Source organism: Pleurodeles waltl, chromosome 7, assembly GCF_031143425.1.
Source record: "Pleurodeles waltl isolate 20211129_DDA chromosome 7, aPleWal1.hap1.20221129, whole genome shotgun sequence".
Classification (NCBI taxonomy): Eukaryota; Metazoa; Chordata; class Amphibia; order Caudata; family Salamandridae; genus Pleurodeles; species Pleurodeles waltl.
The window spans coordinates 699,770,517-699,914,695 of NC_090446.1; the positions used below are offsets into that span (position 1 = coordinate 699,770,517).

The window sequence follows — 144,179 nt, forward strand, 5'->3', positions numbered from 1 at the left end:
CGGTGCTTTGCCATGGCGGTCTTTGCCCTGTTCAGCTGTGCTTTGCCATGGCGGTCTTTGCCCTGTTCAGCAGTGCTTTGCCATGGCGGTCGTTGCCCTGTTCAGCGGTGCTGGACTGTTCAGCGGTGCTTTGCCATGGCGGTTTTTGCCCTGTTCAGCGGTGCTTTGACATGGCGGTTCTGGTACGGACATTGGTGTGTGGCATGACGTTCCCTAGACTGGGCATTGGTGTGTGGCATGATGTTCCCTACACTGGGCATTGGTGTGTGGCATGACGTTCCATCATAGCCCACCTGGGCTGTGGCAGCCGGGGCCCTCCTGGGCAATGACTCCGGCAGTGGTCTCCTGACCAGTGACGATACTTGGGCCCTCCTGGGCTGTGACTCCGGCGGTGGTCTCCTGACCAGTGACGATACTTGGGCCCTCCTGGGCTGTGACTCCGGCGGTGGTCTCCTGACCAGTGACGATACTTGGGCCCTCCTGGGCTGTGACTCCGGCGGTGGTCTCCTGACCAGTGACAATACTTGGGCCCTCCTGGGAAATGACTCCGGCGGTGGTCTCCTGACCAGTGACGATACTTGGGCCCTCCTGGGCTGTGACTCCGGCAGTGGTCTCTGGACCAGTGACGACGGTGCTGGCGGTTGTGTCTCGACCGCTGGAAATGATGGCGCACTTCTCCGCCGTGACACTCACAACAGGCTGGGCAGACTTCCTCTGGCCCTTCACCACCTTTGGTGGAGTCACAGCTGACTCTCCAAACCCCTTGGAACCCATGTGAGTTGTTTTCCCACCCGGAGTCTTCACACGGTCCCGTCGTCCACTCTCCAATTTTAGAGCCTTTACAGGGGGTGGGCTGCCAGTGCCTTGGCTCCGGGTCATACTGCCTGCCCTGGTGGCCGGTGCACTCCACATACCTTCAACAGGCACCACTGGTATTGGAGGCTTTTTGGCTGAGGCGCTACGACGGGACTGATGAATTGGAAGGGGGGGTGGGGGAAAAAAGGTCAACTTTACAGAGGGACAGTTTCTGACGAACACTGGGTTGGGTAGTTGGAGGGGGCCTGGGAGTGGAGGAATAGGAGGTGGATGTCGGAGGTGTCACTTTAGGTGTTTTGGGTGCAGGTGCAGGTACTGGAGGCTGTCATGAGGTGGATGGATGTTGGATGAGTGATTGCCGACGTTTGTGTACTTTGGGAGGGGGCGTCACAGACACACTGTGAGAGGACACAGTGGACGTGTAAATGGCAGTGGAGGTGGTGAGTGCAGTTGAGCGGCTTGTGGTGCTGGATGTCCTTGTGCGATTCATGTTGCCTGTAGATGTGGTGCATGCAGGTGTGTGTGTAGACGAGACTGGGAGGGAGGAGGGAGACGAGGAGGAGGGGGACACAGTGGAGGCAGTGGATGTTGCTGTGTCTGTACGTGGGTGAGGCTTGCGTGAGTGCCTGTGGGTTGTGTGGTGCCTATGTTTGCTTGAGCAACCTGTGTGTGCTGACTTGTGTGCATGCTGGTCTGTAGGTGTGCTTGGGATGGGCTTGGGTACAGGAGATTGGGTCTGGGTGGAGGAAGTTGGAGGGGGGAGGCTAGACACAGGGACAATGGCTGCCATCAGTGCTGAGGCCAGAGATTGCAGGGTTCGCTGAAGGACAGCCTGACCAGAATGAATGCCCTCCAGGAATGCATTACCGTGTCGTTCTACACCCTGGATGGCATTCACAATGGTAGACTGCCCAACAGTGAGTGACCTGAGGAGGTCAATGGCCTCCTCACTGAGGGCAGCAGGGGTGACTGGGGCAGGGCCTGAGGTGCCTGGGGCAAAGGTGATGCCCACCCTCCTGGGTGAGCGGGCACGGGGCGAACGCTGAGGGGCTGCTGGGAGGGCGGTGCTGGTAGGGGAGGTGGCGGCTGTACCTGTAGAAGTGGGGTGCACAGATGGTGCCGCCACCACAAGGGAGCTCCTATTGGCGGACGAGTCCGTGTCGCTGCTTGGTGATCCGGTGGCCGACGTGAAGCTCCCCTCGCCCTCCGTCCCACTGGTGCATTCTGAGTCCGTGGTGTGGCCCTCCATGGCCATTTGGGATGCAGCTCCCTCGTGCTCCGGTGCCACTGTACCTCCGCCTGATGATGCTGATGTACAAAAGGACAGGGAGAGCACAAAAAGGGGGGGAGACAGTAGAAAGAGAGTTTTAGTGCATGACATACCGCTACCGTTGGTGGACAAGACAGACACAGCAGCCCCCTGCATTACGCCGTGCTCCTGCCCTCTGCACATGCAATTTCTGGGATATGGCCTACATGGCAATGGTGGACATCTGCACAAATGGATGCCACAGGGGCAACTATACCTCGACTTGGCACTCTGCTGAGGTGGGGTAGAGTGCCACATGGGCTACATTACGGAGGGGCCTTGCCTACCGAACTCGCCCTGGCCTTGGGACACCCAGAGCCCTCCTCCCCCACCCAGACCCCTCTACTGCGCGCAAAGTCCACAGAATGAGGTTGTACTCACCCCCTTGTGTCTGCCCTCAAGTGCCCATCCAACTCCGGGTAGGCCACCGCCAGGATCCTGAACATCAGGGGGGTCATGGTGCGACGGGCACCCCTCCCACGTTGGGAGGCCACCCCCAGCTGAGCCTCCGCCGTCTTCTTGCTGCAGTGGCGAATATCCTCCCATCTCTTACGGCAGTGGGTGCCCCGTCTCTGGTGGGCCCCCAGGGTCCAGACCTCCTTGGCGATGGCACGCCAAATGTCCCTCTTCTGGTGGGCGCTGACCTACATGACATGCACAAGGAAAGAGGAACAGTCATTACCAACTGCACCGTCGTTGTGAGTGGCCCCCTCCCTACTCTGGTCATGTGGCCCATTCATTCCCATGCATTAATGTTCTATGAACTCTGCCCCCTTCCCTCTTCCAACCAGCCCTCTCCACCCAGGCCTAGCCCATACAACGTGCTCCCTGTGTACTAACCTGTTGGTCTGGAGGACCGTAGAGTAGCGTGTACTGGGGGAGGACCCCATCTACCAGTTTCTCCAACTCCTGTGCAGTGAAGGCAGGGGCCCTTTCCCCAGACGCAGCAGCCATCGTCGCTTCCAGACCGAGGTCACAGCAGCACTTGCAGTGTAGGTCCTCTCCTGTCGAAGGTCAGGTATCTAGCGATTGAACAGATAGAAAATGGTGGTCACGTCTGCGGCGGTGACGTCCGCGGCGGTGCGCATCATCACCGCCGGCGCACCTGTTCATTGGCTCCTGGGACCCATAGGGTCCAATGTTAACCAATGCAGCATTGCGCCGCTGTCTACGACCGCCTACCGCAATGGTGTGCAACGCCAGCGCAGTTACCCCACAATCCCATTGTCCTAGTTTAGAGGTCAGGCAGCCGCCATTTCAGGGGCCCACATGGCTTAATTTACCTCTGCGTCACACATAGCTAGGCCTACACTCAGCACACATACAGGAAGGGTTTTGTGAGTGGTGTAGTCTTGTGTGTAACTGTGGGTACATACCTGGAGGAATTATGACTGATTTGTCGCTGTTGTCCTTCGTAGGCACTGTTAGCTGGGACAGTTGAGAAGATGGCGGAATCCTCCGGTGTACCGACCGCTGGTGGACCTGTTGACAATGGAAGAGCGACATGTCATCGTCACCTACCGGTTTGACCGTGCCACAATCCAGGAACTATGTACCCAGTTGGAGCCAGACCTGATGTCACCAATCCGCCATCCGACTGGAATCCCCCCTGACGTGCAGGTGCTGTCAGTGCTCCATTTCCTTTCTAGTGGGTCTTTTCAGACAACAGTGGCCATGGCATCAGGGATGTCCCAGCCTATGTTTTCCAACGTGTTGTCCAGAGTGCTGTCTGCCCTGCTGAAACACGTAAGGAGATACATCATTTTCCCTGAGGTGGCAGATTTTCCTACAGTTAAAGGTGACTTCTATGCCCTTGGACATATCCCCAACGTCATAGGTGCCATTGATGGGACCCATGTAGCTCTGGTCCCCCCCCACAGTAGTGAACAGGTGTACAGGAACATGAAGAGTTATCATTCAATGAATGTACAGATGGTATGTTTGGCAGACCAGTACATCTCGCAGGTAAATGCTATGATCCCTGGCTCAGTGCATGACGCCTACATCCTGCGGAATAGCAGCATCCCTGATATGATGGGTCAACTCCAGAGGCACCATGTATGGCTATTAGGAGACTTTGGTTACCCCAACCTTTCCTGGCTATTGACCCCAGTGAGGAATCCCAGGACCAGGGCAGAGGAACGCTACAATGAGGCCCATGGGCGGACTAGGAGGGTGATCGAGCGGACCTTCGGCCTCCTGAAGGCCAGGTTCAGGTGCCTTCATATGACAGGCGGATCCCTATTCTACTCACCGAAGAAGGTGTGCGACATCATCATCGCCTGCTCGATGCTTCACAATCTTGCATTGCGACGCCAGGTGCCTTTTCTGCAGGAGGATGATCCAGATGACGGTGTTGTAGCAGCTGTGGAGCCTGTGGAGCCTGTAGACAGTGATGAGGAGAAAGCTGAGGAAGAAGACAACGACAACAGGGAGTCAGTCATACAGCAATATTTCCAGTGACACTCAGGTGAGAACATTTTCATGTTTGACATTACATAAACTTTCACAGGTCTACCTCTATCTTGTCTGTCGGTTTCAACCACTATTTGGTAACTGAGTTGTACCTTTCGATTACTGTTTCACAGGTGTGGTTACCAACGTGTCATCTGCTTGCATCCTTCAAGTACTTGTGATGTGTGACATAGGTTATGTTAGCTTTACAATGGGAAATGCATTATAACACTGTCATTGATAATACACATTTTCAAAATCACAGACTGACTCCAGATTGTTTTGTGTTTCAAGGGTGTTTATTTAAGTGCTCAAAATGGAGGGGGGTTGTAAAATGGTGATGGGTGATGGTGGAGGAATGTCCATGGCAGAGTCCAGTCTATTAGTCTCACAGGTGCACTGTCCATCTGGGCATAGGAAGTGGAGCTGGGGCAGTTTAAGTATGGACAGGGTAACAAGGTGGGACAGTGGGATGACAATCAGGGTGGTCTCATTTCCTGGCGGGGGTCTTGCCATCTTGCTCTGTCCTGTTCCTGGATCTCAGGGACCGCTTGCGTGGTGGTTGTCCGTCTGCAGGGGGTGGGGTGCTGGTGTGGTGGTCCTGTGGCGGGGCGTCCTGTCCACTGGCGCCGGCGGAGGTGGTGGGCAGTTCATCGTCCATGCTAGTGTCAGGGGCCCGTTGGAGTGCCTTGGTGTCCCTCAAGGTCTGCTGTAGGTCCTTCAGCACCCCTACGATGGTGCCCAGGGCGGAGCTGATGGTCCTGAGCTTCTCCCTGAACCCCAAATACTGTTCCTCCTGCAGGCGCAGGGTCTCCTGCAACTTGTCCAGGACCGTGGCCATCGTCTCCTGGGAGTGGTGGTATGCTCCCATGATGGAGGATAGGGCCTCGTGGAGAGTGGGTTCCCTTGGCATGTCCGTCCCCTGTCGCACAGCAGCCCTCCCAGTTCCCCTGTGTTCCTGTGCCTCCGTCCACTGGACTGTGTGCCCACTACCACTGCCCCCAGCTCCCTGTTGTTGTTGGGGTGGTGGGTTATCCTGGGTTCCCTGTAGTGCTGGACACACCTCTGATTGACCTGTCCTGGGTAGGGAGGTTTGGGCCCGCTGGGTGGGTGCTGTGCTGGTGTTCCCAGAGGGTGGAAGGTCGGTGTTGGGCTGTGCCTGTGCAAGGGGAACCGACTGTCCCGAGGCCCACGATGGTCCGGGCTGGTCATCAGAATCCAGTAGGGCAGAGCTGCTATCATCACTGTGGGCCTCTTCTGGGGGTGGAGTGGTGTTGTCTGGACCCTCTGGTGTGGTGACGGTCCTTCGGGTTCCTGCAGGGGCATAAGAGCAGGATTATTGCATGTGTGTGTAATGGTGTGCAATGGGTGGGTGAGCGTATACCCCAGTGCTTGCATTCCTGTGTGGGAGCTTGTGTGACGGTGGTTTAGGGGGTTGTATAGGTGTGTGCAGTGGGCATGCTTTAGTGCTGGGTGTCCATGCTTAGTTGTGTCATGCAGGGCTTGGTGTTGGGATGTGTGGTTTGTGTTATTAGTACATATGTGAGGAGTTGGAGTGATAGGGGAGGGTGTGAGGGTGGGGGTGGGTGATAGCATGCAGGTAGGGTGAGGGATATGAAATTTCAAATTTGACTTACCAGTGTCCCATCCTCCACCGACTCCTGCGAGGCCCTCAGGTTGCATGATGGTCAAGACTTGCTCCTCCCATGTTGTTAGTTGTGGAGGAGGAGGTGGGGGTCCGCCGCCAGTCCGCTGAACCGCGATGTTGTGCCTGGAGACCACAGAATGCACCTTCCCCGTAGGACGTTCCACCTCTTCCTGATGTCCTCCCGATTTCTTGGGTGCTGTCCCACTGCGTTGACCCTGTCCACGATTCTTCGCCATAGCTCCATCTTCCTGGCTATTGATGTGTGTTGTGCCTGTGAGCCAAATAGCTGTGGCTCTACCCGTACGATTTCCTCCACCATGACCCTGAGCTCCTCCTCGGAGAAGCGGGGGTGTCTTTGGCGTGACATGGGGTGGTGTGTGTGATGTGTGGGGCAGTGTGAGTGTTGATGTGTGTGGTGATGTGTAGTGGTGTGTGGTGTTTTGTGCATGGATGTTGTATGGGTGATGGTGTTGTGTGCCTCTGTATGGTGGTGTTGTCTTGGCTGTACAGTCTCTCTGGCCTTCGTTCGTGAACTATGGTCGTAGGGGTTTGTGGGTGATGTGGGTGTGTGTTTTATATTGTGTTGGGTGTGTGGGAGTGTTGTTTGTATGTGTATCAGGTGTGTGTATTTGGAATTGTCCAATGTGGCGGTGTTTTTTGGAGATGTGAGTGTATTTTGAGCGTGGCGGTGTGTACCGCCAATGGAATACCGCGGTTGAAAGACCGCCGCGTGGATTCGTGGGTCGTAATAGCATGGGCGTGTTTCTGTCGGCATGGAGGTGGAGGTTTTGTTATCGCCAGTTTATCACTGACCTTTGGTGTGGCGGACTTGTGTGGGTGTCTGAATTTCGGCCGATTCCGAGATGTGGGTCATAATAGCTGTGGCGGTATTCCGCGGCGGTGTATTGGCGGTCTTCTGCACGGCGGTAAGTGCCTTTTACCACCAATGTTGTAATGACCCCCTTAATGGGTGCTCATATAAGGTTCTGAAATGGCAAGCACAGGATCATGTGTGCATAAGTAGAGCATTATTTGTCCCACTTTAGGCTACAAGAGACACTTGACGTTGTGTGCAAACAAGGAATCAAATAACCTTCTGTGGTACTTGTGAAGAAAGAACCAGAGTTGGACATAACTACAAATTTACCACCAAGAACAATATTGCACACATGGGCCAGCTAGCAACATTCCTACCGTTAATACTGTTGATACTCTGGACCATAAGATCTATATTCTTCAATCCTATGATGTATTCTTTTCCTTGCTCTAAGCTTGGAGTTTTGTTTGCTCATGTGGGTAGTCCTAGCTTGATATACTCATTTGCAACCATAGTACAGCTTTGCAAAGACATTTGTAAAGTACCCAGAAGGTCCACATATGTTGCACTCTCTGTTTATAGCAGGACGTTCCTTGAATGCTGCTATATGTGATGGTCTCGTACATCTATAACACAATGCTTTTGTTTCACTTCTCTGATTTCTCATTGGCTCACTGTGGTTGCACGGTGGCCCTGACATCCTTTACTACTACCTGCTGAGTTGGGTTTCCTGAAATCTATGGTCTTTCTTTGATCCTTTCGCTATTTGTCTGTCATCTTGTATAACAAAATAGTATCTCTCTAATGTTATACTTAAAATGGGCTTGAAATAATTCTCCTACCTTAACATAACGTTGACATATTCGTCATAATCCGCTTGACCTCTGAGTACCTTGGCTTTCGGTATGGTTCTATAAATTTCTTGGCCTTCAGATCCCTGCGAAGGCGGAAAAATCATCTTCTCCTCTCCACTGTCAATTCGCCTGTTCACCTCTTCCAGGTAAAATGTTGTTTCCATTTTATTCTGCACAAAACGGTTGTGGGGGTATCAAACTGTATTTTGCACACTTTAATAATATCTAAAGACAGTGGGATGGAAACCTAGAAGGTGTGCAATACAGTTCGTAGTGCAACAGAATTTACCCACCAATTTAAAACATGTGTAAAATGTTCTTATGTGGATACAATGCTGTTGAGAACCATACTCTTCTAGAGATTGAGCTTTTTTTTAACACTGAAGATGACGTGCGGGAGGTCAAAAGTACTGTGAGAAATTTTGCCTCATGTTCACTGGGGTATTTACTCTTGAACAATACTCTTATTTAAAAAATACTTTCAGAAGAGTCCGGGCACCCTTTAACAAAAGGCTTCTTCTTATGCCAACATAAAATGTCCACTCGGCAATGCAGCACATAAATGAATTAACGTTTTTGCAGAACAAAGTGGAAGTGACACCTTTAAAATTAAACTTGGAAAGTTGCTTTCCTTCTGAGGTGTTTCTTCTCACAAGTGTTGCACAAAACCTACCCACAGGCAGTACCTTGATAAGTGTAAAGCCACTAGCTGGAGTTGTGACGGCATGTCTTCTCTTGCCTCCCTTTGTTTTTCATGATGTGCATTGACAGACAGGCTATTGTAGTGAAGTAGCACACCAACCAGAGCCAACTCCTCTGAAATGCTGCACAGAATTGTTGCACGCACCACTGCCTAGCCTCAGCTGATGGATGGTGGCACAAGAAAAAACAATTTCATCACCAGAAGATCAATGTCGCAAATGAGTACTATTGAGGTAAGAGGTGCAAGATAATGGATTAAACAAGTTGGTAATACATAGAGGGGGTCATTCTGACCTCGGCGGTAAAAGGCGCCTACCGCCGGTCAGAAATCCTCCATAATCCCGCCGCGGTCGCGGAAACCCGCCACGGTCATTCTGACCCGCAGAAGGCAAACCTCCGAAAATCCGACCGCCACAACAGACCGCCAGACCAGCGGTCGGCGGAAAGGTGGAGGTGACCAAACCTCCACCGCCACGCCAACAGAAATACGCCCATGCCATTACGACCCACGAATCCACGCGGCGGTCATTCAAACGCGGTATTCCATTGGCGGGACACACCGGCGCGGTCAGAATACACACAAACGAACAAAACTCAGCCACATTGGACGATTTGAATCCCACACACCTGATACACATACACACACCACTCCCACACACACAATACAATATAAAACACACACCCACATCACCCACAAACCCCTACGCTTAAAAATTCGTAAAGAAGACAAGAGCGAGACACCAGCATCCAAAACATAACAGCCACAGCCACTCAACACCATCACCCACACACTATCCACACACAAAACAACACACACCACCACACTCAACTCACTTAAATACACATACTCCACCCCACACATCATACACACCACCCCATGGCACCCCAAAGACAACCCCGCTTCACAGACGAAGAACTCAGGGTCATGGTGGAGGAAATCGTTCGGGTAGAGCCCCAGCTGTTCGGCACACAGATACAATACACCAGTATTGCCCGGAGGACGGAGCTATGGCAGAGGATTGTCGACAGGGTGAACGCAGTGGGACAGCACCCCAGAAATCGGGAAGACATCAGGAAGCGATGGAACGACCTACGGGGGAAGGTGCGTTCCATGGTATCCAGGCACAACATCGCCGTGCAGAAGACTGGCGGAGGACCCCCACCTCAACCCCCACAATTCACATCATGGGAGGAGGAAGTCTTGAACATCCTGCATCCTGACGGCCTCGCAGGAGTCGGCGGAGGAATGGATACTGGTAAGTTGAAGCTTCAATACTGCTTCCCCCCCACCTGCATGCCAAATCAGACCCCAACCCTCACCCCCATCCTCGAACCCCACCCTCACCCCCACCCCCATCCTCACCCCCACCCTCACTCCCACCACCATCCTCACCCCCACCACCATCCTCACCCCACCACCATCCTCACCCCCACCCCCAGCACACCTATTCCCCGCCAATGTCTCCCCATCACAACCCACACATCCCAAAACCTAGGCCTGCATGCGTCCACTAAGCATGGACACCCATCACCAAAGCATGCCCAATGCATATACACATCCCCCCCACAAGCCACCCTCACCAAAGCCCCCACACACGAATGCCAGCACTTGGGGACACGAGAACCCACAGATACACCCATATGCCACACATTGAAACTATAACCATACCTCTATACCCCTGCAGGACCCGACCGTCAACAAACCGCGGCGGAGGGGCCAGAATTCTCCACACCCCCCACCCAAGAGGCCGTCAGCGATGACAGCAGCTCTGTCGACCTGGACACCGATGACCAGCCCGGACCATCGGGGACCTCTGGACAGTCGGTTCCCCTCACACAGGCCCAGGCCACTACAGACCCTAACCCCTCTGGGAACACCAGCACAGCTCCCACCCAGCGGGCCCATGCCTCTGTCTCCAGGGCGCGTCAATCTGCGGTGTGTCTACCACTACAGGGCACCCAGGATAACCCACCACCCCAACAACAACAGGGACCTGGGGGCAGTGGTAGTGGGCACACCGGCCAGGGGGCAGAGGCCCAGGGAAACAGGGCAACTCGGCGGGCAGCTGTGCGACAGGGGGGGGAGGAGAGGCCCAGGGAACCCACTCTCCACGAGGTCCTCACCACCATCATGGGAGCATACAACCGCTCCCAGGAGACGATGGCGACGGTACTGGCCCGGTTCCAGGAGATCCAGGTGCTGCAGGAGGAACACTATCGGGGGTACAGGGAGGACATCAGAGCCATCAACACCACCCTGGTTACCATGGTAGGGCTGCTGCAGGACCTCGTAAACAGCAGGGCGGACACTGAACAACACCCAAGGGCCCCTGCCACTAGCCTGGACCAAGAACAGCCATCCACCTCCGCCGGCGCTAGTGGACAGGAGGCCCCCGCACAGCAGCAGCCCACCAGACCCCCACCTCCTGCAGGAGAAGAACCACCCCGCAAGAGGGCCCTGAGATCTCGCAAGAAGACAGAGTAGGATGTCAAGACCCCCGCCAGCAATGGATACCACCTGATGTCATCCCACTGTCCCACATTGTCACCCTGTCCATCCTTGAACTGCCCATGCTCCATCTCTCCACAGGCCTCTGGACAATGCACCTGTGTGACTGTTACTCTGGACTCTGCCATGGACATTCCTTCACCATAGCCCCCACCCACTTGAAACCACCCATCCCATTTTGAGCACTTCAATAAACACCTATTTTGCACCAAAATATCAGGAGTCTGGCTGTGATTTCAATAGATTGTAATTGACATGACAGTGCAAATATGTCCTTGTACATGGTGAAGTCAACAAACAGCTGCCACAAAGCTGTAGTCCATGGGGAAACGAAGCACAGGACTCGTAGTGGGGACCCCAGATCTGAAATAGGGAGGGAAAAGCCAAAACTCAGTCATCATACACTGGGGCAAATAGACAGGCAGCAGAGATGCTGCAGAGTAGTTAACATTTACTAAATTATCTTTGAAATGTTACCTGTGTCCTATTGGAAGTACTGTTCAATGATTCTGTCCCTGTTGTCTGTTTCAGCCCCGTCGTCTTCCTCCTCGTCACTCTCCTCAGGTTCCACCGCTGCCACAACACCACCGTCTCGACCATCCTCCTGCAGGAAAGGCACCTGGCGGCGCAAAGCCAGGTTGTGAAGCATGCAGCAGGCCACGATGATGTGACACACCTTCTTAGGTGAGTACATTAGGGATCCACCGGTCATATGCAGGCACCTAAACCTGGCCTTTAGGAGGCCAAAGGTGCGTTCGATCACCCTCCTAGTACGCCCATGGGCCTCATTGTACCGTTCCTCTGCCCTGGTCCGGGGATTCCTTACTGGGGTCAGTAGCCACGACAGGTTGGGGTACCCAGAGTCCCCCACTAGCCATACACGGTGTCTCTGTAGCTGTTCCATCACGTAAGGGATGCTGCTATTCCTGAGGATGTAGGCGTCATGCACTGACCCTGGGAATTTGGCATTTACATGCGAGATGTACTGGTCAGCCAAACACACCACCTGGATGTTCATTGAATGGTAATTTTTTCTGTTCCTGTACACCTGCTCCCTGTCTCTTGGGGGAACCAAAGCCACATGGGTCCCATCAATGGCACCAATTACGTTGGGAATATGTCCAAGGGCGTAGAAATCACCCTTCACTGTAGCCAATTCGCCCACCTCAGGGAAAATGATGTAGTTCCTCACGGATTTCATCAGGGCAGACAACACTCTGGATAACACCTTCGAAAACATGGGCTGAGACATCCCGGAAGCAATTCCCACGGTTGTCTGAAATGACCCACTTGCCAAGAAATGTAGTACTGACATGACCTGCACCAGAGGGGGAATCCCTGTGGGTTGGCGGATGGGGGACATCAGGTCGGGCTCCAGCTGGGCACACAGTTCATGGATAGTGGCACGGTTAAGACGGTAGGTCAGGATAATGTGGCGTTCTTCCATTGTCGACAGGTCCACCAGCGGTCGGTACACGGGAGGATTCATCCGTCTCCTCGCCCAACCCAGCGGACGGTGCCTAGGAAGGACAACATGGAGCACACAGTCAAGCAACCCACAGGTACGTACTCACAGCTAGCACAGTATACGATTCTCTATGCAGTGAATGGCGTGTCTGAGTGGCTATGCAAGGCCTAGGCCTGTGTGACGCAGTTGAAATTGAGCCATGTGGGCCCTGGAAATGGCGGCTGCCTGACCTGTGAAGTGTGACAATGGGATGTGAGGTCAATGCGCTGGCGTGGCACACCGCGGCGGGCGGCGGGCGAAGACCGCGGCGCGAAGCCGCATTGGTTAACATTGAAGCCTATGGGTTTCAGGAGCCAATGGCGAAGGGCGCCGGCGGTGGCGGGACGCCCCGCCGCGGTACGCACCGCCGCGGACGTGACCGCCATTTTCTATCTACTTATCCACTTGCGACTTGAACTTTCACAGGAGAGGACCTATACTGCAAGTGTTGCTGTGACCTCGGTCTGGAAGGGACAATGGCTGCTGCGACTGGGGAAAGGGCCCCTGCCTTCACTGGAGAGGAGTTGGAGAAACTTGTGGATGGGGTCCTCCCCCAGTATGCGCTACTCTACGGTCCTCCAGACCAACAAGTGAGTTTAATTCAATATGGATTTGGGGCCACTGGCTGGCTTGGGGGCCTGGCAGGGATGGGGGGCATGTTGGGGCTGGCGGGGGCCTGGCGGGGGGCCTGGCGGGGATGGGGGGCATGTTGGGCATGGCGGGGGGCATGGCGGGGGGCCTGGCGGGGATGGGGGGCATGTTGGGCATGGCGGGGGGCCTGGCGGGGATGGGGGGCATGTTGGGCATGGCGGGGGGCCTGGCATGTTGGGCATGGCGGGGGGCCTGGCGGGGATGGGGGGCATGTTGGGCATGGCGGGGGGCCTGGCGGGGATGGGGGGCATGTTGGGCATGGCGGGGGCCTGGCGGGGATGGGGGGCATGTTGGGCATGGCGGGGGCCTGGCGGGGATGGGGGGCATGTTGGGCATGGCGGGGGGCCTGGCGGGGATGGGGGGCATGTTGGGCATGGTGGGGGGCCTGGCGGGGATGGGGGGCATGTTGGGCATGGCGGGGGGCCTGGCGGGGGGCCTGGCGGGGATGGGGGGCATGTTGGGCATGGCGGGGGCATGGCGGGGGGCCTGGCGGGGATGGGGGGCGTTGGGCCACTGGAAAGGAAAATGCTGAGAAACTTGAACGTGGTATTTCTCCCTCCCTGTACGTGTCACATAGGTCCGCGCCCATGAGAAGATCGGGATTTGGCGTGCCATCGCCAAGGAAGTCCGGGCCCTGGGGGTCCACCATCGACGGGGCACCCACTGCCGCAAGAGGTGGGAGGACATCCGCCGCGGGACCAAGAAGACCGCCGAGTCTCTGCTGGGGATGGCCTCCCAACGTAGGCGGGGTGCCTGCCGTCAACTGAGCCCCCTGATGTTCCGGATCCTGGCGGTGGCCTACCCTGAATTGGATGGGCGCGTGAGGGCAGCACAGCAGACACAAGGGGGTGAGTACAAGCATTATCTACTCTGTTGTCGCGCAGTGGAGGTGTCTGGGTGGGGGAGGAGGGCTGGGGGTCCCCCTAGGCCAGGGCGATATCTGTAGGCTGGGCACCCCCGTAAGCCCCTGTGTCCCCAGCCACCACCCTCAGTAGTTTGCCAGTACAGCCATCCCTGGGCCGTGTCATCCATGGGTGCAGTTGTCAACTCTAGGCGTGTAGGCCATGTTCCACGGAATGCGTAGCGTACCCCAAGTGCGCAACTTAGTGCAGGGGGCATCTGTGTCTGTCATGTCCGCTAACTGTACCGGAGATCCATGTACTCAATATCCCTTTATTTCTCTCTCCCCCCCCCTTTTTGTTTGTCTTTCTGTGCTTGTGTGCATCAGCATCATCAGGCGGAGGAGAAGTGGCATCGGGGCAGGAGGGAGCTGCATCTCACATGGCCCAGGAGGGCCATGCCACAGAGTCAGACTGGACCAGTGAGACGGAGGGCGAGGGGAGCTCCACGACGGGGACGACTGGAGCCTGCAGCGACACGGACACGTCCTCGGAAGGGGGCTCCCTTGCGGGGGTGGCACCATCCGTGCCCCCCGCCATTACAGGTACAGCCGCCACCCAGCGCACCATCTCCGCCCTCCCAGCAGCCCCTCCGCGTTCGCCCCGTGCCCGCTCTGCCAGGAAGCCGGGCCTCTCCTTCGCCCCAGGCACCTCAGGCCCTGCCCCTGTTACCCCCGCTGCCCTCAGTGAGGAGGTCATTGACCTCCTCCGAACGCTCATTGTTGGGCAGACTACCCTTTTGAATGCCATCCAGGGGGTGGAGAGGGAGGTTCATCGCAGCAATGCGTACCTGGAGGGCATTCATTCGGGTCAGGCTGCCCATCAGCGATCGTTCCAGGCTCTGGCCTCAGCACTGACGGCAGCCATTGTCCCTGTCTCCTGCCTGCCTCTACTAACTCCCTCCTCCCAGTCTCCTGTTCCTCTGCCTGTCCCACCCACACCATCAGACCAGCCTGCACACACCTCAACACCCAAGAGAAGCTCATCCAAACATAAGCACCACAGATCACGCAGACATTCACACACGCAACATTCCGATGCAGACATGCCAACAGTCACTACCACCTCTGTGACCCCCACCTCCTCGTCTCCCTCCTCCCTCCCTGTGACGTCTACACTCACACCTCCATTCACCTCACCATCAGCCAGTGTTTCCATCACCAGCACACCCTCCACTCCAGTCCGCACACGTGCAGTCACCACCCCCACTGCCATTTACACGTCCCCTGTGTCCTCTCCCACTGTGTCTGTCACCCCCTCTTCCACACCACACAAACGCAGCCACCCACCCACCCAACAGCCATCCACCTCACGACAGCCTATCCCTCCTGCACCTGCACCCAAAGACAGCAAACGTGACTCACCTACAACCACATCCTCTCCCTCCACTCCCATTCCCACTGTACCTACCACTCTCCATTGTCCCAAGAAGCTCTTCCTCGCCACTACTAACTTCTTTCCTGACCCTGAGCCCCCCCCTCCTTCTCGTCGGGGTAAGAAGAGCACCTCAGCCACCACCAGCCCTGCAGCCCCCTTGACAAGGGTGCAGGGGTATTGGAGCCCGCCAGCCCGCATGTCTGGATCTTCGCCCAGCAGCAAGGGGACAGCCAGCCTACCCCCTGGGAAGAGGAGCAGAAGGCGGAAGGGGCGCCGCAGGAGCCCGCCTTCTACATCCCCCCCGGACACCACCCAGAGACAGTCACCAGCCACAGCTCCAAAGGGAGGAAAGGGCCACAGGCCGACGACTAAGGAGGGCAAGGGCAGCAAGTTGGAGAGGTCAGGCAGCAGGCCTGCTGCCCAGGAGGAGCCCACAACCCCCATAGCCGCTGCCCCGGGAGGAACCGGCACAGCTGCCCCGGGAGAGCCCACCACCCCCATAGCCGCTGCCCAGGGAGGACCCAGCCCAGCTGGCCAGGAGGGCCCCACCACCCACAGCCCAGGTGGGCAGTGAAGGAGCACCATCCCCGCTGCCCAGGAGGGCACCACCAGGCAATTAGCAGTTGGCCATAGACCGTCCGCCGTCTCAAGAACCGCTGAACTGGGCCCTTCAAGGCAAGAACCGCTGAACTGGGCCCCGCCGTCTCAAGAACCGCTGAACTGGGCCCTTCAAGGCAAGAACCGCTGAACTGGGCCCCGCCGTCTCAAGAACCGCTGAACTGGGCCCCGCCGTCTCAAGAACCGCTGAACTGGGCCCTTCAAGGCAAGAACCGCTGAACTGGGCCCCGCCGTCTCAAGAACCGCTGAACTGGGCCCCGCCGTCTCAAGAACCGCTGAACTGGGCCCTTCAAGGCAAGAAGCGCTGAACTGGGCCCCGCCGTCTCAAGAACCGCTGAACTGGGCCCCGCCGTCTCAAGAACCGCTGAACTGGGCCCTTCAAGGCAAGAACCGCTGAACTGGGCCCCGCCGTCTCAAGAACCGCTGAACTGGGCCCTTCAAGGCAAGAAGCGCTGAACTGGGCCCCGCCGTCTCAAGAACCGCTGAACTGGGCCCTTCAAGGCAAGAACCGCTGAACTGGGCCCCGCCGTCTCAAGAACCGCTGAACTGGGCCCCGCCGTCTCAAGAACCGCTGAACTGGGCCCTTCAAGGCAAGAACCGCTGAACTGGGCCCGCCGTCTCAAGAACCGCTGAACTGGGCCCCGCCGTCTCAAGAACCGCTGAACTGGGCCCTTCAAGGCAAGAAGCGCTGAACTGGGCCCCGCCGTCTCAAGAACCGCTGAACTGGGCCCTTCAAGGCAAGAACCGCTGAACTGGGCCCCGCCGTCTCAAGAAGCGCTGAACTGGGCCCCGCCGTCTCAAGAAGCGCTGAACTGGGCCCCGCCGTCTCAAGAACCGCTGAACTGGGCCCTTCAAGGCAAGGAGCGCTGAACTGGGCCCCGCCGTCTCAAGAACCGCTGAACTGGGCCCCGCCGTCTCAAGAACCGCTGAACTGGGCCCTTCAAGGCAAGAACCGCTGAACTGGGCCCCGCCGTCTCAAGAACCGCTGAACTGGGCCCTTCAAGGCAAGAACCGCTGAACTGGGCCCCGCCGTCTCAAGAAGCGCTGAACTGGGCCCCGCCGTCTCAAGAAGCGCTGAACTGGGCCCCGCCGTCTCAAGAACCGCTGAACTGGGCCCTTCAAGGCAAGGAGCGCTGAACTGGGCCCCGCCATCTCAAGAACCGCTGAACTGGGCCCCGCCGTCTCAAGAACCGCTGAACTGGGCCCCGCCGTCTCAAGAACCGCTGAACTGGGCCCTTCAAGGCAAGGAGCGCTGAACTGGGCCCCGCCGTCTCAAGAACCGCTGAACTGGGCCCCGCCGTCTCAAGAACCGCTGAACTGGGCCCTTCAGGGCAAGAACCGCTGGCCCTTTGGCAGACGTGGCAGGGCAGGATCTATCTCGGGCAGGGCTGCAGGATGTCCTCTGGCCAACTTGCCTCCTCCAGTGGCAGTGGGGTCTGTTATGGACTGTATGGACTGTGGCTTTGCTCTCCCCAGGATGGCCCAGTGGGCAGGCCACCCACTGTATGGACTGTATGGACTGTGGCTTTGCTCTCCCCAGGATGGCCCAGTGGGCAGGCCACCCACTGTATGGACTGTTTGGACTGTGGCTTTGCTCTCCCCAGGATGGCCCAGTGGGCAGGCCACCCACTGTATGGACTGTATGGACTGTGGCTTTGCTCTCCCCAGGATGGCCCAGTGGGCAGGCCACCCACTGTATGGACTGTATGGACTGTGGCTTTGCTCTCCCCAGGATGGCCCAGTGGGCAGGCCACCCACTGTATGGACTGTTTGGACTGTGGCTTTGCTCTCCCCAGGATGGCCCAGTGGGCAGGCCACCCACTGTATGGACTGTATGGACTGTGGCTTTGCTCTCCCCAGGATGGCCCAGTGGGCAGGCCACCCACTGTATGGACTGTTTGGACTGTGGCTTTGCTCTCCCCAGGATGGCCCAGTGGGCAGGCCACCCACTGTATGGACTGTATGGACTGTGGCTTTGCTCTCCCCAGGATGGCCCAGTGGGCAGGCCACCCACTGTATGGACTGTTTGGACTGTGGCTTTGCTCTCCCCAGGATGGCCCAGTGGGCAGGCCACCCACTGTATGGACTGTATGGACTGTGGCTTTGCTCTCCCCAGGATGGCCCAGTGGGCAGGCCACCCACTGTATGGACTGTTTGGACTGTGGCTTTGCTCTCCCCAGGATGGCCCAGTGGGCAGGCCACCCACTGTATGGACTGTATGGACTGTGGCTTTGCTCTCCCCAGGATGGCCCAGTGGGCAGGCCACCCACTGTATGGACTGTATGGACTGTGGCTTTGCTCTCCCCAGGATGGCCCAGTGGGCAGGCCACCCACTGTATGGACTGTTTGGACTGTGGCTTTGCTCTCCCCAGGATGGGCCAGTGGTCATGGAGTCCCCTCGTGGATCTGGCGTCGTGTACTCAAGTGGCTGAGGTGCCCCCCCTTCCCTTCCCCCTGAGGTGCCTGTCCTATTTTCTTTCTGATGCCCCTGCAGTGTTCTCTCCGTGGAGTTCTTGTCGTGGGACTGGGCCTTGCCCCTTTGCACAGGACCCCTGTGATCCACGGACAGTGGTTGGACTACATTTAGTAGCTGTATATATTTTGTACATAGTTTATTTATTTATTGGGATTAATGGTGTACATATTTCAATATATCTGCCCGTTTATGATCTCTTCTTTTGGTCTTTGCATTATTTCGGAGGGGGGTGGTTTGTGGGTTGTGACAGTGATCTGTGGGAATGCATTGATGTGTGTGTTGTAGTGGGTGTGGGTGGGTGGGTGTGTGCCGGTAATCTTTTCCCTCCCCTGTGTCGTAGGTGCCGTACTCACCGATGTCTTCCGCGCCGCCGGGCGTGCTCCTGGTATATGAGGAGGAATAGGAGTGCGGGGATGACCTGCAACTCTGGCTCCATACTGCCGCAATCTCGCGTGGAGTGCGTAGAGGTGAGCGTTTTCCCGTTCGTAGTCTGTTTCCGCCGTGTTCTTATCGGCGGTGCTCCCGCCCCGGAAAAGGTGGCAGATTGGTGGGTCGTAATAGGGTGGGCGGTAGTTTGTCTGCCGCCGGGCTGTTGGCGGGAACCGCCGCGCTGTTTGTTTGTACCGCTGTGGCGGTCGGAGTGTTAAGTTGGCGGGCTGTGTTGGCGGTTCCCGCCAGGGTCAGAATTGCATATTTTAGACCGCCGGCCTGTTGGCTTGCCGCTTTATCACCGACCGCCAGGGTCAGAATGAGGGCCAGAGTCTGGTATCTGACCGAAAGCATTATAACAGAATCAAATGCCCCAGATAGAATATTGACAAACCTAAAAATAGAGTAGAACGGAGGAAAATTATGGGAGACCGAAAGGTAAAACTACAAGCTATGACACAGCTCCACATGAGACCTCCAGGAACCACAAATATTGCAATAACTGCAACTGGCCACAGGGCTTATCTGCAAATAGCAGTGATTCATTCTCTTTGGGCTGGGACTGCAGCAGTATTGATGTGCATGGATACTTATGCAGATAAGTGGACAGATTCCTCAGAAGCCACTCTCAACTCAGCCTTGGTGGAGGCAAAGGGATAATACAGAGTTCATGATGGCTTGCTCAAAGCTATCGGTATGCTGAAGTTTGGGAAAATACCCATAGGTGATGTTGGTATGGAAGTGTTCTTAGTGGCCCTCAATTTGACTCAGTTTTTTCGGCCGCAGCTGCTTAACTCATTTGAAGACCCACCACAAATCCCATCAATATGCGTTGTATAGCAAGTAGTTATTTTTAACTTAAGCCTCACAAGTTTTCTAAACCTCTGTCCTGCAAATTCAATGTCATTACATAAGTTAAAAAGTTCAACCTGCTTTCTGTTCTCTGGTTCACATTCGGTTGCTTCAGGGGACATTCCTTGCACAACTCTAGCCTGAACCCAAACATCAAAACATATCATTTGGGAATCTGTCACAGACATCTGTTTGTGACATTCCCTACAAGGCTTGAACCCTGTAGTTTTAGGAGGGGGCATGAAATATTAAGAAAAAAAGTTTGTCAGCAGACAAGAGAAATGTTAGGACTCCAGGATCCATGGATGAAGGCATGGTTAGAAAGAATCTAACGTCAGCGGACTAGGGTGGTGCCTATATGTGGCTCCAGTTGTCACTTCCACAGCAGAGCAAAGTCGACATGGAGTCCCACAGCATTGCCTACTGGCATTAAGGGCTATACTGAAAAATATCCCAGGACCAGTGTGGCACATGGAGATATTCTAAAGATGATGAATCTGAAGAGGCAATCATAAAGTGCCAGTCTCTGTCCCCCTAGATTCAAAAGATGCCTCTGGGCACACTAGGTGAGTTGACCATGGATGCTCCACACTCTGCCTCGGTTATGAAGGCAAATGCATTGAGGTCATGATTGCAGGAACGTACAGGTATAGAGTCTGGGTTGTAATTCCCAGACTGCACTGTTCTTCCAGGCTCTACCACAGCACTGTGCTGAAGGATGTATGGAGAAGAGTGCATAAAAAGGGTAGGCAACTTTGTTTTCATCTGGAGCGCATGCCTCCTTTTGTAGACTAGACTATTTTCCGGTTTCATGTCCCTATTGTTGAGGTGCCATGCCGTGGAATTCTCGGTCAGAGGCAATTAAAACCACTTTCTCTGCTACTGGAAATGGGTAATAAAACTGGGGCAGCAAATGAATACCAGCAAGGCACAAAACAATGAAGGTTTCACAGAAGCCCTGAATGCTATTTAGGGCACAATGTATGCTCATTTTGGCTTAATGTGATATGCTCAGAAAAAGTGCAAAGCAGTACTTAAGGAACAGGCCAACTCTTAAGCTGTGACTACCTGTTGGGATGGGACCAGAACATGAGGGACATTAAAAGGGACTGGGGAGATCGCAAGAGACAGTGTTTGCCTAGATCACGTCCTGAAGGTGAAGTTCTGTTCAGTCTCTTGCTTCCTGAATATTTTCTAACTCATACATATATACACTGTGGGCTTTTCCTTCTCAGAGCTCTCATCCGCACTCCATTCCTGGTTTTGTTTTATCCCTTATTTTGCCTTTTAGCTTTCCCAGTCTTACTCTTTCCAATCTTCGGTTCAGCCATTCTTTTATTGGTTCTTCTCCAAATCCCTGCACTTGGTTGATTACTAGCATCTATATATCTCCCAGCATCTGTGCTTGTCCCTGAGTCAATTATTAGATACTCAGATCTGCTGGGATGGTAAAATAGTAATATTGGGGTACTCAAATCGGGTCCTTCTCCCTATGGTGTTTTTTCTTTTGCTATTGTAGTTTCAAGACTTGGAAAGTCATTACAACCCTGGCCGTCTTTGACCGCCAGGGCTGTTTCGGCGGATTTCACCACCAACAGGCTGGCGGTGAAATCCTGGGGATTACGACTGCCACTTTTGTCCCGCTGCCCAGGGGATTACGAGTACCCCTCCCGCCAGCCTTTTCATGGCGGTTTGCACTGCCATGAAAAGGCTGGCGGAAAGGGGAGTCGCGGGGCCCCTGGGGGCCTCTGCACTGCCCATGCTGCTGGCATGGGCAGTGCAGGGGCCCCCTGCTATGGCCCCGTGCAGCTATAGCAGACCGTGAAAAGTGTGACGGGTGCAACTGCACCCGTCGCACAGCCGGAACACCGCCGGCTCCATTTGGAGCCGGCTCCTGTGTTGCGGCCGAGATCCCCGCTGGGCCACCCGCCAAGGTCATAATGACCCCCTTGGTATTGAATGAGCATGGCTCTATAAGGACCAAAGAGATTATAAAGCATGGTGGCAGAAATATGTCTTTCTATGTGGTTTAGTAATTTATTTTATCCAAAGTAGCCTACATTGGCTAAAGCTCCAAAATATCTGGGACACAATTGTTGACTGGGTGGTCTCCCTTAATCCTGGTGATACCCCAGTTGTTTTCTAACAAAAAAAAGTTTCACTTTGCCCTGTTTGAATTTTTTTTTTTATATAGTATGGAGTTGTAGGAGGCTGGCCTGGCTTATAGTGGGTACGTGATGGTACTTACACCTTGTGCTGAGTCCAGTTATCCCTTATCAGTAGATTAGTAGTGTTCTAGCAACTTAGGCTGATAGAGGTAGCTGTAGCAGAGCATCTTAGGCTGAACTAGTAGACATGCAAAGTTCCTACTATACCACTTATATCATATATCACTGTTGTGTGCTCACACCAGGTAGTTGTACCTGGGATCAGTGAGAAGAGGTCAGAGAATTGGCCTAGGAGATTTATACTGTTGTCCTTCTGCTCAGCAGTAAGGCAATCTGCAAGCACCACTCCCTCCCGTCAGCTTCAGTGGTGGAGAAGAGGTCAGGGAGAGGGTCACTCTCTTCCTCCTGCCCCTCATCAGTTGCCATGATCAGGGTTAAGTCAGCCCTGTCATAGTAAGGTATCAGGCAAATGACATGGAGCACCCTAAGGGGACTCCTGGCAATGCCCAGGTCTACCAAGTAGGTGACCTCACCTTTATTTTCAACAATGAGATGGGGTCCACTCCATTTGTCCTGGAGTGCTCTTGGGGCCACAAGCTTCAATACTCACACCTTCTGTCCTGGGTGGTACTGGGTCAGGACAGCCTTCTGGTCATGCCATTGCTTTTGGAGCTCTTGGCTGGCCTGAAGGGTTTTACAGGCCTTTTTCATGTACTCAGCCATCCTAGATCTCAGGCCAAGTACATAATCCACAATGTCTTGCTTGGGAGCTCTTAAAGGTTGTTCCCAACCCTCCTTTACAAGAGCAAGGGGACCTCTTACAGGGTGTCCAAAGAGGAGTTCAAAGGGACTAAAGCCCCCTCCTTTTTTGGGGTACCTCCCTGTAAGCAAAAAGGAGGCATGGCAACAGGACATCCCATCTCCTTCTGAGTTTTTCAGGGAGTCCCATAAGCATACCTTTGAGAGTTTTATTAAACCTCTCAACCAGACCATTTGTCTGTGGATGATAAGGAGTAGTGAACTTATAAGTTACACCACACTCCTTCCACATAGCTTTGAGGTATGCAGACATGAAGTTACTACCTCTGTCTGACACACTTCCTTAGGAAAACCCACTCTGGAAAAGATTCCCAGGAGGGCTTTTGCCACTGCAGGAGCTGTAGTGGTCCTTAAGGGTATAGCTTCAGGATACCTGGTGGCATGGTCCACTACCACAAGGATAAACCTATTGTCTGAAGCTGTTGGAGGGTCAAGGGGGCAACTATGTCCCCTACCCTTTCAACGGGCACCCCAACCACTGGCAGTGGATTTAAGGGGGCCTTAGGTGTGCCACCAGTCTTGCCACTGGCTTGGCAGGTCACACATGAGCGACAAAACTCCTTAGTGTCCTCTGACATGTGTGGCCAGTGAAACAATGGAACAAGTCTGTCCCAAGTTTTACTCTGGCCCAAATGCCCAGCCAAAGGAATATCATGTGCCAGGGTCAAAAGAAACTCCGTATACTGCAAAGGGATGACCAATCTCCTGGCAGCTCCAGGTTTAGGGTCCCTTGACTCAGTGTAGAGGAGGTTATCTTCCCAATAGACCTTATGGCTATCAGTGATGTCCCCATTCTGCTGTTTGACAGCTTGCTTTTTTAAACCCTCTAGTGTGGGACAGGTTTGCTGTGCCACACTCAGCTCTTCCCTAGCAGCCCCCCCCCCCCCGCACCCAAAAGCTCAGCAGTGTCTGCTGCCAGCTTATCTGGTATAGGTTCTGCACAGTGAGAGGATTCCTCTTACTCAAAAGGGGAATCTTCCGGAGAGGGAGGGATAGTGGGCAAGGATTTACCCTTCCTACCCCTAGCATTTAGGAGCACTTGGTCTATTATTTCAGGATCCAAGCTTCCCTGTCCTCTTTGCTTCTGGGCCTGAGCCCTTGTGAGAGGAAAGATATGCCATGGAATGCCCAGCAATGCTGCATGAGCTTCCAACTCCACTTCAGCCCAAGCTCATGTCTCCAAATCATTGCCTAGTAAGCAGTCTACAGGTAAATCAGTGGCTACCACAACTTTCTTTGGACCTGTAACCTCCCCCCCAGTCACAACAGCAATGGGGTGGCTAAGAGTGTTGTTATGAGCATCAGTTACTTGTTACTGCTGACCAAGTAGGTGTTGATCAGGGTGGACCAGTTTCTCAATTACCATAGTGACACTGGCTCCTGTATCCCTGTAGGCCTCAACCTCAACACCATTTATTAGGGGAAGTTGTTTGTACTTATCCATATTAAGGGAACAAGCAACCAAGGTGGCAAAGTCAATACCACCATCAGAGACTAAAACAGTCTCTGTGGTCTCTCTAACAAGACCAACCCCAACTACATTACCAATGGTGAGCCCAGCTACACCCTTTGATTGGCTATTTGTAGTAGACTTCCCACCACCACTGCTATTACTAGGGGAACTAGAGGACGCAGTTGGGGTTGTGGTAGTGGGAGCCTTGGTGTGTTTCTTTGGACAAGTGGAATCACTTGCCCAATGACCTTTACTCTTACATAAATAACACCATAGCTTCTTTTGATTGTTAGAAGAGGATATGGACCCACCTCCCCCAGAGGATTTTTGTGGGCCTGATGAAGACTCAGAATGCTTTTTATCTTTGTCCCCACCCTTGTCAGAAGACTTACCATCCTTCTTCTTGCCATCCTTGTCACCACCTGTATGAACTTTTCTGTTCACTCTTGTTCTGGCCCATTTGTCTGCCTTATTTCCCAATTCTTGGGGAGAGGTCAGATCTGAGTCTACCAAGTACTGATGTAACAAATCAGACACACAATTATTCAAAATATGCTCTCTCAGAATAAGATTATATAGGCTTTCATAGTCAGTCATCTTACTGCCATGTAACCATCCCTCCAAGGCCTTCACTGAACAGTCTACAAAGTCTGTCCAGTCTTGAGAGGACTCTTTTCTGGTATCTCTGAACTTTATCCTGTATTGTTCAGTGGTTACGCCAAATCCATCTAAAAGTGCATCTTTCAAAACTTTGTAGTTGTTGGCATCACTTTCTCTGACAGTAAGGAGCCTATCCCTACCCTTACCAGTGAAAGATAACCACAAGATAGCAGCCCACTGCCTTTGAGGGACCAACTTACCATATAGGCCCTCTCAAGTGCAGCAAACCACTTGTTTATGTCACCCCCCTCCTTGTAAGGGGGGACAATCTTGTGCAGGTTTCTTGAATCTTGTTCTCTTACAGCATTACTATCAAGAACACTGCTGCTGCCACCATGGGGAACTAACCCCAACTTCTGTCTTTCCCTCTCTACATCTAGAGATTCCCTGTCTAAGGCCAACTGCTGCTGTCTCAGCTTCAGTCTGGCCTCTTCCATCCTCAGCTTTCTTAGTTCCCTGTCTAGGGTGTTATCCTCGGGGTGGGAGGCTTGGGAATTCTGAGACACAGAGGTGATGTGGGAATTGGCAGAAGTGGACCTGTCTCTAACTGGCTGGACTCTAGTTACCTGGCCTTTTGGAGTGAAAGGTGCCCTACTAGTGTGTGACCCCCTCCCACTACCAGCTTCACTAGATGGACTATTAGCTGACAGGTCTTTGGAGGAACCCTCCCCAGAGTCCTCAGGGCCCTACCCTGATTCTTCCTGGGTACCCTCTTCCTCTACCTCTTGATCCTGGGATGGGCCAGACTGGTTCTGGTCACTTTCCCGTAGAAGGCTAAGGAGAAGATCTTTGGTAGGGTTCTTACCAATGCTTAAACTTATTTCTATGCAGAGACCCCTCAAACTTTTAAACTACCATAGGTTGCCTGAACAACTTTGGGAGTGGCCTCTACTACTGACATAGTTGCAAGAAAGAGTTTAGGACAGAGAGAAAAATGTTTAGAAACTTTTTAAAGAAAAGAGAAAAACTTTCTCAAACTTTTTCAAAACTTTTGAAACCTTTTTAGAAGGTTTTTAGAAAGAGAGTTACACTGTTTAGGTTAACTGTGTATATTTTTAAGTATTTGGAATATGTTTTTCTTATGAAAATCACCAATGACAAAGTGATAAAGCAGTTACAAGTACTTATCCCACCGCTGCACCACCAATGTAGAAGGCTGGCCTGGCTTATAGTGGGTACCTGATGGAACCTACACCTTGTGCCAGGTCCAGTTATCCCGTATTAGTAGATTAGTAGTGTTCTAGCAGCTTAGGCTGATAGAGGTAGCTGTAGCAGAGCATCTTAGGCTGAACTAGGAGACATGCAAAGTTCCTACTATACCACTTATATCATATAGCACTATATCATAAGAATCACAATACTCAGAGTTACTAAAAATAAAGGTACTTTATTTTAGTGACAATGTGCCAAAAATATCTCAGAGGACATACTCCCTTAAGAGGTAAGTAAAATACACAAAATATACACACAAACCAAAATCAGCTAAGTAAACAGTAAGAAAAGTAGTGCAAACACTGTAGAATACAATGGGATGCAATAGGCATAGGGGCAACACAAACCATATACTAAGAAAGTGGAATGCGAACCACTTAGGGACCCCTGGCCTAGAGTAGTGTGTACAGGGTCACTAGGAGTGTAAGAAAACACTAAGGGTGTCCAAGGTACCCCACCCCAAGACCCTGAAAAGTAGGAGTAAAGTGACTCTACTTCCCCAGAAACACACTAAAGTCATGATAGGAGATTCTGCAAAGTCCTCAACAGACTGTAAAGCACTGAAGACGGATTCCTGGACCTGAGGACCTGTAAAGGAAGGGGACCAAGTCCAAGAGTCATGAAAGTGTCCAGGGGGGGCAGGAGCCCCCTAAACCCCGGATGAAGGTGCAAAAGGGCTGCCTCTGGGTGGAAGAAGCTGAAGATTCTGCAGCAACGAAAAGTGCCAGGAACTTCTCCTTTGTGCAGAAGATGTCCCACGGAGTGCTGGAGGATGCAGAGCTGTTTCTTTGGAGAAAGACCACAAACAAGCCTTGCTAGCTGCAAAGGTCACGGTTGAAGAAAAAGGGTGCTGCCCGGGCCCAGGAAGGACCAGGAGGTCGCCACTTGGAAGAGTAGACAGAGGGGGCACTCAGCAGCACAGAGAGCCCACGCACAAGAAGGCAGTACCCACAGGCATACTTGAACACAGTTTCAGGAAAACTGAGCACGGCGGTCGTCTCAACACTACAAAAGAGGGTCCCATGAAGCTGGTGGTCAACTCAGCGAGTTGAGCAATGCAGGACGGAGTGCTGGGGACCTCGGCTAGGCTGTGCACAAAGGATTTCTTGCAAAAGTGCACAGAAGCCCTAGCAGCTACAGTTCACGCAGAACACAGGATTGCTGTCTGGAGAGGGGAGGCAAGGACTTACCTCCTCCAAATTTAGAAAGTTGGACCACTGGACAGTCTGGGTCACTTGGGTCCACCACCTGTGTTCCAGGGGCCACGCTTGTCAGGATGAGAGGGGTCTCAGAGTACCGGTGACGCTGAAGTTTGGTGCCTGCTGGAGCAGGGGGAAGATTCCGTTGATTCACAGGAGATTTCTTTGTGGCTTCCTGTGCAGGGTGAAGGCAGACAGCCCCCAGAGCATGCACCACCAGGAAACAGTCGAGAAAGCCGTCAGGATTAGGCGCTACAATGTTGCTGGTAGTCTTCTTGCTACTTTGTTGCAGTTTTGCAGGCGTCCTGGAGCAGTCAGCAGTCGATCCTTGGCAGAAGTCGAAGAGGGAGATGCAGAGGAACTCTGGTGGATTCTTGCAAGTCGGTATCTGAGGAAAAACCCACAGAAGGGACCCTAAATAGTCCTCAGAGGAGGATTGGCCACCTAGTGAGGTAAGCACCTGTCAGGAGGGGTCTCTGAAGTCACCTGCTGGCACTGGCCACTCAGAGGCCTCCATTGTGCCCTGACACCTCTGGATTCAAGATGGCAGAGGTATGGGACACACTGGAGGAGCTCTGGGCACCACCCCTGGAGTGGTGATGGACAGGGAAGTGGTCACTCCCCTTTCCTTTGTCCATTTTCACGCCAGAGCAGGGACTGGGGGTTCCCTGAACCGGTGTAGACTGGCTTATGCAAGGAGGGCACCATCTGTGCCCGTCAAAGCATTTCCAGAGGATGGGGGAGGCTACTCCTCCCCAGCCCTTAGCACCTATTTCCAAAGGGAGAGGGTGTAACAGGAATACTTTGTTCTGCCTTCCTGGAACTGGGCTGCCCGGACCCCTGGAGGGCAGAACCCTGTCTGTGGGTTGGCAGCAGTGGTAGCTGCAGAGAAAACCCCATAGAGCTGGTTTGGCAGTACCCGGGGTCCATGGTGGAGCCCCAGGGATGCATGGGATTGGCACCCCAATACCAGATTTGGCATAGGGGGGACAATTCCATGATCTTAGACATGTTACATGGCCATATTCAGAGGCACCATTGTGAAGCTACATATAGGTATTGACCTATATGTAGTGCACGCATGTAATGGTGTCCCCGCACTCACAAAGTCCGGGGAAATTCCCCGAACTATGTGGGGGCACCTTGGCTTTTGCAAGGGTGCCCTCACACTTAGTAACTTTGCACCTAACCTTCACTAAGTGAAGGTTAGTTATATAGGTGATTTATAAGTTACTTAAGTGCAGTGTAAAATGGCTGTGAAATAACGTGGACATTATTTCACTCAGGCTGCAGTGGCAGTCCTGTGTAAGATTGTCTGAGCTCCCTATGGGTGGCAAATAAATGCTGCAGCCCATAGGGATCTCTTGGAACCCCAATACTCTGGGTACCTAGGTAACATATACTAGGGAATTATAAGGGTGTTCCAGTGTGCCAATTAGGATTGGTGAAAATGGTCACTAGCCTATAGTGACAATTTTAAAGGCAGAGAGAGCATTAGCACAGAGGTTCTGATTAGCAGAGCCTCAGTGACACAGTTAGTCACTACACAGGTACACACATTCAGGCCACAAACTATGAGCACTGGGGTCCTGGCTAGCAGGATCCCAGTGAGACAGGCAACAACAAACTTACATACATGTGAAAAATGGGATAACATGCCATCCTACAGGAGTTTACTGGATATTGCATGATGCACATTTATATGAAATGTGTCTTATCTATTTATGGTGTATTTATTTTATTTATTCTGCCCATCTGATATTGCTATGGACTATTTTGGGTGTTTGGTACATTCCTAATAAAAAAATAACCAGTGCTTAATTTGTAAAGGAATAAGTGCCAGGCTCAACATTTTGTTTGGAAGCTGCGGCCAGTGGTAGGAATATTGAGGTGTATAGAATACCAAGGCTGTGCAGTCTTGATTCCACATCATGACTCTTTCATCCACCATTAGACGCTCCTTGCCTATTTATCACTCTTACAGTTCCTTTTAAGCCCTATTTTCTCACTTTGGCATTGTTTTTCCATCCTTCTCTTCCTCTTTCTTTCCTCTTTTGTGCATTTCTCTCTCTTGCTCTGGGTGAAACTATGATGGATAAAAATAAGTCCTAGACCCCAAAACTTAGTGCTAGTGGGCATGGGGGTCCACAGAAATGTTTTTTGGGGGGCGGTCTGCCGCATCCCAGATTGTTTTTGGCAGGGCTGCGGCTGTATTAGTGCAGGCAGCATAACACTAAGGTGGCAGCAGTGTTACGCTGCACTGTGAGCCTGCACACCTGGCTGTACCTAAATCCAGGGGTAGGCAAGCACCCCGCCCCAGATGCCCATGCCGGTGGGCCCCAACTGCAACTACCAACTCAAATGACGCACTGACTAAACCCCTCCTCCAGATTTACTTTGTTACTGCAGAGAGCAAGATAGTCCTGTTGGCTAGTCTAGATCCAACCTCAACAGGGATCTGACATTAGGGTTGTGTAACTTTAAGTACTCAATTATACTTTAACTGGTAAGCAGGCACACAATGGCAGCCACTGCCAAGCTCTCACCTCCACCCTTGTGATATGCAGGCTTTATTATTGCACCAAATGATTGTCTAATACACCTGGATTGAAATGCAACATTTGAGCCTTGGAAAGGAAAAGTAGGATAAACAACCGCGAACCAGGTGGTGGTTGTAGTGTAACTGGATAACCACCACACAACACTGAAATAAATAAAAAAGAAAATCTGTGATTGAAGAATTTTGTCCTTTATTGTGATTATTCCATTATTGTGTTTTACATTGCTATGACATTTTATGATGCCTCAAGTGTGTATACACAATGTGTATACAATGTGGTAACAAACTCAGGACAAGCTGGGCAACAGATGTATTAGGAGTGCACCCTCCTATGTGTAATTGCTCTGCTAATAAGTATTCACTGTTAGCCATATTCTAAAACTTGTACATTTTACTGCTATCACTGAGTCTTGGATTGAGCCTAAGGACTTATATATGTAAGCAGCTCTCCACACTGTCTTACATGCATTCCCAGAAACACAATGCGTCCAGCAGAAGGCTAAGGAGCTTGGCATCCTAATCAGTATGCCAATCTCACTATTCCTACTCTCACATCACCCACACCCTAGTAGCATTCAAATACCACTGCACATCATTCACCAAACCTTTCAAAAGTGCCATCATCACCATTTGTCATCACCCACAAGCAATTGACCACTTCTCTAATGGACCTGACATCATCCCTGACCAACTTGATGAGTCTAAGACCAATAGTCCTTCTTGCAACCTTACACTCACCATTCAAGTACAACACCTCCTATTCTCACAGTTTCTCTCTCACTGTTCTTTCATACACTTGATTGAATACTCATTTTTAACACATCATCTTACTCTACACCAGCATCGATCCATCACCATTTGATCATGACTTGATGCATGTGCAAATCAACATTCCTCCACCACTGAGTCCCATTTCCCAAGGATACTCACCTTGCTCCCTCCCTGCATTCCTACACCAAATAAAATATCAAACAGTAGTTGTATGCTCAACCATGCCACTATTCTGGTTTATTCAACAACTGTTAGTCAAACTTCAATGCACACTGCAAACTATGAACTTTTGCCACCACTACTTCAAGTCCACAACTATGTGTAAAACTAAGCACGAGTACTCCAAAAACACAAATAGGGGCACTACTTAGCAAATGGGCAACATCAAGACAACTGAAAACCTACAGGCACACAGAAACATCTTAAATGCACTATCCACTACCCTTATGGAAGGGTTCTCCTCTTCCATTTCTTCTTCACTTAAATGAATGGGCATTACTGTTGACTCTACCTTCTTACTTTGACCACATAAAATCAACAGTGAGGTCTGCTAATTATCACCTGCTAGCACTCACTAAAATGATAAAACATCTTCTGGCCATCTCACCCATTCTAAGAAACCTCACTGGTTCTCTAGAAGACCAGAATTAAATTCAAGATCAGGTGCCAGTACTACAAATACATTCATCTAAATAACTGCCCCTGCTTAACAAACCTGCTGACAATCTCAGGTAGCCAAAGAGAAATCCCCAATGTTCAACTAATCCCAAGCACAAAATGAGACTTTTTCAGACTTCACTCTGGAACTTGCTCTGTCAAATGTTAAGAACCTGTTCTTCTCTCATCGCCTTCAAATAGCTTTTGAAGACCCATCTTTTCAGGTTATTCTTGAAGTAAGATGTTTCTCAAACCAGCCACAAACCAGCCACAACAACTGATAGTACGATCTACAAGTCATCCCTAAATTGGCCCTACTGCCTTTAAGGCATAGTGCATGGTATTTAAAAGTATTTTACTGTTGTACATGTCCCTACATTGAAAATGACCCAAAACGCTATTTTCACAGTAGTAAGTCTGCTGTTCCATAACACTAGAGTGCAATATTAAATAGTAAACCTATATCTCAGGAATTGCATTAGCAAAAACAATAATTGAACTTTTTTTATAGTTATTAAAATCCAATGCAATGGTGAAGTTGGAATGTCACTAAATACAAAGGAAAAGTAACTTTTAGAAAGTTACCTTTTCCATATCCTGAAGCCTCTGGAGGTCCATTTGCATTTGTACTCCCACTTCTGCCAGCCAGTAATTAGTATTTGAACTGGCGCCTCCCAAGAGCAAACCATTGGTTGACCTGAATGGTTAGAGATGACCCCTTTGAAACTGATAGAAGATGCAGGGTGGAGCTATGAGCAATCTTTTTTACATTATAGTGTCAAATGCTGTTTGATTGTCAAATCGTACTTCACAGGTCTGCTGGGTCTTTTCTTATAATACTTGGAGCATAGATACCCTGTCACAGGCAAATGTTAGCTGACACCTGGGCAAGGTCCTTCCTTTGTCCCACTAGCCAGACAGGGTCCATTTGCAGTGGGCATCCTTTTGACATTACAATGTGCAAGTCTACTTGGCAGGTCTGCTGTGTCAACATATAACCCTTCGGACACAGGATATCAAAACAGTTCTTATGTATCCAGTGTCTAGTTGTTGAAAACCCTACTTTTTGTTCTACATGACTTCTGTCTCTGGGTTTACTGGGGTCACTGGGGCTGCTCCAAACTGTATTTTAGTGTTAGATGTGGGAGAACACTAGAATTATCATAGTACAATCCCCACACACTGGAAGCCCTCAGACCTCAGGTTTAGTGGCCTAAGACTTTTGCCATCTTAGAAATGCCCAAAGTGGGTAACGTTAGCCTTGGGAAGCTTTACCCCCTTGGTAAGGGTATCCACAGGGGTCATTCCCACCCATTAGTTTATGCCAGGCATAAAAGTGGCATCTCCTGGCACCCACTTCACAATACTTCTCAACCTGTGAATCAGAAAAAAACTGAATAGGCTGTCTGAGACCAGAAACGAGCTGTAAAGATTGGATCTGCTCTCCCTCTTGTGTTCAGGACAAAGAAGTGGACTTCAAAGGTCATAAATCCGCCCTCCTGATCAAATCTACAGGGATGCAACAAGCTACAAAAGACATTTCTTCCAACTATATAGCTGACCAGTTGCAACTGGACACGGACTGGACCCTGATGTAAGCTTCTGCCTGACACTCAGTTAGTCTCTAAGCACCTCTTATGAGGTCCTGGGGGCTTTAGAAGGGTCTCCTATGGCAGATTGGGAATTGGAAGTCTAAGGGCCTGATTTATATTTCACCAGACACAAACGTGACGGTTATCCCATCCGCCGTATTACAAGTGCATTATGTCCTATGGCACTTGTAATATAGTGGACAGGATATCCGTCACCTTTGTGACGCAGTATCCTGTCCACTGAAATATAAAACAGGCCACAAGTCAGAAGGTAAAATCTTTGGCCCAAGACAAACGTGATTGGCACACCTGACCTGACCCACGATCAACCGCAGTCAGCACCAAATTTTTCATAGGTCCTGTTCTACCGTGACCATTGACAATCTTTGGCACTTTGTGCTTCTTTGTACTTAAAACTTTAAAAATTCATATCTCCTGTTCCATGTTCTTGATTTTTGTTGTTTTGGTGGCATTTTGTTTAATACATTTTATTCCATCTTTCTATTTTTAATGTCAACTTCATTACATTTTTTGGTGCTGCCTAAATACTTAACACATTGTCCTAAGCTATGCCTGTCTGATCTGTGTCATAGTTTCCAGGTGGTTTAGCTCAGGTTAATTAAGTGACATTGAGGGTTTACTCTGACCAGGGTTATGAGTATTCCCTGTCGTGGGTACTAAATAATAATCCAATTACTGACGCTGTGCATCCCTCAGTAGAACTGATTAACATTATAGATCGCAGTTCTGAGATAAAATTCTTCTTTGCTTCTTACTGCAGGCTGCAGACTTCATTTGTAAAGATAACCAGTTAGTTGTTCTGTGTTATATTTGCCTGTGTGATGTTGTATCCAACCACAGGGGTAATGTCCATAAAGGACTGTGGAGAAACTGATTTGAAAAACAATACCTGAAAAGTGTGGTGTTATCTGCTAGACTGTCAGTAATCAGAACATGGAGGATTTGATAGGTGGAGTTAGGTAAAACTGCTCAACATTGCTCAAGGGTTGGTTTGCTCCATAGTCAGGTCTTCAATTGCCAAGGGGCTCCTGTTCCAAGGTTAGCATCATATACCAATAAGCACACTTAAAGACTAATACAAAAAGAGTGGCATGAAGGATGCGATTTCTGGAAATATTTACAACATACATCCTTGGGGTATTTCACATCTGAATTGCATGTGGTGTCCAAGGTGGACAATAATAAACATATATATGAGGATGGTGTCACATATCTGTGAGCTATTCTTTAAGCTGTCAAAAATGTATTAAAAGGGGAAATCATCTATAGGATATTTACAAAGGAAGCACAACATGATAGTATGCATTTTGAAATCACAGTGGTGAGAAAGAAACAGTAGTTGTGTGTTGTTTTTGTTGGGTTTAAGAGCCAGTGATTAACTGACATCAGTTTTAAAGACAGCATATTATACATTATTTGGTAGTGGAGAATGGGGGCAGAAAAGTGCTGGTTCTTTTAAATAGAAGCCTTTTCACCATAAAGACCTATTCGGCAGTCATGTCTGCTTATATGAGATTGGGAAATTTATGGGCTATGTGCAAGCTTGTTGGACAAAAATGTAGAGCATTGCTGAAGTGTAGTAAGCACAGAACACTAAGGTGTAAACGTTGTCATAATAAGTACATCCACATGAACTACTGATCATATAGAAATGACAATTTGGAGACCTTTTAGGATAGATAACATGAACATTACCTGCTTGTTTTCACGAGGATGCTCATATTTCAATGCATACATTTGTTAGGATTTTAGTGTTAATGTGCTGGAATCAGGCTGCCATTTTCTCGTGTGGCACCAGAGAGAGCCTATCACTTAAAATTAATTTATTATTTATTTATCTGGAAAGTTTTATAAAGTGTGAACATGACCCAAGGCTACCACTGCGCTGTACATAGAAAACCCACATCTCATCACGTAACACATCATCACAGAATATATACTCAAAGGAAACATATTTACAAGACCATCTTAGTTGGGTTGACGACTATCGTTAATTCTAGCAGCATCATGGCAAGCAAGGGCTGCCTGTATCAAACCCTTCCTGAGTATAAAGTGTCAGACAGTTCAGTCAAGACTCTGATTAGGAGACTTTGTGGTAGGAATCTGTTCATAAGGATCAGTTTATCATAATAGATTTTGTATTTCTGAATTTTAAAAAGTAGTGTACATAACTTTCTACTTTTTTTTTGTAAACAGATTTTATTGAAGTTTTAGTACCAATACATTTCTCTTCTGAAGCTTAGCATACCTCTACATTTATATAGTTGTTACCATAGCAATTGTTAGCTTTCAGCAACCATTAGTCATTGTGGCTACTTTATTGAATGCAATCATCAGCACCTAGCAAGTAGGCGAGTCATCCACCCAACGTTACATGGCCAGGTAGTATGTATGGTGCTTCCGTCCACAAGTATTTCAAATTCCCTGCCTTCTTTGTAGGCCAGATGCAAATGTGTCTTCACATGTTGCTAGGGCTCAGGTAAAGCTTATTCTTTTCATTGAATAATTATGGTGTGTAGAGTAGTGCCGTTCTAACTCCCCCTTCCCCTCCCCCATCCCCTTCCGCTCCACCTCCCCGAAACAATAGTCTGTTCTATGCCATGTGTGCAAGTGTATGTATTGTGCCGCTGCGCTGTTTAGGGTTTCGGTACTTTGAAGCTTGTGGGCGACTTGTCCTATGGGCTAATTGTTCTTTCTGTTGTAGGAGCGATGCCTTCTCAGGCGGTGGGTGATGACGTGGGCTCATTACATTCAGGAAGGGGTGTCATAGTCTTTCAAGGCTGCAACCAGCTGTTCTCAAGTGCCCATTATTTCTGGGCACTTGGGAACAGCTTATGCGCTGCCTGAGTTCTCATTGCAGCACTAAACTTTCGCATTCTGCCCAGTACTCGAGTTCCCTCTTCCAGCAAAGGAGGCTGGGGCCTAGCGGCCTCTTCCAGTTCTTTGTTATCTCTCTTTTAGCCAGGGTGTATGCAAGGTCTTGTAGCTTACTAGTGGCTTTTTTCTTGTGGGTATGGGGGGACCAATGTAGGAGACAGTGGCCTGGCGTACAAGAGGTTTCGCGGTCTATGATTTACGCTACATATGGCGTCACTGCTCTCCAGTAATCGGCTAAGTGCGGACAGGCCCACATCATGTGGATAACGTGTGCTGCTTCTTCCCTGCAGCAGGGACACTGTGCGTCTGCCACTTCGAGGTGGTCACTGAGCTGTCTCGGAGTAAGATATACTCTGTGTAGAACATAAAAGTGTATGAGTTGAAATGTAGCATTTCTAGACACCCTAGGCGCCCTCACAAGTATCTGCTTCCGAGATGTTTCCGGTATCGGGATCCCCAAGTCTGTCTCCCACTTTTCTCACAGGCCGTCCAAGCAGCGCATTGCTCCCCTATGGATTGCCCCATATAAGCCGGTTATTGCCCTATATGTGCCATCCGAAGTTACCATATAGCTGCTGGTCTCGTGAGATATGGGTTCTGCACCTCCCATCTGCCATTGGGTATGGATAGTGTGGGTGACTGCTCGGTACAGCAGGAAGTGACCTTGTGGGAGACCATACTCCCGTTGGAAGTTCTCAAAGGGCATCAGGTTCCCATTCCTGTATAGGTCCCCAATCCGCGTGGCCCCTGCATATTCCCAAGCCGCCAATCCCCCCAATCGCCTGCATGTGGTATCCATTTGAGCCATGTTATTGTGATCTCAGGTGTGTAAGGCGTGCTTGTGTCAGTGTTCTGGAGGCATCTTTTCCAACATTGACGAAGGACCTGGACCTCCAGGGTATCAAATGGGAATGTGCCAGTGAACCGAAAGAGAAGGCCAGTCAGCTCAGAGAGGGGTGGAACCGCGGTGGCCTTTTCGCCCAGGTTAGCCGCTGCAATTGGGCTGCCAAGCCCCCCTCCGCTCGCAGTCCTTTCAGAGTGGCGAGAGCCACCCAGCAACTCCCAGCCCCCCATGTGAAAGCTGTTATCAAGGAGTCCAGCTCCCTGAAAAGCACAACGGGGATCCAGAGCCATAAGACCGCAAAATAGTGTAAGAGTCTTGGTAGCACCACCATCTTAATAAGTGCTATTCTCCCACCTACCGATAATGGAAGTGTCTTCCAGAATCCCAGATTGGACTTCAGGGCCGTAATGGTGCTACCTATGTTGCCTTCTAGTATATCATCCCTAGCGTGATAAACCTTGACTCCCAGATAGGACATGCATTGGGGATCCCAGAGGACATGTCCCAGGTCCTAGGGCTGGTCATCATTCACAGAGAGCGGGTATAGATGGGATTTCTGCCAGTTCACCTGTAGCCCTGCTAATCTGCTGAATTGTGCCAAGAGTGCCTGAGCTCCCTCTAGTTCCGGCACCCCGCCCGGTAAGAACAGATGTAGATTGTCTGCATATATCGCTATTCTGTGATGACAGTCCTTGTACCTGAGTCCCTGATACCAAGTAGCAGCTCGTGTCTGGGTAGTCAGTGGCTCCATTGCAATGCAAATGTTCCCCTCTCTACCCTATGTTGCTCAAATATAGTAACTGCGGTCCTGACTCGGGCTTTAGGGTCTGTGTATAGCAGTTGCATCCATCTAATGAATCCCTCACCCAGCCCTATATGCTCTAGGACTGCATGTAAGTATTTCCCTTCTAGGCTGTCAAATGCCTTCTCTATGTCCACCGCTAAGATATAACTTTCTATCATTGATATTAGGATTGGAGGAAAAGTCCATATCTTTATTATTGAATTGTGGAATAATTATGTGAGACATTCTATGAGTCAGATCCTACTGAAAAATGGTGTTTGAAAACTTTGGAAGACACACATTCAGCAAGTGATTATTTGTTTGCAGCTGCTACTGTAATGAATATGGTTAGGTACCACACTGAGGACAGTACTCAAGTTAGGCAGTTTTGCTAGGAATGCTAAGTTTTAGATATATTATATGACCACAGACCAGTGGTTGGGGTATTAAAGCAGTGGAAGGTTACCCATTACTGAATGATTCTAAGATAATTCTCACTGACTTGCAGGATTGTAATGAACGTTGAAGTTAGGATGTGTATGAGAGGTATCACCTTATGAAGAACCTGGTGATTCTAAGGCATCAGAGGAAAGGATATGAAGAAACTAGGGACACCCATGTGGGCGGAGACAAAGGGAGGGATCCAGGTAGAATTAAATAAGAAAGAGGGGTGTAGTACTAATGAAGGCATAGGGTTTTGTAAATGTGGTCAAAGAACTGGAAGTGTAGCTCAAGGTCACACTCCAGCTTGAACAAATGTGGGCTCTGCAAATGGTATTTGTAAGCACGTTTTTCATATTACAGTGGTACGGGGACAGTCCTTCAGCTTATCGGACACTACATGTTATTGTATTTTCGCTGGGGTCCTCGAATATTTGAACACAAAATGTTGGGTATGGTTTAATGCTCTTAAATCTAAGAAATGTTTACAGAAGGATTTTATTTCAGATTCCATCATTTTCTTTACACGAGGAGGCGGGGCTCAGAAGATTTACCTTTACCTATGAGTCAAATCAACTGCAATTAGAAAAAAAGAGGACTTTTGAGGAGATACAGCAATAAAAATAGTTATACACAGACAGAAATTGTGACTGTTACCTGAGATGGAGTAGAAATAGAGTCACACATGGGTTCTGGACAGCTGAGCAGCTGCACCAGGCCCTCTGTGATTTGAATTTCGAAGTACCCCTTCAAACAGTCTTTACAGTAGACATGTTGGCAGACCATGAACTGTGTACATTCGGTGCCCAGCTTTTCTGAGAAGCAGATGTTGCATGTGTATGCTTTGCTCTGGAAGCTCCTCAGCTGCTGAACCTGATCAAAGTCCAATATGTCCCTTATCAGACTGTCGAGTGACTCAGCCTCTTGCACAGCTCGTGAATCAAGGAAGTCATAGGTCACCACTGCTTCGGATACTAATATATCTGACTCTTCTTTCAGTTGGGTTTCATATCTCTGACTGTCCATCCCTTCACCGAAAATTGTGACTTCATAGGGAGATGTGATTTCCAGGTGCTTTAGAGTCTCTTCTTTTAGAAAACGCATCTATGTAAACAAAATTACAGAACCTTTCTTCTCCTCCCACAAACGGTCCAACTCCTTGCAAAGAGATGAGAGCTAAAGAAGATGCAGAAACACTAGTTGCTTATAATAAATAGCACACTTGATTCAACCTTTTCTAGAAGTGCAAAGTATTTAGTCTTGCAAATTGGAATTCTTTATAAATAACCTCTTTCGGATGTACATTTAAAAAATATTTACATCTCTAAATAGAGGAGTTATTTCATTTTTTGGTTGTTTACAATTTGGTATTTATCAATGAGCATAATAATCAGATCTGTCATTACATACAAACATGTACACTTGCTGGCCTTGACTCGGTATTATAGTTTACGTGTCCTCATATCTTATAGGGGTCATTTACAGTTTGTAAGAGCAGAAATCCCAAAATAAATTAGCGGACCTCCCAACCCTCCACACTCTCTATTAGTCTGCTTCATTTCGAGGTGAGTGACATGTAGAATTTTCACTGCAGAGCTGTCTCTGCCAGAGGAAACCCTTAACCAGGAGGACAATCCCTCAATTAGCTTCCTGGTCATAGTGGCAGAAACACAGCCCTATTTATGCTGGGGGACCATCAACTAGATATCCCTGTCTGGGACTGCCATTTTAGGCACAGACAAATATGGTGTCTTCATACACAAACAGAGAATCAAAACATCAATATTTCATGAGACTGTGAGAGCTGCATGGTCTGATGACCATTAATTACAATGATACAATTTTGCCTTGACAACAATGTCTTCATTTACAATAGCACATTCTGTGAACCAAGATGAGGCACCAGAATGTGTGACACATCTGCTCCCATCTACAGAATTCTCTAGCTGAGGTAGTGAAAGCAGAAAGTGGCAAGGAGTGACGCCCACAGTTACACAAATTTGAAGAACATACTGCGGTCTACATATTATCTTCTGTCGATATTGTACAGCTGAATTAAATGATTACTTTCCAAGCTGACTATCTTCTACCGAATCTTCAATTTACCTAAACAAAAGAAGAATCTACCATCAGTTCCCTGGACACCAGAATTAGATGCTGTAAGTGGCCTTTTGAAAATCATAACCTTTAGAAAAGCAAGTGCCAATCGCAGCAGAAAGCATTCAGCAGCCACCGAAACACGGCATTTCTACCATTCCTTATGAGGAATGACTTAAACTAAAAAGAAATTGTTAAATGGAAGAGTCATTTGTGAAATACACAGAAAACAGGGCCAACAGAAATGCTACCTCATATACTTGATCCTGGAGCATAGAAAAGGAGAAGTAGGCAGTCTTGTGAAAATAGCAAAAGATATTTGACAAAAAAACATTATGGTACTGAAGTAGGACACGTAAGAAAAATCTTGCACAAATATTGGCTGATACAAACAAAAGATACAGGCTCACAAAATGCACTTGGCCCAAATGTATTAACGACCTTTAGGAAAAGTAGATGGGTCACTTAGGGCTTGGCACGCAGGCAGCACCCAGAGCACTGCTCATGACCTCCTGGTCAGTGTCTGCTGCCCTTCCAGATCCTCTGGCTGCTGCTGCCTTCTGCCTTTCTCTTCTATTATTTGCCTTTTCTTTTCTTCTCTCTGTCGCTCTTTCACTTTTGCATTTTCTGCCTTTTTCTTCTATCACTTCTCCTTTTTCCCTAGTGCTTTTTCCTTTCTCCCTTCTTCCTCTGCCCCCCCACGAAGCACCTTTCCCACCCTCCCACCTCCCAGCAGTCTGCTCCCTGCCTCCCTCCCCTTCTTAATGGCAGCCGCAGCACTGTTAGAGGGCAACTGCACTGACCTCCTGGTTGTCCCCTGCCCTATTCAGCTCCTCTGACCACCATTGAACGATTAGAGAAAATGCTCCCATGTTCAATGGGGTTTCTTTGTAGTTTCAAAATGTTTCAGGTTTGCAAAAATACCACAATATATTATAGTCTCAGATTAAATCTTTGAAGGCCACCCAAAAACTTTTTGTAACACAAATATCTCAGAAACTACTCAACGGAAATACACCAAATGAAGAAATGTCCCCATTTTGATTAAAGTTCTAATTTCATACTAAGGTTGGTGAAATTTCATTTAGTAAACAGTTCTATTGGAATATACATATGAAACCCAACTTAACTCCAACGTACGAACAGAACCTCACAGAACATATTACACATAATCTGACATGGTGAAATTGTACCCCTATGCCTACATTTACATCAGTAATAATAATGTTTTCTATGATGTGATTCTGAAGAAATAATGTGCATGCCGACATCCAGTTTTGGTATCTAAATACAATCTGCGGCTTCTAAAAGCATATTCTCCTCCATGGGTGATTTATGGTCATTCTGATCATCACATGGTTCAACACCCTTCTTTACAGGTGTTTGCCAGTTCTTCTCTCCTTTAGACTACTAGAAAAATAGAAAGCTAGAATAAGGTTTGAAATCTAACCCGGTCAAAGACAATACCCAGCAGGTTCTAGGTAACCAAGCTCAGAGCATGACCCAAAGACATACTATGTTAGCACAGCTCACTAGGAAAAGCCAAGGTCTTGCCCATTAGGACTATGGGTGAGGGAGCATAAGTCGCACCGTTTCTGGAATAGAGATGGACACAGAGCATGACCCAAATCCAAAATTGTGAGGCCCGATCTCACTAGCCCTGTACAAAGGCAATGTCCTACAGTCTCTTTGGGGAGGCACAGAGCAAAGGTTTGACATAAGTCAGTGCTTTGTTGATCACGGCCAAAGTCTACATAGCTTAATCTCAGTGTGAGGGGTTACTTTGCAGAGCATAACTGTTGCCAGTCTGTGCCGAGAATGACCAAATAACATACTAAAGGGTATTGAGAACAGGTGGGTTAGGAGCAGAGTGTGACCATAGGTAGCCATTTGCTATCACTGAAGGCTATGACAATTAGATACTCATGTTTGTGGTCTGTGTGTTGGCCATGGCTGAAGGTCATGCTGATACCTAGCTTGTATCAGAGGTGAGGAGACTTGTTGCAGGGCATGGCTGCAGTGATATCCAGTCTGTAATAAGGTATAGCATTACTGTTGAAAACTGAAAATTGCCCTTTCTGCAAGGTTATCCCCAAACCTTTTGCTTTTCTCTGCCTTTATTCCAACCTTGTTTTTGTTGGCTTTAGGATTCTGGACACTTTACCACTGCTAATCAGTGTGTTGTGCATGTGCTTTCTCCCCTAAAACTTAATATGATTTGCGTACACCAGTTTGGCATATTTAATTTACCTGAAAGTCCCTCGTAAAGTGGTATTCCATATATCCACGGCTTGTAAATTAAATGCTACTAGTGGCCCTGGCGCACTGATTGCGCCACCCACAGAAGAAGCCTTTCGAACCTGTCTCAGGCCTTTCACTGCAGGGCCTGCATGCGCAGTTTACTCCCACACTAACCTGGCAGTTTAAACTACTCGCCAAGGCCTAAACTCCCTTTTTTCTATACCTAAGTCACTCCTAAGGTATGCTTATGGGCAGGGTGTTGTGTATTTAAAAGGTAGGACATGTACTTTTATGTTTTACATGTTCTAGTAGCGACAAACAGCCTATTTCATTTTTCATACTGTGAGGGCTGGTCCACTCATAGGTTAGCAATGGGAATTTCCCTTACATATATTTTTAAGTGGTAATTTTCGATCTGAAAGGAGTAACATGGGCATGTTTGGTATGTTGGGAAAGGTAGTATAAAATCCTGCATACTGGTGTAGTCAAATTTTACATTTCTATTTTAGAAATGCTACTTTTAGAAAGTGGGCCTTTCGATGTGCTTAAACTCTAGTGTTTTGCAGCCTGACTCCAATCCACTTCTAGGGCCGGGTGACAGCTACATTTTCCAGCCAGCCATAACACAGGAGGGGCTGGGTGTAACAATAGAGGTATCTGCATCCATCTGCATACTGATGGTCCCCCTGGGCTGGGAGAGAGGGAAGCGGGGCGCACTTAAATTTGTATAGGCTGATTTACGCCCTACTGATGTCTAGAGCCAGGACTGTGTTGAAAGGATTTGCGTTACACTTGAAAGTGTTCTTCTCAAGTAACCCCTTGAACAAAGACATTCTTGAGTATAAGTACAGGGGCTCTGACCTCATGTTTTTAGAGCACTTTTTGAACTGGGACTGAACCTCTGCGCTGCACAATGGACTCATCTGGACTGTACTTCTGCTGTTGCCCTGCTGCCTGCTACTGTCTAAATGGCCGAAATTATTCAACGGATTGCTTTTCTGCTTGTTGTTCAGCTGCTAGCTGCTCCCGGACTCTGTTCTACCAGAGGACTGCTGTTTTGCCAGGAGGAACCGCCATTTGGACTACATACCTTATGTGCTGGCCTGCTGCTTGCTTTTCCCATTCTGGGTCCCACACCTAGTTGTCTCCAGGGGCTTACCATCTGACCCATGCTCTCTCAGAGTCCCTGCACTAATAGGATTGTTGTGGGGCTCTGAGGCTGACAAATCTTCAAATTAGCACGAGGAGCACTCTTGTATTTCAACTTTATTTGGGCCATGTATGTGTGCATGTGTGCGGTTCACTCTTCACCCAAAGGTTCCCCGAAAAGCCCAGCAAACATGGGGGAAGCACAGTTTATGGCTCCTTGCCTCTTGGAATAAGTGTGTGGTGAGCATTTGTTTGTTAGCTCCTAGTGTGCATCGAACACTGTACAGCCTCTTGCCTTTTGGAGCATGTTGAATGCTCCCCTGTGAGCTGCTGTTGGCATCTTGCCATCAGCCCTGCTCTTCGCTGTTTGAAAGAACGTGTCTGATGTGCCCAGTGGTGCCGCTGCAGTGTGAGGGAACCCCAGGGCGGGGTGAGAGAAGAGCAGAGGAACTTCACCGCCTTCGTGTGGTGGGCAGGGCCTGGCGGCCCGAGAAAGGCACACCAGCCTTTCTTCTACATGGGCCTTGGGAGAGTAGCCCCCCATACTGCAGTGGAACCGGCAAACCTAGAGAGGGGTGAGCCCTGCCCAAGCTCCTATGTGGGCTGCGCTGGAGGTACCAAAGAGGACAGCAGCATCACAAACCTGACACCAATAGCTCGCCCCACTTGCCGTGAGGTACCGCCCACTGAACTCCTTCGTGGGCGGCTCCACAGTAACCCAGGAAGCTTCACTGTGGGTGTGCATAGCTGCACCACACGTAGCAGGCCGCTGCCTTTCCCTAGTATGCATACGGGTGGTCCAACAAGGATTCCCCACTGATCCTTGCAGTAGGTGCCTGTGAACCCCTGCCCTCGTTGTGGCAAACCTTGGGGTAGGTAAGCATTAGCCGCAGCAACGTGATGGGCAGAAACCTCAACGGAGATCCTTGATCACTGTGTAAAACCCTCACCACGTTTGGAAGGTGCTAGTAGATGTGCAGGGGAACTTGCAGCCTACGATGTCTGCTAAGATTGTTGTACCCTGTGTTAGAGACACACAAGTGTCTCTGTACCTACGTTTTGGAATCCATATATTCCGTTATTCCTTTTCATGACACAGGATGTTTCATGTGATTATTTCCTAGTTGGTTACCTTTCCTTCTCTAAATAGTCACTGATACTAAAATGTATGTCAGTGTTGATTATTACATTACTCAGAATAACAAGTACTATTTCAGTAATGTTACATTATGGACAATAATTATAATACATATGCTTTAATGCTGCATTCCTTGCCCTGTGGCTATAATATCTGTTGTTTTACCTTGCATTGTCAGGAGGATGATTAGTATCTAAGGATTTGCATACTATGCACAGTATTTAAGATCTATGTTGTTTTTGGTCTTCTGCTATGCATTTCTAATATAAGAAACATATTTTAATATAATCCTGTGTGGATTCTCTTTTGTGGTGTATTTACTGTGTCACTGGCATAAGCGTGTTGCGCACCTGCTTTACACATTGCCTCTGGGGATAAGCCTGACTGCTTTGTGCCAAGCTACCAGCGGGTGAGGACAGGTTTTCTGTGGTGTGTACCCCACTTGCCCTGACTAGAGTGGTGGGTTCTGCCTGGCTTAGGTGACTACCAGAGCCCACCAGAAACCCCATTTCTAACACTGGCGAACATAGGTCAGGATAGGACTTGTGTATGTGTGATACCACAGTGACACACACTCTGCACTTAGACCAGTGGCTCCCAAACGTTTGACTTCTGTGGACCCCCACATTATCATTACTTGGACCCAGGGACCCTCACTGATTTATTACTGGAATATGGAGACCCCCATGGAGGCATTGCTGGAAACTGGAGCCCAAGGGATATACACTGTTGATTATTTGAACCACAAAACAATGCACACAAAATACAAAAAGTAGCATTCCATCAAACACATATACAAACAAATAACACATTTTATTTAATTTGCAAAAAAAAATAAAACAATACAAATTAATTTTAATAGGATGAATGGAGATTTTCTAAATTAATTCATTTGATTGTTTGATGCACTTGCACCTCTCCCACAATTCAATTTGAGGATACTAATTAATTTTTAGACTCCAGTTTCAATTTCCTTGACATTTAAAGGACTTTTTAAAATGTTCAAGTGTACATTTAGCCACTTTATTTATATGCACTTTATTAATCTGTTAATATTAGTTAATTTTATAAGCAGTCACAGACCCCCTGAGGAGGCTTTGATGACAGCTAGGGGTCTCTGGAACACAGGTTGGGAAACTACCTACTAACTTGGACCATTACATGTTGTTGTTTTTCTCCTGTTCTCTGGTCATTTTTATTGTTACGCCTGGCAATTTTGTTTGCACCAGTATTACCTTAGCAGATGGAGAGGTTAATCCTTGATATCAATCTCCTAGCATATTACATCAGGAGTGAGCTAAAAGTATTCTACAAGGAGATGGGACGAAATGTGTCTAAGAGAGCCACAAGCTTAGATATTCAGGAAGCCCTGTATGCCTTTGAAGAAGAGATCTGGGGGAGACCAGATGATTATGAGGAGGACTCTTGTGGAGGAAGAGGAAGAACCCTTTGGGATCCTTAAGAATCTTAAATCCTGGAATCTCCTAGAAGATTCTGAATCAGGATCCCTGGAAGACAGTGATCCTGGGAAGAGTGAAGAGGAGGGAGAAAATGACGAGGCAGGGACACCAGTAAAGAGTGAGGACCCCATAGATAGGGAGTCCCTTACTGGGTCTAGTGCCAGGAACTGTGTCACCTCCCATACTGTGTCCCCTGAGGAACTCAAGGATAGACAGGCTGAGGGGGACCAGAGGTTGTAGCTGGTGCAGCTGGCAGTAGAGGAGAGAAGGCTGGAGGCTGAGAAGGCCTCAGTGGAGAGGATGGAGAAGGCTGAATGGGCCTTCGCCAGGGACAAGCTTGCTCTAGAGGAAAGGAAACTTACCTATGAGCATAGTTCTAGAGCCCTGGACTCACCAGCGCTGCAGGTGGAGTCCAGTGGTGGCAACAATTGTGAATCTAGTGTTAGGAACACCACCCACATACCCTCAGACTTGGTGCCTAGCTTCAAGGAGGGGTATTACATAAGTGCAGGAGTATGAGAGGGCTCTAACAGTGTGCAGGATCCCTGAGGAGGTTTGGGGACCTTGCCTGGGGGCTTATATTCTTGGTGATGGGAGGGATGCCTTACTGGCCCTAGATGGGAGAGACAGGCAGAGGTACACACCCATGAAGGAAGCCCTGATTGCTAAGTATGGTGTCACCCCTGAAGAGTATAGGTTGAGGTTCAGAGGCAGTAGGAAATTGTCTCACCAGTCTTGGGGCTAGTTTTTGGAGGATTGTACCAAAACACTAGATGGATAGATGTTGGGTAGCACAGTAAACAATTTTGAAGGGCTGTATAGTCTGATTGTCAGACAGCACATGTTCCGTTGTTGTTTTCTAGGGATTCGCCAATGCATGATGGAGTGTATGTGCTCTGACAGCAGGGGGCTTGCAAAGGAGGCAGATCTCTGGGTGAGTACCAGAGGCTCTGTTTCAGCACTTGGGAGTGACCCTAAAAGCAGTGGCTCAAGTTCCCCCAACCAAGGGTGGGAGAGGTTCAGAGTAGCCCATACAGGTCCCCTTGTAGTGGTTAGAGTGCAAGGTCTCATGTCCCTTCTCAGGAGAGGAGAGGTGGGGGTGGGAGACATCCCAGAGTGCCCTATGCTCAGCACCAGAGCCTGTACAGTACCCTGAGGGGGACCCAGGAGGGGTATCTAGTTTGTAATGGGAGACTATCCACCAAAGGAGAACTGCTGACACAAGCGTCCAATCAGTTCTTGTGGGGTAGGGGGAAGGAAGGACTCACCCCTGTCCAGCCTACAGGTACAGACCCTGGGTTGGAGGGCCAGGTTCAGGGTATCGCCCCTGGGAGGAGGGGCGGCAGTACCAAGCAACCCTACCATTTTGCTTTCTGGGGGTGTCACTCCTGGTGGGAGGGTGTGGAATTCTAGAAGGAAGGGCAGGGGGAGGAAGGACTCGTATCTGAACCAGGTTCAGCCCAAGGGTGCAGATCCTGGGTTGGGAGACCAGCTGCAGGATAGAACCCCTGTACTGGTGGGAGAGCTGAGCAGGACAGCTGACACAAGCACCCTGGCAGTTCTGGAGTATTCCAAAAAGAGGGTACGGAACCCCAGAAGGAATGGGCAGGGGAGGAAAGCCACATCCCTGACTCCTGTCCATCCTGAGGGCATAGATCCTGGCCTGGAGGACCAGTCACAGGATACCACCGCTGAACTGGTGGGAGGTGGAGTGGAGGAAGGATTTGATGCACCTGGGGCTACCGCCCCCCACTCTGAGAAGCCATGGAGGATAGAGACCCCTAGATGGTCTGGGCCCTGGCTCTTGACACTGACTTCTGTCAGTGGCCTCTGGTGGTTGCCATCCTTATGGACAGAGTTGTCCTTGGGTTTGGGACAGACGTCAGACCCCAGGGGTGAAATGGGCCCCACCACTTTGCTGGCCATGGTGGTAGTGTCTTCCTACTGGGATGCATCTGTGAGCAGACTAAAGTTAAGCGAGAAAAAGGATTCCCCCTGGGCTAAATTAGTGGGTTCTGAGAGTATAGACAGAGAGGTGCACCTGGGTTCAGAGAGGCATAGAACTGGCATGTGACCCTGCAGTGACAGGCCACTGTCCACGTTCTATCGCCCCAAGCAGGGAAGCCCAATAAGGTATTGACTGATTTACTGAAATGGCCCTTTCTGCAGGTTTATCCGCTAGCATTTTGTCTTTCTGCTTCTATTTTTCAGATCTTCTTTTAGTTGGGTTTAGGATTCTGGGCACTTTACCACTGCTAATCAGTGCTAACGTGCATGTGCTCTCTCCGCTGAAACTTGGTATCATTGGTTTACACCTGTTCGGAATATTTACTTATAAGTCCCTTGTAAAGTGGTATACCATATACCCAGGGCCAGTAAATTAAATGCCACTAGTGGGACTGCAGCGTTGATTGCATCACCCACAGAAGTAGCATTTCAAACCAGCCTGCCACTGCAGCACAGTTTACTGCCACACTGACTTGGATTTTCAAACTACTTGCCAAACCATAAACTCCCCCATTTCTACTCCTAAGTCACCCCTAAGGTAAGTCCTAGGAACTCCCATGGGCAGGGTGTTATGTAAATAAAAGGCAGGTAATGTATTTTTATGTTTTCCATATCCTAGTAGTGACAAACAGCCTATTTAGTTTTTCACTACTGTGAGAACTGCTCCACTCATAGGTTAGCATTGGGAATTTCCTTATACATTTCTAAGAGGTAATTTCCAATGTGAAAGGATTAGTCTGGGCATGCTTGGTATGTTTGGTATGGTAGTAAAAAGTCCTTCTTACTGGTGTAGTTGGATTTTGCATTACTATTTTAAAAATAACACTTTTATAAAGTGGGCATTTCTCTGTGCTTATAACTCTAGAGTTTTGCAGCCTGACTTCAATCCATGTCTAGGGCAGAGTGACAGCTATGCTTTGTGCATACTTTCCCAACAGCCACAACACAGGAGGGGCTGGGTGTGACAGGAGAGGCATCTGCATCCATCCGCATACTGACAGTCTTCCTGGGCTGGGAGAGAGGGAGGCGGGCACGCTTACATTTCTGTAGGCTGTGTCCTGCCCTCACACAATGGGCTGATTTATGCCCTACTGATGCCTGGGGGCCAGGACTGGGTTGAAAGGGGTTGTGTTTTGAAGTCACCCCTTGAACAAAGACATTTTGGAGTACAAGTACAGGGGTTCTGTTCCCATATTTTTAGGGCACTTTTGGAACTGGGACTGAACATCTGTCAGAAGGACTGCTGCGCTGCACAAAGAACTCATCTGGACTGCTCTTCTGCTGTTGCCCTGTTACCTGCTACTGGGTGGGTGGCATAAAGGACTCACCTGGATTGCTTTTCCACTTGTAGCCCTGCTGCCAGCTGTTCCCTGACTCTGTTCTACCAGAGGACGGCTGTTTTGCCAGGAGAAATCTCCATTTGGACTACCTACCATATGTGCAGCCCTGCAACTTACTTTACCCCTCTGGACCCTGCGCCTAGTGTTCACCAGGGGCTTACCCTCTAAACCCTGCTCACTGAGAGTCCCTGCCCCAACAGCATTGTCATGGGGCTCTGAGGCTGACAGATCTTCAAAATTGGCCATGAGGAGCACTTATGTATTTCCACTTAATTTGGGCTATTAGCGCATGGTGAGCACTACATTTTTCACTTTCTTGTGGTATGCACATGGTGTGCACTACACTTGTCACCTGAGTGTTCTCCAAAGAGTCTAACGTACGGGAGTGGCATGATTAATGACTCCTTGCTTCTTTAGAATCGGTGTTTGGTGAGCACTTGTTTGCTTGTGCCCCAGTGCACACTGAGCTCTGCATACTCTCCTGTCTTTCAGAGTGTGTTGAATGCTCCCTGGGAGCCTCTGACGGCATCTTGACAAATATCCGGCTCTTCAATGCTTTAAAAACAACCCTCCTGACATGCTCGGTGGCACTAAAGAGTGAGGGAACAACAGGGCGAGGTGAGAGCAGAGGAACTCCGCAGCCGTCAAGTTGTGGGCAGGGTTGGGGGGGTGGGGCCATGGGAGCCAACATGGCAGCCGCATAACTTTGCTGCTCAGCACCGTCCTACAAAATCCTGTTTATTGTGGTGGCTGCAGTGGGTGACCGGTGCCGTTGCGGCTCGATTGTTGCCCGAGTGCCCCCACCGCTACCCATTTCGTGCTGGTGGAGGAGGCGTAACAGTTAGGAAGTGGGGTGGTGCGAGTTGGGCCTACGAGCCTAGGTGACTGAGAACCAGCTGAGGTGAAAGGGGCTGAAGTGTGCTGAGGGGAGGCCTTGACCAGGCATGGCCCAATCACCCTAGGCTGACGAAGAGTTGATGATCTGGGAGAGCAGAGGAGGAGCCTGACACCCAGAGGCAGAAGCTTTGGGCTAGTGCCGTGCTGGAGCGGTATAGTGTTGTAGTGTGGCAGTGCCTGATGGGATACTTTGGAGGCACGCAGATCATTGTTGCCTGCTCCTGGGGCTGGAGGTGAGCCCCTGCCCAAGGAGCCTCATCCGCTCGGCCAGGGCAGTGGCAGTGAGTGCAGCGATGCGAGTAGCGGCTCTGGGAAGCCTCCCCGTATGCAGGGCGAAGTGGAGGATGACTGAGTCTGCCACGTAGGCCATTGGAGAGGCTGAGGAAACAGAACTGTGCACCGCTGTCTCCTGGAAGGGGTGAAGAGCTGAGGGGGCGACAAGGGAAAGCAGACCTCCCTTCTGGATGAACAACGACCGCTGCTTCATAGCGCTCTCGCCCCTGTGGGACCTTGACACCCCCATGCCTCTTGTCAACACCAGGACAGTGCGCGCTCTACGGGCAACATAATGCAAGATGACAAACATTATGCAATGTAATAATTCATACATTGTGTGCTGATATTGCATGTCAACTTTTTGCATTGCAGGTATTTATTTTGAAATGTCATTAATACTGTTTGCAATAATACTGTTTGCAATGTATTGGTTATTTCCAAGCCTTTCATCCAGCCTGGCTGGGTGTGGCAAGTGGGCGGGGCTTGGGTCTATTTAAGGAACCCAGCCCAGCTCCACAGGCAAACTATTCAGAGGTCCAGGTGCAGAGCAGCAGCATTTTCCAGGGCTCCTGTTCCGGAGGCCTACTTGGACTTTTCCAGGCCCTGTCCTCATTACCTTGGTGATCCTCAAGCAGGGCCCCCCGACTCCGTTTCCAGGGATTTTCGAGTTTTGGTCTTTTGATTAAATCGCTTGTGTGATTGTTTCTTGGCAATTAACCCTTGCATTTCCGATCGGCAGAGTGTGCAATCATTTCCTGGCATTTGAATCTTGATGGTTGAATCGGCAGCAGTGTGCGTGATTCATTCTTGGCAATTAACCCTTGCATTTCAGGTCGGCAGAGTGCGCAATCATTTCCTGGCATTTGAATCTTGATGGTTGAATCAGCAGTGGTGTGCGCAATACATTCTTGGCAAATAACCCTTGCATTTCAGATTGGCAGAGTGCGTGATCATTTCCTGCCACTTGAATCTTGATGGTTGAATCGGCGGCAGTGTGCACGATTCATTCTTGGCAATTATCCCTTGCAGTTCGGATCGGCAGAGCTGCGCGATCATTTCAGATATTGGAATCTTGATGTACAGTTTGGCAATAAGATGTATAGTAATTTTTGGGCAACTGAATCCTGAAACTCAAATCAAAGCAGAGTATGACTTTACAATATCATTCATGAGTCTGTCGCAGTTCATGTTTTGAGAATTAATGTGTTAATTGATTCTTGTCATGCCATAGTTACTATTCCAAGAACTAACTTGAGAGAGTTCCATGTTCAGTGCATAAGAGGTTATTCTGGAAACGCTTATATGAAAGTTTGCGTAATCCTTCTTTTACTTCCAGGTATCCAGAACTAAAAGGTCATGTTATTGAAAAAACTCTTGATCTCTCATGTTATCAAAGTATAGATATTTATAACAAAGTTCATGAAGATTAATGAGAATGACTTTGCTATTGTGTTCTTAACTCTTGTTTCCACAGGTCTCCTTCCCCGCTGTTCACAACCTAAACCCCATCCCCACTTCGCCATTCTTTAACTCTGTGCTATAACGGCTAGTAGAGTTTGGAGCGGCCAAGAGGTGGACATATTGGGAACAGGCGCAAACCCCGAGGATCCGGTCTCGCTGACACCTCTGCAATAAGGTGGATGGCCACATGAGAAGATTGACTGTATCCAGAGGTGCCTCAGCAGATGGTTCTTCCCTCATGGCGCTCTGGCAAGTTGGTAGTGTGACCTATGTGTTAGAATGGAGGTGCATAGCGACGGATGCTTACCTTTGCTGTATGCCCTTGGCCTTGGTGGGGCTAGGTGCTTGAGAGAATGAGTGCAGTGCCACCCAATTACTGTTGGGAAAGGAGGTGCTGAAACTTTTAGTGGATTCATGAGTGGTGAGTGTGCGGAGCTGGTGCCAGTGTGTGACTCCTACACTCTGTAGAGAGGGTGCTACTTCTCCATTGTTGAAGGAAAGCTCTCCTTGGGTCCTCCGCAGAGGATACTGTGTGCCTGGCCTACTGGGCCGCTGTAACACATTGGCGAGAGGCTGTGGCCCTCAACAGCAATAGTCATGGGGAAACTGAGGCCCATGGTGCAGGGACAGCCTGGGCCCGCCCCAGAGGACTTGCAAGGAACACCGGGGATGAATGTGGACTCCATGGCACAGGGAATGCATGAAACCCTCAACAAAATATTGGGGGCCATTAAGGATTCCAAGCTTATACTACAATGAGACATAGGCAAGTCTCTGCTGAGCTGGCTTGTTATGCGTTGATCATCAGAAGCTTTCAGAAAATGTGAGAGAGTCCTCGGTGACCGACCTGCAACCATCCTATCAAGCTCTGAAGCTCCAGGTGTCACAGCTTATAGACAGAGTAGACCGAATGGAGCGTCGAGCGGAGGAAGCTGAAGTCCACAGTCGACGTAACAATACCCGCATTGTCGGTTTGCTGGAGGGTGTACAAGGAATTAATATGGTGGGATTTCTGGAACCTTGGCTGCGTACTCTCATGGGTACGGACAGTCTCACACCATTCTTTGCCCTTGAGAGGGTGCATTGTGTCCAGGCATGCCAGCCTCAGCCTGGTATGCTGCCCAGGCCAGTTGTGGCTAAACTCCTTCATTATTATGATCGTGATCTGTTGCTGCGGAGGGCAAGTGAGGCTGGCCCCTTTGAGGTGGAAGGGGGACAGGCCACTTTGTTCCCAGATTTTACAGCAGCAGTACAGTCCAAACACGCCTCCTTCCTGGCAGTAAAAAAAGCACTCCGAAATCAAGGGATATCTTACGCCTTACTCTTCCTCTCCAGACTGAAGCTGATGGTGGACGGCAACATGCATTTCTGTCAGGACCCTGAGGAGGCCTGGGCATAGCTGGAAAAATACACATCTGACACAGACAGATCACAGTTGAAGTCGGCTGAGAACAACCAGCGCTGCAAGAGAAGAAGACATTCCAAGAACCATGCCCAAAGAACTCAGCTCACCAAGCCCACACCGATCCAGTCAGAGGAGGGGAGGCTGACGGTACTTCTTGCAGCGGCCTCACTGACTGAAACCAACATATCGGATAAGGAGGAGGAGAGCAGTGGCACTGACCATGACACAGATGCTCGCCTGTCTGACTCTGACTCCCCGCCACTGAAGAAGAGGAGAGCGGGAAGGAGGGCTAAGAATATAAAAAAAGCTTTGGGGCCAAAAAAGAGAAGCCACTCCTTACCGGAAAATAATGCAAGCGAAACAGTAGCTCTGGTTTTAACTGATGAATGCACTGTGAAGAAAGATACCTCAAATGACTCCGCCCATATAATTGATTCTATACTTAAATCTTTTTGTGCAGCTCTAGAGGAGAAACTTGTTACTACGATAACTAAAAAACTTGATTGCTTTTGTAATAACGTGATCAGTATTCTTTCCCAAACTACTAATTCAGGGCTACCTAATGCGGGGAAAGTACATAGTCAAGATTTTGTGCAAAAAAAAAGACAACTCACTACTCAAACCTCCACCTACTAGATTTGGTATATACTCGGTTAATCCATCAGATGGTCTTGGACCCGTCAATAATGTTCACGAACTGCCATTGGAAAAGCGTAGGGAAGTTCATTCCTCTGGGTCAAATCTTCCCCCGCCTCTATATTTAAAAATCATGAAGAGTCTTTGCATTTACCACCCGAATGCATCCCGTATGTCCTGGTGCTAAAAAACGTGCCTCCCCTGGATAGCAATAAAAAAGAAGATACTCAAGCCTTAATGAGGAAGTCTGCCCACTGGCTGAGGACTAAATTTAAATTTAACTACCATGAGGATCTAAATAATAAGATCCTCATGGCACGTAGAGTGAAACGGGTTGGATTATTGAGAAAAGTGTATGACGGAGATTGTGTTGTAATTAATTTTGCTAACCCCCGCTTAGTTAATTGCCTGTTGGCTAACTTTGAACATTGTAACAGGTCTGAAGACGGGATTCAAATTTATTCACTATGCCATTTTTATGACCGTTCCCTATTACCATTATGCCCTACTGTTGACCCTTGTAAACACAGTCTAGGATTAGATAGGCCGCACCCTCAGGCAAATGTTCCCACTAGCAATCGCTTCCTGGCTTTTAACACTCTCTATGAGAATGATTGATTCACAGTTACTGTCAGTACTGGAAGAGAAAATCTGGTGGGATTAAGTGCTGTTGATGGTTACAATAAATTTATACCAGAAGAAAGGGTGGTTTTAACAGGCATCTCCCCTAATATTGATACCAATAAATCGGCTCTATGTTTAGGATATAAACCTCTAACATTGATTAGCTGGAACATTGCGGGGCTCCGGTCAAAAATAAAAAACCTAGACTGGATGAGATTTATATCAACATATGACATAATCTGTTTACAGGAGACTTGGTCAAAAGATACGTTCCTATTGGATGGTTATTTATCTTTTTACCAACCAGCATTAACGTCCACAATGGGAAGGGCAACATGAGGCCTTATGGTTCTTGTTTCATTGCAATTACCACAAATGGAGGCGACCCTAATTTGGTCCTCACCCTATTTTATGATTGCTTTATTATCTATTAGGGGGATTAAGGGTATCTTGACAATAAACTTTTACAATAATGTACCGAGTGGTCTCCTTAAGGGAAACCTTGAGGATGCAATAGATTTTATTGATTCATCCATCGCATTGCAGGAAGAAGATTTAGTTATTTTATGGGTCGGTGATTTTAATACTCCCTTATGCTGTCAGGAAGCTCCAGACTTATGTGGCGTCCCAACTGAGGGCAGAGAGTCGTAAACCCACTTTATCCATTCAAACAAAGGTGAAGTTTTGAATTCTTTTTTATGTAAGTTTGACCTGGTCTATGCTAGGGGGAAAGCGGCCATAGATACTCCAAAAATCCCTACATTTACAGGGAATTTGAAAGGGAGCATTATCGATTTTATCCTCATTGGCACCTCAGATTACCATTTAATTTCTGATTTTAAGATTATACCTCACTGTGCCAGTGATCACAACCCCTTATGTATTGAACTAGATTTAAATATTAAACAGGCCTCTAAGAACACGGTACTGAGGAGAGATACCACTTTCCAAACAAATTCTGGCGTACGCCTGAAATGGGAAAAAATAAATCCAATTACATTCAATCAGGAAATTATAAGATCAAGGCTAGATTCTATTAACATTTGCCTGTCTCAGCAGCTAGCCCATGACCATATAGTCCAAGAATACGAACATTTAAGTAATGCTATCACGGACGCTTTGGTGGCGGATAGGCCTTCTCTGGGACAAGTGGTGCACTGATGGTTTAACTCCGCATGACTCTGCTCATAAAAAACTTAAAGAAGCCGTTAGAATAGCTCCTCCCTCCCGTGATTTAATTAAAATGGCAAGGGCTCAGTATAAAGCCACTCTGGAAATAAGGAAATCAGAAATAAGGACTAAAGCATGGGAAGAGCTCTTGGCTGGCACTGAATTGTAGGACACCTCAAAATTCTGGAAAATGGTAAATCACTCATATTTCTCAGATTGTAACACCAAAGTTGATGATTGCTTAATCGCAGAGGACGTTTGGTTGAAGCACTTCACAAAAGTATTTCATCCAGAAAATGACATTCTGAACAAGGAGGATAGAACCATTAAGCAGATCTCCACAGATCCCAATACTAATGCCTTAGATATTTCGATCGATCTTTACGAGGTCATTGGAGCCATTAATCGATCTAGGCTAGGAGAGGCTCCTGGCCCCGATGGAGTTCCTGTAGACATTTTTAAATCTATGCCCAATCTTTGGGGCCCCCTAGTCACAAACGTGTTAAGAATTGCTGTAAAAAGCAACATACCCTCCTCTTGGAAACTGGCAACTATTATTCCTATATTCAAAAAGGGTAATAGACAAGATTGTTATAGACCAATATATCTTATTGATTCTATGGCCAAGATTTTGGGTAGTGTGATCTTATCACGATTGGAGGATTGGGTGACAGAGGCACAGATTGTATCCCCAATTCAATTTGGTTTTAGACCTGGACTAGGCACGGTGGAACAAGTATTAAACTTGCACCTTATTCTTAGTAAATATGTAATTGCCAAAAAAGAGCCCATTCATATGGCATTTATTGATTTATCAAGCACCTTTGATTTGGTAGACAGAGAGAAGCTATGGCAAATTATGGGAAACCTGGGATGTGATGCAAGCCTTTTGGAGCTCATAAAGCGCCTACATACGGACCTAAAGGTATCAGTTCAGTTTGGCCTGTCTGGACAGAGAACCTCCCCTATTCCCTCAACCCGGGGTGTTAGACAGGGATGTATTTTAGCCCCTTTTCTCTTCTTGATATAGATAAATGGGTTTTATGATTTTTTGACACAATATGGAAAAGATCTACCAAAGATGGGTCAGAGATAGCTCCTAGTTTTGTTACATGCAGATGATGCTGTATTAATTGCTCACACTGCAAATGGTCTACAAGGCTTGCTGGATCTTTTCTTAACTTTCATGCAGGACCTTGATCTGAAAGTTAACTACTCTAAGACATATGTCATGATATGTGGCCCTCGAAACACAAAGTCTAAGCAATTCCCGATGGGAGGAAATATTATTAATAAGGTAAAAAATGTTTGCTATTTAGGCATGCATGTGAGCTCTTCCATGTTATGGAACACCCATCTTAATTTTAAGACCCAGCAAATGGTGAGGAATATAGAAGCGATTTTCCGTTTCACTTGTAAACTGGGCCATAGACCACCGCCCCAGATCGGAATGCTCTATAACTCCAAGTGTGTTTCAGCAGCCTTATATGGGGCAGGTGTTTGGGGCTACGCTAAAGTACCTACTCTCCAACGTGTTGAGAATAAATTTGCACGTAGGTTACTGATGGTACCTAAGAGCGTAGCAAATATCATCTGTCACGAGGAGGTGGGCTTACGATTTATAGAGGATATGATTTCTATTGCTCCTCTTTTGCTGTGGATTAGATGTTGAATGAACCCTGCGGTAAGTCTCGTACAGGAATGTATTACCGAATGTTTACAGCTGGCCAAATCAAATAGGATTCCTTGGCTCTCATATCTGCAATCATCCTTTGAAAATCTGGGGCTTAGGAATATGTTTGAAGATCCACAGTCCATACCTACAAATGCAAAGGAGTTGCTGAAACTACGCCACTCTGAGCATATCTCAAATATAAGACTTCACAGCTCTTTGAAACTGAAAACCTTTGAACCCTATGTTCAGATGGCAAAGGCATCATATATGGAACCCTATTTGACTTGGTTTCTGAGTCCAAAAATATATTCTCTTTTAACTTTATTTTGATTAAATTTGATACACTTTAAGGTGGCCTTCCCTAATCAGTGTATCTGGCAAAAAGATCTCCCACTTTGTCCCTGTGATGCCAGATCTAAGCAAAGTACTTCTCACTTTTTCCTTTTTTGTACACTTTATGCTACCCCAAGACATGCTTTTATATTGCCTTTATTACGTAAATTAAGACCTATTCACTATAAGGATGCTCTGACATACGTTCAAAAATTGTCAGAAATTCAAATTTGTTACCATGTATTAAACTTTATTAGACCTGCTATCGCTATTAGGAAACGGTACTAACCTTTCGTTACCGCTACATGAGCTTATAACGGAACCAGACATGCTCTGAAATTCATTTACGATTTGCACAAAGTGAGAATCTGCTATTATATCCTGAGTATATTTTAACTATTTGAGCATATTATCATATTGTTTTTATAAATTTAGAGAATGTTTTGTAATATAAGAACTGTCATGAATTTGCAAAATTTTAAAGGGTAGCAAATCTATTTTTACTTATGCTTTGATATTCATTTGTGATCTCGCACAAAGTGAGTATCTGCTATTATACCCTGAGTAAATTTTAACAATTTAAGCATAATATCATATTGTTTTCCTAATTTTAGAATATACTTTGTAATATAAGAACCGTTATGAATATGCACAATTCTAAAGGTTAGCTAACTTTATCTTTATATATGCTCTGAAATGCACATGTGATTTTGCACTAAGTGAGGATCTGCTATCATATCCTAGGTAATCTAAATAATCTTAGTATAATATTTTATTGTTTTATAATACTAGAAAATGCTTTGAATAAAAGAACTGCCATGAGTTTGTATAATTCTAAAGGGTAGTAAATTTATTTTTACCATAATTTTTTTTCTATCCTTGCATGGCAAATCAGAACAGATAACCCTAGGTTGCTATGGTAGCCTAACCTTGTTTTTATATTGGGCTACCTGTTTTTCAATTTGATGCCTTGATTATCTTCAAGTTGTGTGATTTTTTATGTACTTTTATGGCAATTGCCGAATAAAGACTTTTTGACTTGACTTGACTCTGACTCCCAAGCCAGTACGCCGGAGGAGTGTCCTCATGTGATGCCCTAGTCCTCCGAAGATATCAGTTAGATGGACTCTGGTGGACCAGCTGGACTTCACTGCCGACTGCACATATAGGAACGTATCCTGAATTGGCAGAGAACGTTTGGGGAGCAATGCCTCAGTTGGAACCCTGCACTATCCCTCTTCCTGCCTCTTCAACATAGAGGAGGCAGCTTTGTTTTATAATTCATTATGGATATTACTCACATTTTAGTTGGGTGGGCGTTGCTGGACTGTCCTTTGGTGGGGAGTTGTGAGTTTGTTTGGTTTCTTTGTCCTATGTGGTCCCTGGAGGAACTATGCCTGCTATCCTGTGTTACTTGGTGGGGTGTATAGAGAAATAGGGAGCCCTAATAGTCAGTAGAATGTAAGAGACATTTACATAAGCCAGGAACGCTGTCTACACTAACATTTATGTCCTGGAATGTACAAGGGCTTGGATCCTTGACTAAATAGTAAAAAATTCTGTCTTATTTTAAGAGACAGGGGTGCAAGTGGCGATGCTGCAGGAAATGCACCTCACTCAGGTGGAGGCGGACTGCCTCTGTTGGCATTGGAGGGGGCAAATGTTTGCAACTGTTTACTCTGCACTCACCCGTGGTATAATGGTCTGGGTGCGGGTGGGGTCCGACTGGATGTAACAAACATTGTCGTGGATGATGATGGGTAGTATGTTTTTGTAGAGGGCCGCTTACATGGCAAAGCCCATCATGCTGGGAGCGGTATACGCCCCCAATCAAGATCAGACCTCCTTCCTACATAACTAAACTGCACGTATGACTACTTTCACTGGGGGATCGTTCCTCATGGGAGGAGACTTTAATTGTGTCCTTGACACAGACTTAGACCGATCCCTCCCGCCTGTATGAGGGGCTCTCCCTTTTAGAGTGGCCGCAGGGCTATCCACATGGCTGTCCAATTGGGCCAAGGATGATGTGTGGCGCACTCACCACCCACTGGATAGGGACTACTCCTATTAGTCACACTTCTATCATGTCCACAACAGAATAGATAGATTTGTTTGCACCAGATCACTCAGCAGGCAGATACAACACTCAGAATATCTGGGCCACACGTTCTCAGACCACAGCCCGCTCCTACTACAAACTGCTGAGCCCCACCCCACATCCTGACTTGGCACTTGCAGTCAGTGGTGCTAGAAGGTATCGTTTTTAAAGACACACTGACCTCGGCACTGGAGGAATATTGTTCCCGTAACTCAAGGTAAACTACTCTGAGGGAGTGGAATGGGAGGCCCTCAAAGTGATGATACAGGCACATCGTATGGGCCAGGCAGTGGTTATCAAGCGAGACCTGGAGCAAGACCCACCGCCGCTTCGAGGATGCTTGCATGAACTTCATAATGCACAGGGAACTGACCCCACAGACCTACCACGCTTATTGTACATTTGTGAACAGTACGCTGTGGCCCTTGAAAGACTTGGGTGCCATGACCACACAGGGTACATAAACAGGGTGCATGAAGAGGAGGGTAAGGCAGGTCAGTTGCTGGCATGGCTGGTTCGACCCCATTCTGAAGACACCAATTACCGGGATCAAAATGTCAAATGGTTCGCTGGTACATTCACCTATGCATATTAATGCAGCGTTCTGAGACTACTATCTGACACTGTATAGCCCCCCACAAGAGATGCTCTTACCAGAACTACTGGGTGATATCTTAGTAGAATCACAACTGAGGGCCCTCCCGGAGGAGGGTGGTACTCCACTGGGGGCGGCAGTGACAGAAGGCGAAATAAATATAGCTATTAAAACTCTGGCAGGGGCAAGACCCTGGGGACGGACGATCTCCCCCCGTAATTCTACAAATTATTTGTAGACATTCTAGTCCCAAAATGTCGGAAATGTATGCAGAGGCCTATAAGACGGGCCTTCTGCCCGCATCGACCAGAGAGGCCTTGGTAATCCCCCTACCTAAGACCACTTATCGAAACGCAGCAGTCACATATTTTCGACCTCTTTCAGCACAGATTTTAAAATCCTTAGTAAGGTTTTAGCCAACATACTACTGCCACAAATGCAGGCTTTGATTCACAGCTACCAATGTGGGTTAATACCTACCCGGAAAACCTCCCATAATCTCCGTAGACTGCATAATGTGTTATACGATCACCTCCACCCACCTGACTCTAAGGCGGTGATAGTGTCAGTTGATCTTGAGAAGGCCTTTCACACAGTGAGATGGGATTATTTAGAAGCTACCATTCTTTGCATGGGGCTAGGTGAGGCTTGGATCAAATGGTTTGGCTTGCTTTACGCCTCCCCAACGGCGAGAGTTGGGAGTGGGCAACAAATCTCTGACATGTATGGCATCCACTGTGGTACCAGTCAGGGGTGCCCACTCTCCCCTTACTGTTTGCTATAGCGATGGAGCCATTAGTGGAGTGGTTCAGGAGGGAAGGGCATGATAAGGATATAAATGCAGATGAACTGCTGGTCTACTTGAGAGATGGGAAGCTGGCTCTTACCTGGGCTCTCCATGCGCTGGAAGAGTTTGGTAGGTATTCGGGGCAACGACTTAATAGAAGGAAGACGTGTGTGTTTCCAGTGCTTGCGGAGTCTGCCCCACCTGCACAGCAGATGTTACGTGGGCACCTCACACCATTTAAATACCTTGGTATCCAAATTTACCATAGCGAAGTGAATATTAGGGAGGTCAACAAGAGAAAAATTTACCGATCTTTCTGTTCATGTGTCAGTTTTTGGCTCACCCTTAAGCTACCCCTTAAGGCGCGAGTCTCATTGTCCGAGATGCTTATACTCCTGAGGCTTCTGTACTTCTTTGGTAACTTGCTGGTGATGATTCCGGCAGCATGGTTCAGTACTTCAGATACGCTGCTTCGGGAACTGATATGGGATGGCGGCTGTCAACGGGTCGCTCTTACTACTCTTTGCCTCCCCCCTGCGGCAGGTGGTCTGCGAGTACCAGATTTTGAGTTTTATTATTGCGGAGCAGCTCTAGTGGCTGGCGCTGTAGCTTAACAATGCTGGTCTGATGGAACTGGAATGGGATCGTGGTGGGCAGGGCAGTGACATGTTGTTGACCAGAGTGCTTGGGCTCAAAGCCCTCTGGGATGGGGTGCCACTGAATGCGGCCTTAGCGGCCAGGCACAGGGTGCTTAGACAACGGGTGTCTTGTCCCTATTTGCCCCCGCGGTCCCTTAGGTGGGGCTCCCGCAAGGGGATCGCCCTCGCTGTTTTACACAGTGACAAATGGATCACTGGACTAAGGTGGGGTTGCAAATGGTAGGTGACTGCTATACAGAGGGCAGACTGGAAACATTTGATGACCTCATGGAGCGGACAGATCTCCCTGGGGGTCAATTTCTGAGGTAAGATGCCTTTGCCTGATCCCTTAGGGTTTTGCGGGGGGAGTTTGTGATGGAACCACACCACCCACGCAGTGCTACAAACTATGCTTACGATGGGTGGAGGCTCCCACTTGGTGACATGGCTGCATAAGGCGCTAAATGGTATGCTGGGTGTGCCACTACACTCCTTTAGAGCCCATTGAGCGCAGACCTGGGCAGAGAGCTGTCAGAGACTGAGTGGGACCAGGTACTTGCATACGCATCCCGGGTGTCCAGGAACACGCGTCTTAAGCTTATCCAGTTTACTTTCACACATAGAACTTACCTCACCCCACATAGACTTCAAGCCATACATGGAGGTGAACCCTGGAGTTGCCCCAGATGTCGACATTGGATGCTTTAATGGTCTACTGGGACGCGGTTATAACACGACTTAACAAGACCTTAGATAGGTCACTGCCCATTACTACAGAGGTCTGCTAATTAGGACTGATGGCTAGAAAACCTGCCAACATGTGGGGAACAGATTTGTAGACCTGGCCTTGGAACTGGCGCTGGCGAGGCATAGGGTGGCACTGTCCTGGAAGGCCCCCATGTGATCCCAATTGTCCATATGGATCCGAGAAGTTACACGCTGGACCCGAGCTGAAGAGCGGGCACTAATGAGGGAGGAGTCCAAGGGACTAAGATGCCGCCCTATAGCCCGCCTCTGGTCTGAAGTAGTGGATGAATAGGAGTCCCTAGATATAGCAGATGACATTTTTTCAGTGACCAGTATAGAAACAGCGAATGATGAGTTCAGTACCAGTGAGGGGAACATGGGGGCATACTGAATGGAGAACCATCGTCACAATAGGGCTGGTGGTCAAGATCGGAGACCATGGGGTGCTTCGCCTGTTTCTGTAGCCGGGCATCCCAGCACGCAAGTCAACTATGCAAACTGCTGCTATTGGACACTCCCCGCCACTTCTTCGCTCTCCCAGTTATCAACAACCTGTTGAAACCTTTCTATAAACACCCACACTCGTTGCCTGAGTACTGATTTATTGCATGTTGTTGACGTCACCGAGGCATGTGGACGTTCAAGACCACAGTTGATTGGTTTTGTAGTTTGTAGCTAATTCTTATGGATAATGTTTCGATGTACATTAAGACATAGCATGAACAAGTTCAGAACAGTTTACAATGCCATCGCCAATGTCAGTGTAATCTGGATGCCAAGGTCCATTTTATGGCCTCAGCCAATATATTATGATAACTAAGGTTGTGTTCTACGCAATGTTGTAATAGCAATTTGGATTGAAGTGATATATCTGATGTATATTGAAAGTACAACTTGATAATAGTGCTCTCCACTGTGCCTCAACAACTACATGATGTACTTTGATGACTTTTTTAAATATTATAAAATGCCAATAAACATATCTTTAAAAGAAAAAAAGTGGTAAGCAGGGCCTGACAGCCTGATGAAGACACACTGGCCTTCTTTCTGCGGTGCCCTGGGAGAGGAGTAGCCCCAGCCCTGCAATGGAACGAGCAACCCTAGAGAGGGGTGAGACCATCCCCTGCTCCTACATGGGTGGTGCTGAAGGTACCAAGGAGGACTGTGGCCTCACGAGCCAGACATCAGCAGCTCATCCCATCTGCAATGAGGTACCACCGCCCTGCGCTCCTTCGCTGGCAGCTCTGCAGTCAACCAGGAGGCCGCACTACGGTTATGAGCAGCTGCACCACACGTAGCGGTTAGCTACCTTTCCCTTGTATGAATGTGGGTGATCCAGCAAGGATGGCCCACTGATCCCTGCAATTGGTGTCTGTCCCCTCCATTGTGAGATACCTTTTGCATTTTGTCGTTTAGTGCTGGATCCATCAACATGACGGAGCCCTGCACCAAACAGTTTTCTTTTTCTATTTTAAAAAAGACTGACGGACAGTGAAAACTGATCTCTAATTCTGCCCATCTAAATGAGGAGGGCGGAATTAGAGGTCTGCCTACGACAACCCCACTCCACAGAACCATCAGAGGGGTTTAATCACGGTGGAGACAGAACAGTCTCCAACTTGATTTAACCTATGGTCTGTCTGCATCTAAATCTGGTGTTCCAGCATCTTGGCAGTAAGCATACTCCGTTGCCATTGTGAGGGAGTATGCTTACCGCCAAGATATAAATAGGGCCCTTAGTCAACGTTCATACACAAATCTCCAATCTCTTCCCCTGGTCACTGGGTGTTTTCCACTAGTTTCTCCAACCTTCAGGCTGAATTCACTTTTCAGCGTTCCTAGGATGATCCCCGCTTCCTCTGGGAAGGTGCCGTTCCCACCAGAGAAAATACAAAACAGATATCGGAGTACAGATTCCTAAAGGAGAAGAACCACAACTCACCATGTGCTACCTTTATCTCTAAATGCTTACACTTGTGTGAATGCATCTGGTTGACCTGCCACTCAAAGTAAACAGAAACCTTGTGGTTTCCCTGGTGAGAGAATATCCCTTCTCCAATAACTGTCCCTGTACCACCAACCAAAAACCCCTATAAGAGTTCAGTGCAGCACTTGCCTGAGGGCACAACCCTCTCCCCGGGTGGTGGTGTCTGGGACCGATTTGCTGTCGCTGGGTCAGAGCGCATTGGATTCTGAATTTGAATGGTCCTGTGCCTTGTGTCCTGCCTCCATGTCTTCTCACTTCAACCCCTCTCCCAGCTTCTTGATAGGACTGGAAGCACAGTCCAATCAGTATTGGGACAGTTGTTGGTTGGAATCCTGTCCCTTCTGCTATGTGTGGCACATCACTGCCTTCTGGGGTGCAATGATGAGTGCCCCAACAGGCTCATTTTAGCAGATCTACTGTGCTGCCTGATGCATGTGCAATATTAATGATGAATAAAGTGCCTTTTGTCTGTGCTTGAAGATCATAGTTGAATTACACCCCTCACTCATGCACAATCCAGACATCCACCTACATCATGCTGTGTTTTTAAATTGATGGATCAAGCTTCAGACTCAGTTTCATCAATCACCTCCTCCTCCTTTTGCCCCCTGGAGCCTGAAGAGGTCGAGAAGGCTGACCTGCATACTATCTGTGTTCATGAAAACACCACCAAAGCTGTGTTTCCATGAGCACTACCAAGTTATACAATTATCAGTTGTTTGCAGATGCTAGAGGCAGTAAATGGCGGCTCACAGGAGAATGGGATATACCTTGAAGCCCCGGTTCAGTAGCCCCCTTTGAAAAGCAGCAAGCAAACATAATTTCTAGTGTTTGATTGTTTCGAAAATAATTTCAAATTAAACGTGTTTTCAGTCAAACCTGGACTGGTGTGAGCCATTTGCAACTGAGCCGAAAAACTGGTGCAGAGGCTGATGGGTAATGTGCTGGGAGTTCAAAGGTCAGTACAACTGGAGGCAAAAAGCAAACTTCAAAGTCAACTGTAGGAGGATTTTTAGCATCATTTCCTGTGTGGAGAAAAGTTTAAGTAGTGTTTTAGGTGGCTCTAGAGTAATGATCACATTTCGATAAACAATATTACTGTCCTACAATGTATTATAAACAATTAGACAATATATTATTTAAGTACAGCAAACACTGAAAATTTGTAATCAAACATTTTCATACGAGTTGCCATATCTTAGTGAACATCTCCTACTGCAATATGGTGTTACCTCACACAAAATTAAAACAATTCTCAAAAGGGTAGACTGGTAAACATGAAGATGACTGGTAAGAATACCATACACTCTGCAAACGTTAGTGACGTGTAGCATGAATTCAAACAGAAAGAACTATTGGAATACCAACACACCATTTTGCCTGTGCAATATGGAATGGGGGAAAACAATACTTGCACCATGACAACACTTGAAAGTAAGTGATTTCACATCTTTTTATGTGTCAATGAAATACAGATAAATAAATTTCCTCCAGTTTTTATATATGAAATATGAGTCCAAATTTTAGTTGAAACCAGAATCCTTAATCTTTTTTAACTATATAAGCAGCAAACATAGTGCACAATCTAATTGCTTAGTTTTTTTTATGGGTAAGCTTGGGTTAAGATTTCTGTGTTAAAATCTTTCTGATTTAGTTAAATTAATATATAATCAATAGTTTTGTTGTATACGGCCAATGTTAGACCTGACAGCCTTAGGGTGGTCACCCCTAACTTTTTGTCTGCCTGCCTCCCTCCATCTTTTTGCCACTGTTTTTGCTGGTTTTAAGACACGGCACACTTTACCATGGCTAACCAGTGCTAAAGTGCATATGCTCTCTACCTTTAAACATGGTAACATTGGATCATAACCAATTGGACTATTTAATTTACTTATAAGTCCCTAGTAGAGTGCACTGTATGTGCCCAGGGCCTGTAGATTAAATGCTACTAGTGGGTCTGCAGCACTGATTGTGCCACCCACTTAAGTAGCCCATTAACCTTGTCTCAGGCCTGCCATAGCAAGGCCTGTGTGTGCAGTTTCACTGCCAATGCGACTTGGCATTTAAAAGTACTTGCCAAGCCTCAAACTCCCCTTTTTCTACATATAAGACACCCCTAAGTTATGCCCTACCCTAGGTAAACAATAGGGCAGGGTGCTGTGTAGGAAAAAAGCAGGACATGTACCTATGTAGTTTACATGTCATGGTAGTGTAAAACTCCTAAATTCGTTTTTACACTGCTGTGAGGCCTGCGCCCTTCATAGGTTAACATTGGGGCTGCCCTCATACATTGTTTGAGTGGTAGCTGCTGATCTGAAAGGAGTAGGAAGGTCATATTTAGTATGGCCAGAATGGTGATATAAAATCCTGCTGACTGGTGAAGTTGGATTTAATATTACTATTTTAGAAATGCCACTTTTAGAAAGTGAGCATTTCTCTGCACTTAAATCTTTCTGTACCTTACAATCCACGTCTGGCTGGGTTTAGTTGACAGCTCCTTGTGCATTCACTCACACACAGCCCAAACACATGATACTCAGCCTCACTTGCATACATCTGCATTTTGAATGGGTATTCCTGGGCTGGGAGGGTGGAGGGCCTGCCTTCACACAAAGGACTGCCACACCCCCTACTGGGACCCTGGCAGACAGGATTTAACTGAAAGGGGACCTGGTGCACTTCTAAGCCACTCTTTGAAGTCTCCCCCACTTCAAATGCACATTTGGGTATATAAACAGGGACTCTGCACCTACCAACACAGAAACTTCCTGGAGAAGAAACTTGTAACCAAAACCTGCATTCTGCCAAGACAAACTGCCTGGCTGCCCAAAGGACTCACCTGACTGCTTTCTATGAAGGACTGATGCCTTGCTGATGCCCTTCTGCCTTGCTGCTCTCTGGCTGTGGTGAAGAAGTGCTCTCCAAGGGCTTGGATAGAGCTTGCCTCCTGTTCTCTTAAGTCTCAGGACCAAAAAGACTTCATCTCTTCAAGAAGGACTCCTTGTGCGGTGAAAATCGACGCACAGCCTGCCAGAAACGATGCACAGCCTGCCACATGGTGAAAATGTCACTGCACGCCGAACCGGAATGACGCAACCTGACTTCGCAATGAGAAGATCGACATAGCGCCAGCGTAGTGACCAGGAAATGTGATGCACGGCCCACTGGATCGATGCACAGTTGACCCGGAACGACATAGCCTGACTTCCAGAGAGAAATCGACGCAGGGTCTGCCGTGCGGTAGAAAATTCGACACAACGCCCACGGATCGATGCAGCTCCTGTGACTTCATTCTGCCAGCACAGGAAATCCACGCACCATCCCCAGGGCGTCTGAAAACCCACACCCAGCCGTCTCTGCGTGAAAACTAAACAATGCATCGCCATGTGCGGCCTGAGAAATCGATGCACACCCCCTTTGTTTCCACGCATTTCCTCCTCTGCGGTTCTTTGCAGAGATTCTTCACACAAACCAGGCACTTTGTGCTTGAAAGAGACTTTGTTTGCTTTTAAAAGACTTAAGACACTTTATATCACTTTTCAGTGATATCTCAACATATATGTATTGCATTTTAATCGTTCTGACCTGCATCTTATCAGATAAATATTATATATTTTCCTAAACACTGTGTGGTGTATTTTCGTGGTGCTATATGGTGTTATTGTATGATTTATTGCACAAATACTTTACACATTTCCTTCTAAGTTAAGACTGACTGCTCAGTGCCAAGCTACCAGAGGGTGGGCACAGGATAATTTGGATTATGTGTGACTTACCCTGACAAGTGTGAGGGTTCTTCTTTGGACAGGTGATAACCTGACTGCCAACCAAAGACCCCATTTCTAACAGTCAACAATCAGCCTTATTCATTGTGGTCTACTACAAAAATCTTTCTACAACATAGACAGGAACACATAATTACTGTTCCATTGTGCATCATACAAGCAGCAAAATGCATTTCATGTCCACAACTCTTCCTCTCCTATTACTCATTGGCTTGCCTTTGACTGTGTAGAGCACTTTGCTGCCTTTTGGCTAAGTCCACACTAGGGAAATGCAATATAAGTACATACATACATACAAAAAACTGAAATGCTGCAGTTTCTGTGATTTGGCCCTAGATCTCCCTATCTTTGTTTAGCTATTTAAAATAAAACAATGTTCATGCAATTGTTTGGATTTGGAACACATTATCCTTCCAAGTGAGTTAAATGATATATTTACTGTAGACAAAGTTAAACATGTTTTCCTATCTGTTGTAGTCATATTTAGCCTGCATTCTTATGGTGATCATTACAAAGATTGAAAAATTAAAGGCACTAGTTCTAAAAACCTAAGTGAGATTTAAGTCTGACATATGTGTGCTTTAAAGTTGCTACTGAATACCTCAAAACCTAGACTCTAAACCACGATTACTTTAGCTTGATGTAGTCATAGAGTGTATGCTTATTAACTTTCCAAAACCTGGAGTTGGAATAGTCAATTCAGTAATTAACATACTTGTGGGCATTTAAAACAGTTACATTTTTAAGAAGATATTTTTGTGTGATAGATATTTAGGAAGTAGATGCTTTTGACGTCATGTTTTTGTAATCCATGTTGTTTCTCCCTATATTTCTACACAAAAACAGAGGTGTATAGAAGCAAACTACAGTATGCAACAGTGATGTAGTAGCAGGTGAATCATTCAGAGTTTATAGTGTATTCATCAATGTGTTTTAGAGGTTCTTCAGATTTATCATCCCAGCATTATTTGTTAGAAGACATATTGCCTTCATTGAATTCCACTCTGCAGATCTCACAGATGCATGCAAAGCAGTCCTGTCTGATTTTGAATAGCACATTTTTGTGCCCCAAGCCATAGCCACTATGTTGATCTTATTTTTTATGTCAGTTCCATCCAGCAAGACAACTATTATGTATCCTCATCTTTAAGTCAAGGTACATTTAATAAGGCTCATCTCATCGTTTTATTTAACAGTCCTTAAGTTTTTCTTTTTTTCATTTTAAAACATTTATTTATGAAAAGGTAAAACATTACAAGCTGTCAAAAGTTTGGTGTGAAAAATAAAATAAAATCTTAAAAATTACACCACAGTGCAATGTGCAACAATGCAAAAGATACAATAAGTTACATTTAATATAACACTGAAACTACAGATTGTTTTGTAACAAAAGAATAAAGAAGGCAAAACCATACAAAGAATAGGAAGGGTGCCACAATGAAATGTAAAAGTTATAGGGAAGCATTGCTATTTGAGATATCAATTAACAAGCAATGGGTAATTAAATAAGCACTCATGTTAATATTGAAAGTATTGAATTATCAAAAACACCAACATGAAAAACACCTCTATTTATATTACATCTTGAAAAATATATAACAAACAGTGGCTAAATACCTTCAGTCAATTTAAATATGTTTTTTAACTATTTACGGGATATACCTCCTCTTCTTATATCTTCTTATATCTTTCTTAAATATTGATAAATTGATCATATGATTCTGAGCCAGTTTATTCTCACATAGTTAGATATGTCCTTGCGTACTTCATTTAAAAGCAAACATCAAGAGTTTGGCAAAATCAGAAAAAGTTGTAAGGCACATAAACTGTCATAAGAGAGCATCCCTAAGAAAGTGTAATGAGGAACTATCCTTTCAAAAAGCATTTTCCTCATTGCTCGGACTTTCTCAGAACTGAGTGCCAGAATCATTCTAGTGACTCTCATCTCTACATGTTTCTCTACATGTTTTTTGTTTAGTTTCACAACTAAGACTTGGATCACGGGTATACCTCTCTTACAAAAGTTTGACTAGACACATGCTCGCTGCCTTAATGGGAAGCTTAACAAAAAAGTTGAAAGTTGCTAGACAGCTGTTCATATCTTCACACTCTATTCTTGGCAACCTGTGCATCTCAAAATTGTTTCTCCAATTTCAAATCTGCAAAATCTTATAGGCTTTCATAAAGAGCTAAATTAGTTTTTGCTTGTGATGTCCTTTTGAGACACAAGTGTCCAACGTTTTTGATTCATTGCTTGTGTTCACTTATTCATCCTCTCTAATTTGCCAGGGTGGATGCCAATAGGTACCACTAGTCTCATTGCCGTTATCTTCCAAATAAGCATCTGAAACTGAGCCTAGTGGTGCTTCTGATGAAGTTGGTATGTATGACTCCTCTCTGGCAACAAGGATGCAGAGCTATGCACTCCGACAGGCTCCGTGCTGCCTGAAGCATGCACAGTATGTCTGCTGAATAAAATGTCTTGGGTCTTACAGAAATGTCTTTAATTTACCAACTCAGTTCAAGGTATGGTTTGCTTTGAGTCTCCTTTATCCACTGACCATGGTACATAATATGATGGAGCTTGAAGATAGCAATAGCTTGAATGAATATCACAACTGTTTCCACTATTGTTTGTGCCGGAAGGTTAACCTGATAAATCAATGCAGCATTGTCTGATATGCAGTGCAATAAACCAAAATTAACAGCCCAATCAACTGCTTTCAGGAGTGTACACATATATTAGCAAATGTGAGAAATATTCTTTCAAAGTGCAAGTTGCTATCTTGATCACTATAACATGACAGGCAGTGAATATCATAGTTACTGTAAAAAGCTATTTTTCTTTCTGGTGCATTCCAAGCTATGTAAATGTCAATGTTGGGCACCTTATTGCTGTTTTATGATTTATATATTTTGAACATACAAAATTATATATAATCTGCAACTATATTATGTGACTGCCACACAGATGTTAAAAACGCAGGAAAATTGTATGAAAATGTTGCCTGCCTGTGTCTGTGGGACACTTTAACCTTAATTAAGGGCACTAATTGCCTAATAATGAAGATACCAGGCTGTGCATTGTCTGCCCTAGTGGTTTGGACTGGTGCCTCATTTGAAATTGCCACCAGCGAAGATCTCTCTGGATTGCTTGGCATCAAGGTGTCCTGCACAACAACTAATGACAGCACTTGACTTCCTAATGGCATCTTGTGGTAAGGATCAATTACATAGGTAGGAAGGCTGCATACACTCACTGAGAGCTGGCACCCAGCACCAAAGTTCAGCACAGCACCACCTTTTTTCTAGTGGATCAGCAATCACTGTGTCTATTTGCCCTTGGTTACGGGGCAAGCCGATCCTCATGGTTAACAAACTCTCTCACCTGGGCACGAGTTGCTTCTCGGGGCGATGGCTGTACACAAACGTTTCACCAACAAGACAAGAGGAAGGCGGTGTGCACGACTTGCGGTTATCTTTGTTTTTTGGTGTTCTACTCATAAGGAACATTTTGATTCACGTGAGTGCTGTATTTATCACTCAAAAATAAGACAAAGCAGAGCGCCCAAACTTTAAGTATTGTCCTGAGGACCTACAGCAGAAGTAGAACCGTGTTTAAAATAGAAAATTGTCTCACCGCTAACACATATTCTGAAGTCCTTGGGCAACTCTATGCACACTTTTATCTGTCCGGTACGGATATGTGGTGATCTCTGGAACTCATCATCTGCATAAATACTAGTCAGGGCCAGCAGCTCATCTTCCTGGGCATCCTTGTCTTCTGAAGCCATTGTCCAGCATGAATTGTCCTAAAGGTGATGAACGGTGTGTGCATCATTAAAGTATTCAAAACATTTGGTATATACAATCACTGCTTCACCTTTACAGAGTGTTTTGAAAATTACATACCTGACGATTGGTAACTTTTCCCCATAGAAACGCCTTTGTCTCTTACTCATAAACAGCTTATTTTTTAAAGAAGGCAGACAGTACATAAGTAATCCACCAGTCAGAGGCATTTTTCACTTATAATATACAAATATATGCAAATCTGGCGTCTTTCTTTACTTTCCGTTAATATGATCAGGAAACCTTGACCATCTGCTAAAGCAACATGGTCTTTACTAAAACGCACAATATAAAATACCATGGGTGGGACTAAAGAAGAAGAATAACATTTGCCTCCGGGTTTTAGAGATGATTTGCTGAATGTGATAACTTTCCGCCTCATTAGTATCATTGAAGCTAAAAGACTTTTCAAAACAGCATTGTGATTTACTCTTATTGTTCCAGTCTCACAAGGGAGTAAAAGCTGCCCTCTCACAGCTACATGAACACGGTGCATGCTCGCTGTATGCAGTATTAAGCGAGGAGCACTCAGCTACTCAAAGCATCCCACCCAGACCACTCAAGGCCTCCTTCAGCTACTGAATGCTGCAGAGCATCAATGAGAAGCTCATTCAGAAAACATTCTCAAAAACACATGCCTCCACCTTCAGGTATAAACTATCTATATAGCTAGTCTTAGTACAACAGATACACAAAAAGCATCAAATGTTCCAACAATTGATCTTGGTACTGATAGAGCGGTCCGTACTAGTAATTCGCCTGTATTTTGGACGCTCTTTAGGCCGATGAATCTTTTGACTAAGTGGGACTCTCTGTACTCCTAATCGATTGATTGCATCAAATCAATAGTCAATAACGAACATAAGCAATACCTTGATCGACATAACACTTAACAATTAATCCGGAATACATTTCGGCGAACCCTGACCTTTCAGTCAGGAATAACCACACCAGTTTATTCAAAGTTAGTGAATTTATTTCCCTATACTAACAAAGCTAGCACGATATAGATGTGTCTCAACACCAAATGATAAACATAAATGAACATTAATAGCTGTCCATAACGGCGAAACAAGTGCAGTCTATGTAGCATTTGAATCACAAGGCATTCGATAATAGCAATGCAAATCACTAATACTATAATCTGTAATGAACTAATTGCATACATTTAGTCAGCATAACAAGGTCTCAAATTGCATCGTGCAACAAAAGGAATCCTCGTCTAACCTCAAATTAGCATCAGCATGTGGGACTTCATGCAAAAACAATTTAGCAACATTAATTTAGAAAACTCCTAACTAGGGCTCTTATCAAAATCAGCAGTTGGTTACCTAAAAGAAACACAATGCAATTTTACAATTTCCTTTCATATTTACCAATTACGATCAGCAATCAAGGAAGTCTTCGTCTCACAGGTACCGTTTCTCGATCAGCATGGGTACCGTTTCGATCAGCATGGGACGGGGCAAAAGGGGCAGGGGTGGACGGGGCAATTGCCTCACGGCGGCAAGGTAAGACTACTACTTCATGCAAGGGATCAAAGTTGAAGTTAAAGTCTCTAGGGCAAGAATCATCTAAGTCTCTTTCTCTCGATTAGAGAAAGCATCAAAGTCTCTTTCAAAATGGCGTCGCAGCAAAGTGGGCCATAATAGCTACGAAGTCTACAAAATGGCGGGATGTCCAGTAAAAGGGTACTTTCCTCTCGTGCACCTGGGTTTTATAGACAACAGTTCGAATCCAGTAGGGTCTTCCATTGGAGGGTTCATAGGTTAGCTTCAAATTGTCCAATCAAAAACGACAGTTCTCAAGCTTTTACTTAAGCATACATTATCCTTGGAGATGGGTACGCAAGTTGCAACATTTTATGCCAATTAATTCACTTTCAGAGCTTCCATTGTCCGCACCTGCAGATCGACCTTGGAGTAAAGAGAAAATATGCCAGGCTGGCACGAAACCTTAAGATAAGCATGTGAACGGTTTCTGTGGAAAAGTACAGCTTCAAGCAAAAATACACGTTTAATAGCACATTGGAAAAATATGAGCATCTAAACCGTGAGACCAGGCCACTAGGCCAAAGCCTCCGCTAAAGTTATGCTAAGCTAAAGCATTTCAAACAAGCAAATCATAGCACACATTTATGATTATGTCGGATTAGTGCAATTCTAATACACCACGTTATATAAAGCACGCTTATAAATGATGGCAAACTACTCTGAGGGCACATTTTGTCCCCGTACAATCTTTATTAGTTCGGTTAAAATCACACATGATTATTTCACACTACGTTTACGCGTTAATAAATGTAAAACCTTCATTTCCCGCTTCATCAATCCCTCCTCTGATGACTACTAGTCATCACACCAAACCATGCCCACAAATTTTATTCCATTAAAATTCTGTCAGTTCCCTTTTCCTTTTAATTCCACTAGTTTGCGCTTTGTATTCTTCTGCCATTCTTTTCATAATTTTCTCTTCTTTTCTTCTTTTAATTCTTTCCATAATCATTATTATTCCCCTTTTTATTCCCCATATTCCAAATATACATATTATCACTATTAAAATTCCTTCTATTATTTTTAACAATATTCCATTCCAAATTCCCCCAATCCAATGTCCCACTGAAGCAAGTCCTTTTCCAACCTTCTCCCACACTCCTGGTTCTTTCAGTTCCTTCAAATCTGCACTCTCTTTTGTTAGATTAGCAAGCATAGTTTTAATTTTCACACTATTGTCAGGAATATAAGTACAACAGTGTCGTGCACCAAGCATTTTGCAAACGCCACCATCCTTTGCTAAAAGAATGTCTAAAGCAAGCCTATTTTGAAGAGTCATAGCTCTTTCCGCTGCAAGTTCAGCATCTATCAGGATTATAGCACCTGAAAACTTTGTCAACATGTTATCCACTATAGTAGACAACTTTCTTATTTTGATGGAATTCAGCACAACTCCCAATGAAGGAATCATGGCTCCAAATATATCTCCTACCACAGCAGCTGCGGTCTCTCTTTTCTGGATACGATGGGATCCAGATGTCTTTTGAATCATCGATAGGTCATCCAGTTGATAAACCTTTGGGAACACTATACCTAGATAACATCTCCCCCACCATCCCTTTGGAAGACGATAATAGGCATTATACCCACAAATGTAATATACACCTGGAATGACAGGGTCAAGTCCGTTCATCATGAATGTCCATTTGGCCTTAAAGATAAACGTATGTTTACACTCACTCGCTCCTACAAAAATGTTATCATAATAAGATTCACCTCGATATATACAAAATTTCCCTACATGCCAAGCATCTAAAGCTATTTTCCCTTGTGTCTTTATTGCAGCAAAATCATAATTATCTACTGAAGTCCTCTTATGTAGCTCTTTTTCTAATTTCGCCTTCATTTGTGCCCTTCTATCATCTGTACGATCTAAAAAGCTTATTTCTACTGCAGAGAGTGAGCAGGTAAGGTTTTCCCTATGAGCGTGAGCCGTTTCAAAAGGTTGCATTGGCTCGAAAAATTCCCTCATTATTTTAGCATCCCAATCTTTAGCAATCTGACTTAGCTGCGCTATTATAGGAACATATGCAAAGGTAACATCATAATTCGAGTAAAAATACTGTATGTTAGTTTGACCATAAAACCTAGACATTACTATACTACACGTAATCCCGTATGTAAGTGGCATGTGGTGATAAGTCACCCCTTCCTTTACTGATGTCGGTATCTGTGTACACACGTAACAATCCTTCGCATCCATAGTCTCAACATATTCTGTTAGCAAGCGATAGAAAACTTTATACGAAAGCTCTTTCTTATCGTGCAAGAGCCTCTCATCCAATGCTAGTCTTTTCAATGCGGTTAGTTCAGTGACAGTAACAGGAGCAAAAGTAGAAGCCTCAATATTCTCATTCTCACCCTTTCCATGCATTCCAAGCACAATTGCCATTATTATTAGTACACATGTAATTACCAAGCCTATACACACATATTTACAATATTTCTTTCTATTGTTTTGCGTCATGATCTATATAGAATCAGAGAGCTGGAAGCACCTATAAAATGAAACTATTTAGCAATTCAGTTACAAAGCTGAACGAGCGCAATGTTCACACAGTCTTCTTCAAGAGGCCAGTCACTTATCGGTTAGCAGCATTTGTCTCAATTCGGCAATAACTCAGTCTTTATCAGTTCAGCAAGTCTCATCCGGTTTAGCAATGTCTCAGCTGGTTGTTTGTTTCACGTTAGATTGTAGCAAGCAATATCATTCATTACTCTTTCAATCGACAGAGTCTATAAAACTTTTCTTTTCTATTGGTATCTCTTCTTCTTCTTCGTTCTCGATGCTTAGAGATACAAACTCGTCAGTCCAATCGTCATTGACTGCATATGGCCATTCAGGACCGGAATATCTCCTGTTTGGTATCCTTTTCCTTTTCAATTTTGCTTCCCTTTTCGATTCTGCCTCGCTGGTACTTTCCTCTTTTGTCGAGTCTTTTTCTTCACTCGGGGATGACGCCCCGACAATTACTTCTTTTCTTTTCTCTTTCACTTTTGGCCTTCCTCCCTCGTTCAAACTTTCTTCAGTACTTTGTTTTATTGGTGATATGCTTAGTCTCCTCTTTGCACCGTGTCCATTTGATGGACCTGCGATCTTTTCTGAAGAGTCTTGAACCTTTTCGTTCAGTTCTGACTTGTCCCCTCCTTCTGGGGAATCAATTACGTTCTCTTTTTCTTTTTCTGTATCGTCTGCTTCTGGGAAAGCCCTCCTCTGATCAGGCTCTCCTGCTTTTTCACCTTTTTCGAGCCCTTCGTCACCGTTACTTTCGTCAGGCTCTTTATCACTTTCAGCTGCTTCAGGTTCTTTGTCACCTTCAGCTGCTTCAGGCTCTTTGCTACCCTCAGCTGCTTCAGGTTCTCTGTCACCTTCAGCTGCTTCGTCGCTGTCTGAACTTTCTCCTTGGTCTCCCCCAAGCAAGTTGGTCTCTTCGTCCTCAGAGAATATCTCTTTCTCTCCCGTTTCTGCCTGTTCGCTTTCAGTTCGGTTTTGCTCTGTCTCAGCACTCAGCACTGTTTTGTCAGACACTGGCAGTTTCAGCGCTTCAACTTCCTCCTCTGTGGGACACAACACTTTCTTTGTGTGACTGGCGTGAATCCAGTTGGGAACTCCCGCACACTTCACAGCGGTAGTTGTCGTCAGGATCACTTGGAAAGGGCCTTTCCAACGGGGTTCCAGACACGACTTTCTCACGTGCTTCTTTACCACGACCCAGTCACCTGCTTTCAGTGCGTGTCCTGGACCTTGGATCGGTGGCAAGGTGGTCGCTTCCACCTGGTGAGAGAAAGAGCGAACCACGTCAGCCAGACCCTTGCAGTAGTCTAACACCATATCATCTGTAATATTCAAAAGCGCGTTTGCGGGAACTGCAGGAAGTCTCATAGCCCTGCCCATGAGAATTTCATGCGGAGACAATCCAGTCTTTCTATCAGGGGTGTTTCTCATTGACATTAGCACTAAGGGCAATGCGTCAGGCCATTTCAAGTTTGTCGATGCACATATTTTCGCCATTCTTGATTTCAGTGTACCATTCATCTGCTCCACCAGTCCTGAGGCTTCAGGGCGATAGCTACAGTGCAGCTTTTGCTCAATGTTCAGCGCTTCGCAAAGTAACTTTATCACCTCGTTATTGAAGTGACTTCCCCTATCTGATTCTAAAGAGATCGGGAATCCGAAACGTGGTATCAACTCCCTCAACAATAGCTTTGCAACTGTAAGGCTGTCATTTCTACGTGTGGGGTATGGCTCAATCCAGTGACTAAAAATGCACACAATCACCAACACATACTTTAGACCTCCATGCACGGGCATCTCAATGAAGTCCATCTGCATACGACTAAAAGGCCCGCTTGCCCTACCAATGTGGCTCGCGTTCACAACTGTTCCCTTTCCTGGGTTCATCTGCTGGCAAGTGACACATCGATGGCAAACTGCTTCTGCAGCTTGACGAAATCTGGGGTTAAACCAATCAGTTTTGAACAATCTTATCATGGCATCTCTCCCTAGGTGAGCTTGCCCATGATAGAACCGCGCAAGCTGTGATAAGAGACTGTTTGGCAAAACAAATTTTCCCTCATTTGAAACCCATAACTCGTCTGGTCTCTTCATACATTGTGATTTAATCCAGGAATCTCTTTCATCCTCCCTGACATTATTTTGTAATGCTTTTAATTAATCTATTGTATCTACGACCTTCAAGGCAAATGCTTCAGCTGGTTCTAGTTCTGGCTCACTTATCGAATTCCATTCATCTCTGAGTAATATACAATTCAAGGCACAAAATCTTGCGACTTGATCCGCATATGCATTTCCCAGAGAAACATAGTCCTGTCCTTTCGTGTGAGCACTACACTTTACCACTGCAACTTCGGCTGGCACTTGAATGGCGTGTAACAATTCCCTTATTCTCTCCCCGTTTTTCACTGGGGATCCTGAAGAAGTCAGGAAACCTCTCTGTGACCATAGTTGTCCAAAGTCGTGCACAATTCCAAACCCGTACTGACTATCGGTGTAAATGGTGACTTTCATCAATGCAGACAGTTGACATGCTCTGGTAAGGGCTACGAGTTCTGCTACTTGTGCAGAATAGACTCCTTGAAGCCATCCCGCTTCCAAGACCCCTGTTACAGTACATACAGCGTATCCTGCTTTCAAAATCCCCATCCCGTCTCTTAGACATGAACCATCAACAAAAAGAATTTGGTCATTTTCATCAAGCTTAGTATCCTTAATGTCCGGTCGGGGTTTTGTGCAAAATTCAGTCACCTGAAGGCAGTCGTGCTCGACGTCTTCAGCGTTCTCAATTTCAGCATTTTCTCCAGGGAGCAAGGTTGCTGGATTCAACGTAGTGCACCTTTTCAGCTGCACATTCGGTGAGCCCAAAATTATCGTTTCATACCTTGAGTCTTGCTCCAGTCATGTGCTGCGTTCGGGAGCGGGTAAAAAGTATCTCAACTGAGTGAGGGACCATGACTGTTACTGGGTGTCCCATCACTATTCCTTCACTCTGGGTGAGGCTGATACCAACTGCTGCTACGGCGCGCAAACACCCTGGGAGTGCTGCTGCGACCGGGTCCAAAGTAGCTGAAAAATACGCTACTGGTCTGTTTATGCCACCATGGGCTTGAGTCAAGACAGACAAAGAACATGCATCACGTTCGTGGCAAAACAATGTGAAAGGTTTTGTGTAATCAGGCATACCTAAAGCTGGAGCCCTGCACATGCATTCTTTCAATTCGATAAAAGCATCCATCTCATCTCCTTTCAGCTCAATTTGATCCAAGGCATCCTTCTGGGTCAGTTTCAGTAGAGGCTTTGCTAGAGTCGAGAAGTTGGGAATCCACTGGCGACAGTAGCCCACCATTCCCAAAAACTTCCTCACCTCCCTCCTTGTCTTTGGTGGACTCATTTGAAGTACGCTTGTTATTCTTTCCTTCATTATTTTCCGTGACCCTTTCTCTATCTGGTGACCCAAGTATTTCACTTTCTTCTGACAGAACTGCAATTTGGAAGGAGACACCTTATGTCCATTCCTTCCCAAATGATTCAACAGAGCAATGGTATCGGCTGTGCAGCCACTTTCTGTCTTTGATGCAACCAGTAAGTCATCAATGTACTGTACTAGAGTTGACTCGAATGGCAATTCTAATGCTTCCAGGTCTTTCTTTAGAATCTGATTGAAGATTGACGGTGACTCAGAAAACCCTTGAGGAATTCGACACCAACTGTATACTCTGTCTAGGAATTTGAAACAAAAGAGGAATTGTCTGTCCTCATGAAGAGGCACAGAAAAGAATGCTTGTGACAAATCGATGACTGAGAACCATTCGGCATCGCAAGGGATCTGGAACATTATCACAGCTGGATTCGGTACGACAGGGCAACATTTGACTATGATGTCATTTATTTTCCTCAAGTCCTGCACAAGTCGGACCTTCCCACTTGGCTTTATTAGTCCCATTATTGGTGAATTACATGGGCTGCTTAACACTTCTTTCAGTACCCCCTGTTTTACAAATTCGTCAATAAGTTGAGCAACTTTCATGAGGGTGTCTTGTGGCATGTGGTATTGTGGGGTCTGGGGAAAGATTGCATTGGGCTTTACAGTCACTTTCACTGGTTCCACTCCTTTCATCAATCCCACCTCTTTCCCTGTCATGTCCCACACTTCCTTTCCGACTGTTTCCCGTAACTCGGCTGGAATATCCTCTTCAGTCATCATCGGGAAAAGACAAATCAGAGGATACTCTTCATCCACAGTTTCCATCTCGTCCCCCTCTACACTGTCCTCTTCTTCCCCATCACTGCTCGTCTGTATTGTTATTCCTTCATTCGAACACATGATCGAACAACCCAATTTGCACAATAGGTCTCTCCCTAATAGTGCTATCGGGCTTGAGTCACATACCACAAACTGATGTACCCCTTGATAGTTACCGATGCTGACTGGTACCGGATCTGTTATTGGGTTCGTCAGGTGCCTGTTTGCTACTCCCACCACTTGAACTGTCCTCCCTGAGAGTGGCAAATTTGGTACTTCACTGCTCTTAACAGTTGAACGTGTGGCTCCCGTGTCAACCAAGAACGAGACACGATGACCCATCACTCTTCCCTCTACGTACGGACCCTTTTGATCAACTTCCAAGGATGCTGCAAGCACACAATCTCCTTCTTCTTCTGAACTTTCACTCTCCCATACATTGTTTATTCCACTCTCACTGTGTAATGGGAACTGTTGTACGGTGCCATTTGTACTCATTACCTGACCCGAGACCTGTGGAGGAACCATCACTTTCTGCTGACTCATTGGTGCAAAGGGTATTTGCATTTGCTGATTAGGTACCATGGGTAACTGCTGTTGCATTGGCTGCATTTGCGTCATCTGCATACGTGGCATCTGCATCTGCTGCGGCTGCATAGGTTGTAATCCCTGCAACTGATTTGCGGTCTGAAAATTTGAGCTTGGACCTCTCATTTTCGGTCCCCTCATTGTCTGAAATGCATTGACATCATTGTTTTGCTGACCAACACCTACACCTGCACCTGCACCTTCCTGCACCACCATCGGGCACTCGCGTTTCCAATGACCTACGATTCCGCACACGTGACACGGCATCACCTTCTTCATTGCCTGCACACCCGTCACAACAGTGTTCAAATCCGGACCATTATTCACAAAACCTCCTCTGCCTCTGCCTCTTGCCTGTGGCTGAAACGCCATGTTTCCCTGTAACTGCGGCTGCGGTTGCAGTACCTGCTGTTGGAACCCTTGCATCCCTTGCAAACCTTGCAGACCTGTCTGAGCTGCCTTAAGCTGCATCATCATCACCTTCTCTTTCAACCTTTTCTGTTTCACTTCAATTTCGTCGCTACAGTATTTCGCATAATTCAACACCTCATCAATCGGTTTCGACTGCCAGCAAATCAAATGCGACTTTATCATTTGACTTATCTCCGGTCTCAGCCCTTCCACGAATCGAAACACAAAATGAAGCATGTCCTTCGCCTCTATTGTTTCCGTGCCACTGTAGTTTTTGAACGCCTTCAACAATCTCTCATAGTAACTATGAATCGACTCTTTAGCCTCTTGGGCAGTTCGATCGATCTTCTGCCAATCCACGTTTTTCGCGGGTACCTTCGTCTTCAAATGCTCAATCACCTTATAGTACAAGCTCATCACTATAGGTGATGGTGCACCCGTCTCCCTGTCTCTCTCTGGTTCACTTGTCGGCCAACCTACCGCTCTTTTGCAATCTTCCCACAAATCTGCCGGAACCACAATCTCAAAGAGAGTATTCAGGTCTTCCCAGAGACATTTTGCAAGCTTCACAAACCTATCAGTCTGTTGATACCATTCAATCGGCTTCTCTCTCAGTTTGGGAAAATCGTCCGTAAAAGACTGAATGTCACTCCTGTGCCATGGTACATGTATTAATTTTCCCCCTGCTGTCTCCCTCATTGGTAACATGGTTACTGTCTCGCTGCTTTGTGGTCTTTTCTCATTGTGCTCTGTAGCACTGTCCCTCCTCTTTTCCTTCCTCTTTACCCACCTGCTTTCCCACTTGTCTAAGCACCTCCACACTTGTGCACTCTGCAACAATTCTCTAAGGTGCGCCTTCATACCTGCTGACCTCATGTGTTCAAAATCTGTGGCCCCAAAATCCAGCCTGTAGCTCCTGCTCAGATGTTTTGTCTTGTTTATGTCAACCCCATTTTTGTCAGCTATTTCCTGCAAGCTTTTATGTACCTTGTTCACTTCCTTCGTAATCTTTGGACATAGATACCTCAGCTCCTCTTCCGAGTAGGACTCTAACCTATTCACACCCATAGTCCCTTCCACCAATTCTTGTGCTTCCATGTTCAGCCTCATCCTGTTCATATAATCTTCTCCCTTCCCACTGGCTGAGCTTTGTGTGGAATTCAGACTGTTGAACCACTGTGTCAGCTGTTGCGCATTCAACCCCATCAGCGTAGCATTCACATCGACTGCCATTGATGGTTGCGGCAACTTTTCAGTGTTCGATGTTAGAGGTATTATCAGTGGGGGGCTCGACCTCACCAGTGTCGACTGAGCACATACGGGACTAAACTCCATCAAGGACCCAGATCCATTTGGCTGAGCCGCTATCGGAGTTATCCCTGGAGTGTTTTCTATGCACCTCCTTTCTGTCCCGTTCTGCAGCATTGATCCCTGACCGCTCATACCTAAGTTAGGCTGACTATACAAAGGTACCGGTGGACCTACAGTAATGGGTAGTGATATCGCATCTGGGTTTTGTCCATTTCCCATGTTCTGTGGCATGTTCATGCCCACACCATGGGTCATCATTGCCGGCATGCCCATCTGACTCCCCGTCATCTGAGCATGTGCGTTTCCCCCCTGCATCTGCTTCTGGGGCATCAAAAACTGAGTTGATTCAGCTTGTCCCATTGTTGGGTTGTAACCATTCTGTCCTCCCATTGCGGCTGGGTCTAAAATCATTCCCATACTATTGTCGCTGCTGTAATACCTTGGGACCTGCGACTGATAATTTTCTGCTGGTTTCAACATGGGCACATCTGGATATATTCTCCTAACCTGCGGTATCTGCGGGGTGAACAATAAACTCGGGTCCTTAGATCCCGATGACGCTCCTGAACTCTGGGTTTCACTGTTCTGTACCGGTGCCGGAGGGGCAGAACTGGTACTTGGACCCTGTCCATCCTCCGCATAAGGTGGTGGACGGTCGTTCAGCAGTTGCATTATTAACTCCTCATCCTCTAACTCCTCTTCTCTTCTCAACTTTTCCTCATCCTCTCTATCCTTGGAACACTTCCTGTCTGTCTTACAGGTGGCTTTCTTACCTGTCTCCTCTTCTTCCTTAGTAATTGCGGGGAACAATTTTATCCCCTGCAATACATCTGACCTCCACACCTTCTGTGCATTATCCCACCTAGCATCCGCTAGTGTCTTTTCTACCTTTCTCATCCTGGTCTCAAACTTCTTCTGCTGTTGCTGTCTGGCCATTAGTTCCCAAATTGCTAGAGCCTCAAACTGGGCTGGCCTTGGAGGCACCTTCATGTCGTACATCGTGAATCTCAAATTCTCTAGAATCCTTATATTGAATGTCCCATGTATCGGGAACGCTACACTCCCATGTTTCTCTGTCAGTTTGTGCCATTGCTTTAGCCAAAGACACGGAGCTACCCCCTTCTCTTCCATTACAATGTAAGCTGGTGTACCCTCGGGTGGCGTCTCCTCTCCTACGCTCGCTTTAATGTAAGACTCCCCCTTCATCGCGCTCCTGAATGCTTTAAAGAATTTCATTTTCTCGTCTTTTATTTCACAAAGTTTGTAATCAATAGGTGACTTTAATTCCCGGAATACTCTTCGCTTGCCTTTCCCCTTCCAATCGAGTCCCACGGACTGCGTCCAATCCGTGCGCGACCCTTCTCTGCAACCAACCTATCCCAGCGCGGCTCCTAGTGACGTCACACTCACACACACTGCGGCTGACAAAGCCTCGCAGCTAGTCCTCCTTCACTCAGCTCCTCTCGTAACAACTTCTTGCATGTATCGCGAGCTACCAAAAATAAAACAGATCTGTCGGTTTACTACAGGAAGGGTAACACAATCGCTTCAGGACCTTAGGGACCTTTCACTAGCCTCGGCCGCTATTCCGTCTTTCTCGGTCCCCACGTTCGCAAGCAAATCTGACCCGCAGACCTACTCTCAACTTGTCAGTGATCTATTCTAGTGCACTTAGAATCTTGTCAAAGCCCGAAGTCGAAGTTTCTTTCACTCCCTAACACACGTACCGACTCGTTGACCACGCCCGATCAACCTACTAAACCGCCCAGACCACAACATGGATCAACATACTCCGGAGTCTCTTGACCTCGCAGGGCCCGTCTCAACAACAACAACCACGTGGACCTTTTTATGCACAAAGCGCCACACGCACATGAAGTTCGACGACTTCCCTACTCTCACACTCGGAGTCGCACCTCCGCTATTTCTATGAAGTTCGACGACTTCTCTACTTCTACACTCGGAGTCGCACCTCCGCTATCCTCTAAAAAGAAAAAATTCCTCGCAACCTTTTCACCCAACCTGCGGCAATAAGCTGTGCAAGCGCAAAACCCTAACTTCACTCATACCATCACTAGTACCGCCAACGCCGAATCCACACCTCCGTTCTCTCCATTCGCAAGCTCCGAGATCCCGGGAAAGTCGCGGTGGACCTAGCCCATCATCATTCTGTCAATCTGTTTTACCCAAGAAAAATCTAATTCAACTTCTCGAGTGGGGTCTCAAAATGCGTAACCGTTAATTCAACACCATGTACTCTAAGAGTACGGGGTCCCAAAAGACGAAACCGTCCTCTGCTACCATCTACTGATAGAGCGGTCCGTACTAGTAATTCGCCTGTATTTTGGACGCTCTTTAGGCCGATGAATCTTTTGACTAAGTGGGACTCTCTGTACTCTTAATCGATTGATTGCATCAAATCAATAGTCAATAACGAACATAAGCAATACCTTGATCGACATAACACTTAACAATTAATCCGGAATACATTTCTGCGAACCCTGACCTTTCAGTCAGGAATAACCACACCAGTTTATTCAAAGTTAGTGAATTTATTTCCCTATATTAACAAAGCTAGCACGATATAGATGTGTCTCAACACCAAATGATAAACATAAATGAACATTAATAGCTGTCCATAACGGCGAAACAAGTGCAGTCTATGTAGCATTTGAATCACAAGGCATTCGATAATAGCAATGCAAATCACTAATACTATAATCTGTAATGAACTAATTGCATACATTTAGTCAGCATAACAAGGTCTCAAATTGCATCGTGCAACAAAAGGAATCCTCGTCTAACCTCAAATTAGCATCAGCATGTGGGACTTCATGCAAAAACAATTTAGCAACATTAATTTAGAAAACTCCTAACTAGGGCTCTTATCAAAATCAGCAGTTGGTTACCTAAAAGAAACACAATGCAATTTTACAATTTCCTTTCATATTTACCAATTACGATCAGCAATCAAGGAAGTCTTCGTCTCACAGGTACCGTTTCTCGATCAGCATGGGTACCGTTTCGATCAGCATGGGACGGGGCAAAAGGGGCAGGGGTGGACGGGGCAATTGCCTCACGGCGGCAAGGTAAGACTACTACTTCATGCAAGGGATCAAAGTTGAAGTTAAAGTCTCTAGGGCAAGAATCATCTAAGTCTCTTTCTCTCGATTAGAGAAAGCATCAAAGTCTCTTTCAAAATGGCGTCGCAGCAAAGTGGGCCATAATAGCTACGAAGTCTACAAAATGGCGGGATGTCCAGTAAAAGGGTACTTTCCTCTCGTGCACCTGGGTTTTATAGATAACAGTTCGAATCCAGTAGGGTCTTCCATTGGAGGGTTCATAGGTTAGCTTCAAATTGTCCAATCAAAAACGACAGTTCTCAAGCTTTTACTTAAGCATACATTATCCTTGGAGATGGGTACGCAAGTTGCAACATTTTATGCCAATTAACTCACTTTCAGAGCTTCCATTGTCCGCACCTGCAGATCGACCTTGGAGTAAAGAGAAAATATGCCAGGCTGGCACGAAACCTTAAGATAAGCATGTGAACGGTTTCTGTGGAAAAGTACAGCTTCAAGCAAAAATACACGTTTAATAGCACATTGGAAAAATACGAGCATCTAAACCGTGAGACCAGGCCACTAGGCCAAAGCCTCCGCTAAAGTTATGCTAAGCTAAAGCATTTCAAACAAGCAAATCATAGCACACATTTATGATTATGTCGGATTAGTGCAATTCTAATACACCACGTTATATAAAGCACGCTTATAAATGATGGCAAACTACTCTGAGGGCACATTTTGTCCCCGTACAATCTTTATTAGTTCGGTTAAAATCACACATGATTATTTCACACTACGTTTACGCGTTAATAAATGTAAAACCTTCATTTCCCGCTTCATCAGTACTGTAGGGGGTATTCTTCAAATGCATATATTGAAAGAGACAAATCAGGGTAACCTAGAGCGTGACAAAACTAGGTATCAGTAAAGTCCTTAGGACAGCCAGCACTGACTGAAGAGTAGGTGTTCTGAAGGAGGGACAGGATGCAATGGTGCAGATGGAGGGAGGGGTGGAGCTCCAAACTGTGAGTGAGGAAAGGTTTTCTGTTGCAAGCTCGGATTTCCTGGAGCAGTTTATTGGAGCTACGTGGTGACCGAGATGAATTTGAATTTCCTGGCCAGGTAGAGAAAAGGAGCAGAGTTGTTGAGATTGTGAACTAAATTTGGGTGGTATATAGGTACATATTCTGTCAAAGGGGAGCCATCCCAAAAAAGTGAGTTCCGAGTGAGATTGTCAAACTGTTAGCCCCTCAAAACTAATCGGGCTGCTGCATTTAATGCTGCTTTAGGAGGGCAAGATGGATATAGGCAATTCCAGTAAAAACTGAGTTAGCATAATTGAGTCTATGGAAGACCAGGCTCCTAACATGGGTGAAGGGTGCTATTCCATAAATGTGCCTTAGCTGATATTAAGTAATTTTGTGCATGCTGTTAACATGTTTGTAAAGAATGATACAGTTGCCAAGAATGACACTAAGGAATTTTGAGCTATCACTGATGGCTTACAGGCTAGGATTTTGGTAGCATCAAGCTGGTTTTAGGCAGAAGTGAAGGAACGAGGGGGTCACATAAGGAAAAATCAGCTTATGCAAGGATTATGTTTTAAGTGATGAGGAGTTACCAGTTTTGGACGATTACCAGAGTCTACACTTAGTGAGTGAAATTGGCTCATGAGGAAACCTTCTGGTATCATTGGTTATCAAGAGCACATGTCGGAGTACACCTTAGTCTTTGTAAGGTGATGAAATAGTTTTAAATACAGATTGAACAACACAGGTACGGGGATGTGACTGTGAGGGACACCTTAGAAGAAAAGAACAGGTTTTGATAATGCATATCATATTCTGATCTACTGCTGTTATTTTGTAAGGGAACAATCAAATGGGTTTAGGATCTTGATTTCTATCCCCATTCAGTCTCTAAGAGATTGAGTTAAGATGTCACAGTTGATTTCGTTTAATACAACCAAAAGACAAAAGAGAATAAATAGGCACTAGTCCCTATCATCAAGGATGTGCTTGGCTTAATCTATGATTAACAGCATGCCAGTTTCAGTGCTGCAATCTGTTTTGAATATTGGGTTACTCAGGTAGGGGTGTTTTAAGGCACTAAATGTAATCTTGCGATACGATCAATTTAGAGTGCTGAGTCATGAACAAAATTTATCTTGCAAATCACTGTCGCTTTTGAATTGTTTTTATGATTGTTAACACTGATCAGAAGAACATTAGTGAGGGAAGTGAAGCCTTAGACCACAAGGAACGTAATGAGGCCATTTGGGTCAGCATAAGTTTTCTTTATGAGTTTAGAGACTTTGCTTTCCTTCAGACAGTTCAGTAAGACTTCGGTGAAAGGAAGACATTTACTGAGTTGGTTTGTTAGGATGCCAATGTGTTCAAAGAACTGTGTAGATCAAGTGCTCGAGTACCTTTCTGAGATCACACCTGCTTGGTTGGAAACATGTAAAGGACCTCCTGAATAAACCACTAATGGATGAGGAAATTAAGGATGCTATTAAGACAGTACCGGGCAGAAAGGCATTTGGTATGGATGTTCTGACTAGAGAGTCCTATATGGAGTATTCTAAAATATTGGCTCCTTGTCTAATGACTCTGTATGGAGAAGCTAGAGGGAAGAGGATACTGCCCCACCATAAGGGAAGCTGCTATAACCCTATTGCTGATTCCTGCCAAGCAGGCCATTGACTACTCGTCCTATCGTTGGTGTTGCTCATAAATTTTGACACTAAACTTTTTGCTAAAATTGAAGAGCCTGCAGCCACTGATGAGAGGCTTGTTTTTACTTGAGCCGTCCAAACTTGTTCCTGGTAGGTCCACTTTGAATAACATACGTCTCTGTCTCCTTGGTGACAGTATTGCATGATGCTCATAAGGCTTTAGACTCCCTGTTGTGGCAATATAAGTTTGTGGTGCTGCAGTATATGCTTTGGGGAAGGTCTATGGACCAGCGCTATCATAAAAGTAACCAAGGTGTGTAACCAAGCACCAAATTGTGTATCCATAACTGTTACAAATTGGGTTGTTGGTTGACTGGGATATGAGTCCTGGTCAAGTAGCAACCATAATCCTAGTCAGAGTAAGAGTCAGGCAAACCCTAATTAACCTGTGCTCACCCTGTGGTAGCTTGACACAGAGCAGTCTGGCTTAACGTAGAGGCAATGTGTAAAGTATTTGTGCAACACTTCAATCAGTAAAACAGTGAAAACACCACAAAAAAGGTTCCACCTCAGATTAGAAAAATAGAACGTAATTTAATAAAATAAACAAAATAAAAAAGACAGACATCCGATACGTAGAGCTTGAGTTCTGAATTTAAAAGAATAAACTGTAAAAAATGCACTAGAGCAAGAAGTGCAAACCAGAAATATCTAGTCGTGCCAAACAGAACATGTTCAAACATTCAGGCTGACATCAATGGCAGCCGAGCTGGCTACAGGGACCCATTTAGGCCCGCTGAACCAAAGTACCTTAAATCCTGGTTGCAGAGTGTTGTGTGGATCTGAAACAAAGCTGTGTCATGCAGCCGATGCGCTGTGCTGGTTCAGAGATATGGTGAGGCTGCAGTGAGAGGTTCTACTGTGCCTTTGAGGACCCTGGTGACGGGGTTTGTGATGTGTAGGTCAGTGTCAGAGATGCGTTGCGCAGCTGAGGCGATGCGTCAGTTCCGATAGCATCGTCATCAAGGCAGTCATCAACGAGGGATACCAGGAGCTTGCACTGGGGAGAGTTGATTAGTAGTGGTTCCAAAGGTGATGCGCTGGTCCAAAAATGCAGCAATACAAGTTGTTATGTTGGTTCCGACCCATACAGTAGAGGTGATGCGTCAGTTCTGCTCCATGTAGCAGACGTGGTGTGGATCCTGCTCTCCCAGCAGTGGATGCGTTGGTTCTGCCGGATCTTAGGCCCATTTCCAAGGGTCCAGAACTGAGGTGGCACCACTTGGCAAGGTAGGCTCACAGATGGCAGAGTACCAGGTGCAGAAGCAGGGTGGTTGGAAGTCTTTTACATCCCTGACTGTTCAGATCTGGCACATTTACTAAGTGTTAGTGTTGTGTTTGCATCACAAAAGTGAAGCATATCAATGTTGAATCTTTTTTTACTAATTTGCTTTCCAGTGCTAAACTTGTTTAGCACTGGAAAATCACTCCAAAGTAGCGCAGAGCAGCTCATAGCACGGCTTTGCATGACTTAGCACAAAGAGGATGTATCATTGGTGGTGCATGGGCGTTCCTATGCAACCACCAGAGGTTTCTGATGCTAAACCTATTTACATAAAAAAAAATAGACAAGGTTTAGCGTCAGAAAATAACTCCCAATTCAATTAGGCGCAAACATGAAAAACATGCATTGATTTCTCCTTTCTTTTCCGACTTTGCATATGTGCCGCATTGCACAGCACACATGCAAGGTAGAACAAGTGTCTAAATTACTGGAAGCATAGTATTTTGTACTCAAACGATATCCTTCCAGTACAAAACCTATGCTGGTCTCACGTAGACACCTTTGCACTATGGTGCAATGGTGTGCACATGGTGCAAGGCAGCACATTTCTGCACCGGACCTAGGGAGCACGGCTCACATTTTTTAGCTGCTTCGCTGTGTGGGAACATGCAGATGCTGTGATGCTATATGTTAAAGATCCGTCCGAAAATCTTTCCCCATTGGTGAGGGAGTATTTAAGATTTGGAGTATTTTCTGGATTTTATAGAAAGTGGAACAAGGCTCACATAATTCCTATAACTCCGAATGCTACCAGACAACAGGCAGAGTATCCGTTCGATTGATGTGATCGTCCATTTAGACATCTGGCATTAGAATACATAGATGACTGGAATTGGCTTTTCGTGAGAATGATGATCCAGTGGGTCTTAAAATACAGCAGCAAGCTAACGGATAGAAGGGGCTCCCTCTTTCCATGGCTGAATGAATAGCAGTCATAGAAATTATATTTTTACCTCGCTTATTTTATGTTTTTATAAATATACCAGTCATTAGTTAAGGCATTTATTGTTTAAGTCCGTTCAATACTCTGAAGCTTTGTTTGGGCTGGGAAGTGGCCTAAGGTAAGCCGGACCATCGTGACATTTCCATTGGGAGGTGGGGGGGTTGTGGTGTTGCCAACCTTGTGCGTCTTTTTGGGTGTCCCAGGCTAAACATCTGTTTCACTGGATTCTGCCCTCTTACAGGACTGCTGTTCAGCACTGTGCCATGCACAGTGTATGCTTGGCACTCACTGGCTGATGGTACAGCCTGGATAGACTACACTGCCTCTTGCTTCCTATTGTTAACAATCCACTGATAGCGGTAACATATAAACCAAAGGCACAGAGGCATCTGGTGACCTTGGGATTTCACAAGGTGCGTGATTTATATGCAGGGAGATAATTATCTAAACAATGAGAAGGACATCACCTCTGGATATTTTTCTATATTTTATTATGATGCACACATTGTCGGGGGCTTTGCTGGGTTTCCGGCATTATTGGCGCTTTCAGCGGTGCAGGCCGTTACAGGCTCATGGATTATTAACACAACTTTATCATACGACTGCGGAAGCTAGCGTGGTATGGTTGGAAGGGGTTGAGAAGACTGTGGGAAAGGGGGCTAGGATGTAATATCACCGATGGGATATGGCCATATTATGGTACCCAAACTCAGAAGCTTTCCCTAAACAGAACTGATTTGTGCATTTTAAATTTCCGTACAGAGCAGATAATGCCGCAGCTGTACTTCACCCATAAGGGCTAGGAACCAACTATCATGCAGAGGTATAACAGTGCTGACTACTTCCACTTAGCATGGGCTTGCCCACTAATTGGGAATTCTGGGAGGAGGTATTTTGGACTTTACCTAAGATGATAGTACATCCATTAGATAACTTGCCGATTCTTGCCTTGTTCTGGTATGTGACACCCATAAATAAATTCACAGGTTTGCTGCACTTTCGTCCTTGATGGTGAAGAGGAGGGTGGCCATTAGATGAGGAAGGGGTACCATACCTCAGTTGAAAGAACAGGTTGCAGACTTAGGGGGTTATTCTAACTTTGGAGGAGTGTTAATCCGTCCCAAAAGTGACGGTAAAGTGACGGATATACCACCAGCCGTATTACGAGTTCCATAGGATATAATGGACTCGTAATACGGCTGGTGGTAAATCCGTCACTTTTCCGTCACTTTTGGGACGGATTAACACCTCCTCCAAAGTTAGAATAACCCCCTTAATTTACTGTAGTGAAACAGTGAATGTGTACTCCTCTTGCTTACCTTCTTCCTCACAACACAGGGATGTATGGACTCTTCTCAAGGGATGTTTTTTAGAGGCCAGGCCAACACCACAGAATTACTTGAGATTGGGTATGAATGGTTGGAACAAGGATGCTGCTGGCAAACGATTGTTGTTGAACAGCTATAATTGTCATGTGGCATAGATATATAATACGGAGCCCTTCTAAAGGTATTTGTAACAATGATTCATATAAGGGATACACACTGGTATGACCTCTACAAGAATGGAACGTAAGATTGACCCGCTCATATATGTAGTTGTATTTGCTAAATTGTTTATTAAAAAAGCTAAAACAAATGTATTAAAAAAATAAACAAATACAAAAGGTATATACAAAGACCTTTAGTGAAGGTAGGGTTGGAGTGTAATTTTATAATTATTATTAACGTGAAAAGCTTGCAAAATAATGTATAATGAACCTGCATAGAAAACGTGATAGAAGAAAATTAATGTGCGCATTTGAAATGTGCCCATGGAGAGTGGCCACCAATATATACGATGATTAATGAAAGTGACTAATAATGAATTAATAATGTACTAATGTATGATTTTGTACTAGCATTATGAATTATGTATTAAGGTTGCTAAGTTAATCACTAGGCCTTCGTTAGCAAGGGTCTGGGCCTAGCTGCCTGGTCTCATATTAACTGTGTTTTTCTAACATGTGCTGTCTTCCTGAAGGACATGAAACTGTACTTTTCCAGAAGCTAGAGATGTGTGTGTAACCGTGGTAAATTCTTTCTCATGAGACCTGACTTGCTCAATGAGACATTCTTGCCGAATGCAACAGTGTAATTCGCAACAGGTATAAGGTCGCCTAATCCAAGGGAAAACAATGGAACTACTGACTGGAGTGACGAGTGTAACTTTTCTTACCTGACATTCTACCCGTTGAAGACGTAAATCACAGGAGCCAATAAGCTGCATGAGAACTATTTTAGGTGAAAATTTTAGTAAGGTGATCAACGGATTACTGGACAGAGATAACGATGCACCAAATATTGACCAATGGAAATTAGAGACTTGTTTGGCAAATTCAATTTAACGATGTGTCACAAGAAGAAACCCGCCATTACCTAGCCATTACGCGCCTTTTACTGAGCCATTAGAGGGACACTCTTGCTGTTACTCTGATATTCTGTCTTAGCCTTTGCTGTTTGACACTTTGAACTATCCTTATTGCCTCGCCCGTTACCTGCTTCTCCTCCTTATGAGGGAAGAGCAGTTTGCCCTACCTTGCTGTTTTATCCTGGCTGATGGCAAATCAACTGCTGTCCTGAGTACGAAGACTGACTCTGTATGCTGACCCATTATGGAGGGTAACTATATGATGATAAAATTGTAATTGTCTGTTTGCCTTTTCTTTCTAGGTACCAACTGCTCTATTGACAGAGACCATAGCTAAATATTTTCTAAATTTGTGTTGCTAAATTGTTTTGCATGAAGCCCAACATGCTAATGCTAATTCGGAGTTAGTTAAGGGATTCCTTAAATTGGGTGCAAATAGACAAACAACTGAATCTTTGCTTTGTTGAATACTGTACTAATGATACTCTGCTAAAGTTGATTCATGTTGACGTCATGCTTTGTTCTAATGTTCATGATCTTTGCTTTGCGTAAGTCTTATTCAAGTTGCCATATTGTTACACTGATTATGTGTTTGTTGGTATTGAGACTAATAAACTTGCTAGTAGAGTGTAATAAATAGGGAATTAAATATCCTAAATCTTACTAAAATTGTGTGGTTGTTCTGGACTAAAGTGTCATGGTATATTTGATTATTATTAATGTTATTAACTAGTTGATCCAACTGCTATTGTGAATATTGATGAGGTTATTGATTTATTGATTGTAATGCTGAATAGATATCTCGTCTTAAGAGATGTCTCCAATCAGGGTCAAAAGATTCATTGGCCTAAAATGAGTCCCTGTGTAAGTAAAGTACCTAGATCGGGACGTGTTATCAATAGCAGGGATAGGTTCAGAGAAGTGTTTTGAAGGTTTGAGTTTGGTGAAAGTGTTATTACTATATTTCATCTGACATATCACTTTAAAGTGGCACTAGTTTTTTGGAGGTTTTCTGTAGATGATGGGAAAGGTCTTGTTGGGACGTGAATCAAGGGAGGTTTGAATGCTTTTGACTTTGTGTCAAAAAGCCAGGCAACGTATTCACATGTGTGGTCTGGATCCTTACAGAACACAGTTGGATGATGGATTAGTAGGATAGCACATTGTACTATTTTAAAATGGTTTTTGGACAGTGTTAGGCAAACTCTAGTTGGTGTTACATAGCAGCAAGTGTAAATTTGAGGTAAGTTTCTTGTAGCTTCTCCATGCAAAAAAAAAAATGTCTAGATTGGATGTGAATGGGTTTGGTACTCAATGTTGTGTGCTGTTCTAGTATTTTAATTTTCTTCATTGTGCTTTCCAGCATATCAGCGTACTGATTTTTTGTTTTTCAGTCTTTTTTTCACTGACGGGGTGAACATTTTTTATGATGTCAGACATAGTATCATTACAAGTGGCAATGAGGTTGTTCAATTCTTAATCAATAAAAACTGAGGGAAAGTAGAAGAGGTGCATTAGGTAACATTGGTAATATTTAGGCTCTTTGTATCACACCCAATTGGTATTCCTTAATGGATTCTCATAGGTTGAGGATGTGGAGGATCCGGAGAATGGAATTTGGCAGTGGGCCGACAAAGCAACTGTAATGTGGTCATTAACAGAAGGCAAATTGTTTGGGATCAGCGAGACACAGGGCAAACCTCTGATGTGCATGGTATTCAAGTAACGTTGAATCTGCTCATTGTATAAAATAAAGGAAAATATAGAGGTAGAAGGATCATTCAGATTTGGGGAATACAGATTGAAATATATTGTTCTTGTAGTGAGAGCGAGGAGAGGAGATATATTTTTTTCATTGCTCAATGAAAGTGATGAGATTGCCATGTATGTGATAAATACTGTTGATTCAGGTATAAGATAATGCAATAGAGTTGAGTTTCACAACCAGGCAATGCAACATGGGGACGGTTTCTGTCTTAAAGAGTTTGCAGTAGATAAAATGTTTGTAAATGGCTGCTCCTAATCAAGCCTTGCCTCCTGGGTGAAGGCAAGTAATATGCAGCAAGTGTAATAGGTTCAAGATGGATTGTAATAATTCACAGATACATGTGTCCATTAGCCGCAAGAGATCAGGATGTAGGGCAATAATTATGTCAGCAGTCTCAATCTGATGTTTACCTGCTTACCTGCATTTGAAAAGTAAGCAAAACAGGGAAGAGCTTATTAGTGGGGGAAGTAGATAAATTTGTTTGTGGATAATGGAAGGTGCATGCCCTAGAAAAAGAGGGCCATCAGTTTTAGGGGGAATGGTGTGATAATTATCTACCAGATCTCCTCTGGTGGGGGGAGGGAATGGTTCTGCTCGGAAAGAGAGATTTATTGCTACTTTGCTGCTAAGAGAAAACAGTGATGATTTGATGGAGCTCCTCATTATTAGAACAGGTGTTGGAAGAAAGTCTGTACAACTCAGTCTCAGACGTAATGGGAATTAAGTGATGTGGTTCGTCATTTTGAGTAACTTTGGGGTGTTCTGGTACAATATAACTTGGCTGAAAACAGGTAATGTGCAGTAGATGGTACTTCCAGCTAGTTTGTTAGAGTGCACACAGTGCACCAGATTATAGGATAGGCACAAGCAAAACATGATGGCTGTCTAATGGGAGAAGCAATCAAAAACTTTATCTTTGATGCTTTTCTTGGCCACATCAGTCCTTCAGTCTCCAGGAGTGCTGTGTGTTAAAAATGATCACCAAGTTCTCTAACGACAGGGTGGGGAGACACTGCACCACCACTTTCCCAAATCAATCCTGCTCTTGCAAATGTTAATGTGAGCATTCAAAGAAGAAGCTCTGTCTTTACACCTTGTACTGCTCTTCATTAGCATAATGGTCCTGGAAACTAGGGTAACAGACGCTGAAACAAAATTCTAAAAGTCGACTACCACAATATTGAATAGGATGCTCAGAGCTAGGGATGGTGGACTTTGAAGATGCCAGAAGGCATTCATAGAATGCTGATACTGAACCATATTCTCTGCTGTGAAGCTTGAGGTAATATTTGAGCCTGAAAAATGGATGCAAGTAATTTGCAGATTCAGCAATTCTAAGCCATGCATGAGGAAGAGATACTAAAAATGAGGTAAATAGTTTCTCAGTGCAATGAGGTTCAATTCACAATACAGCCATCATTACTGAAGGTCACTGATGTCTTTACTCTCTCTAAAAGGAGCTTGGATGAAAGTCAAGCTAGCAGGAAACTGTACTTGAAAAACTTGGAAATCTTGAAAGAGCTAAATAATCCCTCCTTCAATATGCCAGTAGGAAAAGGAGGAATGAACAAACTATTTGCTTTTCCTGACTATGTTATGAGTCTCAGCGATTCAGCGAGGAGTAAAAATAAAGTTAGTAATACACACAGTCCTTAAATGAAGTGGCATCCAGCAGATGCCTATTAAGAGTGTGAGTCGGGTTTAAGGGCAAAGCACACAATTTTACACAAGTGAGCGCGGCCCAGGCATTGCTACAAAAGATTAATCGAACCATTGCAAGTGGCATGATGAGGCGTGAAAAAAATCCACCAGCAAGGGAGTGGCATAGACTTTGATGTAGCAAAATACCAAGGGAAGGAAAAGTGACACTGAACCTCTTTTCACCCGCTCCCCAATGATATCACGTGGTTGAACTGTTGTCAAGTTTAAGTTGTAAAAAAAGAAAGTGGGTTGCCCAAAGTTTTCTCTCAAGTCTACCCGAGATATCATTGAATGCTGTGGTCACCAAACGTTAAGGCTGCCTATACTTAATTTCACTTCCAACCTTTATTCTGCCACCCTAGACTACCTGTCTTTTTACCTCATTTTTAGGTCGAGCACACAAGCGCTTTGCCCTGTTGTAAAAATTATGAGCTTTTAACCACACCCACCTCACACCCAGCACATTCACTCGTTTGTGCGCTTGCCTTTCAAAAATCACTTATCATTGGTAAATGTTTTACGTTTGTCCCACCTTGCAGACTGACCCTTTTACATGGATAATTGCATGATTGCCGATACGTTTGACTGTGAACGAACTTCTTTTACTCTCCCCTTCGCGCTAATGGCGATTTGAATCAGCTTGCTAATGTCAACTAATGTTTAACACTTCACGTTTAATTTGTGTGGCAAGAAAAGTCCATTTAGGAATTTACAAAGCAAATAATGCGAGACCCATTCAATTGCAAATGCTTGTTAAAGGTTCTTTCTTAATCCTGGTTTTTTCCTGTCCCACTTTTTCCCTACATTTCCCTTCCGTTATATCTTTTTTGCCTTTGTCTGACTCTAGGTCAAACTCTGATGAAGAAAAATCTGGTCTCATAAATGAGTGCTGGTGCTCAACAGCTGCAGCCACCAATATAAGATTAATACTACTGTTGTCCTACCTTTAGCGCCTGAGTTGCCCCTTATTTACAGATGAGGAACTAGGAGAGAAGCAAATTGTGGAAACTACTGAACGTTTACAGGGCTATGAGAACAATTTTTTTCTCCTTTTCCCGCCTTTGCTTTCAAAAGCCTCGAGTTCAAGGATATCATGGTCAGTGCCAGGAGTACTAAAGGGCATTGCCAGGGTGGTCTCCGCTACTGGCTACTCCAGATGTGGTCCATGGGTAGTCTGGGGCTGTATTTTGAGTTTTTCTTACTTGCTATATAAAATGTGGTCACACAGTTTGTAGAAGTTATTTCCTTTTCAATAAAAAAGATTGAACATAGGAAATATCAATATCAAAATTAACCTGACGCGTAACCTAATACAGATCACAGGCTCACTAAGGCTTTGCTACTGGGCAGTAAGATTTCCTAAATTAAATCAAGGGCCGGAGATGTCCTTTGTCCTTGAGTCATATAATAGTTATCTAAAGAAATTGGTAATATTTCACTACATATTTTGTAGGTTAATACATATTCTTGGAAATTCTAGCTATATTAGCTATAAGAAATAGACACCCTTTCTATCGCAAAACAATGTTTTCAAGATTATACGGTATTGTTTTCAAAAACACCAGCACGGTCATATCGGAAACCAGAGTCCACGGTCCTCTGCCGGGTGAAGATGCTTGAAAAAGAAAGCCTATGACTAATCAGGAATACCAGCAATCCAATGATCAGGTGAGGCCTTGCTGCTAGCAGAGGTCCAAGCAAATGGGAACTGATATGAACTGAGTACCGCTACTTTTATTTTAACTTTCTGATGGTTTATACAGTTTAGCTAGAGTCACTGCCACAAGTACATAAAGTGACCTTATTAGGAGCATTGTGTAAAGGGTGTGAATTTCACACACTGAAAGTTAACAACACCGGAGTGCAGAATTATCGGAAGTTCCGGGTCGAACTCTGAGAATTCATGAGGAATGAGAAATTACTGAGGGGGATAACTAATTATGATTCAGATTCCACCTCTGTCCCCTCCCCCCTATATTTTGCCACTTTCAGTAGACAAATTCTCTAGCAAAAACATGGAAGGTCCACAGTAACTCCATGGGCCTCATGCTTCTAAATGAGGCCTGGAAAAGGACTACCACCTCAACGGAATGGGACACCTTGTGTTTTTCTCGGCCAAAATAAGTACCTCCAGTCCAAATATTTTTACCCATAAATAGGAGACTGTAAAATGCTCCTGATCTTGAACAGCTCTCAGTTCCCGGCCTCCATCAATGTTCATTGGCAGACAAGTCTGTAAGAAAACAACCGGTGGTGATGCGGATCTGCTGGCCAAAGACACTTCTGACATAAAGATCGCCACCTCTGAGCTGCACTTACAGGAACCAAAATGAGGTTTGTCTTACTCCTCCCACTAATGGTACCTGTGAGACATCACAACAAACGACTGAAGCTCTGCTGCCATCAAGTGCTTTAATCCAAGATCACATTTACGGATCCCGTTGCTCACTAAAACGAAGCTGACCAAATTGTATTATTTAGCAATGTCAATCCTAAATAAAAAGAGGACAGGTGTAAAATTGAAATGGACTGTTGTGCCTGAAAGGGGATACCCGGACAAATTGAAATAAAATCTGTCTGTGGTTATTTGAGTGTCTGAAGCTGCGCATTGCACAAACTGGTTAAAAAGTCCAGTTTTGCGGTGTGTAAAGGGCAATTACTGTCAATCCAACACATGACAGGAAGAGGGACGACCTTGAGGAATGGGTGGAAATGTCGACATGAATGACTAACGCCCCTGATGCCAGACCGCTGTGATATCAGACACACAGAATTACTGAATAACCCAACAGGTCTTGATTAAAATGGGATAGTGGGGAACGGGCTCCTCCAGGCACCCCTTACTGGGCACAAAGTTACAATCCCTAAGCGAGGATTGTGACTTTGAAATCCCAGAGCAAGATAGTGGCTTGATGTAAAATGATAAATGTAAGTTGTTCCAGTGGATTGTGCCAAGAAGCAAAAAGGCTCTAGGTTTGAAAGAGGTGCATGTCCGTTTTTGTGCCCAACCTACCGTGATTCTGTGTTTTTTTCAATGATTTCCAACATGTAAACCTTTGCAAAACTATGGTCTGTCCATAAACATAAAATATTTTTTCTTTTTTAAATGTCCAAATGTGAGTTCCTAGGCACATGAAGTGGCCTGCTGCACCATAACTCAAGAACAGGACTTCAGGATTTCCTCAGCATTCGTGGGGTTTTGAGGAGCACTAGAGGCTGTCTGCTGGTCGTCGAGGGAGAGCCATGCGATTTAGTGGACTTCAGGATTGAAACAGTGGTTCTGGAGCATCTTCTTCTTGCAGATTAGAGCACAGACCGACTTTATGGGGACCCAATACACAGCTAGCGCTTGGTAAGTAACAACTGAAAGCAGAATTAAAAAATTTCTAGCTATCGCGTCAAGAATTTTAGATTCTATTAAGGACACGGAGGCGAGGATTATGCTTCTCTTAACTTTACTGACAAACACAGCAGCCAATAAACAAATTTTATTTCCAAAAACTACATTTCCCATGAGCCTTAGCCCACCAATCATAGCACGATAATGTCCGTAAATAGCTCAAACACCACAGTCCTTCCTCTTTCTTTGCGAAACAGTTCAAACATGCGAACTTGCCAACTTGATCTAGAACTCCTTCCAACTCTTTAATGAAGATCTCCCGAACTGGAAGATGAACTCAAAACACCTGCTTCCTTGATATCCTTCATGAAGTCGTATTAGGATTTCCTGAAATAACGAAAAAACACAACCACTAATATCAAAGTATCATGGGTGGGCATCATTCTCATTATTTAAAAATTATGACAATTGATCATACTCATATTATTGACTTAAATGACCATCAAACCTTAACCATCTTGATAATATAGCTAAAAAACTGGGTGGGATAATCCTCGCCTCCGTGTCCTTAATAGAATCTAAAATTCTTGACGCGATAGCTAGAAATTTTTTAATTCTATGTCAGGACCGGAGGCTTCGGATTATGCTAGTTCAAAGTCTGTTTACCACCTCCGATACCACATCCACAATAGGCTTATGATAGAAAACCTTAAATGTAGAATCATTGGACCAGTCAGCTGCAGCCATGATGTCTTCCAATCTGGCTCCTGTCGCATAGGCTTTGGAGGCCATGGCCCCTCTAACTGAATGAGCACCGAACACATTTATGTCAATGCCTGCTTCGGCTAAAAGCCACTTGACCCATCGGGCTAACGTTGCTGTTGATACAGGTTTAAACGTTTTTTGTAATGAAATCAACAGTTGCCCTGAAACATCCTGTCTGAAATCTCGTGTGACTTCTTCGTAACACTTCAAACATTGAACAACACATAACTTTTTGTTGTGTGGAAACGAAGGGTAAGAAATGCATTTGGATGAGGTTTTTGTACGTCTGGAAATAGAAAAGGATACCCCAGTAGGAGTGAATACTCTACCTGTTAGATCCAGAGCTTTAACATCCGACACCCTTCTGCAAGATAATAAGCATAAAAGCATAGTCAATTTTGCAGACAGTTGTTTACGGGGTAGCTCCTCATTGTCTGGCCAGATCCCGAGGAAACGTAAAATAACGTTAACATCCCACAACGCGGAATATTTTGGTTGTGGTGGTTTTACCATACGGATACCTCTAAGTAACTTACAAATCAAAGGGTGTTCACCTACCGGTTTCCCTTGGATGTGTCGATGACCGGCTGAAAGGGCTGAACGACAATTGTTAATTGTCCTATAAGCCAGACCCTGGGAAGCCAAATCCGACAAAAAATTGGCTATGACGTGAATCTCTGACCCCAGGGGATCCACACTCCTTGAATCGCACCAACGTAACCATTTCCTCCAGGCTTGTTCGTATCTTTTGTGCGTGGAGGGGGCCCAAGATTGGGATAGGAAAAACAATGCTGATTCCGAAACTCCCGGCACTTGCCATCGTCGCCTGAAAGTCTCCAGGCCATCAGGGTTAACAGACCCTGTATCACCAATGGATGAAAGCTGCTCGATGGGTCTGATAGAAGACCTTCCGACCACGGAATTCTCACCGGAAGGTCGCATGACTGATTCATTGTGGAAGGGAACCATGGTTGAGCACTCCACCAGGGAGTCACAAGAGTGATCTCCGAACGTTGGCGACGCACTTGTGCCAGGACGCGCGGAATCATCACAAAGGGAGGAAAGGCATAGAGAAGGACTCTTGGCCATACTTGCATGAATGCGTCCGTCCCCTTCGCTTGAGGGTCCGGCCTCCAACTGAAGAAACAGGGAACTTGACTGTTCAGACGCGAAGCAAAAAGATCCATCTGACATGTCCCCCAACGAGATTGCAGCGCTTGAAAAATGCTCCGATTGAGCATCCAATCGCTGCCATCCCGGAGGAAGCGAGAATTCCAATCCGCAGCTGTATTGATGCTGCCCGGAATGTATTCCGCTATCACCGAAATCCTCTGATTGAGGCAGAAATGCCAGAATTCCTTCGCTATCTCCGCTAGGAGACGAGATCTGGTTCCCCCTAGGCGATTGATGTACCTTACTGCGGAGACATTGTCCATCCGCAGAAGGATGCAGCAATGAGCCTGGCGAGGGGCCAAGGATTTTATGGCGAAAGATCCTGCCAGGAGTTCCAGACAGTTGATGTGATAGGATAACTCCCCCGGGGACCAACGGCCTCCTGTCTCCACCCGGCCGCACCGGGCTCCCCAGCCCCAACGACTGGCATCCGACTCTATCACTACGTCTGGGGAGGAGGGAAAAATCGCTCTGCCATTCCATGCATCCATGTGATCCAGCCACCACGATATTTCTATCTTGGCTTCCTCTGAGAGGGAAACCAACTCTGAATACTGAAGACCCTTCTGAAGGTGACGAATCTTCAACCTCTGAAGTGCCCTGTAGTGTAAAGGCCCCGGGAAGATCGCCTGAATGGATGATGCTAAAAGACCGACCAGGCGGGCTAAAGTCCTCAAGGATATAGTCGGAGAGGCAAGCGCTCTCCTCAACTCCTTCTTGATCAGGTTTCGTTTGCTGACTGGAAGAATCAGTAATGACGTTAAGGAATCTATCTGAAAACCCAGAAACTCCATATTCTGTGAAGGGATCAGGCTGGATTTCTCTGAATTCAGGACAAACCCGAGGTCCTGGAGCAATTTTATTGTCCAATTTAGATGAATCAGCACTAGATCTTTCTCCTGGGCCATGATGAGAATATCGTCTAGATAAATAATCAGACGTACTCCTCTCTCTCTCAAGTATTGCACTACAGGTCGGAGGAGTTTGGTGAAACACCAGGGTGCTGATGATAGGCCGAACGGAAGTACTTTGAATTCGAACCATTGGGAACCCCATTGGAATTGGAGGAAGCGTCTGTGTGGGGCGAATATTGGAACTGAGAGGTAGGCGTCTTTGAGGTCTAATCGAACCATCCAGTCCCTGTCCCTCAAAAGATCCCTGAGCAGGTGAATACCCTCCATCTTGAAATGGCGATACACCATCCAGGAATTGAAATATTTTAAATTCAGGACTAGTCTGGCTCCGCCGCCTTTCTTTTGCACCAAAAAGATAGTGCTGACGAAACCTCGAGGATGAGGGGAGGATTCCACCACCGCCCCTTTCTGAATGAGAGAAAGAATCTCTTCTTTTATGAAATTGCGATCTGAGAGGGAAAAAAGGAGGGGCGTGGGAGGGTTTGATTGTTTTGGGGGTGCGTAAAACTCTAGATGGAAACCCTGAACCGTCTGCAAAACCCAAGGATCTTGCGTAATGGATTCCCAAATCGGAAGAAACAGACCAATTCTGCCCCCCAATATTACTTCTGAGGGAAGAATGATTCTCACCTGAGTTAGTGCTGTCTTGAATGGAGTTAGCTCCCCGGTACCCTCTTGAATTTCTACCTCGACCTCTGTATCGATTGGGATAGAAGTTGCCTTGGTTTGAATAACTTCCTCTATTACCCTGGAAAGCATATCTGGGGTTCTGGAATCTTCGGCCCGGCGCTCGACCCCTGAAGCGTCCGGCCCGAAGAAAAAGAGTATTGTTGAATACCTTTTTTATGTTAGACTGGGCCTTATCAAGAGCTGTGAATGTAGCCACATATTTGCTTAAATTGGAGATGAACTTCTCTCCGAAGAGCATTCCATTAGCTGCCGGTCCGGCTTCGTTAATGGCCAATTCGGCCAGCTTTGGGTCCAAGCGAATCAGGAAGGACCGCCTGCGCTCCGCTGACATGGCGCAATTTGCGTTGCCTAAAAGGCAAATGGCCCTCTGGGCCCATTGAAGAATAGCTTCCGTATCCAGAGGGGTTTCGGATTCTTTGGATTCTACCGCTAAATCCAACATTTTTGTAAGCGGGCCGGATAAATCTAATAATTTGTCCTGGCAGCCTTTCCAGGCCCGGTCTAGGCCCTTCTTTGGATCCTTAGCGAATTTGCGGAGGAAGGATGCCATGTTGGGATCCAGCTCTGGTGTGTCTGCTACCTTGCCCAGTAGGGAGGGACGGGGACACTCAGATCTAAGAGTGTTGCGCACTTCCTTCTCGAAGCTTTTGCGCAGCCTGTCCTGCACATAGTTTGCAACCTCTTGATGAGGAACCCACTCGGTAGAGCGAGGATGGATGATATCTTCCGGGGAGAATAAAAGGTTCTTGCCTTGACTAACGTCCTCTTTAGAAGCGCCATGCTTCGTCTTGCTCCGTTTTTTGCGCGGTTGGGGATCCACCTGCGACCCATCTGAGTCCGATTATGAGGATGACGGGTCGTGATAGCTAGATTGTGATGATGCTTGCACCGGGAAGGAAGGTGAGCTTTGAGGAGGCAATAGACCTCCATATGCATGTTCGCGCAACACTGAAGTTGCCATTTGAGACAATATTTCCGCAGAGGAAGTGCCACTTGAGCGCTGTACGTTAAGATCCAGCACCTCACCAGACTCCCCGGTCTGCCTGCGAGGTTGACTACCTTCGCCTAGAAATTCCCTTCTAGCAAAATTAGATAGAGGTTGGGTAAATGGCTTGAGAGCCTGAATTAACGCCCAATTCACGGAATCTTGCACATGGAAACCAAGTGCTTCCACCAGTCTTTCCTCCATATGATGTTCGGAAGGATTCTCTTGCAGTTGCTCATACTGCTCTTCTTCCTCGGCGTAGTACGCCATCCTTAGATTATAAAATTTTGATCTGCTAGGAGGAGTTAACAGGGGGAGGCGCCCTGGACAGGTGTAACAGTTAGAGACTGTATTTCTATCTATACATAGTGGAGGGAGCCACCTGTCCTAATATTAAAAAAGTTTTAAGTCTTATAATAAAAAGCCTCCTGAGCCAGGCTCAGACAGTATTATTACAGCCCCTACGGGCGCTCTGAGGCCACAAAATTGCACGAGGTGCCCAGTGCGTAGCTCGCGTCGCACCAAGCCGGTCGGAAAACTCTTCCGATCGGGAAATGGTGCGCGCGCGCGCATGGGCATCAAAAGAGGACTGCGTCCTCCAACACGAGCGAACGCTCGTTGCTTAAGGCCTGCTCCCACTCCACAAATCCACTGCAATGGTACAGGGAGCAAGAGCTCCTTAAAACAATACAATAACACTTATTAAAACGCACTTCGAAAACATTAGCAATCAAACTTAGACGCGCCGATAATTCCCTAAATAGCTTAAACAAATACAGAGCGCAGCGTGCGTGACTTAACTGGCTGCTGGAGCAGCAAAGAAAGAGGAAGGACTGTGGTGTTTGAGCTATTTACGGACATTATCGTGCTATGATTGGTGGGCTAAGGCTCATGGGAAATGTAGTTTTTGGAAAAAATGTTTGTTTATTGGCTGCTGTGTTTGTCAGTAAAGTTAAGAGAAGCATAATCCGAAGCCTCCGGTCCTGACATAGAATTGTCTTGGTGAGGCCAGGTGGGATAGTGCGGTCATCTGGTACTTTACAGACACAGGTAGATTACTGAATGGGGGAAGTTTTCACACCATCAGAAACTAACCCAAATGGGGTACTTGGCCCTTCATTGGATACATTCAACACATGCTCGTGGAGGCTGGTCATCCCTCTAAGGGGGAATAAATATAAAACCCTGAAAGGGGAGTCTCCTCTCACTTGCATTGCCAATTGCTAGGTCCTGCTTGGGCTTGGAGCAGCTTACTCTTGAATTATTTTGCATTTGTCAACCGGCACTATAAAGGTCATTTTAACCACATCATCAGTTTATTCGTACACTTGCCTTTTCTTTACGATTTGCCCATACAAACTTTGGTACCTCAGCTTCTCCGGCAGTTGCCTTACCATCGGGAACCTTAGTTCGGATACTGCTTTTGTATTTCACCCAAGGGCCCCAACTTCCACACCAGAGAAAAGAAAACTTTGGGGACTTGGAACGCAAGTATAATTTATGAGCGTTGCAAACTAAGAGAAAGAAATAGCTTTTTATATCATACACGGTTTGCCTCTGATCATTGGCAGAAGTTGGGTTAAAAGACGCGATTTAGCCAAAACCAATACTGCCCAATGATGAACATCGTATTTACACCTCCAAGGAGCAAACTCACTGTTGAGCTGTTTACATGCAGAGACGTGAATCTCGCCCGTGTATTGTGCCGGCAGAGAGTGCGTGCATACCCATTTGTTGGATCATGGCGAGCCTAAAGTGTTAAATATATGAACGGCTCTGCCTGCCCGTGTGGTGCGCAGTGCACTTCGGCTCATTGAGCACTTTTAAATGTCTTTTGGTAATACACGGAACAGGACTTTAAGGACGTGAGCTGTAATGACGACGCTTGACTCAGTTCACTTTTAACAGGTGCTTTATTAAACTCATACCCACTCCCAGAATGCCCGTTTCCCCATATGAGCCCTCGGCAACGTCATCTCCGGTGCGGTCATTCCGGCCCACGAGGAGGGGCGACCTTTATTAAACCCCTTGCAGGGTGGGCTGGCCCAAATACGGGCCAACACTAGAAAGGACCGGTTTGTTTTACTTTCAGTAAGTTTCCCATAGGAGATAAGTAGGTTAAAGTACAAGTACCTGGAGGAGGACGGCGCACAGCGTATACTGTTCTCTCGCTTTCAGCTCTCCAGAATAAGCTTGTGCTCTGAGCGGGTGTGGTTGATAACATGACTGTGAGCTGATGTAAACAGAGAGCAACTCTTCCGGGTGACGTCGGTTTTTTGAAAACCAAAAAAACAGGATTCCACAATCATATCAGTAAGATCACAGTTTCTCATCGACTAAGGGCACAGAACACTTGGTGATACTTGTAAGGGGGACCATACCCCTGTGAGCACTGTCAGTCTTTTGTGAAAGGGACCCCCGACTCCTCAATTTACAGCACCTGGAGGCTCTCTATCGACCCATTAGGATGCAGGGCCATCCCTCCCTAACCCGACTAAAGCGCATCCCGGCCTTACCGCAGTGCGGAACATGCGCGGGACGGGCCCAGTGCTTAATTTGTGCTTGTTGTTCTAGTGCAGAGCACCAGCACTTATTTTTGAGGGCCAGCACTAATTTTTCTGCCTCGAGCATTTACTGCGATGAAAAGATACATATGGAAAAGGGGGAGAGAGCAGAAAGCTGCAAGGGTGAGCTGAAGGGACATTGATGGAAGAGGCCCGAGATGACTTCAGGATTATGCTGCCTCAGTTTTCTGTGCTCGCACATTTAATTGCAGCACTCTGTGTTTCAGAGGAGGGCTTTGGGCACTGGTACGTTTTTATTTACAAATTAAGCAAAATGGAAGATTCCAAGTTGGACCTATTGTGCCAGAGGTTGCTGTTCCAGCACTGTATCATGATGTGCTGCAGTTGGTTGGACAAGCTTTGCAGAAAACTGTTGTCCACACTATCCACCTAACGACAGACGTGGACCAGTTGTCAGACGACTGATTATATGTGTATCACTGCACACTGGATCTCTTTTGTGGGGGCAAAACAAAAGATATCTACTGGTCGTGGCCAAGAAGAACATTTTAATAGCGTTTGGCAACATGCAACAGTAGCCATGGAGAAATCACACACAGCTGCAAATATATTGAATTAATTTAATAGCAAGAGGTCTTCGAATTGGATTTGTTGCCACGGACAATGGCAGTAACATAGTCAAGGCCACAACAGATGGTGGTTATTTCAAGGTCCTGTGTTTGGCCCACTGCATCAACCCGGTTGTGCAAGACTTTCTTAAAAAAGAAGACATAGCTAGCAACATACTGACCACCTGCAGACCCATCTACACTGATTTCAACCATTCTTTTAAAGCTCAGAAACAGTTGTGGATTATTCAGAGTGATAACAGAGTAATAGTTAAAGCCTTGGTACAGAAGGTACCAACATGTTGGAACTCAACCTATTATATGGTCCAACATCTGTTTGAGCAGTACAAACAGCTCAATGACTGTCTTTACGGCTAAAGATTTCTGAAAGGTTTGCATTTGGGGGTGCGAAGGAAAACCCAGAAGTGCACTCCTTGGTTGAGAGCCTAAGCAATCGCTTGGCTTGTAATGTAAGGCTACAAAAATACATTATCTCCTCTGAAGAGTACATATGTGCCACCCTACTTGATCTACGCTACAAAAAAATCTTCATGCATTCAATCGAGGAGGTGGATTGTTGAGCAAGCAGGAGAACTGGAAGAAGAACAGCTGAAACTTAGAGTCCCACTCTGCAGTTCTGGGGTGCCGCTTCCAACTACCAGAGAGGGCAGTCTTATCTCACATCTGCCAACCCCACCAGCAAGAAAACCGGTGACAACAGTAACAGACGAATCGGACCCAAACTCTAAATTGGCTTTGTTTCAAGTGGCAGGTCTTAAGTTCAGTGTAGATGTGAAGGAAAAAGCGGACGAGCAGGTGGCAGCAGCAATGACCATTCAGAGGATTTTCCAGGAGAATCTGGATGACCTGAAAGAGGTATATGTGGATCAACATCCATTGCTGTATTGGTAGGGAAAGATACAGCAATGGCTAGAGCTCAGCAGGCTGGCAATAAAGTATCTGGCTTATCCTGTAGCCAATGTGTCTGCTGAATGTTTTTTCAGTGCAGCTCGTGCAATTGTAACAGTGAGAAGGACCAGTCTCTCACTTCAAACGTAGAGTGATTAACCATGATTAAAATGAACCAGTATTTTATACCACCTGATTATATCATTCCTGAAACACCACAGGAGGAGGAAGAGGATGATAGGTCAGAATCAAGTGTTTTAGCTGGCCATCTTCTGGGTGATCCACCAGAGTTTGAGGAAAAAACTCTACTTCCCGTCAAAGTATTCCAGTGCCACCATGGAACTTTTTAATTATTTTGCGTTGAACTTTCTTTTTGTCTTTCTTTCTTTGCAAAAAAAAGTGGAACATTATGTTTGTGTCTGATTTATGCCACCCCACCATTTTATACTCACATATGAGCCCGGTTTGCAGTTGGACACGTGTGCAGATGCCATTGCCTATCCTATTTTTTTTACCTCACCTAGCAGGGCTGCCTGACTCCTCATGAAGCTTACCTTGCTTTCTTTTGTCATACTCATTTTCTCTATAATACAGCTACTGTTTTTTTCTCAGTACGCAGGCCTATCCTAGTCTTCTCCTACACAAACAAAATTTGGGAAAAGCTCAAGACTCCAGCTTACCTACCGGACATGTTCAGACTTCAGGCAGGCAGCCAAGAGTTACCGTCATTCCAAGAAGAATGGAGATGCATTGCTCAATTTGGCAATACAGTATAATTTTCCTTTTAACAATCATAATTTTTAGTACTGTGTGGGTAATCTTTAATCTTCCATAAATTCTATTTTTCAAAAATAGAAGACATAACTTTTAGGATGTACTATCTGGGGCCTCCCTGGGGAAGAAAGATTGTTTGCATGCATCTAACTCGACTATGTCATACTTATCCCTTTGTGTCCACTTTCCTTCCACAACAGATTGATAATGGTGTGCCGCTCAACGCCCCAATGAATATTGCTGAGCTTTCTTTTGTGTAGCGTTTGTCTTTGTCACACCTTTCCACAAATCTCCTTTCCCATCTATTCATCGAGCCCCTAACCCTCTTCCCCCCGGGCTGTGTGATTTATTGAAGTGTGACAATTTTACACCATAAATGAATCACAACCACTCATCATTCATGCCTTGTGTGTGTGTTCCATAAACGCGTAACCTGGCCTCTCAAGTCTGAGCCCACTTCTCCTGACTCCATGGTTTAATTTCCTAGGTTTAGTTTTTATAGCTCCCCAATATTGTTCATATTGCTCAGGAGAAAATGATATTGCTAGATTTTATTATTATATCAGGTGTTCTTTACTGTGTGTCAAATACTGTCATTGTGGTAGTTTGGTCTCAGTCTTCCTAAAGTTATGATAATATGATGACCCACTAACTCTCTGCTTTACTTTTCTTTCAATCGAGTTGACAGTGTTGCATAACCCTTTTATTTATCCTGTAGTTGGAGTGGCACCATCTGTGAAGTTCTGTCTTCCTGTTAGCACGCTAGCCTGCTACTACTACCACCTACCACCTTAAGAGTTAAGATGCCAGCTTGGGAAAAACCCTGCAGTAAGAAGAAGATGACTCCCTGGCTTCATCTATTTAGGTAAGAAAAGAACTATGGATTCAAGTAGTTAACTTGTTTAGTTAGTAATCATAACTCTTACTAAAGAATATTCTTTCTGTCTTACTTTCCTATGTGTCTAGGTTTTTTAGGCAAAATAGGCAATGGAAATAATCCTCTAAGTGGTCAATATAGTTCAGTTGCAGAGGGCAAGAGAGCAAGGGTAACCGTATAAGTAACTGACATGCACCTTTTTAGCAGATTTAAAAAACAGGCTACACTAAAAGACAGCAATGCAAACTAAAACACCAACATAAACATTTGACTGAGGCATAAAGTAAAACTAAATTATCCCCTTTATTATTGTACAAAATACAACACCCACCCACAACAGGCCCAGCTCTCTCCCCAAACAAATAGCCCCGTCACCAAAAAAGTCCAGTGAGAAATCCAAGTTGAAGTTAAACCCTGTCCCAACTCCCTCTCCCCCCACAAGTGTCCTCCCACCAAAACAAAAAATTAAAAAAAGGGTCCAAAGAGGGCGCATCCAAGTTCAGAGCAGGGCCCGGATATCTTTAAGGGCCGCCTCAATGTGTGCCACCTGGCGGTTCAGACGCGCAAGGTGTTGCAGGATGCGGCGTTGAAACATGCAGCCCTGGCATGAGGAGTGAGGGGCAGCAGTGGTGGAACTGGGACAGGTTGATGGCTGCTGGCTGCAGTGGTGTTGCCACTAGGATGCTGAAGGCGCTGGCAGCTGGCTGGAGGAGCTAGGGCCAATGGCTATGAGTGCTGCCTGAGCTTCTTCCTTCTCCTGGAGGGCTCCCAATATTAACTTTGGATGCTGCCAATATTCATTTTGGATCCCCTCCAGCCTCTGCTGCAGGAGCCGGGCTGCCTTCTCCTGGAGATTTGGATGATGTCCTCCAGGAGTAGGTACAGCAGGAAAGAAAAAGGAAAATGACAAATTATAAACCGTGCTCTGTTCAAACAATTTTTTAAAAAGTACAGTTACACAGTACAGTAAATTGCTGGTCCCTTAGGGCCATTGGAATTTGATGTGGCTCATTACGACTTGTCACGTGCCATTTTTATCCACACATACCCCCTGTAGTTGAGTTGACGTCCAAATGTCAAAAGGGTAAAATTTGAACGGCTTGAATCCGTTATGGAAGCCATGAGATATTAACTTATACATAAATGTGGTGCATGCCAAAAGGGACTTTACTTTTTTTTGGGTGGCTGGGACAGAACTTTGGAAAAAATAAAAGATTTAAGTACTAGGGGCGACAGAGTGGGCACTGGGGGTGAAGGAAAACACCTTTTGAAGTTTCAATCCATCAACAACTTTGTAAATGCTGCTTTAACTGATGTAGATGCACATATTGCACAGAAAACACTATTGTACACATCATATTAGCATTGGTGACTAATGGGGAGGGAGGCATGTCCATGATGGGTGGGAGGATACATATCTGCCTTGTGTCATCTACAGGGAATTAAGGGAGAAGACTGAAAATTAAAATACCCTTTGAACCAAAGCTTTGATACCATGCAAACGAACCAAGCAAATTGGATGAACAGCAAACACAAACCTTCCCACAACAGCTCCCTTATTTCTTCTTGATCCAAGCAATTATACACTTATCTTATCACTCATCTGTTCTATTCACCCTTTGATACCAAGCATTTGATGTAAGCTTACACTCTCTCATCCAGTCTTTCACTATTCCAATCCAGCATTCATATTTATCCACCCGTCCATCCATAGACTCACCTATCCACCCTTTCAAACACCCTGCTTTCACCTATCCATCCATTTACCCATGTATTGTTCATTACCATCCACCCATTCCTCACGCAAGCATACTCATCCACCCTTCCTTCACCCACTGAGGCATCCTTTCACACCTTTCATCTATCTTCAACCACCCATGCATCTCCTATCAATCACCTACACATCTTTATTTTCCTTTCCCCCACACATGCTTTCACTCATATTCCATTTCACCCATTCTTTCTTTTAGCCTTCCATCCTTTGCTTTTCCACCAAGACGTAATTTTTAGCCTCCATTCAATCATTAAGATGACCGTTTGTGTGCTGATTTGCAGAGAGAAGAGGTTGTTGAATTTAAGAACTCAATCCTCACTGCAGCTGCTAAACTAGGTGCTTCACAAGCAACACCCTTGCAGTGAGTATATTAGCAATTGTCAGTGACCAAGAGCAATATGACTTACCAGCACCCACCCCTGCAGCTGCCAGTTCTCCCCCTGTGATCGCTGCCGCATCCAGCACATTGGTGCTGCAACTGGCACTGGTAGTCGGTGCGGCTTGAAGAAATGTCACACAATTTTGTTTCAATAAAATATATCATTACAGTTCTATCTTCTTCTATCATTCACTATAAGAATTTTGTTTGTTGTTAGAAAAGCAAGGTGTGCAAATCACCAGAAATGTTTTGTAATGGAGAGGCACAGCTCAGCTAAGTCGCTGAAGTGCAATAAAGCAGTGGAATAATTTGGTCAATTCAGGAGAACATATGATGACGTTTTGGTTGGCAAATGCAATGGGCATGAGCAAGGCAAAGAAAAACCTTGCGAACATGTGTAGAAAAGTTTAGCATGCAATCTTGATGCTAGGGTACCTATCCTAAAAATCTGGCCTCTTAGTATTAAGTACCAGTCCGCAAGATATATAAGGGGAGAAGGGAAAGCTAGGCTTAGTAAATTGTAGCAAAGCACAAGAAAGCTAATACAGTCTGCAAACAGGAGGATGTCAGGTACGGAAGAAACATGTAAATAAATAGATAAATGCAGAGATAACAAGAATTTAATAAAGCTTATATAGAATGAAAATAAGTAAAAAAAAAAAAAAAGTAGATAGGCAGGTGTCAATCTAAAAGAGAAATTATTTGAAATGAGGAGAGGTGAAAAATAAAAGTAGGGAAATAAAAATAACAAAACAGGAAGACTTACTGGGGCCAGCAGATCCACCACCACCCAGACTCATGGTGACATTAGAAGTACTGGCACCCTCTCCTCCCAGACCCGCCAACTCTCATGCCCTCCTCTTCCCCTTGGGTGCTGAGGTAAGAAATAGTATGATGGACTCAACTCGAGTTGACCTATTACTTTTCATTTCCTAATTCCTACACCTAAGCCCACAAATTTCTTAAACTACAAGCCATATTATTTACAAACTTTTGATGTAAAGCATCACTGCAAGCCTTTTTGCTGCGCTTCCCTGCGTCAAAAAGAGAGGGCAGGAATGTGCTTGATCAACAGTAGATATGGTGCATGCCTGTCCTCTTTTTCCCCTGCGTTGGCGCACAATGGGCTGGCATGAGCTAATGCCGGCACCCCTGCAGCATGTTGAGGGGATAATAGTTTTTGTGCAGGAAGCGACACCTTCCTGCAAAAAAAAACAATTGCAAGAGGAGTTTTCCACTGTAACACCCATGACACGCCTCCCTTTCGCAGGGTGAGTCAATGCAGTGATTTGCATTATGGAACAGCAGCACACACAGCAATAAATAACTATTACTCACCAAGCCCTTACACCTAGGCGCACAGAAGGTCAAGCAGGTCCTGTTCCCTGTTGATGATGTTTACTCAACGGTTTATCAACTGCTGCTGGGTGTGCTGGCTCCCAGTGTGCCGACGAACCAGCCAGCGCACCCTCCCCCACAGCAGTCGACGCTCCCAAAGGGTATAATCAAAACTAGGCCTGCCGCCTGCTGCCAGCATGGAGGGGAAGTGGCACTGCACCAAAAAATCTAGTGCCGCCCCTCCTCCTCGCTGAAGATGGGGCGAGGCTACACGCCTTTGCAGCACCGCCACCAACAAGGTTAGGAGCTGCTGCTGCCTTGAACTGCCATGGAGCTGGGTGTGGTGGGGTGAAAAAGAGAATGAAGGAAGATATGGGAAAAATAAACAAAACTACAAAAAGTCACAAAAAACAGAAACATTATTTTTTTTAAAGTAAAAATATAGATTCAGTATAAGAGAGGCAAATAAAATAAATAAAAATGAGTAGTTAATTAATTAGGAGGGTGGAGGATTACAAGGATAAAAGGGGATGGAAAAAACAGTCCCACACCATAAATGGAACGAAAAACAAGATGGCTGCGTGCTTGCAAACTGCTTTGTGCCATTCACACAAGATTTTTAACACAATTATTTATGTCACTTTGCATTTTACATCAAAAGCAAAGCCCACAGATACCACAGAGAACTCCTTACGCTCGCGAAACTCCACGTAGGGCAGCTTTGTATTTTTACAACTTCGGGGAGTTCCACATAACATGACTTCGCCCACCCCTAGTGCTAAAACACCCTCTCCCAACAGGATGGCCTGAAAATCTGCCATCCAAGGCAGGGGAGCTTCAAAGCAGCCCAACACCCTTGGTATGCCTAACTGGCTTCCCTCAGAAGGGAGATGCCCGCCCCCTTGCCCAAGGGACCATTTGGCACTTGGATAGGCAGGAAAATTAGCTATGCAGGAGAGGTGTTGCATTTGCAGGCTGGACACACCTCTAGGGTGACCAGCCTGAAATGAACACAGCCTAAGGAATTCCACCATCTTGTGTGTGGTGGAATTTGGAATTCTGGGACAGGGTGATGTCCACTCCCCAAAGGAAGTCATCACTGAGGGGCATAGTGACCCCAGGGGTAAGTAGCCGATTGGCTACTACCTCTCACTCCCTTTAAAAGCCCCTAAATTGAGTATTTAGGCGACCCCCTGATACCAGGACCTCAGGTTCACTAGACTACAGAAGGAGGACCTAGAGAGCCACAAAAGCAAGAACTGAGGACCAGCATCTAACTTTGCCCCATTCCCGCTGGCCTGCCAGATGTCCTCGACAATTGCACCAAAGACGACTCTTCCTGCAGCTGTTCTGCCTCCAAAAGACTGGGAGCAATGCCAACACTTCAAGAAGTAACTAGGAGCCAGTGGACTAGCGGAGCTGCTTCCCTGAACCCTGCAGGCACCAAAAAAGACTCAGGAGGTCTCTGGACCACTAAAATCCGACACTGGACAGACCTACTGAACACATGCCCCTCTAGCCCAAGTTGAAGTGGACCAACGGTGCAAGTGTGATCCCAAGGCCCTCCAGTGGCAAAGTCCACCTTGGTTTTGCCAAAAGTGGACTTTCCGACACCCCATGTATCCTCTTTCGGCAGGTCCCCTCCAACAGCAAATATCCCTTGCACTGGAACCCGATGCCAAAAGACACCACTGCACCCAAGCCCCACAGCCCGAGGGGAAGTGGGCCATTGGTTTCCTGTGTGCACGAGGATCTCAAGGGTGATCCCCCACCTGTAGGGTTCCTCAGACCTGTGGCCCCTTTTTGTCTGGACTATTCTCCATTGAAGTGAATGGGGTGCCCAACGCTGTAACACCTCTGCACCCGGGTGCCCGAGAGCCCCCCTGTGGTGAATTGTAGGTGTGGCCTTGGACCTTGTCCCATACTCACCTCAAGTCTAGAAGAACAGTTCTGTAAGTCGTTGCTAAGTACACATATGCAGTGTCTGTTTCTTTCCCATAGGATAACATTAGGGCACCCAAGGATGAAAAGAACCTCTGCACCAGGACGTCTCAATGCCTCCCGAAGTGACCTGCTAGTGCTGCTTTGGATCTTGTGGCACACATTTAGCTTAACTCTAGAAGAACAGTACTGTAGGTCATTGCTAAGGGCCCAAATGCAGAATATGTTTCTTTTCACATAGGATAACATAAGGGCACCTGATACTGAAAAGCAACTGTGCATCTGGATGCCCCAGTGCCTCCAAATGGACCTGTTAGTGCTGCTTTTGACTTTGGTCCATACTTACCTTATCTCCAGAAGATGGGTCCTGTAAGTCACTGCCATGTACCTCTATGCAGTATATGTTTTCCCCCTGTAGGATAACATAACCGCTCCAAAACGTGCACTGTCACCTTCTGAAAATGGTAGTAATTCATAACTCGAAAAATACTCACCCAATTCTGATGATCTTGGTATCAAAATTTATATAGAAGTAAGTGTTATTTTAAAGAATTGGGGTCGGATTTCTTTCAGTGTCTATCTTGCCTTTGTGTGTGCAATACACACTCAGCACAACCGTCTGATATGCCTAACTGCTCAACCACACAACCACAAAAGAGAGCATTTGGTGTGTCATTTGTGCCTCTAGTTCCTCTGGGATTTGATTGGACCCTCTGCATAGTGGATCTCATCTTGGTCCAGTGTTTTAAGAGCCAGCTTCATATAGAGTCCAACAAAGAAAGACTTTGGGATCAATTCCTATATCCTCTGGACCAAATCTTTAGACTTGGACCAATCTCGACAAGGAGTCTTCATGTTGGTTTCACCCCACGGTCCAGTATGGCCTTCGGGTTCATTGATGCACAGTTACTGCAGGCCTTAGAGGTGTGACACAAGTCAAGGCACCACAGGCAAACCTGATGAGGATCTGTCACTTACATTTGCTTGTGATATTACTACAGGCTTTAAAGCCCGTTGTCTTAGGAGATGTCATTTCCATTGCCCAATGTAATTTCAAAGAGAAGAGGTCTTAAAGAGACAGAAGATAGCTCTGGATCCACGTCTGTGGCATGAAAAGAAAGCAACTGATGTCAGCACAAAGTAGGCTCTGCACACCATTTCCAGAACTTACTGGCATCAATGATGAGCCACATGGCACCAATTACTGGCACAAAGGTACTATTGAAAGTATCTGGATCCAGGCTGACATCTGGGGAATATTAAAAAAGTGAGGAATCTGTTGTTACAAGTCAGTTGTGTGTTTAGGTCTAAGCAGGCCCAAAAGAAACCTCATCATCAGTCAAGTTCACAAGATGATGCAGAGATGCTAGAGAGACTTTGCCAGCAGTGTGCTCTGGCAGTAGCAGAACCCAGATACCTTTCTCAGATATTCATTTTTGTTGTCATCAGCACTTTAGTAGATCAGGTGGTCATTGACTGTCTGCTGCTAAGCTGTCATCTTAACAGCGCCAACGAATCTGTTTGAAGTTTGAAGGAAATAAATGAAGTCTGACGGAACAGAAAACCTTGAAGGGGACACTTCTGGCTTAGTCGACAGTGGTGCTATTTTTAACTGGTGCCATCAGTGATGCTAATGAACAAGTTACTTACTTTCGGTAACTAATTATCTGGTAGAGTTAGGATCTAGCCGGATACTCCTTACTTTAGAATCTTCCTCAGGCGCAAGCCAAGATCCAGAAACGTTTTTCCCATAATACGTCTGTGCGTCGCTAGAGGGCGTCACGCAACTCCGTACCGACTTCGTCCACAGGATGTGACATCAGCAGAGTCCATATAACCCCTGTGCTGACGTCAGTTTCTTCTGGGACAATTTTCCATATTCAAAATGTGGAGTCACACCTAAAAACTGCCTATCGAAACAGTATGCTTTGAACAAAAGACACCCTTGTGTCAATTAATCACAACATTCTTCATTCTAGGTGTTGATTTCTATAACAAACTCTTCCTATACAAAAGAGTACTCAGTTTGCAGTGCAGGGAGGATGGGAGGTTCTTTAAGGAATCTCTAGTTAGATCCTGTCTCTACCAGTTAATGCGTTACCAAAGGTAAGTAACTTGTTCATCTGATAGAGACATGTAGCCGCAGATTCCATATTTTAGAATCAGATACCAAAGCATAGTAAACCGGAGGAGGAATTGCAAACTGAGACCTTCAAAAAAGTCTTGAAATATCACAAAACTGGGCTAGAACAAGATAAAATGACTGGACAATCATAATAATTAAGGTGAGTAACAATATACTTTACGACATCAAAACCTGTGGAAGGAACCAGAGGTAAATAAAACCACAAGACATGAAAAGCATGGGAATAAGCTCATCCATGTTGGCATGTCAATTGTGTGTCAGAAGTGACCCACAGCATTGAACATTTCTTACTGGAAGAAAACTGGTCTAGTACAAGAGGAATAACCAATGCATTCATAAGAATATCTATGAGGAAATACATCCTCGTTAGTAAAACAAAAAACTGTGTAAAGGACCACAGTAATAACAGTACATAATAGCATAATAGCATGGAGATAGTAACACTCATGATTGACACCTTTAAAAATGTGTCCATAGAACAAAACTGCTCTAGAGCAAAGCAAAAAGCATAATAATGCAGATGAGCCTTAACATATTTTACGACCCAAGACCCATGAAAGGAACCACATATAAGGAGTCATGAACATTCAAAAACATGGAATAAGGAAAAACCATGTTAACATGAAGAATTGGTGTTAGAGGCGAACTAATGGGATTAATATTAAACTACTTGCTCTCATGAGGGGAAGCAAACCCATGCATGAACACCTCATCAATACTGTGGAAATGACCACAGCAATATAATCACAAAAAATAAAGAAAATATGAGTAAAAAGCTCTACCCATAACCTTAGGACAGTATTACCAAATGAAGTAATGAATATAAATTTGTTTGTTCTTATATGTAGATCGAAACTGCATGTGCTACCCTGCTCGAACACAGAGCAGCAAGGATGCTGTTGAACAATGCCTCTTACTATGTAAAGGTATATCATACCAGACCTACAAGATAAGACACAGATAGAATGTTTATTTCTTTCAAAAAAACATACAATTGCCCTCTTTAACAAGGAGTTGAAAACAACAATATCAACCATTTGGCATATAAATATATTTATCCCCAGGAAAGGTAGCTAGAAATGACAAAACAGCATCAAGATATTTTCAATATATAAATATACTACTGACATAGGAATATAATACGCAAATATATATGTAGTAACACATGATATATATATATATATATATATATATATATATATATATATATATATATATATATATATATTTCTACTCATTTATATATTTATTTTTCTAAAAGTGGGCCTTGATAAAGTGGCGGAAACCAAGGTGACTATGTGACTCTCATACTGAATAAGACTGATCTACAGATGAACTAGAACAGTTGTTAATTAGCAAAAACGTAAAATATTTACAAGATTCTTAAATAAAACAAATCAGTTCGATTTGATATATTCAATATTATGACAACACTTATTAAATTGTGAAACCAACCTACAACAAGTGGAGTCAGGTCACGATGAAAACAGTTGTACCTAGATGAGGCATTAACACCTAAATGCACAATAGATATAAATATCTAGAACAAATACCCCTAAAGAAGGTAAAACCCTTTGAAAAGAAGGAAATCTTTGAATGCAAACACAAAAGTGCAGAGTAACCCCTAAGAGTCACTAATATTAAGATATAAGAGAATGAACAGAATCTTCAGAGACACTTCTCAATGAAGACCCCTGATAGCCTGACTTGAACTAGGAAAAAGAAGAATAATGTCCAAAGCTCACGAACATACAAATGTCTACACCAAAGTGTAGAAAATCCAACAAACCACGATGGCTATCCGATACAAAACAAATAAAGTCTTAAAGTTCCCAAGATTATCTGTTTTCCAATCAAATGTACCAAAAGTAGAAAACTGATACTGCCATATCATTGGTAAAGTAGAACGTACCTAACAAATAGTGTAGAACAACAGCTATCTTGTTTGACAGTTCAAGAAAGACTTAAGAAACAGACACATTTAGTGCTGTAGAACCCTAAGATTGCATTATCAATTAGAAGAAAAAGAAGAAGAAGTTCTTCACAACAACCTAGTTTCGTAATTATTATACTGACACTCTTATGGAGTTGTTAATATTACAGGTTTCCTACAAGGGATAGTCAACCTTATGGATACAAGGTCTCACCTTCTGCAGAGGGAGCAAATCTGCCCCCCAAACGAAGGTGTAATAGCCCACAAGCTAATTAATACTGTGCAAATATATATAATGCGCATTCTGCATACAAAACAGTACTCCACTTAGAGTAAGGTACATACCATGAAGGTGTCGACTCTTGAGCATCCACTCTTCTTCGGAGTTAAGTAAATAACATTATCTTTATATCAGGTTAAAAAATAACTAGACTAAGAAGCTGTCATTGACAAGCCTGAAGTGGAGAACTACCACTTTCAAACCACAAAATAAAGAATAATAATAAAAGTAGCCTTGAAACATCAGGCATGAAATCTCCTGCATAGGGTGCTAGGATAATATCCCAATACTTTGTACATAACCATTTAAGGAAAAATAGCACTGCAAGAAGCAACAACATCCACTGGGTGCCTACATTAGGTGGAACAGAGGTAGAGCAGAAAAAAGTCTCACAACAGTGCCAAAGCATGGCTCATCTGCTAGTCCAGGAGGTATTAACTGGACCAAAGGATAGAGAGGAACCAAGAAAACTCGCTAATCCTACTCCTACTGTCACAAAAACAGCTTAAAGTGGGGTCAGCCTGTGCACCAAATAAACGGGCACCATCAAAAGGAATATCAATGAATGTGGCTTCAACTGCCTCTGAAAATCCAGAGGGGCGAACCACGCACAGCAACATAATGCCACTGGAGAGGCCACGGCCTGACCCACAGAGTCAGTAGTATCCATACCGCAGCAAATTATTACTTTAGCTGCCTGCTGGCCATCTTGTATCATAGGGGCAAGAGTGTCCCTGATATCATCTGGAAGTATAGGTAAGATGTTTGCCAGTGAGTCCCATAATGAATGTGAAAATAGTCCCAGAACGCAAGACATATTCACAGAACATAAGGCAGAACTCAACAAACATCCAGACTTCTGGAATCTCTATCAGATGGGACCTGTGGTAGAGCTTCAGTATCATGGGAGGCTAAAGCAGCCTGTACCACCAAATTACAGTGAGTAGGATGTCTAATTAAGCATGCCGGATAACCTGGGGTTGTTCCGTGCCTATGAGATAGAGCTCGATCAGTCGGGCCCCTGTATCAGGCTGAGCCCAAGCCCCCAACAAAACATCATGTAGGGCTTCACTGTGAGGAATTACAGGTTCAACTCCTGTTTGTCCTTGATGGAGAACGTCAATGAGAGGATCCAAGAACAATTCCACTGAAGGAAGTGCCAAATCCAAAATCACAGCAACCTTTCTCAGCATGTTAGCTAGAGAGGAACTTGCCTCCGTAGCAAGGTCAAGAGGTGAAAGTAGGCCTGAGGCTGGAGAAGAATCAAAACCACTAGCAGTAGCTAGGTCAGCTATCCAGCTGTCCTCTATAAGAGGCTGTTCCACATGTGAAACTTGTGGTATATCCTTAGCCTCTTCACCATGTCCCTCAGAATTACAAACATGAGGGGACTTCCCAGAATGGGGAGTGTGTTCAGGGATAACCGAGATGACTGGCGCCATCCCCAGCGCAGAGAAGGCGAATCCTCAACGTCAATATCGACTTTGGATGCAGAAAGGGATAACACCAGCGGGGCTGCCACCAGCAAGGTCACTGGAGTCGGCTGATCCTGTACCGGCACTGAAGGTGTGAACCCCAAATCGCTATGCACCGGTGCCGTAATGGCTTCATCAACTGAAGCCAGAGGCCTAACTGAAGCCGAGGGCGAGCCTGCCGGTGTGGACAGTCAAGACCTTTTGCACTTCCCTGGGTCCACCGGCGCTCCAGGAGAAAGTGATTTCCCCAAAATAGCATGAAGGGAATTGTAAAGTTCATGCATCTGGGTCATAGTCGCCCCAAGAAAGGGGGGAAACACCGGGCAGACTCAGGCCTCGACTTCTCTGGTGAGGAATGGTGAGAGGCTGAATGTGGGGAAGTAGATAACTTTTGCAGCTTCAACAGCTTACGTCGGGACTTACCTTGTGACGTCAATGGAGAAGGATATCTATGAGAACGAATCCTTGTCCAGACCGCGACCGGGCTTCAGTAGAAGGAAGAGACCGTGACCAACATGAAGACTGGGACGGCTCCGACATCCATGCCGTTAGAAGCTTCATACGGCGCTGTTGCAAAGCCTTCGGTCAGAGATGCCAACAGGAGCTTAGTCTTCAGCATTGTGGTTCTCTCCCAGGCACCAAATACAAATAGAGTGGCGGTCCATAGCTGACATTTGTTGTTCACAAGACCCACAGAGCTTGAAGCCTGAGGACATAGATAGTAAAAGCACACGGTTCTGTCGACAAAAACATCAGTAGGCTGAAAATTGCCAACTGTTACCGGATCCGGGTTGCAAGTGCAGAAAAGAAGAAACTGATGTCGACGCATCAGGTGGGTTATATGGACTCCGCTGACGTCACATCCAGTGGACATCGTCGATACAGCGCGCCATGGGCAAGGGTTGCTCCCATTGGGGGGCATTATTTTCATTTTTCGGCCCCCCCTGGGGGCAGATCTGCCGATTTTTAGGCCGATCTGCCCCCCGGGGGGGGGGGGCGAAAAACCACTAGACATCAGGGATATTGTTATTGTGCATGTATTTTGGGAGCGACCCCTTGGGCAAGGGACCCTCCCATTGGGGGGCATTATTTTCCTTTTTTGGCCCTCCCCCCGGGGGCAGATCGGCTGATTTTTCGGCTGATCTGCCCCCAGGGGGGCCCGAAAAACCACTAGACACCAGGGATGTAATTATTTTGTATATATTTTGGGAGCGACCCCTTGGGCAAGAGTCGCTCCCATTGGGGGGCATTATGTTCCTTTTTCGGCCCACCCTGGGGGCAGATCTGCCGATTTGTCGGCCGATCTGCCCCTTGGGGAGGGGGCGCAAAACCACTAGACACCAGGGATGTTATTATTTTGTATATATTTTGGGAGCGACCCCTTGGGCAAGGGTCGCTCCCATTGGGGGCAAATCTTTTTCTTATTTCAGCCAATATTTTGGCCGATCTGTCCCGGGGGAGGAGGGGGGGGGTCGAAAACCACTAAACACCAGGGAAATTATTTTCTTTGTTTTAGGGCAGTGACCCCTTAGGCAATGTTTTTGGCTGATCTGGCCCCCGGGGGTGGGGTCGAAACCCAATAGGCGCCAGGGATTGTGAGGTGTGTGTGTGTTTTTTGTGTTTGGGGGCACCCCTTGGGCAAGGGTCGCCGCCCCAAAGGGGGGAAATTTCGTATTGGCTATCTCTGCCCCCCTTGGGGGCAAAGGGGCCTATTTTTGTAGGCCCATCTGCCCCCAAGGAGGACAGAAACCACCAATACGGCAGGGATTTTATTTGTTGGTTCCCCCTTTTTTTGTTTAGTGCTGGGGGTGCCCCCCGTTTGCCTCCTTTGGCAAGGGTCGCCCCCTAAAGTGGGCACAGAACTGTTGGCCATTTCTGCCGTCCTTGGGGGCAGATCGGCCAATTTCTTTATGCCCATCTGCCCCAAGGGGGTCAGAATCCACTTAGGCATCAGGGATCCTGTGTGTGTGTATGTTCTCTGTGTGGGGGGGCCGGCGGCACCTTTGGCAAGGTTCGCCCCCCAAAGGGGGGAACGTTAGTGATGGACATTTCTGCCCACCTTCGAGGCAGATCAGCGTATTTGCTTTTTTAGGCCCATCTGCCTCCTAGTGGGGCAGAAGCCACTTAGGCACCAGGGACAATTTCTAAGTTCTTGGTGGTGGGGTGTTTGTCAACTGGCGAAGTATTTGTATTTGTGATTATAACATTTTATTTCTTCTTTTTGTTCTAGTTCAAAGCTTTTGCTTCATTTGCTGTGGATCCTTGCGGTTTTGGCAGTAGTTGTCCTGCGGTTTGCATAGTTGTATGTTTTAGGTAAGTGAAAGCAATTTACTCCAAAGGAGTATTGTTGACATGCATGAATGACATGTTTATAGATGGTGTACTAAATGCAGTATTGTGTGTGAAATTGTCCTTAGATTTGAGCACAATGTTATTTGTGTTGTCATATGTCTAGTTTTCTTTTTTCTTTTTTCTTTTTAGTGGGATATCATTGGTGATTGCTGTGTCTGTGCAGAGTAGTTGCTGGTGAGTAGCTTTTTCAGGCAAGTGAGTGGTATAGTTTTTTAGTACATAACTCTTTGTGATAAAGCTACACTTCGTTTATTACTTATTTTAGTACTAGTTGTTGTTGGCAATCCATTTGTTGGTAGTGAGGATCATGGCTAGCCGCAGAGTGACCGCTCAGCAGGTTGTTGGCATGCTCTTTGAGTCGTCTTCAGACCATGATTACGAGACTGACTCTGCATCTGAGGCAGAGGAGGAAGTGAGAGATTCTGGCAGTGAGTTTTCTGTCTGAGAGTATTCTTCTGATGAGGAAGCTACTCTCAGTGCAGATGAAGGGCCTGTTGTAGAGGAGGACATTGATGTGCCAAGAGTGCAGCAGCCTGGGGCTGAAGGGCTTCCCATTAGAAGACTTGACACCTGGATTGCCCCAAACATGGAGCAGCCACAGTTACCTGCATTTACTGGTCTCCGAGGGTGTAGAGTCAATATGGAAAACATATTAGAAATATGGAAAACTTTTTGCCTGTCCATTTCTTTCAAGCAGACTAATTCGTATGTAGAGCAATATTTGCGGGACAACGCTGCCAGACTTAACCCTCAGTCTAGAGCTACTCAGTGGGTTCCCACATATCTGGAAGAGATGAAAAAGTTTTTAGGTTTGACTTTTTTGATGGGGTTGATCAGGAAGCCGTCACTGGTTTCTTATTGGTCTACTAGTCCCTTGATGGCAAAGGCTATATTTCCTGCAACTATGACACGTAATCGCTATTTGCTTCTTCTTTGTATGCTGCATTTTGTAGACAATGCTTTAGCCTTGCCACGAGATCACCCTGATTGTGACTGTCTTTTTAAGATTAGGCCTGTCCTTGATCATTTTGTAGATCGGTTTTCAGAGGTCTATGTTCCAGGCAAAGAGATAAGTGTGGACGAGTCTTTGGTCCTTTTCAAGGGGCGTTTAGTTTTTAAGCAGTACATTCCTAGTAAGAGGGCACGGTATGGGATTCAATAGTATATCCTGTCAGAAAGCAGTACAGGATATGTGTATAATTTCCGGGTCTACACTGGCAGGGATTCCAGTATTGACCCTCCTGGTTGTCCGGCCACTTTTGGAGTTAGCAAAAAAGTTGTGTGGGAACTTGGTAGACGACTGTTTAACAAAGGTCACCATTTGTACGTAGATAATTTCTACACTGGAGTGCAGCTGTTCAAGGAGTTGTTTAGAGTGGACACTGTTGCTTGTGGCACAATCTCTTCTAACCGGAAAGGCTATCCAAGGGAGCTTGTCTGTAAAAAACTTGAGAGGGGACAGTGCAGTGCCTTGCGGACTAATGAGCTGCTAGCTCTGGCATTTTCAGACAGGAGGGATGTGTACATGCTGTCTACCATCCATGAGGAGAGTACTTCCCCTGTGACTGTTTGGGGTCAGGTTGCGGAAGTGTGCAAACCTGCGTGCATTTTGGACTACAATAGGCACATGGGTGATGTTGATAGAGTAGATCAGAGATTGGCACCTTACACTGCTTTTCGTAAGTCTTACGTGTGGTATAAAAAATTGGCCCTACATTTATTTCATTTGGCAACTTTTAATGCTTTTATTGTGTTCAAGGATTGTTCACCTGTGTCAAGGATGACATTTGTTAAATTTCAGGAGTCAGTGATAGAGAGCCTTATTGTGGTGGAACGGGCAACAGTTCCTAGAGTAGAAGTGGTGGAGGATGTGGCTAGAAGATCACCACTTTCCAGATCACATTCCTCCCACTCCCAAAAAAGTCCTTCCCACAAAGAAATGTAGAGTATGTGCCCGGAGATCAATCCGGAGGGATAGCCGGATGTACTGCCCCGACTGCCCTTCAAAGCTTGGGCTGTGTGCGCCCGGCTGTTTTAGAAGTTACCACACAAGGAAAAACTTTTGGGAAATACCATGAGCGTATACTGCCTATTTTATATTTTCATATGTTCGGTTTCACGGTTGGCATTACTGTCATGTATTTAGTTAGAGCTTTTGTGTTTGTAGTTTTGTACTTATTTTATAATTAGTTAGTGGTTTCTTTGTTGTTTATAAAAAAAGTGATGGCGGTGTGTGTGGGGTGTCGCTTGGCTGGCGGTATGGGTGGGGTGGCGCTTGGCTGGCGGTGTGCTTGGGGTGGCGCTTGGCTGGTGGTGTGCTTGGGGTGGCGCTTGGCTGGTGGTGTGCTTGGGGTGGTGCTTGGCTGGCGGTATGGGTAGGGTGGCGCTTAGCTGGCGGTATGGGTGGGGTGGCGCTTGGCTGGCGGTGTGCTTGGGGTGGCGTTTGACTGGTGGTGTGCTTGGGGTGGCGCTTGGCTGGCGGTGCCAGCCAAACGCCAGTCCACACACTCACCAGCTGGTGTGATTGCTGTATCAGGCATGTGGGCATATGAAAGTGATGGGCCCTTGACTGGCGCTGTCTGTCGATGCAAGTGTTGTAATGTGCTGGGCCCGTGGCTGGTGGCGTGAATGGTCTTGTGCATGCCATGTATGAAAGGTGTGTGAATGGACTGTAAAGCGGTTGGTGCCTTGCCGTGACTTTACAGCTCACGAGCTGTGAGTCATTGATTCCCTTTTTTGGCCTTTCATTTATTACCACTGCATTTCACTTTTGTGAAATCTCTTGTTAATAAAATTTGATCTACTGAACCATCACTCACCCTCGTGCCAAATCCAACCAGTATGTGTGGTACAAATTACAAAACCTGCTCCGCTGTAATCAGGCGTCGCAGCACACTTGAGACACGCTAGGTGTCTCAGGTGGTACCCCGATGATGAAGCATGCCACCAACTTGGTTGGTGGGTGAGGAGTCTTTCTCACATAACCTAAGTGTGTTCCTTTTCACAATTTTAGTGTTTGGCACATCACAGACGTATGTGGACACATCAAAATGATATATTACAAAACTACCTGTGTTTGGGGGGGGAGAGGGCACCTATGTTTTTGGTCCTGGGTGCGGCCTTCATCTAGGGAAACCTACCAAACCCAGACATTTTTTAAAACTAGACACCCAAAGGAGTCCAGGGAGGTGTGGCTTGCGTGGATCCCCCAACATTTTCTTACCCTGACTCCTCTGCAAACTTTAAAAGGTGCTTAAAAAAGCATATTTTCCTGACTTTCGTTTGTACGATCAACGCTCCAGCACTAAATTCCTACTCCCCAGCGTTCCCCTCAGTCTCCCAAGTAAAATTACACCTCACTTTTGTGGGTCCCCAAAGCAGAGTCAAGATGTATAAAAGAAGAATATGTCCTTATCAACTCGCTGTGCTATCCCCTCTATCTCTACAGGTTTTTGACCTTATTCTTGTGCAGGCACCTGGCCCACCCACACAAGTGAGGTATCATTTTTATCGGGAGACTTGGGGGAACGCTGGATGGGAGGATATTGGTGGCTCCTCTCAGATTCCAGAACTTTCTGTCACCGAAATGTGAGGAAAATGTGTTTTTTTTAGCCGGATTTTGAGGTTTGCAAAGGATTCTGGGTAACAGAACCTGGCCAGAGCCCCACAAGTCACTCCATCTTGGATTCCCCTAGGTCTCTAGTTTTCAAAAATGCACAAGTTTGGTAGGTTTCCCTACGTGCCGGCTGAGCTAGAGGCCAAAATCTACAGGTAGGCACTTTGCTAAAAACACCTCTGTTTTCTGTCAAAAAATGGGATGTGTCCACGTTGTGTTTTGGGGCATTTCCTGTCGCGGGCGCTAGGCCTACCACACAAGTGAGGTATCATTTTTATCTGGAGACTTGGGGGAACGCTGGGTGGGAGGAGATTTGTGGCTCCTCTCAGATTCCAGAACTTTCTGTCACCGAAATGTGAGGAAAATGTGTTTCTTTAGCCAGATTTTGAGGTTTGCAAAGGATTCTGGGTAACAGAACCTGGTCAGAGCCCCACAAGTCACCCCATCTTGGATTCCCCTAGGTCTCTAGTTTTCAAAGATGCACAGGTTTGGTAGGTTTCCCTAGGTGCCGGCTGAGCTAGAGACCAAAATCTACAGGTAGGCACTTTGCTAAAAATACCTCTATTTTCTGTCAAAAAATGGGATGTGTCCACGTTGTGTTTTGGGGCATTTCCTGTCGCGGGCGCTAGGCCTACCCACACAAGTGAGGTAACATTCTTATCGGGAGACTTGGGGGAACGCTGGGTGGGAGGGAATTTGTGGCTCCTCTCAGATTCCAGAACTTTCTGTCACCGAAATGTGAGGAAAATGTGTTTTTTTAGCCAAATATTGAGGTTTGCAAAGGATTCTGGGTAACAGAACCTGGTCAGAGCCCCACAAGTCACCCCATCTTGGATTCCCCTAGGTCTCTAGTTTTCAAAACTGTACAGGTGTGGTAGGTTTCCCTAGGTGCCGGCTGAGCTAGAGGCCAAAATCTACAGGTAGGCACTTTGCTAAAAACACCTCTATTTTCTGTCAAAAAATGGGATGTGTCCACGTTGTGTTTTGGGGCATTTCCTGTCGTGGGCGCTAGGCCTACCCACACAAGTGAGGTAACATTCTTATCGGGAGACTTGGGGGAACGCTGGGTGGGAGGGAATTTGTGGCTCCTCTCAGATTCCAGAACTTTCTGTCACCGAAATGTGAGGAAAATTAGTTTTTTTTAGCCAGATTTTGAGGTTTGCAAAGGATTCTTGGTAACAGAACATGGTCGGAGCCCCACAAGTCACCCCATCTTGGATTCCCCTAGGTCTCTAGTTTTCAGAAATGCACAGGTTTGGTAGGTTTCCCTAGGTGCCGGCTGAGCTAGAGGCCAAATCTACAGGTAGGCACTTTGCTAAAAACACCTCTATTTTCTGTCAAAAAATGGGATGTGTCCACGTTGTGTTTTGGGGCATTTCCTGTCGTGGGCGCTAGGCCTACCCTCACAAGTGAGGTATCATTTTTATCAGGAGACTTGGGGGAAAGCTGGATGGGAGGATATTTGTGGCTCCTCTCAGATTCCAGAACTTTCTGTCACCGAAATGTGAGGAAAATTAGTTTTTTTTAGCCAGATTTTGAGGTTTGCAAAGGATTCTTGGTAACAGAACCTGGTCAGAGCCCCACAAGTCACACCATCTTGGATTCCCCTAGGTCTCTAGTTTGCAAAAATGCACAGGTTTGGTAGGTTTCCCTAGGTGCCGGCTGAGCTAGAGGCCAAAATCTACAGGTAGGCACTTTGCTAAAAACACCTCTGTTTTCTGTCAAAAAATGGGATGTGTCCACGTTGTGTTTTGGGGCATTTCCTGTCGCGAGCGCTAGGCCTACCCACACAAGTGAGGTATCATTTTTATCGGGAGACTTGGGGGAAGACTGCGTGGGAAGAAATTTGTGGCTCCTCTCAGATTCCAGAACTTTCTGTCACCGAAATGTGAGGAAAATGTGTTTGTTTAGCCAAAGTTTGAGGTTTGCAAAGGATTCTGGGTAACAGAACCTGGTCAGAAAACCACAAGTCACCCCATCTTGGATTCCCATAGGTCTCTAGTTTTCACAAATGCACAGGTTTGGTAGGTTTCCCTAGGTGCCGGCTGAGCTAGAGGCCAAAATCTACAAGTAGGCACTTTGCTAAAAACACCTCTGTTTTCTATCAAAAAATGGGATGTTTCCATGTTGTGTTTTGGGGCATTTCCTGTCGCGGGCGCTAGGCCTACCCACACAAGTGAGGTATCATTTTTATCGGGAGACTTGGGGGAACGCTGGATGGGAGGAGATTCGTGGCTCCTCTCAGATTCCAGAACTTTCTGTCACTGAAATGTGAGGAAAATGTGTTTCTTTAGCCGGATTTTGAGGTTTGCAAAGGATTCTGGGTAACAGAACCTGGTCAGAGCCCCACAAGTCACCCCATCTTGAATTCCCCTAGGTCTCTAGTTTTCAAAAATGCACAGGTTTGGTAGGTTTACCTAGGTGCGGGCTGAGCTAGAGGCCAGAATCTTTAGGTAGGCACTTTGCAAAAAACACCTCTGTTTTCTGTCAAAAAATGGGATGTGTCCACGTTGTGTTTTGGGGTATTTCCTGTCACGGGCGCTAGGCCTACCCACACACGTGAGGTATCATTCTTATCGGGAGACTTGGGGGAATGCTGGATGGGAGGATATTTGTGGCTCCTCTCAGATTCCAGAACTTTCTGTCACCGAAATGTGAGGAAAATGTGTTTTTTTTAGCTAGATTTTGAGGTTTGCAAAGGATTCTGGGTAACAGAACATGGTCGGAGCCCCACAAGTCACCCCATCTTGGATTCCCCTAGGTCTCTAGTTTTCAGAAATGCACAGGTTTGGTAGGTTTCCCTAGGTGCCGGCTGAGCTACAGGCCAAAATCTACAGGTAGGCACTTTGCAAAAAACACATCTGTTTTCCGTCAAAAAATGGGATGTGTCCACGTTGTGTTTTGGGGCATTTCCTGTTGCGGGCACTAGGCCTATCCACACAAGTGAGGTATCATTTTTATCGGGAGACTTGGGGGAACATAGAATAGCAAAACAAGTGTTATTTCCCCTTGTCTTTCTCTACATTTTTTCCTTCCAAATATAAGAGAGTGTGTAAAAAAGACATCTATTTGAGATATGCCCTGTAATTCACATGCTAGTATGGGCACCCTGGAATTCAGAGATGTGCAAATAACCACTGCTCCCCAACACCTTATCTTGTGCCCATTTTGGAAATACAAAGGTTTTCTTGATAGCTATTTGTTACTCTTTATATTTCAGCAAATGAATTGCTGTATACCCGGTATAGATTGAAAACCCACTGCAGGGTGCAGCTCATTTATTGGCTCTGGGTACCTAGGGTTCTTGATGAACCTACAAGCCCTATATATCCCTGCAACCAGAAGAGTCCAGCAGACGTAACGGTATATTGCTTTAAAAAATCTGACATTGCAGGAAAAAGTTACAGAGTAAAACCTCAATATCAATATTTGTTTTTCAGTTTTTATTTTCTGTAGAAAACCCTTCTAGTATCTACACAAATTACCCCTTGCTGAATTCAGAATTGTGTCTACTTTTCAGAAATGTTTAGGTTTCTGGGATCCATCATTGGTTTCATGCCCATTTCTGTCACTGACTAGAAGGAGGCTGAAAGCACAAAAAACGTAAAAATGGGGTATGTCCCAGTAAAATGCCAAAATTGTGTTGAAAAATTGGGTTTTCTGATTCATGTCTGACTGTTCCTGAAAGCTGGGAAGCTGGTGATTGTAGCACCGCAAACCCTTTGTTGATGCCATTTTCAGGGAAAAAAACACAAGCCTTCTTCTGCAGCCCCTTTTTCCCATTTTAAAAAACAAACAAAATTTTCACTGTATTTTGGCTAATTTCTTGGCCTCCTTCAGGGAAACCCACAAAGTCTGGGTACCTCAAGAATCACTAGGATGTTGGAAAAAAAAGGACGCAAATTTGGCTTGGCTGGCTTATGTGGACAAAAAGTTATGAGGGCCTAAACGCGAGCTGCCCCAAATAGCAAAAAAAGGCCTGGCACACGAGGGGGAAAAGGCCTGGCAGCGAAGGGGTTAAGGAATTTGAAAAAGATCCTTAAGTAGACACAACACCACAGGACAGAGTTACGCCCCTTTCAGGGTTGTGGTCAGCATTTATCTGAATCTTTTTGGTGATTCATTAGATATTTTAAGGAATTTCCCCTGGGTGATTTTCTTGGATGAGTATATACATATTCAGGATGCCACCTTTTGTAGGTTTCCTTTGCCATTTTTGAAGATCCTTCAGAGTCAATCCCTGAGGAAGAAGGTATCCTTGGCTTTACATTTTTCCAGCTAGAATGAGTCCACTGTTTCAGTCTTTGTTTTTTGTGGAAAAAGTCCATCAGGTTTTGCAGGCCTGTGAGGATCCTCAAACTGAAGCCTGCCGCTTTCCACATGTTCTAAAAGGCCTCAAAATATTTTTGGGAGGAAGAAAATTAGTTAATCACCTGTAATAGTAGTTCTCCAGTAGTGACATTTTTCAAAGATTAACATGCATGAATGATTTTCCATCGAAGTGGGAGTCCCACGGTGTAGGCGGCTGGCTCAATACGTGGTGTACACCTATAGGTGAGGCACCCTGTACTGAGTCCAGGCAACCCTTAGTGATAGTGTAAGAGATTCTAGATGACCAGAGCTCTCGAAGGGTAGCTGTGGAGAGCAGTAAAGACTTATCCAGGAGGGTTGGAAGCAGTTGCAGATACCGCACAGGTCAGTCTGTGATGTACACAAAGGAAATAACCACACCAGTGTTAGAAAAATGATGAATTATTTATTAGAACAAAAACACTAAACTAACTTTGGTATATCATAAATATCACGCCAGTCTTTACATAGTCCAATTCTATCCAAGATTTATTGGATCACATCTTCTGATAATCCATATCTTTCATGAAGATACATCTTGAGCCAAACACATTGAGCCAACACGTGTTTCGTCTTGGGATAATCCTTTTGTCCCCAACGACTTCTTCAGGGCTCTAAATTATGAATACATAGTTTGTATTAGAAACCAAAATGCTCAAACCATATAATATTTAGCGTACAATCTAAAATGTCCTTAAGAAAAGAGAGACAGTAAACACCAAATGGTGTGAGAGGAATAGTGATTCACCTAATTAACAAGCCTTTAAAAGATCCATTCTGGACACCCAATAACAACTAACAACCATCACTTAAAGCACACCCTCATTGGTGCTCTTATCAGGTTAAACTATGATGATGTTCACAGTGCTATCCATCACCAGAGAGATTTTTTTAAAACACACACGAAAAACAACAGGTGAAACCTATAAATGTGATGATCATTACCCACACAACATAATCTATGTATGTGCAGTACAATTGAAATTCAACAAGCCAGAAATTAGGAGTATTTAAAATGAGTACATCCTATTCGTCAATGTATAGTTAAAGTTAATTTTACCATATATACTTACAATCTCATATAATCTTGAGTTATTTCAAAGTGTCCTTATTTTGACTAAGTAGTTTACAAAATCTGTGCCATTTAGAACTGTAACACTACTCATGTTATTTACGTAATACAATGCAAATGTGCTCGCATTTATGTGGGGAGTACAATACGCCCATTAAAAGCAAGGATTGGAGAATATATTCGCTTGCTTAAAAACGGTGATGTAAGATATCTATTAGTTGCTCACATTTTATCATGCAATTCACAATCAGTGTATAAGAACTTTGAATTGTTTGGATTGGAACATGTTCCCCGTGACCCAAGGGAGGGTAATCGTGAATTAATGCTACGTAGAAAAGAGGCAATGTGGATAATGAGGCTAAAGGCGGTTGAAGTAGGCCTCAACTCTGACAGAGAGTTGGAGTTCTTTTTGGGAGATCACTGAGAATGTAACATGTTAACCATTGACGTTATTGAAAACATTTGGGTTTATATCTAGATTTAAATTTATCCACGTCTAGCTTGTTACTATAAACTATGTTTCCCACACCATTATTTCTCTAATAGATCAGTTATGGCTAATTTGAGGATTATCATGTTGAAGATTTTTGGGGTCTATTCACTGTTTCATTATTTTGTCATGTTTAATTATGTCATTTTAAACCAAAATTCTCACACTATATGTTTTCTATAGTGTTTAGTTTTGATCAACCTCAATTTCTTAATCAACTTATCAAACTAATAACCTGTCTCCTTCTTTTCTCTATATCATCTCTACTACTCCTCTGATTTATGGGGGCAGGTGGTCTAAAAATAAGTTTCATTCTTGAACCTGGATGCATGCCCGAAGTGTAACGTTAGTAGCTAATTAAGTTGTGCTGATGATTTAGTCTATTGATGCATGAGTTTTCATTTATTTTGGCCCCTACGATTGATGTAGTCCTTGATTTTTGTTGTGTTTCACGCTTGGAATCGGCTGATACACTTGACTGCTAACATTGTTTTTACTTTCCGCATTGATCTAAACAGTAGTTGTTAGTCCGTTCTTTATTGCAATATGCGCGTTGAATTCGCGCTCCGGAAACACCTCTCATTACGGCAAACACGAGACGCGCATTTGCGTACTCGGCACGCGACGTGGTCTATCTTTAGTTACAACGTAATTGTGTCGCTCGTCAACAGGAACGCCGGTAACTAATTTAAACGGTTTTAGAAGCGAGACGCGCCCTTGCGCACTCGCGATGAAGCGTTTCCTTATCATGGAAACACCAACTTTGTTCCATCCATAACAGTAGGAGGTAAGGACTTCTCAGAGAGTGTATCTTGATTATGTGAGTAGATAATCTTGAACTTTGATTAATGGTGATTATAGTCTTGGTGACTATAACATTTAAAATATGTTTATTTCTCTTTAGCCATGAAATATACGGCCATCAAAAATTCATGAACTTTTAAAAGTCGAGGAAATAGATGTAAGACTCACGGTTTTAACTATATTTGGACTTCTATATCGGGCTTGTGGTTACTTATTTAGTCATGTTGGGTGTTGTGTATTGATTTTATAGGTATACCTTTCTGATGAACTACTTAGTCAAAATAAGGACACTTTGAAATAACTCAAGATTATATGAGATTGTAAGTATATATGGTAAAATTAACTTTAACTATACATTAACGAATAGGATGTACTCATTTTGAATACTCCTAATTTCTGGCTTGTTGAATTTCAATTGTACTGCACATACATAGATTATGTTGTGTGGGTAATGATCATCACATTTATAGGTTTCACCTGTTGTTTTTCGTGTGTGTTTTAAAAAAATCCCTCTGGTGATGGATAGCACTGTGAACATCGTCATAGTTTAACCTGATAAGAGCACCAATGAGGGTGTGCTTTAAGTGATGGTTGTTAGTTGTTATTGGGTGTCCAGAATGGATCTTTTAAAGGCTTGTTAATTAGGTGAATCACTATTCCTCTCACACCATTTGGTGTTTACTGTCTCTCTTTTCTTAAGGACATTTTAGATTGTACGCTTAATATTATATGGTTTGAGCATTTTGGTTTCTAATACAAACTATGTATTCATACTTTAGAGCCCTGAAGAAGTCGTTGGGGACAAAAGGATTATCCCAAGACGAAACACGTGTTGGCTCAATGTGTATGGCTCAAGATGTATCTTCATGAAAGATATGGATTATCAGAAGATGTGATCCAATAAATCTTGGATAGAATTGGACTATGTAAAGACTGGCGTGATATTTATGATTGCGTTCACTTGAACTTTACTCACTTGAATTTTGACCTGGTTGACTGTTAACTAGATAACTTTGTTAAAATTGCAAAATAAGAAAGAAGAACAAGGGGGGACCTCACATTGTGTTTATCTTTGTTGGGTTTCTTAGAACCTTTAAGGAAGGGGTGTTTTCCCTTGTGTAGGTTATCCCTAATGTTAGTTTTGGCCAATTAGCTTCCTGAGCGCCATCAGTCCCCTTTTCTTACACCCAATTTATTTTCTTAACTTTGGTATATCTCCTAACCTGGGATATGAACTTACAAAAATATACTCAGCAAGAGGTAAGTAAAAGCATAAAAGTACATGGTGCCCTATGAAGGGGGGGACAAACCATATACTAAAAAAATGGAATGCGAAAATCACTACCAACCCAAACTACCACCCAAGGACCTCTAGGACTGTAGAAGCATTAAAACACCAAAGGTAAGTAGCTAGGATTCCCCAGGCACCCGTGTGCAGAGTTGTAACCCAGGGTCAGTGCCCATGGGATAATGTGGAGAAGTCATTGTTGAAGTTTTTGTGATCTAGGACCCTTCCCACAGGACCCCAAGGAAACCCGTTGGGACAAGGGAGGTTCAAGAGTGACCCCCACCTTTGGATATCCAGAAATGTGGAGTGCCTACACCAGGAGCCCAGGTTCATGGAGTGATTTTGTGCCAGAACCTCCTGTTGAAGTCAATGGGGACCTCGATTATCCAACTGCTGTTGTAACCCGAGGTCCAGTTTAGTGGAACCCAGGCATGGATTCCAGAAGAAGAGGATCTAAGAAAAGAGGGGACAGCGTTCAGACCACCCAGGGGTGCTCAGCAGTGCAGGGGGCAAAGCACATCCTTCTTAGAGATGCTTTCTTGTTGGTAGAAGAAGTACAGCTGTGTTGTCCAGGTGATGCAGGAGGATCCCAGGAGTCATCCACAAGCTGTCCCATGCCAGTCTTTGAATTTCAGAGGGGACAATAGTCAGCACAACCACCAACAAGCCTTGGTAAATGAAAGAAAGTGTTGCAAGGAGTGTTGCAGGATTTGTTGGGACCAGCACAGTCTAAGGGGCTCGACCTTTGCAGGTAAGTCAGGGCTAGCCCTCAGCAAGCAGGAGAGCCAGAGAAATCATTGGGGCCCCCAGCAGGACCATCTGGAAGCAGGCACACAGAGTCACAGGGAGGTCTCAGCAGCACAGCAAAGAGGGGTGCCCATGACGCAGGAGTTGCAGACAGGATGCCGTTCTTGGAGCTGTGCAGTGCTGGAGGCCAAGTCTTCTTGGATCTAGCAGGTCTTTGGACTGAAGTGTAGGAGGCTGGCCTGGTTTGCATTGGGTACTTAGAGTACTTACACCTTATACCAAGTCCAGTTATCCCTTTATAGTGAAATATAGGCAGTGTTCTAGCATCTTAGGCTGCCTAGAGTTAGCTGTAGCAGAGCAGCTTAGGCTGAACAAGGAGACATGCAAAGCTCCTGCAATACCACTATAGTTACATAGTACTTATACACAATAAAAGACAATACTCAGTGTTAAGAAAAATAAAGGTACATTATTTCAGTGACACAAGGCCAAAAATATCTTAGTGGCAATACTCCTTCTGGAGGTAAGTATTGTACACAATATATACACTAGTAACCAAAATCAGGTAAGTAAACAGTCATAGAATAGTGCAAACAGTAGAAAATACAATAGATTGCAATGGGCATAGGGGCAACACAAACCATATATATTAAAGTAGTGGAATGCGAATGTCGAATTCCCCCCTAGGCAAATGTATTGTGTAGAGGGTCGCTAGGAGTGTAGGGGAACACTAAAGGTAAGTGAAATACCCCACCCCAGAGCCCAGGAAAGCAGGAGTAAAGTACAGCAAGTTTCCTCAGGACACACTACAAGTCGTGATAAAGGATTTTGCAAGAACCAAGCAAGACTGCAAGCAACAACCGATGGATTCCTGGACCTGAAGACCTGTGGAAAGAGGAGTCCAAGTCCAGAAGTCTAAGAAGAGTCCAGGAAGGACAGGAGCCCCTGCCAACCTTGAAGAAGGTGCAAAAGTGGATTCTCCGGTCAGAAGAAAAGTACAGGATTGAACCAAAGAAGATGGCTGAGGGTTCCTGCGAGCTGCAGGAGATGTCCAACGTCGAGTTGTTGGATGCAGGCAGTTTGCGTCAAAGACGAGCTGCCTGGACCCAGGAGGGACCTGGGGGTCTCAACCCGTACTGAGGAGACAGAGGGCACTTTAGAGAGCCCTCAGAAGACCAGGCAGCACCCACGGGAATCCCAGAACACGGGGAAAAAGAAGATGCAAAGTGCAGTTGTGGCAGCCCTACACTGGAAGGTCCCATGCCCCCGAAGAACAACCCAGGGAGCTGTGCGCTGCAGGATGGAGTGCTGGGGACCTGGGCTACGCTGTGCACGAAGAACTTTTGGAAGAAGTGCACAGAAGCCCAAGGAGCTGCAGAAAACTCAGTACACAGGGGTACTGTCACAGCACGGGGAGGCAAGCTCTTACTTCCACCAAATTTGGACAGCTGGACTTTTGGACAGTCTGGATCACTTCGGTCCACCATCTGTGTTCCAGGGAGCACGCTCGTTGACAGTAGAGGAGTGCCAGAGTACCGGTTGTCGTCGCAGAAGGCTGCCTGCAGAAGCAGGAAAGTGACTTTGTCACTCCATAGGAGATTCCTTCGGTTCTTCTGGTGCAGGATGAAGACAGGCAGTCCTCAGAGTGTGCACACCTTGGAAACTGTTCCAAATGCTGGCTGGAGCTGAAGTTGCAGGTCACAGTCGTCCTGGATACTTTGTTGCAGTACAGCGGTTCCTGGAGCAGTCTGTGGTTGATCCGATGGTCAGAAGCTGAAGCAGAGGATGCAGAGGAGTCCTGGAGGAATCTTACAAACCGAATCTGAGGAAACACCCAGAGGAGAGACCCTAAATAGCCCTGAGATGGGGATTGGCCACCTACCCAGGTATGCACCTATCAGGAGGGGTCTCTTACGTCACCTGATTGCACTGGCTACTCAGATGTCTTCAGAGTGTCCCCACACCTTGGAATCCAAGATGGCTAATGCCAGGGACACTCTGGGGAGCTCTGGGCACCACCCCTGGGGTGGTGATGGACAGGGGAGTGGTCACTCTCCTTTCCTTTATCCAGTTTCACGCCAGAACAGGGACTGGGGTCCCTGAACCAGTGTAAACTAGATTATGCAAGGAGGGCACCGTTTGTGCCATTCAAAGCATTTCCAGAGGCTCTGGGAAGCTACCCCTCCCATGCCAGTAATACCTATTTCCAGTGGGAGAGGGTGTAACACCCCTCTCCTAAACGAAATGCATTGTTCCGCCTTCCTGGGCTTGAGCTGCTCAATCCCCAGGAGGGCAGAAACCTGTCTGTGAGGTGGCAGCAGATGGGGCTGCAGTGGAAGCCTCAGAGAGCTGGTTTGGCAGCACTGGGGGTCCATGGTGGAGCCCCCAGGGTGCATGGGATTGGCCCCCAATACCAAATTGTGATCAGGGAGACAATTCCGTGATCTTAGACACCTCACATGGCTATGTTCAGATTTACCATTGTGAAGCTACAATTATGTATTGACATATATGTAGTGCACGCTAATAATGGTGTCCCTGCACTCACGAAGTCCGGGGAATTGGTCCTGGACAACGTGGAGGCACCTTTGCTAGTGCAAGGGTGCCCTCCTCACACACAGTAACTTTGCACCTAGCCTTCAGTAAATGAAGGTTAGACATATAGGTGACTTATAAGTTACTTAATGAAATGTGAAATGGCTGTGAAATAGTGTGTGCACTATTTCACTCAGGCTGCACTGGCAGTCCTGATGAAAGGTTTGTATGAGTTCCTTATGGGTGGCAAAAGAAATGCTTCAGCCCATAAGGATCTCCTGGAACCCCAACACCCTTGCTACTTAGGTACCATATACTAGGGACTTATAGGGGGGGGGGGCAGTGTGCCAATCAAAATTGGAATATGGAGTCACTAAAGTGTACGACAAATTTGGTAAGTAGAGAGAGCATAAGCACTGGAGTTCTGGTTAGCAGAACTTCAGTGACACAGTCAAGCATACTGACAACACATATAGGCCCCAAAGAATGAGCACTGGGATCCTGGCCAGCAGGATCCCAGTGAGACAGGCAAAACATACTGACAAATAGGGTTTTAACTGTGAGCACTGGGGTCCTGGCTAGCAGGATCCAAGTGAGACAGTAAAAACACACTGACAAACACTCACAAACAGGCTATAAATGGGGGTAACCATGCTCGAAAGAGGCTACTTTCTCACATGAAGAGCCAACAAGACTTGTCAATGACAAAGAGACACAGTGCACAGGGGTTCCTGCCAGGCAACTACAGCGAGGGACCTCAGACTTCTTAGTTGCAAAGAAGACAGGTCAGAACTCTGAAGGGTCACATAACCGCCACCTGTGTTGTAGAGCCTTGGACAACGGGATCCAGAAACCAGTCATTGAGGTGCATGCGGATGCAGGGGAGTGACTCCTTCACTCCAAGGGAGATTCCTTCTTGCTTTCCTAAGTGCAAACATAGTTCTTGTGGCCCTAGAGGATGCACAGCCACAGAGATTGCAGAGTCTTTGCAATGGACAAGGACAAATTTGCATTGGGAGCCCTCCTACTAGGTGCAGTCTTGTCCTGGGTCCCGGTGAAGTCCAGTAGTAGTTCCAGTGTCCAGGTTGCAGAAGTGCTTTGTAGAAGAGTCTTCAGATGAATCCACAGATGAATCTAGGGTCCTACCCTCAGGGGAGCTGTTAAGTGACCCAGTAAGAGTGTTGGACACTTACTGCAGTGATCCACCTAATGGGGGGGTGGTCATGGACATCACCCAGCTGGACTAACCAATCAGATGCTCTGAAGGGCCTCTGCTCATTTTATTGCCAAGGTAGCAGAATCAAGCAACTCCCTAGGGGAGGAGCTGGACAGGGAGGTGATTACTTCCCTGTCCTTTGTTTGGTTTTGCGCCAGAGCGGAAACCGGGGGCTCCTGCTCTGAAGTAAACCGGTTTATGCAAAGGGGACACCAAATGTGTATTCAAAGCAGTATGGTGTCGCTCAGAGGCACCCTCAACCCACTCCAGAGACACTTACTTCTAAAGAAGAGTTGGTAACACCTCTTTTCTACAGGAAATCCTTTGTTCTGTCTTCCACTGCTCGAGTTAGGCTCAACAGCAGGTGGCCAAAACATTGTTTGGAGTCGGCAGCAGCATGGGCTGGCATGCAGACATGGGAGAGCTAGAGAACCCCCAGAGTACAAGGTTTCATGTAACTAGCACTGGAATTGGTGTAGTTGCATGATTCCAACATGTTTGATACCACCAACTAGGTTCAGTGAAGCCGTTATGTAGTTGGACATCTCGTGTTGACCTTTGTCCACTACAAGATGGCTTCCCCTCACGCACAAAACCCTGAAAATGAGTCTGGGGTGAAAGGTGAATGCACCATTTCACAGAAGCTGCAATAGCAGGCGTATAGTCACAGTTTACAGGTTTTGTAAAGACATTAGTAACAAAACTGCTGGATTTGGGCGGCAGCACCATCGGACGCAGGGGACCGAGTCTAATCCTGCACTGTGTGACAATGTTTGGCCTAATCCTTCCAGCCAGCTTGCAGCATCTCACCAGTACCCAAAAGTAAAAGGTGATTTGGGGCAGTCCTTAGCATGTCATCTGGATTTCTCAGGAAAATTGTGGTGGAACAGATCTTACCCCTTTCTCTCAGTCACATATGTATCACACGTACAAAGGCAAAACAAAAGCAGGACGAGGTTCAATAGGTTTTATTGAATTAACTGCATTCTATGTACAAAGGCACGTATTGTGATTATGAGGCTGATAAAACATAATAAAAGCAAGGCAGTGACAAGGAGAGTGAAACATAGAAAAAGTCCCACCATACTGTCATAACAATGGTTCGAAAGTCCCTACCTGCACTACTACTATTCTCTACAAGAACAAGGCATTGTAAGCCCTAATCTACCCACTTAGACCTGTTCCAGTGTCCCCAGTCCGTTATTCCTCATTTACCATACAGTCAGGTGGCTTCACCTATATTAGGCCCTTATGCAGGGAGTGTGGGGTTAAGAGGACCCAACTGGGTGATAAAAGGGGACAAAATGGAAACTATAAAACTTTAAAACTTTAAGATGTACTTGGTGCATGTGGGGTGGATCAGTAAGTGCCCCTATCCAGTTTTTCAGTGAAATTGTATTTTCTATGTCTAGAGGCGGTCTTTGGGGGTTGGTGGGGGGGGGGGGAGGAGGATAGGTAATTCAGAGACTACATTCTTTATACAGGCATCAGAGTGTATTTACTGTAGGCCTACTGGGTAACTGAGTACCAGTGTCGTAGTATGATTCTCAAATGTCATTGGAAATCCCGCTGTGATATTATTGGACGTTCAAATGGTGGGATTTGGGATGAAAGAGGACATCTGTATATTATTAATCATAGAAACCTACTATTAAGTGGTGATAGGTGTAGTGGGCGTATCTATTACCACCTGGGAATTTTTAGTTGCTTCAATGCTCCCAGCCTCCTGCGAGGTCAATTTGTCTTCCAGTTTCCCTAAATAGGTGTCCCAAAGTGTTACCTCGCCCCTTCCACCCTGGGTACTTCTATCCTGTTCCATCACGCTAGCTTCCGCTGTAGCCCAGCGAAACACCGTTCGTAGCCAGTCCTGTACATCAGGAGGTCGGGGTACCTTCCATGACATAGCAATAAGACATTTGAACAGCGCAAAGGTGAGGTCTACGAACTTCATATGGCATTTGGTCAGTTTGTTCCTTTTAGTTACCCCCAGCAGGCAAAGGAGTGGGTCTAATGGGAGATGGATGTACGTCTAAAATATCTGATACATGTTGCGTAATATGGGTCCAAGTGCTGTGTATCCCTGGGCATTCCCATGTCATATGTAGGAAGTTGGCATCCTCATGGCCACATCTCGGGCATACCGGAGAGGTGTCTGGAAATATACTATGTAGACGATGGGGGTTCAAGTATGTTTGGTGGATATAATTAAGCTGCGTGTATTTCAGTCTAGCATTGCGTGACACGTATCTCACCTGTTCTAACGTCATTCTCCACTGATGCTCTGTTAAATCAATTCCTAACCCAGTCTCCCACCGAGCCTTACTACGGGGATGCGGTATGTCCTGAGTCTCCCCTAACAGTACATATAAATTAGAGACTGCCCTCCTTTCCCGTCCTCGCTTTAAAATATAATGGAGTCCGTGGTGTATTGTGGGTTATAGGGGCCCGTCCGCCAGATTCCACCCACTACTGCTTGTAGAGCTGCGGGGGCAAGAAACTGTCCAGGGTCCAATTTAAATGTTGCACTTATGTCTGTGAATGAGCGCAGTCGTCCCTCCCCATAGAGATCACCTGCGTGCAGCAACCCACCTTCTCTCCATGTACGAAAGTCATATATCTGAGTAAGATCTTGTATCTGAGGTATTTCCCATAGTGGGAGTTTAGGAGAATACAGGGGTGGTCGTCGTCTCCGAAGAATATATCGAGTCCAGGTTGCCCCTGCTGTACGCAGTAGCAATCCGGAATCTTCCTTGTTTCTGTCTTGCGTAAGAAGCCAACTGAGTGCCCCTCCCTCCCTTGCTGTATATTGCACCATAGCTCCTTCTATTGTATGGTTTCCAGTCAACCAGGACATTATCCATTGCAGTTGTGCTGCTGCATAATATCGCTCCATGTCTGGAATCGCCATACCACCTTCAAGTAATGGACACTGCAGCACGTCTACGGATATCCTCTTGCGTCCTGAGCCCCATATAAGTGTTATCAGTAAACTGTGTGCAGCCTGAAAGAAGGCCTTTCCAGGTGGGATCGGCAATGCTAGGAACAAATAAAGCAATCTAGGAAGTATCAGCATTTTAAAAATAGCTGCTCTACCCATAGGGGAAAGGGGTAACGCACCCAGAAGGGTAGGGACCTACGAATTGAAGTCAATGCTCTGTTATAGTTGCCTTCCACAGGTCTCTCTCCGAGCGGTACACATCCATCCCTAAGTAATGGAAAGTTCCTGTGGCCCATACTAAGCGCCCACCATCAATCGACTGGCTTAGTGTGTCGCTGGCCTCGCGCAAGGGGAAGACACAGAACTTACCCCAATTCACTTTAAGGCCCGACACTTCACTAAATTGCTCCAACATTGTGAACAATCCAGGGAGGGCACTGTCAGGTTCCCGGAGATAGACTAACACGTCATCTGCATAAAGAGACGTAATATGCCACAGTCCAGCTACCCATAGTCCTCAGTCAAGGTTTTTCGTCCGGAGGCGTGCCGCCAGAGGCTCCATGGTCAGGGCAAAGAGTACTGGGGACAATGAGCAACCCTGACGCGTCCCCCTCTGAACAGGAAAAGAGCCAGACACTTGATGACCAGTATGGACTCTTGCCTGGGGAGCAGTATAGAGCAGTTGTATCCACTGTATGAAGCGGGGACCTAGCCCAAAGCATTGCAGCGTCCACATCAAGTAAGCCCAACCTACCGTATCAAATGCTTTTTCAAAATCCAAAGACACTGCCAGTGGGAGTCCACCACCTTTAGAAACCGCATCTATGATGTGGCATAGTCTTCTGGTATTATAATAAGTGGCTCTGTTTGGTACAAATCCACTCTGGTCAGGGTGAATCAAGGTGGGGAGCAGTGCCAGTGTCTTACTTAGGATCTTATAGTCTATATTAAGCATAAAAGGGGTCGGTATGACCCCACTTCCAGAGGGTCTTTACCAGGATTAGGGAGTACTACGATAAGGGTCTCATTTAGCGAG

General features: G+C 46.0%; 1 protein-coding gene across 2 annotated transcripts; it reads right to left on the bottom strand.

Moving 5' to 3' along the window:
* Positions 1-38,346: 38,346 nt before the first annotated feature.
* On the bottom strand, positions 38,347-107,037 carry LOC138304559 (E3 ubiquitin-protein ligase RNF14-like). Of its 2 annotated transcripts, XM_069244718.1 has the most exons (4): positions 106,910-107,037; positions 72,166-72,337; positions 65,620-65,765; positions 38,347-39,152 (listed from the first exon to the last, which is right to left on the bottom strand). In XM_069244718.1, the coding sequence occupies exons 2-4, from the start codon at positions 72,317-72,319 to the stop codon at positions 39,081-39,083; spliced, it is 372 nt and encodes a 123-aa protein (XP_069100819.1). In that variant the 5' UTR covers positions 72,320-72,337; positions 106,910-107,037; the 3' UTR covers positions 38,347-39,080. The 2 variants fall into 2 exon arrangements, 1 of the variants encoding a protein (XP_069100819.1); XR_011205590.1 differs by lacking the exons at positions 38,347-39,152; positions 65,620-65,765; positions 72,166-72,337 and adding an exon at positions 100,302-100,636 and having other exon boundaries at positions 106,910-107,031.
* Between the last annotated feature and the right edge of the window lie 37,142 nt (positions 107,038-144,179).

Bases quoted from the DNA above. Each gene is read 5' to 3' on its own strand.
- LOC138304559 (XM_069244718.1), bottom strand. From the start codon at position 72,319: ATGGCTTCAGAAGACAAGGATGCCCAGGAAGATGAGCTGCTGGCCCTG. The intron at 65,766-72,165 runs GTGAGACAATTT...TTCTCCACACAG, and splicing joins CTTCAGAATATGTGTTAGCG to GAAATGATGCTAAAAATCCT. The intron at 39,153-65,619 runs GTTTGACTGAAA...CATCTTCTTTAG, and splicing joins AATGGCTCACACCAGTCCAG to CTCTCATCTCTTTGCAAGGA.